The sequence below is a fragment of the Salvelinus fontinalis genome, chromosome 23 (genome assembly GCF_029448725.1).
Source record: "Salvelinus fontinalis isolate EN_2023a chromosome 23, ASM2944872v1, whole genome shotgun sequence".
NCBI classification, from domain to species: domain Eukaryota; kingdom Metazoa; phylum Chordata; class Actinopteri; order Salmoniformes; family Salmonidae; genus Salvelinus; species Salvelinus fontinalis.
Genome location: NC_074687.1, coordinates 35,208,281 through 35,352,459, shown reverse-complemented (window position 1 = coordinate 35,352,459; position 144,179 = coordinate 35,208,281). Strand labels below are relative to the sequence as shown.

The following is a 144,179-nucleotide window of genomic DNA, read 5'->3' as shown; positions in this document are numbered from 1 at the left end:
AAGCGGTACCGGAGCGCCAAGTCTAGGTTCAAGAGGCTTCTAAACAGCTTCTACCCCAAGCAATAAGACTCCTGAACATCTAATCAAATGGCTACCCAGACTATTTGCATTGTCCCCCCCCCCCCTTTACGCTGCTGCTACTCTCTGTTATTGTCTATGCATAGTAACTTTAATAACTCTACCTACATGTACATATTACCTCAATTACCTTGAATAACCGGTGCTTCCGCACATTGACTCTGTACGGGTACCCCCTGTACATAGCCTCGCTATCGTTATTTTACTGCTGCTTTTTAATTATTTGTTACTTTTATTTATTTTTCTTAAAACGGTGTTGTTGTTTAAGGGCTTGGAAGTAAGCATTTCACTGTAAGGCTCCTACAACTGTTGTATTCGGCGCATGTGACTTTTTTATTTTAATTTTATTTGATGACCTCACATGTGAATCCTTAAAGAGTGGGGGAGCTAGCTAAAGGGTGTGTGAACAATGCTGAATGGGTGTAGCAAAGGAGAGCTCTCCAGTAGTAATACCAAAATATTCAAAGGCCATTTTCTCAAAATTGAAGTTGCAAGTTCATCAACTTTCAAAGCAGAATGATTTGAACATTGTTCCTCAAAAATGCATTGTAAGACTTGCTCTGTGAATGCTTTTATCAAATGTGAAAAACACAATTTCAAATTTTGCTGCATATAACTGAATCAAGGTGGTCGGTCACATATACAGTTGAAGTCGGAAGTTTACATACACCTTAGCCAAATACATTTAAACTCAGTTTTTCACAATTCCTGATATTTAATCCTGGTAAAAAATCCCTGTCTTAGGCCAGTTAGGATCACCACTTTGTTTTAAGAATGTGAAATGTCAGAATAATATTAGAGAGGATGATTTATTTCAGCTTTTATTTCTTTCATCATATTCCCAGTGGATCAGAAGTTTACATACACTCAATTAGTATTTGGTAGCATTGCCTTTAAATTGTTTAATTTGGGTCAAACATTTCGGGTAGCCTTCCACAAGCTTCCCACAATAATTTGGGTGAATTTTGGCCTATTCCTCCTGACAGAGCTGGTGTAACTGAGTCAGGTTTGTAGGCCTCCTTGTTCGCACGTGCTATTTCAGTTCTGCCCACAAATTGTCTATAGGATTGAAGTCAGGGCTTTGTGATGGCCACTCCAATACCTTGACTTTGTTGTCCTTAAGCCATTTTTCCACAACTTTGGAAATATGCTTGGGGTCAATGTCCATATGGAGACCCATTTGTGACCAAGCTTTAACTTCATGACTGACGTCTTGAGATGTTGCTTCAATATATCTACATAATTTTCCTACCTCATGATGCCATCTATTTTGAGAAACGCACCAGCCACTCCTGCAGCAAAGCGCCCCCACAACATGATGCTGCCACCCCCATGCTTCACGGTTGGGATGGTGTTCTTCGGCTTACAAGCCTCTCCCTTTTTCCGCTAAACATAACAATGGTCATTACGGCCAAACAGTTATATTTTTGTTTCATCAGACCAGAGGACATTTTTCCAAAAAGTACGATCTTTGTCCCCATGTGCAGTTACAAACCGTAGTCTGGCTTTTTTATGGCGGTTTTGGAGCAGTGGCTTCTTCCTTGCTGAGCGGCCTTTCAGGTTATGTCGATTAAGGACTCGTTTTACTTTGGCTATAGATACTTTTGTACCTGTTTCCTCCAGCATCTTCACAAGGTCCTTTGCTGTTGTTCTGGGATTGATTTGCATTTTTCGGATCAAAGTACGTTCATCTTCAGGAGACAGAACTCGTCTCCTTCCTGAGCGGTATGACGGCTGTGTGGTCCCATGGTGTTTATACTTGCGTACTATTGTTTGTACAGATGAACGTGGCACCTTCAGGCGTTTGGAAATTGCACCAAACTTGGCTGATTTCTTTTGATTTTCCCATGATGTCAAGCAAAGAGGAGCTGAGTTTGAAGGTAGGCCTTGAAATACATCCTCAGGTACACCTTCAATGGACTCAAATGATGCCAATTAGCCTATCAGATGCTTCTAAAACCATTACATAATTTTCAAGAATTGTCCAAGCTGTTTAAAGGCACAGTCAACCTAGTGAATGTAAACCTCTGACCCACTAGAATTGTGATACAGTGATTTATAAGTGAAATAATCTGTCTGTAAACAATTGTGTCATACACAAAGCAGATGTCAGGAACCAACTTGCCAAAAATATAGATTGTTAACAAGAATTTTGTGGAGTGGTTGAAAACGGGTTTTAATGACTCCAACCTAAGTGTATGTAAACTTCCAACTTCAATGTATAGTTACAGCAGGTCAAGGTAGGACAGTCAGACAAACACACATGCAACAACATCACTCACTTACTTCCGGTATTGGAGTTGTTGGTTGTGTGGGTCGGGCAGATGGAGCACTAGCATCCTCCTCCTGAATACTCCTCACGATGGCTGCAGAAGCTGGAGTCCTTGGGACATGTTGCCTCCTCTAGATTTGAGGTCTTACCAATGCCTTGCCCTGCTCCTTGAGAAAGAGCCATCTCCTCTAGAGTTTCCTTCTGTTCGAATCTGGGTTCATCGCCATCCAGATGACAAACGCGCTGTACACCAATATGTCCAAGATGTTGAAGAACATCACAAGCCGCCAGCGTAGGGTTCTTATTTTGCAGCTGTAGCCAGTCACCTGGCTTATCGAATTACCCACCTCTCCTTTTGTAGCATTGTAATCCATTATGATTTCTGTTTTTTGATGATCCTACCCCCAGATTCTCCCATCCCTATGCAGCGTACTCATGAGTACCACATTTTTGCCTTTCTTTTGCACATAGGACACGGGACGTGTCGGCAGTGAACACAAACTTAGAGTAATTGATTGGCCTGTTCCATGTATTCAAAAGCTGAGGTGGGAGCTCTGGCTTGTTTTTTCTTACTGTTTCTAACATCGTCAGCTTCCTCTTGAGGAGCTCCTGTTCGAACTTGTGCGAAGTAAAAAAGTTATTGCATGTGATGTTGTGGCCACGGATTCCTCTGTCACATCCCTTGGTTCTTCTCAGGGGCTCTTCCATCTGGCTTCTCCGTATACTCTTGCAAGTTCCACACATATAATGAAGCAGCATCAAAGCCAGCCCAGATCTTTATTCCATATTTTGTGGGTTTAGACAATATGTACTGTCTGAAGGGGCAGCAGCCCCTAAATGGCATAAGCTGCTCATCAACAGTAACGTTGGGCCCAGGGTTGTAAAACAGGGGAAGGTGGTCCACCCACTTGTCCCACACTGACCTGATTGCAGCTAGCTTGTCTCTCTGCTGCCGAGCTGGTCTGGTGTCTCAGTTATCGAAATGGATAATCAAGGAAATAATGTGGAAGTTTTCCAGAGACATTGTTTCACTGAAAAGTTCTCTGCCAGTTTCTGCATCCCACAAAGATCAATGCACTCAATGAAAATGTGTTATTTTACATGTTCTTCACAGAAAATTAGCCAAAGCCAATGAGTCTCAGGTTGAAAAGATTCTTCGTTGTATACTTTTTATTTTAGGTAACATTGAAAATGAGTAACACAAATCTGAACACCACACAAGGGTTAACACCTAGCTTACAGATACACTGAACAAAAATATAAACACAACATGTAAAGTGTTGCTCCCATGTTTCATGAGCTGAAATAAAAGATTCCAGAAATGTTCCATACACACAAAAATCTTACATCTCTCCAGTTTTGTGCACAACTTTGTTTAGTGAGCATTTCTCATTTGTCAAGATAATCCATCCATGTGACAAGTGTGGTATATCAAGAAGCTGATTAACCCATAACAGTCTAATCTCTATCTAAACCGTGGGAGGAGTTATACTAAGTGGCTCGCTATCAAACACTGTGTCCCCCCCTGTCCTTCTCCGTGGCTGACGTGAGTAAAACATTTCACTTGTTAACCCTTGCAAGGCTGCTGGCACGGACGGAATCCCTAGCTGCGTCCTCAGAGCACGCGTAGACCAGCTGGCTGCTGTGTTTACGGACATATTCAATCGCTCCCTATCCCAGTCTGTTGTCCCCACATGCTTCAAGATGGCTATCATTGTTCCTGTAACCAAGAAGGCAAAGATAAGTGAAATAAATGACCACCGCTCCGTAGCACTCACTTCTGTCATAATGAAGTGCTTTGAGAGGCTAGTCAAGGATCATATCACCGCCACCTTACCTGCCACCCTAGACCCACTTCAGTTTGCACACCGCTCCAACAGGTCCACAGATGACGATATCGCCATCACACTGCACACTGCCCTATCCCATCTGGACAAAAATAATACCTATGTAAGAATGCTGTTCATTGACTACAGCTCAGCATTCAACACTATATTACCTTCCAAGCTCATCATCAAGATGGAGTCCCTGGGTCTCAACCCCGCCCTATGCAACTGGGTCCTGGACTTTCTGATGGGCCGGCCCCAGGTGGTGAAGGTAGGAAACAACATCCCCAATTAACTGACCCTCAACACTTGGGCCCCACAAGGGTGTGTGCTCAGCCCTCTCCTGTACTCCCTGTTCACCCATGACTGCAGACGACACAACAGTAGTGGGCTTGATCACTAAAAATGACAAGACAGCCTACAGGGAGGAGGTGAGGGACCTCAGAGTGTGGTGTCAGAAAAACAACCTCTCACTCAACGTCAACAAAAGAAAGGAGATGATCGTGGACTTCAGGAAACAGCAGAGGGAGCACCCCCATGTCCACATCAAAGGGACAGCAGTGGAGAAGGTGGACAAACTGAAATGGTCCACCCACACAGACAGTGGGGTGAAGAAGGCGCAACAGCACCTCTTCAACCTCAGGAGGCTGAAGAAATTTGGCTTGTCACCCAAAACCCTCACAAATCGAGAGCATCCTGTTGGGCTGTATCACAGCATGGTACGGCAACTGCACCGCCCTCAACAGCAAGGCTCTCCAGAGGGTGGTGCCGTCTGCACAACACGTCACCGGGGGCAAGCTACCTGCCCTCCATGACACCTACACCACCCGATGTCACAGGAAGGCCAAAAAGATCATCAAGGACAATAACCACCCGAGCCACTGCCTGTTCACACTGCTATCCTTCAGAAGGCGAGGACAGTACAGGTGCATCAAACCTGGAACCTGGAACCGAGAGATTGAAAAACAGCTTCTATATCAAGGCCATCAGACTGCTAAAACAGCAATCCCTAACTCAGAGAGGCTGCTGCCTACATTGAGACACAATCACTGAACACTTTAAGAAATCGGAAATATTGGCTGGAATCACAAGATGCCTGTCTTTCATTTGCTGTACACTATGTATTTTTCAGAAATGTTTTATGATGAGTATTTAGGTATTTGACGTTGGTGTCTGTAATTATTCTGTCTGCTTTCGGTGCAATTTCTGATTGTAGCTGCATTGTAAACTATGATTTATACCTGAAATATGCAAATTTTTCGAACAAAACAAGATTTATTGAATAACATGTTATAAGACTGTCATCTGATGAAGTTGTTTGTTGGTTAGTTTGGTTGGTTCTTGGTTAGTTAGGTTGGCTTTGTGCATGCTACCTGTGCTGTGAAAATGTCTGTCCTTTTTTGTATTTGGTGGTGAGCTAACATAAATATACGTGCTGTTTTTGCTGTAAAACATTTTAAAAATCTGACATGTTGGCTGGATTCACAAGATGTGTACCTTTCATTTGCTGTATTGGACTCGTTAATGTGTGAAAGTTAAATATTTCTAAAAAATATATTTTGAATTTCGCGCCCTGCAATTGAAGTGGCTGTTGTCATATTGTGGCCGGCCTCGGGCTTGCAGCCAGAAGAAGTTAATAAATGGATCACTAGTCACTTTAAACAATGCCACTTTAAATAATGCCACTTTAATAATGTTTACATATCTTACATTACTCATATCACATGTGTACACTTTATTTTATACCATCTACTGCACCTTGCCTATGCCGCTCGGCCATTGCTCATCCATATACTTATATGTACATATTCTCATTCACCCCTTTAGATTTATGTGTTTTAGGTAGTTGTTGGGGAATTGTTAGATATTACTGCACTGTCGGAACTAGAAGCGCAAGCACTTTGCTACACTCGCATTAACATCTGCTAACCATGTGTATGTGACCAATAACATTTGATTTGATTTGACTCTTTTAAGAATTTCATATCAAGGACCATTTAGCTATTTGATTTTGAACATTTTAATTTGGCCTTCTACTATTAGCCCATACAAACACAATGAATATCAGACTTACTACATGTAAAAACAGATAGTCCCCCCAAGAAATAAAAAATATTTTTATTCAGAAGTGTCTGTCCTATTTCCGAGGGATATAAAAAATATCAGGAAACATTTGTTTTTGTTTTTTAAATGTATTTAACCCCTCATGTTTGGCACTAATGTGACTCCACATGTGACACACCATCCGGATTCGGTCCTATGTATCAACATTTGAAGTTGTGTTTTTTACATTGGATACAAGTAGAGACTCAGAGCTAGAACAGTGTATATCATACACTACTGTTGAGGAACAATGGGAAAGTAATTGTGCTTTCAAAGTTGATAAACCTGTAACCCCACTTTGGAGAAAATGGCTCGTGAATGTTTTGTTACACCTCTGGAGAGCTCTTCTTTATCTACACCCATTCAGCATCATTCACACCCTCTTAAACCTTAGCCCACCCATTTCCTTAAGGCTTCACATGTTAGGTAGTCTAGTAAACAACCTAAACATGGTGAAAGCAGTAGCAAAAAGTGGTAATAAAAATACACTCTAGTCCTTAGCCTATATCCTAATCTGACTTTGGTGCAGGCCATGTTGTTCTTCACATTACCGTCTCTGGTAAACACACACTATATTAAATGCAGTCTACATTTATTTGTCACATGAATAATACAAATAATATTACTACAGAGATCATACACGTAATGTTAGCGAGCGAACCAGCCAGATAACGTTAGCTAGATAGCTAACAGTACACTTTAAATTGCAATGAAAATTACTTTCTGACAAAATTAGAAACGTATAATATCTGAAAATGTAGCTAGACACTTACCTGTATACATGGATGAAAACTTCTCCATCACTGCCATGGATGCCATGGTTGACCTTAGTTTGAAGATGTAATCCAGAGACAGGGGTTTTATGCAACAACCTTCTGTGTTCTCTTTTCGATTTGACAATCATCTCTCTGCTTCCACCAGGCAGTCCAATGATTTCAAAACTCAGACAACTTCTTCCATGACAACTACGCTGTTGATTGCTGTTTCTTCCCCCATCACTGTCATCAGAACATTCTACAATGTCTGGTTCAATGAAAATGTTTTACCTAAATCAGGGATTTCCTCATCATCTGATTTATTTTCAGATTCAGCATGGCACAATAGTCCTCCAGAAAGTAGTCCATCACAACTTTTCCTACTGATCTTTGTCAATAGTCCTATGATCTTCAGGGCAGCAATGCAAAAAAAAAATCTGTTCTTCATGATATCTTTAAAAAAAAGCCGCGCTAGAAAGGATTATCCACAGATACTGAGCAGCTCATTTTATTTACAGAAGCATGCTACATGGCAGGCCAATCCGAACTCATCTCTCAAAACACATTTTGATTTTTTTTTTAAACTTTCAAATGCCTCTCCTGTGAACTAGTGATGTGCGACATACGCCTAGCTTCTTGAAACAAGTCACATAATACTTCCATAATTGTTTTGGTACCGGAGACCTTCAGATGAGTTTTGTGAGGCCTGTGGGCAACATGTACAACCGACATGTACATGTTCGTAAGGATCTCACCTTTCCACAGAGGGGCCATATTAGTGTGTCGCCCAAACTGTTCGGACGCAACAGACAGAAGTTGGCAGATAGGCTGTACTGACCTCAGACAAGTCCCAAGACACTTGTGGGGGTCATAGAGCAAGACGGAGAACACCATCATGTTCATAAGAGTTTCATCATAAAATTTGAAGAGGTTATAAACCGTTCGGATACTACAACCGATTTTGTGAGAAGATCGAATTTCGTGATGTCTCATTGCCTGACAATCAGCACTCTAGCTCCATCCACTGCAGATGCAGAAGTGTGACATCAGTGGATGCTGTGGAAGGAGATGCATCCAATGAAAAAACGGATATCTCTAGTTTAAACTGACAGATTTTTATGGGCATTTTTTTATTATGCCAATTAGATTTCCGCAGGTGAGCGGAAATCGACTCATGGGGGTATTAACAGCATGATCATTACACAGGTGCAACTTGTGGTGGGGACAATAAAAGACCACTCTAAAATGTGCAGTTTTGTCACACAATGCCACAGTTGTCTCAAGTTTTGAGGGAGCGTGCAATTGGCATATAGACTGCAGGAATATCCACAAGAGCTGTTGCCAGAGAATTGAATGTTAATTTCTCTACCATAAGCTGCCCCCAACATCGTTTTAGAGAATTTGGCAGTATGTCCAACCGGCCTCACAACCACAGACCATGTGTAACTATGCCAGCCCAGGACCTCCACATCCGGCTACTTCAACTGATCGTCTGAGACCAGCCACCCGGAAAAGCTAATGAAACTGTGGGTTTGCATCACCAAAGAATTTCTGCACAAACTGTTAGAAACCGTCTCAGGGAAGCTCATCTGCGTGCTCGTCGTCCTCACCAGGGTCTTGACCTGACTGCAGTTCGGTGTCGTAACTGACTTCAATGGGCAAATGCTCACCTTCGATGGCACACTGGAGAAGTGTGGTCTTCATGGATGAATCCCAGTTTCAAATGTACCGGGCAGATGGCAGACAGTGTGTATGGCGTAGTGTGAGCGAGTGGTTTGCTGATGTCACCGTTGTGAACAGAGTGTCCGGCGGTGGGCGGTGGGATTATGGTATGAGATCCTGAGGCCGATTGTCATGCCATTCATCCGCCGCCTTCACCTCATGTTTTAGCAAGATAATGCACGGCCCTATGTTGCCAGGATCTGCACACATTCCTGGAAGCTGAAAATGTCCCAGTTCTTCCATGGTCTGCATACTCACTAGACATGTCACCCATTGAAAATGTTTGGTACACTCTGGATCGACGCGTACGATAGCATGTTCTAGTTCCCGTCAACTCTATGCAAAGGAGATGTGTCGCGCTGCATGAGGCAAATGGTGCCCACACCAGATAGCTAACTGGTTTACTGATCAACACTCCTACCTTTTTAAAAAGGTACAGTATCTGTGACCGACAGATGCATATCTATATTCCCAGTCATGTGAAATTCATAGTTTAATTTATTTCAATTTATTAATTTCCTTATATGGACTATAACTCTTTGAAACTGTTTCATGTTGCATTTTTATTTTTGTTCAGTGTACATTAAATTAAGCCAAAGTTTTGGAATTGCATAACACCATCTAACCAGTTATCATATAATGTTACCCGTATATGCAGCTATCTTAGCTATCAAGCCAGAGAGTAAAGGTAATTAATTTTGCCTCTTAGCTAGCCTAACTGGCTAACTAGCCTAGCTAGCCAAACTCCATGGTCTACATAGCCAAGTAGTAAGCCAGAGAACAACCACAGACAGGGTTAGTAAAATATATCTTTGGAACTACTAGTCTAGCACAAGCAGGAACCGACAGAAACCAATTTTAAAAAGCCAGCAGATATAAAGTAGAGAGAGTGGAGACTTACTGATTGACTGCTGAGTTAGCTACCAAAGTCAAAGAAAAGCCAAGGAGGGGCCTTCAGAGGGAGCGTCAGATAGCTAATCCAATAGCAATATAGTCAGGTAAATTCAATATGAATTTACCTCCATTACTGCTGACACTCGCAAAGTACCAGTAGTTCAGTAGGAAATATAGGTTGCAGACTCGTCTGAAGGTAACCCGGTACTGGTTTAAAAAATGAATGGAAGTATGGAAGTAGTTTTGTGCTAACAAAAAAAGGGGAAGAAATGATATATTTCCAGAGCTTTCTTATATAGTTATAGGACACACACTTTAAAGCATTACTGTGGCGTTCTCTATTCTGTCTATGACATTAATTTCAACACATTTATAATGGAAATAAACCTACTGCTCTATTTATACAAGTTGTGTTTTTATATCTCAAAGATTTTGAAGAAGGCTTATCACCTTTAATAAGCATTCCACACCATGGAGAAAAGAAACTGCTCACAGTAAACACAAAAATGTATGGCATTCCATGTTTCCCAGTGTGAAACCCCCCACATATTTAGCCTGGGATATTAAGCACAGTCTAGGACAGGTGTTGGTTTTGCCATAGGTTGTTATGCTTAATGCATGGTACCAGACCTGTGAAAATGGGGGTTGTTCCTGTCTCAGGTTATTACATATGTCAGGGTCAGCTAGTCTCAGACCATGGACTCCTGTGTTGTAGCAATCACCTTCACACTTCTGGGCTGGAGACAATGGTCACTTTACCTGTGTGACCTTGCATTTAATGTAAAATAGGAAAGGGGTATGATGTGTATCTCAGTGAATATGGCACATAAAATAGATTGTTTTCTGTAGCAGAGGCAATGCTACACTGTGTGTACAGTACATATGTTAGAGGTATCAAAGTGTTATATGTTTAGGGGGTACACTTATTTAAAGTGAATTAATGTAAATGAATAATGTTGCTTTATTTTCATTTCAATGTTGTTTATCTCTGGTCATGCAGCAACTATTTTGAACAAACCTATGGTGTGGATTATGTGAAAATACTAGCCACCTCCTCTCCCACAGCAGCATTTAGTCTCAGCTGCTCCCATTGTCAAATTTTTATAAAATGTTTATTTAACCTTTATTTAACTAGGCAAGTCAGTTAAGAACAAATTCTTATTTAATATACCAGGTGGCACACTGTATCCTCAGGGTATACTGTATATGTGTATATTGTTCCCTGAATTCATATATGGAAAACAAGACTGGCCTGTTCGCAGTTAGCACTAAATCCAATGCCACTCATAGAGGGCACGGATATCACGTAAAGAATAATACTCACAAACAAATCAGCTGGCATACCGAATAAAAGCAAAATCAACTCAAACGTGGAAGCTCAGTCTCTGAATCATAAGTGGAAATGCAAAAGCAAGTCTCTGTTTTAGTTAGGCAACAATGGTCTCTATTGAAACAAACCTAACGCAATGGTAAATATTAGCGCTGGCGATATAGGTTTGGGGATTTGTCAGAAATACTTTCACAACCGGAATTATGCGCACAGCAGTTGATCAATAAATAAGTTGTGGGTGTGTTGAGTCTTGACCTTTCCACACAGGGTCTTACATGGAAATGAAAAGAGTTCTACTTGGAACCAAAAAGGGTTGTCCAATGGGGACAGCTGAAGAACCCTATTGGAACCCTATTGGAACCCTTTTTTATAAGAGTAGTTTGTAAAATAGCCTGCCCCATACAGTATTTTCTAAATATGTTGAACAAGTTTGCAGTCCATATTGTTCTAATTGCATTCCTTCAATATGGAAATACAGTACATAGGCTTTAGCAATCGCGGGAATTTAGGTGCTAGACCTACCGAAAATTGCAGTGTGGACATGGACATGCCAAACGAAGTCATTAAGCAAGATTGCACCCTCTACAACCACTGTGATTATTATTATTTGACCCTGCTGGTCAAATGAATATTTGAACATCTTGGCCATGTTCTGTTATAATCTCCACCCGGCACAACCAGAAGAGGACTGGCCACCCATCATAGCCTGGTTCCTCTCTAGGTTTCTTCCTAGGTTCTGGCCTTTCTAGGGAGTTTTTCCTAGCCACCGTGCTTGTACACCTGCTGTTTGGGGTTTTAGACTGGGTTTCTATACAGCACTTTGTGACATAAACTGATGTAAGAAGGGCTTTATGAATATATTTGATTGATTGAATACATTCATTAGGCTATTGACAATGTATAATTATAATCAAATTCTAATAAAAAGTAACAACAACTTATTTTAAATAGGTTATGTCTAAATACAGTTACAGGCACCATAATTGCTCCCCGTGGGCATATACAAACAAGGCAACTGAGACTATGGAGGGATTTACACACATCCAAACTTTTGCAGTAGGGCAAAATATTTCCAAACACTCTGAGTAGACCATTTAAGACCTTTATTTATAGGCTACTTTTGGCCAATGGCCAGGACAAGAAGACAAATCTATGTGATGATGATAAACCAGCATTGATTAATAAAGGGAAGCTAGGCAATAGTTGTTTATTGTTTTTAAATACGAGATTTACCGGCACAAAAGGTACATCTCTCCATCCATGGGCACTGAACAGTGCATTCGGAAAGTATTCAGACCCCTTGACTTTTTCCACATTTTGTTACATTACAGCCTTCTTCTAAAATTTATTAAATCCATGTTTTTTTCCTCATCAATCTACACACAATACCCCATAATTACAAAGCGAAAACAGGTTTTTAGACATTTTAGCAAATGTATTAGAAATAAAAACAGAAATACCTTATTTACATAAGTATTCAGACCCTTCGCTATGAGACTCGAAATTGAGCTCCAGTGCATCCTGTTTCCAATGATCATCCTTGAGATGTTTCTCCAACTTGATTGGAGTCCACCTGTGGTAAATTCAATTTATTGGACATGATTTGGAAAGACACACACCTTTCTATATAAGTTCCCACAGTTGACAGTGCATGTCAGAGCAAAAACCAAGTCATGAGGTCGAAGGAATTTTCCGTAGAGCTCCGAGACAGGATTGTGTCGAGTCAGAGATCTGGGGAAGGGTACCAAAAAAGTTCTGCAGCATTGAAGGTCCCAAAGAACACATTCATTCTTAAATGAGGAAACCGTCTGGAGGAACCTGGCACCATCCCTACGGTGAAGGATGGTGGTGGCAACATCATGCTGTGGGGATGTTTTTCAGTGGCAGGGACTGGGAGACTAGTCAGGATTGAGGGAAAGATTAATGGAGAAAAGTACAGAGAGATCCTTGATGAAAACCTGCTCCAGGGCGCTCAGGACCTTAGACTGGGGAGAAAGTTCACCTTCCAACAAAGACACTAAGCACACAACTATTACAACACAGGAGTGGCTTCGGGACAAGTCTCTGAATGTCCTTGAGTGGCCCAGCCAGAGCCGGACTTGAACCTGATCGGACATCTATGGAGAGACCTGAAAACAGCTGTACAGCAATGCTCCCCATCCAACCTGATGGAGCTTGAGGCGATCTGCAGAGAAGAATGGGAGAAACTCCCCAAATACAGGTGTGCCAAGCTTGTAGTGTCATACCTGTCATGACTGTCCTGTGAGGATGCAAATGGGTCAGATCAGCTTGGCAATGGATGACAGTAACCAGACCCTCTCTCACCCACAGAGGGGAGGAGGGAGCTGCTTGGGTGTTGACAGTTCACACCCTATTGTAAATTCAAGGAGAGAGAACATCTCTCTCCAAATGTCATCATACCCAAGAAGACTTGAGGCTGTAATTGCTGCCAAAGATGCTACAACAAAGTAATGAGCAAAGGGTCTGAAAACTTACTGTATGGAAATGTGACAGTTCTGTTTTTTTACTTTTAATACATTTGCAAAAATAATATATATATATATGTTATACAGGTTATTTGCTGCATCTGGCCTTAGGGCTTGGATGCCAGTGCGCCCGTTTTTACATCACCAAATTTCTAACTAACTTGATTTTGACACTTGCACCTACTTTGAACCAGCCCCAAATTGTTTATGTATGATTCAGTTCAGTCCCAAAATCAAGCTAGAAATTAGTGAAAATTCGAATAATCCAGCCAAAAAAAGTAAGTATTTATTTTACCAGTTTAGTTGTTAGTCGGTGTCATAATCCAATAATTATCCAGTTTAAGAATAAGTTCAGGTTTCCCACAACCGGCAATAATGTCAATAAGCACAGGCACATTAATTATGTCTAGTTGGTAATTAATAATTGATTTTAACATCTGTTACTGCTTCTTCTAATTTGTTTCTTGATTTTGAATATTGTTTGTAGGGTCAGGTTTCACTGTTGTGACCTTTCCACTGACCTGTACAAGGTTATCTGTCTATGTCCACCTTTGCTGGGAAACGACTAAATGGGGAAGAATAATGTTGGAAGGAACAAATTCATTAAAACATTTCTCATCAGAAATACTAGGAATGTGTAATTACATCAGCAAAAGACCACACACTTCTTCAACAATTTATGTTTTGTCACACTTAATTACAGTTCGATTGAGTCTAATTATAAGACATTAATCTTGATAATTTGTTCCATTATTGTGGTTCATTAGGCTTTGTTAAATAAATGTAACCAGTCTTGTTAGGCAGTTATTTTGTTCATTTCATAAATTATGCTGCTTGACAGTGTCTTACAGCACCAATTATTAGCCCACACATCTTAACCCAATAAAATATATTTTCAAGGAAATAGAAATTGTGATTATCTTGTCTGTCACCAATTGCATTTGTACAGATACAGGTTATAGTTAATGTTCACATGTCTCAGAAAAGACTGGAATAAGACCATAGCTAGCATTAGGGAACTGACTATCCATGTCCAAAAGGGGCTCGACCATGGTTCACATAACAGCTTGCCAGAAAGGAGAGCCTCAGTCCTCATTAAAACACTTCTCAGCCACCTGGTCTGTTGGACAGGAAGTGAAATTGATAATAATAGCATCACTTAATATGCACAGGTGGGAAGGGTCAATTTATGTTTGACATTTGGCCCCAGTATCATACTGTTGCTTCTGAGTTGATGTATAGGGCCAGTTGGCCTTGATCCTACAACTAGAAGAGTCACGTTCTATCATTTGGTTTTGGTTTTCTTAGTAGTGTAATATTGTTTTCAAAAAATGTTTGAAGAAACACCATAGCTAATCTTTTAACCCAGATTGATTCAAACAGTATAACATTATTGTTTCATTTAGTCTGCTCTTTTTCAGTTTGTACTTTCTCCCTTTCTGTTTGAGAAGAGAATAAAGAGTAGGTTGTGAGTGCACTCTGCCGATGCCTTGGCTATAAAAAGTCCCAATGCAGAGAGAGGGTAACTCACAATGAGGTCCAGTGCCATCAAAATGTTCTGTTGTGGGTATAGTTGAGAGGTGGCTAAGCTCCCCCCTGGGATTTCTAAACGGAAGCCAGCTGACACTGCCAATTTAGATGTTTCCTCTTCATAATTGAAACTCACTTTTTGCTGAGACAAAATGAAAGGAGTTTACAGTATGCTTAAATTATGGCCCCTTATGACAACTGACAGTAATTTGTTGTGTGATGTCTCGGTAAAGTGATATACTGTGGGTGTCCAAGGTGCGCTATGCACATTAGTGGAAACGTTTTCAACAGAAGTTACAACATATTTATAGGTCTGAGAGGAAGGCTTAAAGGACATGGATGGACAATTTTTTTATGGACTGTACAAAGACTACATTAGCTCATTTGCTGGCAGTATTGCATCTCCTGAGTGAAATTAAGAAACATTACTTCCCAGGCTATGACACCAAATCATAGTTCTCTCCTGGTTCATAGTCATCATGATCCTTCTCAGAACCAAGTTATTTCCCAATATGTTATGTGAAAGAACTGCATATATTCTAAGAAATTGTAAGACATACAATTGTTTGAAACAAAATTACTGGTACGGTGGCAAAATTAACAATGATCATAATTACCTGAAATGTATCAGATGCAGTGTACATCACAAGATATACTGCAACCATGGCCACCATCCTCAATCTAAGATGGTGTAGCAGTCGGACGTGTGTTTGTCTTGTCCTGTGTTAATTAGTCTGTAAATAGTCTGAACCTAACATACTTTCCTGCAACCTGCCTCACCCAATATGATACGGATCTGCTATTTTTTATACCTATAACTGGAACCTCCATCAGGAGCTAGCCAGCAAATTAGCTGCTAGTCATTGTTTGCCACTGTTAGCGGTCTTCACATTTAGCTCAGACACTAGCCAGCTTAAGCTCTGATAATTACCTGCCAGTCTGCACAGCACGATATCAACCCACAGCATATCGGACTGCTTTTCTCCACCACATCCCCAGATTTCCTGCACAAGCTCTGGACCATTACACCGGATCATCGCAGCTAGCTAGCTGCAACCGAGTGGCTACGTTTGGCTAACGCCTCTGTACCGAAGCAAGCACCAGTGAGCCTTGAGCTAGCCTCGAGCTAGGCCCATCTCCCGGCCAGCTGACGGAGTATACCAGCTAATTCTTGGGCTACAATACCTCTTTTGCCAATTGGCCTGGACCCTTTATTGTCGACACGGAGCCCCGCCTATCCATGATGACTGGTCTGTCGACGTAATCCGATGTGGTTTCAACAGGCTTTTCCGTTGCGATGTCGCTGAAGACCAATCTGCTAGCCCCTGCCCGCTAACTTTCAGAACGCCATGTCTCCCGCTCGCCTAGCGTAGTAGTGACTACCGAACAGCTCCCTGACTCACCTATTGCTGCTCATTGGACCCTATGATCACTCGGCTACACAGCTGATGCCTTCTGGTCTGTTCATTAACACTGAACCTCATTTTGTTTATCTGTCGGCCCCAGCCTCGAACTAAGGTCCTGTGTGTACCTAACTGATCCTCTCTGCCCATTCATCGCCATTTACCCGTTGTTGTCTTAGCACTCCCGACCAACACACGTGATTGCTTTATGCCAATGTCTAATGTCAATATGCCTTGTCTATTGCTGTTTCGTTTAGTTATTATTGTTTTATTTTACTATAGAGCCCCCAGTCCTGCTCAACATGCCTTAGATAGCTCTATTGTCGCACCCCCCATGCATGCGGAGACCTCACCTAGCTTAACTGGTGCCTCCAGAGAAGCAACCTCTCTCATTGTCACTCAATGCCTAGGTTTATCTCCACTGTACTCACATCCTACCTACCACCATTCTCTGTTCCCAACGCACTAGACAACCATTTCTTATAGCCTTTAGCCGTACCCTTATCCTACTCTTTCTCTGTTCCTCTGGTGATGTAGAGGTTAACCCAGGCCCTGTAGCCCCCAGCTCTACACCTATTCCCCAGACTCTCTCATTTGTTGACTTCTGTAACCGTAAAAGCCTTGGTTTCATGCATGTTAACATCAGAAGCCTCCTCCCTAAGTTTGTTTTATTCACTGCTTTAGCACACTCTGTCAACCCTGATGTCCTAGCCTTGTCTGAATTCTGTCTTAGGAAGGCCACCAAAAATTCTGAAATCTCCATCCCCAACTACAACATTTTCCATCATGATAGAACTGCCAAAGGGGGCGAAGTTGCAATCTCCTGCAGAGATAGCCTGCAGAGTTCTGTCTTACTATCCTGGTCTGTGCCCATACAGTTCAAGCTTCCACTTTTAAATATCCACCTTTCCAGAAATAAGTCTCTCACTGTTGCCGCTTTTTATAGACCCCCATCTATCCTCAGAGTTCGTACTGTTAGGTGACCTAAACTGGGATATGCTTAACACCCTGGCCGTCCGACAATCTAGGCTAGATGCCCTCAATCTCACACGGCGTATCAATTATCAAGGAACCTACCAGATACAACCCTAAATCCGTAAACACGGGCACCCTCATAGATATCATCCTGACCAACTTTCCCTCCAAATACACCTCTGCTATCTTCAACCAGGATATTAACCTCACCCCGTCAGTAGAGGATGCCTGGTTGTTCTTTAAAAGTGCTTTCCTCACCATCTTAAATAAGCATGCCCCATTCAAAAATGTAGAAATAAGAACAGATATAGCCCCTGGTTCACTCCTGACTTGACTGCCCTTGACCAGCACAAAATCATCCTGTGGCATACTGCATTAGCATCGAATAGCCCCCGCGTTATGCAACTTGACAGGGAAGTCAGGAACCAATATACACATCAGTTAGGAAAGCAAAGGAAAGCTTTTCAAACAGAAATTTGCATCATGTAGCACTAATTACCCAAAATGTTGGGACACTGTAAAGTCCATGTAGAACAAGAGCACCTCCTCCCAGCAGCCCACTACATTGAGGCTAAGAAACACTGTCACACCGATAAATCCATAATAATGGAGAATTTGAATAAGCATTTTTCTACGGCCGGCCATGCTTTCCACCTGGCTACCCTTACCCCGGCCAACAGCCCCCCCCCCCCCGCCCGCTTCCCCTTCACACAAATCCAGATAGCTGATGTTCTGAAAGAGCTGCAAAATCTGGACCCTACAAATCAGCTGGGCTAGTCAATCTGGACCCTCTTTCTAAAATTAACCGCAGCAATTGTTGCAACCCCTATTACTAGGCTGTTCAACCACTCTTTCCTATCATCTGAGATCGCTAAAGATTGGAAAGCTGCCGCGGTCATCCCCATCTTCAAAGGGGGAGACACTCTAGACCCAAACTGTTACAGACCTATATCCATCCTGCCCTGCCATTCTAAAGTCTTCGAAAGCCAAGTTAACAAACAGATCACCGACCATTTTCAATCCCACCGTACCTTCTCCGCTATGCAATCTGGTTTCCCGAGCTGGTCATTGGTGCACCTCAGCCACACTCAAGGTCCAAAATGATATCATAACCGCCATAGATAAAAGACAGTACTGTGTAGCCGTTTTCATAAACCTGGCCAAGGCTTTCGACTCTGTCAATCACTGCATTCTTATCGGCAGATTCAATATCCTTGGTTTCTGAAATGACTGCCTCGCCTGATTCACCAACTACTTCTCAGATAGAGTTCAGTGTGTCAAATCGAAGGGCCTGTTGTCCGGACCTCTGGCAGTCTCTATGGGGGTGCCTCAGGGTTTAATTCTCGGGCCGACTCTGTTCTCTGTATTTATCAATGATGTCGCTCTTGCTGCTGGGGATTCTCTGATCCACCTCTACGCAGATGACACCATTCTGTATACATCTGGCCATTCTTTGAACACTATGTTAAACTTCTCTAGGATAGGGGGCAGCATTTTCACTTTTGGATAAATAGCGTGCCCAATTTCAACTTCCTTCTACTCATCCCCATAATTTATTTATTAGTATATTTGGATAGAAAACACTCTGAAGTTTCTAAAACTGTTTGAATCATGTCTGTAAGTATAACAGAACTTATGTAGCAGGCAAAACCCCGAGGACTAACCATTCAGATTTTTTTATTTTTTATGTCACTGTCTGTTCAAAGAGATTTCATTGGGAAGCCAGATTTCTAATCACCCTGTTCTCAGTTCCTACTGCTTCCACTGGATGTCACCAGTCTTAGGAAATAGGTTGAGGTTATTCATTTGTGCAATGAAGAAGAAGGCCATCAGGAAGCATTGTAACGTCATGTGTACTGTTTGAGCATTGCGCAAGACTAAAAAAAGTAGCGTTAGTTTGTTGCTCTCCTGTATTGAAAACAGATAGACCCGTCTTCAATTTGATCGATTATTAACGTTTACAAATACCTTAAGTTGTATTACAAAAGTAGTTTGAAATGTTTTGGCAAAGTTTAGAGGTAATATTTTTGATATTTTGTAGTGAAGTTGTTCAAAAATTAAGCTGTTTTTTTTCTGGATCAAACGCTCCAAATAAATGGACAATTTGGACATATATGGACGGAATTAATCGAGCAAAAGGACCATTTGTGATGTTTATGGGACATATTGGAGTGCCAACAAAAGAATCTCGTCAAAGGTAATGCATGTTTTATATCTTATATCTGCGTTTTGAGTAGCGCCGGCAGGGTTGAAATATGCTACTCTCTCATTGTTGACATTGTGCTATCATCAGATAATAGCATCTTATGCTTTCGCCGAAAAGCCTTTTTAAAATCTGACATGTTGGCTGGATTCACAACAAGTGTAGCTTTAATTTGGTATCTTACATGTGTGACTTAATGAAAGTTTGATTTTATATCATTTTTTTGAATTTGACGCTCTACATTTTCCCTGACTATTGGCCTAGTGGGATGCTACCGTCCCACATATCCCAGAGAGGTTTTAACAAACCTCCAAACGAGCTTCAATGCCATACAACTCTCCTTCCATGGCCTCCAGCTGCTCTTAAATGCTAGTTAAACTAAATGCATGCTCTTCTACCGATCGCTGCCCTCACCCGCCCGCCCGACTAGCATCACTACTCTGTCACTGTTCTGACTTATAATATGTGAACAACTACAAATACCTAGTTGTCTGGTTAGACTGTAAACTCTCCTTCCAGACTCACATTAAGCATCTCCAATCCAAACTTAAATCTAGAATCGGCTACATCAGCTGATTTATCAAAGTGCTGTACAGAAACCCAGCCTAAAATGCCAAACAGCAAGCAATGCAGGTGTAGAAGCACAGTGGCTAGGAAAAACTCCCGAGAAAGGCCAAAACCTTGGAAGAAACCTAGAGAGGAACCAGGCTATGAGGGGTGGCCAGTCCTCGTCTGGCTGTGCCGGGTGGAGATTATAACAGAACATGGCCAAGATGTTCAAGTATTCATAAATGACCAGCATGGTCAAATAATAGTACTCACAGTGAACAGGTCAGGGTTCCATAGCTGCAGGCAGAACAGTTGAAACTGGAGCAGCAGCACGGCCAGGTGGACTGGGGACAACAAGGAGTCATCATGCCAGGTAGTCCTAAGGCATGGTCCTAGGGCTCAGGTTCTCTGAGAGAGAGAAAGAAAGAAAGAAAGAAAGAAAGAAAGAAAGAAAGAAAGAAAGAAAGAAAGAAAGAAAGAAAGAGAGAATTAGAGAGAGCATACTTAAATTCACACAGGACACTGGATAAGACAGGCAAAATACTCCAGATATAACAGACTGACCCTAGCCCCCCGACACATAAACTACTGCAGCATAAATACTGGAGGCTGAGACAGGAGGGGTCAGGAGACACTGTGGCCCCATCCAATGATACCCCCAGACAGGGCCAAACAGGCAGGATATAGCCCCACCCACTTTTCCCCACCAACTATCTTTGTAGTGACTGAGTGTATTGATACACCATGCAAAGCGTAATTAATAACTTCACCAGTGCTTGACTTGGGCAGGAGCTCACCGGAGCTTAGTACATCTCCTCAAATGTTCAACTGCTTGAGCTCCTATTTCTCTTATAGAATGTTACCTCAAAAGTATTGTGTAGCTCCTGCACCTAAATATAAACAGTAGTGGCACCCAAAATGAGTAACGGCACCTATTTCAATCCAAGTCAAGCACTGAACTTCACCATGCTCAAAGGGATATTCAGTGTCTTCTTTTTTTAGGTGCCCTTGTTTGTGAGGCATTGGTCTTTGTGGTTGAATCTGTGTTTGAAATTCACTGCTCGACTGAGGGACCTTACAGATAATTGTATGTGTGGGGTGCAGAGATTAGATAGTCATTCAAAAATCATGTTAATCACTATTTTTGCACACAGAGTGAGTCCATGTAACTTATGTTACTTTTTAAAGACATTTTTACTCCTTTAAACTTCTTTGGGACAGAGGGGCAGTATTGAGTAGCTTGGATAAAAAGGTGCCCAGAGTAAACTGCCTGCTACTCAGTCCTAAAAGCCAGAATATGCATATAATTATTTGATTTGGATAGAAAACACTCTGAAGTTTCTAAAACTGTTTGAATGATGACTGTGAGTATAACAAAACTCATATGGCAGGCAAATACCTGAGAAAAAATCCAACCAGGAAGTGGGAAATCTGAGGTTTGTAGTTTTTCAACTCTTTGCCTATCCAAGATACAGTGGAAATAGGGTCATATTTCACTTCCTAATGGCCTCCACTAGATGTCAACAGTCTTTAGAACCTTGTTTGATACTTCAACTGTGAAAGATGGGGGAATGAGGGCTCTTTGAGGTCAGGGGTCTGGCAGAGTACCATGAGCTGACCATGCGCATTCACGTGAGAGTTAGCTTGCGTTCCATTGCATTTCTGAAGACAAAGGAATTCTCCAGTTGGAACATTATTGAAGATTTATGATAAAAACATCCTAAAGATTGATTCTATACTTAGTTTGACATGTTTCTACGAACTGTAATATGACTTTTCATCTGAACTTTCGCCTGGCCCTGCCCGTGCATTGTCAGTTGGGATTGTGTACTAAACGCGCAAACAAAAAGGAGGTATTTGGACATAAATGATGGACTTTATCGAACAAATCAAACATTTATTGTGGAACTGGGATTCCTGGGAGTGCATTCTGATGAAGATCATCAAAGGTAAGTGAATATTTATAAGGTTATTTCTGGCTTTCACAATATCGCGGATATCTGTTTGGCTTGTTTGGGCTCTGAGCGCCGTACTCAGATTATTGCATGGTAAAGGTTTTTTGAAATCTGACACAGCGGTTGCATTAGGGAGAAGTTAATCTAAAGTTCCATGCATAACTCTTGTATTTATCAACATTTATGATGAGTATTTCTGTAAATTGATGTGGTTCTCTGCAAAATCACCGGATGTTTTGGAAGCAAAACATTACTGAACGTAACGCGCCAATGTAATCTGAGATTTTTGGATATAAATATGAACTTTACCGAACAAAACATACATGTATTGTGTAACATGAAGTCCTATGAGTGTCATCTGATGAAGATCATCAAAGGTTAGTGATTCATTGTTATCTCTATTTCTGTTTTTTGTGACTCCTCTCTTTGGCTGGAAAAATGGCTGTGTTTTTCTGTGACTTGGCTGGATTCACAACAGGTGTAGCTTTAATTTGGTGTATTGCATGTGTGATTTCATGAAAGTTAATTTTTTTGTAGTAATTTATTTGAATTTGGCACTCTGCATTTTCATTGGATGTTGGCCATGTGGCCAAGCTAGCGTCCCACATATCCCAGAGAGGTTAACTTATTTAAGCTTGCCTCCAGTGGTAGGCCTGATCACCAATGGCAATTAGGCAGCATACAGAACATTACTTCATAATTACTGATGTAATTTAGATGGTCATTTAGGCAGGTTACCTTGGAGTTCTTGGGAACATGGACAATGGTGGTCAGTTTGAAACATGTTGGGATTACAGACTGGGACAAGGAGAGATTGAAAATGTCTGTGAAGTCACTTGCCAGCTGGTCTGCGCATGCTTTGAGAACGCGCCCTGGTATTCCGTCTGGCCTTGCGAGTGTTAACCTGTTTAAAAATTTTACTCATATCGGCCACTGAGAGTGAGACCACACAGTCATCCGGAACAACAGGGCTTTTACACAAGACTGTGTTGTATTCTTTGAAGCGGGCATAAAATGTATTTTGTGGTTTGGGAGTTCTGCATCACTGAGCATCTCATGGCTAGGTTCTCCTTTGTAACCTGCTGTCGTCTGCAAGCCCTTCCACATAAGATGAGAATTGGAGTCGGTGTAATGGGATTCCACCTTCCACCTTCCTCCTACAGTATAGTGCACATTTGATGTCTCATCAGAAGTAGGCTTTCTTGTATGGATCCGTGTCCGTGTCCCGTTTCTTGTAAGCGGTAGCTCTAGCCTTCAGCCCAGTGTGAATATTGCCTGTAATCCATGGTTTTTGTGTCATCTATGCACTTGTTGATGAAGCCCTTGACTGATGTGGTAAACTCTTCAAAGCTATCGGATGAATTCCGGAACATATCCCAGGCTGTAGTAGCAAAACAGTCTTGTAGCCTCGAGTCTGCTTCATCGGACCACTTCCTCGTTGTTTGCTTCACTGGTACTTCCTTTTTGAGCTTTTGTTTGTAAGCAGGAAGCAGGAGAATAGAGTCATGGTCAGCTTTGCCAAAAGAAGCAGGAGGACCTTGTACGTGTTTCTGTGGGTAGAATAAAAGTGGTCTAGAGTTTTAGCACCGATAGTAGTGCAGGAGACGTGTTGGTAGAAGTGACGTAGAATGGTTTTAAGTCTCTGTGCATTAAAGTCTCCGCCCACCAGAAACGCTGCATCTTGTTTGTTTATGGCTCCATACAGTTCATTGAGTGCCAAAGTGGTGTTGGCTTGTGGAGGGATGTAGACAGCCGTGGAGGGGAGTGCCAGTGGATTTTCTCTTCGTCTCAGTCTCGCCAAGATAACTGCTTGTCTGCCATGTATACGACTGCAGCGTTTTGGTAGCCCATGAAACACAGGAATGGTGTCCTGTATGAACAAGGGAACAGCTGAACTGTCGATCTGATGTCCAAAAGTGCTTGGCAGTCATATACAATAATAGTATGAACTTTCTATGTAGAAAAAGTAAAGAGAAACATGCAATCTTTCCAAATATTAAGATCTACAATAATGTATTTTATTTTTATTTCACTAGGCAAGTCAGTTAAGAACAAATTATTATTTACAATGTCGGCCTAGGAACAGTGGGTTAACTGCCTTGTTCAGGAGCAGAACGACAGATTTTTACCTTGTCAGCTCGGGGATTCGATCTAGCCACCTTTTGGTTACTGGCCCAATGCTCAAACCAGTAGGCTACCTGCCGCCCCACCATTTATAAATAAGAGTTCACAAAAAAAGAATCAGTTCCAGCAATTCAGCCCCGGAATAATCTCCTGTTTAAAAATGATAAATTGCTCTTGACAGGATAATTCACTAATTTATATTTTTAATCAAATCTTAAGTCCCTCTTGAGTTCATTTCAGGAAGTTTTTTACTCCATTATTCTGCCTCTAACCATTTTCAATAACAAGCCAATCAGCCTCTGGTTATCTGCTCTAGATTCCCTTCATTCCTAACACGCTCCAGCTCAGACTTAGCTGTTCTGGCTGAAATGAACACAGTGAGTGAGTGTGTGTCTGTGTGTGCGTGAGTGAGTGCATGTGTGTATGTGTGTGGTTTTGTCAGATAAAACTGCAAATATATCACATCTGAGACACATTCATAATGTCTAATTATCCTTTTTATCACTCTAAATGCTGCCAGCTATTTAGATTTTTTAATTCACTTTTCAGCAAACACTTGCAAATTGTAAATGAGCTGTCAGGTTGTGTTAATTCCATATCCACAGAGACAGGCCTGTGGTCCAGCCATCTATACAGGGGTAGTCTCAGACAAAAGGACTTTACTTCCTATTGATTTTATACCTTCTCATATAGCCTTATGTTTGGGACTATATACAGTGTATCTATGTAAATAATGGGCATTGGTCAGACTAGTAGTGTGTGGACTACTTACCTCAAGGGATATGCATATAAGAGCATACATATTTTGAATTTCTTATGCCTCTAACTTTGGAAACACTTTGATTTGACTTTGGTTGGATGAACTTATACTTACATTTTGTACATATGAGGTTTAAAATTCTTAATGTAAAATGCTGCAATTTCCCCATCAAATACATTTAGACTGAAAGACTCGGTCATATGCAATATTAAAATGCCACAATCCCCATCTGTTCAAAGGCACTTTGAGGTAGACATTTTCCTTTCAGAAAATCACCATCTCCACGTCATTCATCTTCTCCTTTCATTGGAGGCGCTGAGGTTTTCTCCTGTTTGCTGGATCATTGGGCTGGTTTTCCGGGCGATTTAACTAAGGCGACACATCAGCAGCGTGATGCACATAAAGCAGGCATTCATTCCTTGGTGATCACATTTAATTCAGTTTTTAAATAGCAAAAATTACTGATCTTATCACAGACAGATGAGGGAGTCGCTCTCTGCTACCTCTCAGCTGTGTTACATTATATGGTGGTACAACATCAATATGTAAATTCTCCTTGGTAACCTGTTTGAAAAAGGGGGACTGAATAACTGGGATAGGGAGATCATTTTTATTAGAATGTGCTGGATAGAGGACACATTCAAATGTCAGGAACTAACATTGATACCATACATTTCAATTGGAACATTTTGTGGGGGCTACAATATCCTCAGTCCTGCCAATCATTTGATCATTGATTACATTAGAATTGGCTGTCAATGCAAGCTTAGTAAACTTTTCAAACTTTAAAATCAAACATTGGTTTGTTATCTTGAAGGGATGGTAGTTCTGAAATCATAGTATCATAGTAGACATTATCATCTATTTACATAAAAATAGTGTACCGTTCACCACTCTAAATTGTATTCAACAAGCTTTCATAAGCTGAGAACATTGTGTAGAGATTGCTTTAAAGTCTGAGAAAGCTTCCTGCTATATCTACAACCTAGTCTGAGTAACCAGACCGGGGGAAAAAATCATATTTTTGGAAGAATAATTCAATTCTGCAATTCTATAATTCGTTTCACAACTAGAAATGGTCTTCACCCAGGCTTCCCCAAACGAAGAACATTGTGTAGATATTGTTTTGGAGTCTGTGAAAGCCTGTGTGGTATATACAGTGCCTTTAGAAAGTATTCACACCCCTTTACTTTTTAAAACATTTTGTTTATGTTATAGCCTGAATTTGAAATGGACGAGATTGAGATTTTGTGCCACTGATCTACACACAATACCACACAATCTCAATGTTACATTTGTTTTTTTGACATTTTCACTAATCAATTAAAAAAACGGAAGCTGATATGTATTGAGTCAATAAGTATTCAACCCCTTTTTTAATGCAAGGAGTAAAAATGTTCTTAAAATGTCACATATAAGTTGCATGGACTCACTCTGTGTGCAGTAATAGTGGTTAACATGATTAGCCCATCTCTGTACCCCACATGTACAATTATCTGTAAGGTCCCTCAGTCGAGCAGTGAATTTCAAGCACAGATTCAACCACAAAGACCAATGCCTCACAAACAAGGGCACCTAAAAAAAGAAGACACTGAATATCCCTTTGAGCATGGTGAAGTTCAGTGCTTGACTTGGATTGAAATAGGTGCCGTTACTCATTTTGGGTGCCACTACTGTTTATATTTAGGTGCAGGAGCTACACAATACTTTTGAGCTAACATTCTATAAGAGAAACAGGAGCTCAAGCAGTTGAACATTTGAGGTGATGTACTAAGCTCCGGTGAGCTCCTGCCCAAGTCAAGCACTGGTGAAGTTATTAATTACGCTTTGCATGGTGTATCAATACACTCAGTCACTACAAAGATACAGTTGCCAGAGAGAAAGAAAACCGCTCAGGAATTTCACCATGAGGCCAATGGTGATTTTAAAACAGTTACAGAGTTTAATAGCTTTGATAGGAGAAGACAGAGGTTGGATCCACAACATTGTAGTCACCTCACAATACTAACCCAAATGACAGAGTGAAAAGAAGGAAGTCTGTACATTACAAAAATATTCCCTGTCTGCAAAAAGGCACTAAAGAAATGTGCTATTTGTCCTGAATACAAAGAATTATGTTTAGTGCAAATGCAGTACAACACATCACTGAGTACCACTCTTCATATTTTCAAGCATTGTGGCTGCATCATGTTATGGATATGCTTGTCATTGGCAAGGACTTGAGAGTTTTTTTGGGGGGGTAAAAGGAAACGGAATAGAGCTAAGTTACAGTTTTTATTTCATTTGGCTTGGAAATCTATGGCAAAACCTGAAAATGGCTGTCCAGAAATGACTGGAAGTCTATGGGTATCTACTAGCATGCTAGCAGATACTCATAGAACTTCCATTGGCTAGCGAAACTACCTCTAACTTCATACTGGACCCAGAGACATAAAAATGTTATGCACAAGTTCATCCAACTCTAGGGAAGTAGAAGAGGGCACAACAAAACCTATTCCCCCTCAGGAGACTGAAAATATTTGGCATGGGTCCTCAGATCCTCAAAAGGTTCTACAGCTGCACCATCCAGAGCATCCTGACTGGTTGAATCACTGCCTGGTATGGCAACTGCTCGGCCTCCGACTACAAGGCACTACAGAGGGTAGTGCGTATGGCCCAGTACATCACTGGAACCAAGTTTCCTGCCATCCAGGACCTCTATACCAAGCGGTGTCAGAGGAAGGCCCTAAAAATTGTCAAAGACTCCAGCCATCCAGTGCCAAGTCTAGGTCCAAGAGGCTTCTAAACAGCTTCTACCCCCAAGTCATAAGACTCCAGAACATCTAATCAAATGGCTACCCAGACTTTTTGCATTGTCCCCCCCACCCCTCTTTTACACCGTTGCTACTCTCTGTTATCATCTATGCATAGTCACTTTAATAACTCTACCTACATGTACATATTACCATATTACTAACCGGTGCCGCACACTGACGCTGTACCGGTACCCCCTGTGTATAGTCTTGCTATTGTTGTTTTACTGCTGCTCTTTAATTTCTTATTCTTACTCATATTTTTATTTACATGTTTTAACTGCGTTCTTTGTTAGGGGCTCGTAAGTAAGCATTTCGCTAGTGCATTCGGCGCATGTGAGAAATAAATTTTGATTTTGATTTGATTAGATAAAGAACTTCATTTCAAACATCTCGAAGTATCCCCTTAAGAGAGTTGTCACGTCCGTCGTTAGAATGAGACCAAGGCGCAGCGTGGTATGCGTACATTCTCTTTTAATGAATGAACACTGAACAAAAAAACAACAAAATCAACGAATGAAACATGAAGCTATACAAATAGTGCTGACAGGCAACTAAACATAGACAAGATCCCACATACACAAATGAGGAAATGGCTACCTAAATATGATCCCCAATCAGAGACAACAATAAACAGCTGCCTCTTATTGGGAACCATATCAGACCACCATAGAAATACAAAAACACCCACATGACCCACCCAAGTCACTATCGCGCCCCAACCAACACAGAGAAAAAACAGCTTACTATGGTCAGGGCGTGACAGGAGTATTTAATGTTTTACGATGGTCATCCAATGGATCATATAGCACTATGATTTTTGATTTTTGAAGCCTTTAGGTGTAAAACAAATATATATATACGTTCTTTTTTTGAATAAACATTGAATTTGGCCCTACTATTATTAGCTCATAAAAACCCATTGAATAACCGATTCCTACATTGAAAAACAGATTGTCAAAAAATAAATCGAAAGGAAGTGTTTTAAAGTGTAAAGAAAGATCAGGAAATTATTAACTATAAATTATTTTACCTTTCTTAGTCTCACCTTTCCATAGAGGTTCACATTAGTGTGTACCCCAAACTGTTCACATGCTACAGACATAATTTGGCAGATAGGCGGTACCAACTTCAGAGCAAAATGTAGAGGACCAGGTGTTCATGGGAGTCTCATCTCTCCATGGAGTGGTCATGTTAGTGTGTAGGTCAAACCGTTCAGACGCTACAGAAGTTTTTGTGAGAATACCGATTTTATGGATGTCTCCGAGTCTGACAACACCGCTGTAACTCGGCCACCTTCCACCGCACTCAAGTCCCTTTGGTGCCTTCTAGGGCACCTGAGAGGAGCTGCTTCCTCCCAGGCAGATGTTTAAGGAACTCCGCCCATTCATCCCCATCAGCCAATCAAATTAAAAAAGCAAGTGTGCCATCGTGCGCTTGAGCAAGAATAACTATTTTCCACAGTAGTGACCTTCACAGCTAGCAAACATTAGCACATTGCAAAAAAAAAAAAGAATGACAAGAGCATTTTCATATTATACTGGCTAAGCCTCTACAACACTGAAACGGCAAGACTGTTTACAAATTTTACAGGCTGACATGTAGATTAGCTTAACTGCTTTGCAGGTTAGTTGTCTTTTCAAAGGAGCTAACTAGCTAGCTACATATTGGCTAGCTATATAGCTAGCTAATATTTTTCATCTAGCTAACTGCATAATACTGCAAGTAGAGCTACTACTTTTTCTAACTGCTTAGCTAGCTGTTTTATCTGGAGCAATGACCTAATATAGCAAGCTACATCTTAGATGGCTGATAGATACAGTACCAGTCAAAAGTTTGGACACACCTACTCATTCAAGGGTTTTTCCTTATTTTACTATTTTCTACATTGTAGAATAATAGTGAAGACGTGAAGACATATGGAATCATGTAGTAACCAAAAAAGTGTCAAACAAATCAAAATACATTTTATATTTGAGATTCTTCAAACTACCCCTTTGCCTTGATGACAGCTTTGCACACTCTTGGCATTCTTTCAACCAGTTTCACCTGGAATGCTTTACCAACAGTCTTGAAGGAGTTCCCACATATGCTGAGCACTTGTTTCCACCAGTCTAATGTCCATTGCTCGTGTTTCTTGGCCCAAGCAAGTCTCTTCATATCATTGGTATCCTTTAATAGTGGTATCTTTTCAGCAATTCGACCACGAAGGCCTGATTCATGCAGTCTCCTCTGAACATTTGATGTTGAAATGTGTCTGTTACTTGAACTCTGTGAAGCATTTATTTGGGCTGCAATTTCTGAGGCTGGTAACTCTAATGGACTTATCCTCTGCAGCAGAGATACTGTAACTCTGGGTCTTCTCTGTGGCGGTCCTCATGAGAGCCAATTTCATCATAGCGCTTGATGGTTATTGCGGCTGCACTTGAAGAAATGTTCAAAGTTCTTGACATTTTCCGGATTGACTGACCTTCATGTCTTAATCCTTTGACGCGTATCATCACGTATTAGTGATCATTATTGAGTGGTCCCTGCAGCGTACCGTCTCAAATATGTGATTGGAACAGTAGCAACAGAACGTATGGTGCAACAAACACATCTAAACAGCATTGTTGTCTGAACAGCATCTAAATATTTTTTTTGTACTGATGGAAAATAAAGGTCTTAAACTTTATTCCTCAATTTTACCTTTTATTGTAAAAGATAAATGCGATCTTCATCATCCAAGTATTACACGGAACACATTCAAAGCCAAACTCATTCCATAAACAAGTCTAAATAACAGGTTGCCCTGACAAAAAAACAAAACAATGTTAGCGACCTAACAGCTAGACTAGTTTACAATGTACCACATCTCTGGTGAGTACAAGAGACTAACATAATTTTGTGTATAAAATAAATGTGTGTCAGCTAAGCTAACAGCAACTAAATTCTTCATGATGGCAGCCATGTTTGTTTATGTTTGACTTTGCGAAAACTCCCTAATCCCAGAATGCCATTCACTTTAGGTTGCAAATAAACAAAGTTGGCTGTGCTCATTGCCTGGAAAATATGAACTTAGTTTAGCCACTTTCAGCATATTACAAATCGTCCATGTACTTGTTACATTGTATACAAGAACCGGAGCACATGACTTGACAAGTCGTTTGCCATTTTTTACAAATCACAAAGTAAATAACAAAGCAAATCACACACCCGAAACAAGCCTAATGCCTAGCCTAACCATAGCGTGAAAGCTAAACAGGGATGAAACCATTTTAGGGGGTTTGTGGGGGGTTTTCAAGTCCATGGGGGTATAAATGGGGGAAGGTATGGGGGGATATGATGCAGGAAATATTACTATGATGGGGGATTTATCAATAAATGGGGGGCAAACACAAGAGAAATTTATACGCTAAATAAATAAATAAATCCCTGGAAAGAGGGGTTGCCAAATCTGAGTTACAATCTGATGCCACGTTCAAAACAATTAGGAACAGGGAAATCTCTGACTTCCAACTTTAGTGCGTTCAATTCAACTGGGAACTCGGGAAAAAACAAGCTCCGACTGGGAAAAATTGTTTTGAACAGTCATCCAATTCCGAATTCCAACTCGGGAACTCGGGCCTCTTTACAGAACTCTGACTTTCCGACCTGAAGATCATTGATATCATAATTTTACCTATTATTTTTCAGAGTTCACAGTTGTCTTGAAAGCACCAGTCGAGTGAATTATCCCTTGTTTTAACATCTTTGGTATGACAGACACTTACGTGACAACCAGAATGCATTGTATGATGTCAACAAACATGGTGCCACACAAAGCCGGCAAATAGCTTAGCATTAGCTCATCATAATCAGTACAACATTCCAAAAAGTATTTTACACACATCACATGTGCTATTACAATCTATGCAAGAATCGGAATGCATGATTTGTCACAAATACTTGAAAACATGTGAATAAAACGGTAAATACATTATGATAAATACAAACATATGGTGTGCTACAGCAGAAAATAAGCATCTTACTTTCATAGGATGTCCAAAGTCCAATTTGTAAGGAAAACAACCATGAAGGCAATGCGGGAGCCAGCCAGAAAATGTGCTGGGGGAAAATGTTTGAGCCTGTTCTGACTAGAGATGCACAATGTCTTCATACTTGATCTGGGGAAACACTAGGGAAGTGCTTGGGCTCTAGTTGAAGAGAAAAGTTGTCCGCTCATAAAAGCCTCAAACATAAATTGTCTGCAACAGTGAAATGGGCTACTTCTTATGTGAATTAACGAGGAGGCGGAACGCACCTCAATTCAAACTGTTGTTTATAAAACCTGTTAGAAAATAATTTGAAATTGACAAGTTGAAACATAACCTATAGATAATTAGCAGGCGGCGTGCCTTGTTTTGAGGGCAGTGCAGGTAACTGTCCTGTTGCGTAACAATTGGGCTCCCGAGTGGCGCAGCGGTCAAAGGCACTGCATCTCAGTGCTAGAGGTGTTACTACAGACTCTGGTTCAATCATGGGCTGTATCACAGCTGGCCGTGATGAGGAGTCCCATAGGGCGGCACACAGTTGGCCCAGCGTCGTCTGGGTTAGGGAAGGGATTGGCCGGGTAAAATAAGAACTGACTTGCATAGTTAAATAAAGGTTACATTAAAAAAATAACAATCACATTTTGGAACAGTGAAAGCATTCTGACATCACGCGCATGAAAAAACCCATGCAGGGGTGACGGTAAGAGATATTTGGAACTCACACGTGAAAAGGGTAAAGTAATGATGGACTGTAGTTTCTCTTTGCTTATTTGAGCTGTTCTTACCATAATATCAAAACTTTTGACTGGTACTGTATACAAATATATTTTCTTCTTACTAACACTCACAGACTGGTAAGGATAACTAGCTAGGTGCCTCGCAGGCTGGTGTATAATAAAAGGTTCCTCACATTCTGTTTTATAAAGGCTCCTTGCAAGCTAGTAAGGATAAATAGCTTCTCCACAGGCTGGTGTATATTAAAAGGCTCCTCGAAGACTGGTAGGCCTAAGGATAAATGGCTGCCTCACAGGCTGGTGTATAATTAAAGGGTCCTCGCAGGCTGGTATAATAAAAGGCTCCTCGCAGGCTGGTGTATAATAAAAGGCTCCTTGCAGGCTGGTAAGGAGAAATAGCAGCCTCGCAGGCTGGTGTATAATAAAAGGCTCCTCGCAAGCTGGTAAGGATAAATAGCTGCCTCATAGATGGGGAAGACCGACATTAGCGGATGCTGTGAATTGAGACACAGCCCTTGCAAAAAAGACAGATAGATTTTTTTATTTATTATGCTAATATATTTTTCTGCAGGGGTGCGGACATCGACTCTATGGGGGTTAAAAAACTTTTCTCAATAGGGGGGCGCCATTTCGACTTAGTAAAAAAACGTTCCCAAATTAAACTGCCTCGTACTCAATTCTTGCTCGTACAGTATGCATATTATTATTACTATTGGATAGAAAACACTCTCTAGTTTCTAAAACCGTTTGAATTATATCTGTGAGTAAAACAGAACTCATTTTGCAGCAAACTTCCTGTCAGGAAGTGAGAAATCTGAAATCGGGCACTCTGTTTCAGGGTCAGTTTATTAATTTGCATGTAATCTATGGGTCGACATGCACTGCATACGCCTTCCCGTAGATGTCAGTAAGCAGTGAGAATTGGAATGGGGTGTCTAGGTAGATCTGAGGCCGTACAAAAAGCTCTTGGAACCGGGTGTGCAGTCTTTTCAACATTCGTCATGACGCAAGACAGACCTCAGGATTGCATTCTGAAAAGCTCTCGTTATAGGCGTTAGATATATCCGGCTCTGATTTTATTCAATATAGGTGTTAAAAACATCATAATGTAGTTATTTTAAACCGAGTTATATCAGTTTATATCAGTATATTGCGATTTTCTGTATTTTATTTGTGCTGCGTTATGGTGAGTTGGACACATCTTCGCCACATGGCTAATGTTTGCTGCTAATTCCAAAGTTGAAGACAACAATCTACAACCGAGCAACGATTATTCTATTATTTTATGCTCATCAAATAGTAAGAACTATTTATGATGTTAATTCGTTGTTCTGTTGAAAAATGTTAAACTATTATTCCGCCATTAATTTCGGTGCGGTCTCGCTTTAACGCACGCTGTATGTCGTAGTAACGTTAATTTTAAAAATCTAACACAGCGGTTGCATTAAAAACTAATGTATCTTTCATTTGCTGTCCAACCTGTATTTTTTAGTCAAGTTTATGATTAGTTATTGATTAGATTAGGTGCCTCTCCCAAGATTTCTCCCGACATTTTGTTTGCATTTTGGCTAATTTTCATATTGTATAACCACGATTTGTGCCGCTAAATATGCACATTTTCGAACAAACTCTATATGTATTGTGTAATTTGATGTTATAGGACTGTCATCTGAAGAAGCTTGAGAAGGTTAGTGAAAAAATGTATATCTTTTGCTGGTTTATACGTTATCGCTATTTTTAGCTTGAATCAATGCTGTTGTGTGGTTGGCTATTGTAGTAAGCTAATATAATGCTATATTGTGTGTTCGCTGTAAAACACTTAAAAGATCTGAACTATTGGCTGGACTCACAAGATCTTTGTCTTTCATTTGCTGTACACTGTCGATTTTTCATAAATGTTTTATGATGAGTATTTAGGTAATTCACGTTGGTCTCTGTAGTTATTCTAGCTGCTTTGGTGAGATTTTGTGATGGTGGCTGCAATGTAAAAATATTATTTATACCTGAAATATGCAAATTTTTCGAACAAAACATATGCTATACAATAAATATGTTATCAGACTGTCATCTGATGAAGTTGTTTCTTGGTTAGTGACTATTTATATCTTTATTTGGTCGAATTTGTGATAGCTACCTATGCAGTTAAAAAATGGTGGAGAAAAAAAGTTGAGTCTTTTGCTATCGTGGTTAGCTAATAGAAATACATATTTTGTCTTCCCTGTAAAACATTTTAAAAATCAGAAATGATGGCTGGATTCACAAGATGTGTATCTTTCATTTGGTGTCTTGGACTTGTGATTTCATGATATTTAGATGCTAGTATTTGCTTGTGGCGCTATGCTAGGCTATGCTAGTCAGCTTTTTTACTGAGGAGGGTGCTCCCGGATCCCGGATGAGTACCAAGTAAAAGTTAACAAGGTCCCCAGGACCAGCGGAAACAAAATAGGCATGAAGGTGGGGTCTAATTGTAGATTTGGAGACTTGGTGACCTGAAGATTAGACCAAGTTCTGTAACTTTGGTTTTTCTTTGCCTCTTTGCCTCTCAAACAATCTTCCTCACTGTGTGTATGGACGATACACTTGCGTCCAATACCAGGAAAGTTTACCACTGTTCCAGTGGTTTTAAACTTCTTAATTGTTGCCATGATGTTGGTAAGTGGTATATTAAATTTTGTTGTAATTATTTTTTTGCACCCATTGACTGATTTAAGGTACAGGCCTAACTGAATGAATAACAAAGACGGAATGCAATTTGACATTTTATTAAATAGTTTGGGGAATGGGCTCATAGAGGGAAGATCCTCAGAGCCAGATGATGTCATGGCAGGTAGCTCTATGCGGGACTGCTGGCATCAAAACCACCCGCTGGGTGAAAGGAGTTCCAATGACAGGCCTTAAGGTCATTATAGCTGCTGGTGGTGTGGAGGTGGAAGGTTGTCGGAAACTGTTGCTGAAAAACAGCAAGTGAGAAAACAAAGGTAAATTGACATAAATACTTCCCAAGATTTACATCCATTGGTTGAGAGAGAGGAACGTGATCATTGCAAAAGTGAGCCCAAAGGTTAAACAGCAAGTTTGAGGAACGTGCAATAGTGTTCTGTGCTTATAGGCTATAGGATGAATATGTGAATGACATTTCACACATGGCTAACAGGGAAGAGGAGAAGAAATAAGATGCTATGCTGATGATGATATGTTTCTTGTCATTCCCACTATGCCAGTAGATTATGAAACAAAAGTGAATTATGTTACGCTTACTGAATGAAGTTAAACGAGCGTTCAGACCAGCCTTCCTGATTGAGCTTTTGTAAACTACATTTTTCTCTTTTTTCTCTTTGCCTTTTCCCATGGTGATGGATGACAAAGTGATTTTACATGTGTGTTACGTCATTTTTATACCCCAGTGAAATAGGAAGCCATGGAAGGACACAATACAGTTCCTTAAAATGAGATTAACTTCAAAAAGTTGAATGTTAATGCAGGTTTCATTTTGTTTGATTTTACTTGTAACAATCGTTAGGGGTGGCAAACGTTTTGAACCTTATCTTTTTGAGAGAAAAAAGTATATCTTGATAAACAAAATCTCTTTCTCTGAGCAATTTTATTAGTACAGAATAATATAATTTCCCAATTTTTGGGAGCAAACAATATAGCTCATTATTTGTATTATTTATTTTATGCAGTCTTTTTTGCTCATCTTTCTCAAGGGTGCCAATAATATTGGACTTGACTGTATGTACGGGCCACCCCCAGGTGGTGAAGGTAGGAAACAACATCTCCACTTCACTGACCCTCAACACTGGGGCCCCACAAGGGTGTGTGCTCAGCCCTCTCCTGTACTCCCTGTTCACCCACGACTATGTGGCCATGCACGCCTCTAACTCAATCATCAAGTTTGCAGACAACACAACAGTAGTGGGCTTGATCACCAACAATGACGAGACAGCCTACAGGGAGGAGGTGAGGGCACTTGGAGTGTGGTGGCAGGAAAACAACCTCTCACTCAACGTCAACAAAACAAAGTAGATGATCGTCGACTTCAGGAAACAGCAGAGGAAGCATCCCCCTATCCACATCGTAGGGACAGCAGTGGAGAAGGTGGAAAGTTTTAAGTTCCTCTGCATACACATCACTGACAAACTGAAATGGTCCACCCACACAGACAGTGTGGTGAAGCTGGCGCAACAGCACCTCTTCAACCTCAGGAGGCTGAAGAAATTTGGCATATCCCCTAAAACCCTGACAAACTTTTACAGATGCACAACTGCAAGGCTAACTGCAAGGGTGGTGCTGTCTGCACAACACATCACCGGGGGAAAACTCCCTGCCCTCCAGGACACCTACAGCACCCAATGTCACAGGAAGGCCAAAAAGATCATCAAGGACAACAACCACCCGAGCCACTGCCTGTTCACACCGCTATCATCCACAAGGCGAGGTCAGTACAGGTGCATCAAAGCTGGGACCGAGAGATTGAGAAACAGCTTCTATCTCAAGGCCATCAGACTGCTAAACAGCAATCACTAACTCAGAGGCTGCTGCCTACATTGAGACCCAATCACTGGCCACTTTAATAAATGGATCACTAGTCACTTTAAACAATGCCACTTTAAATAAAGCCACTTTAATAATGTTTACATATCTTACATTACTAATATCACATGTATATACTGTATTTTATACCGTCTACTGCACCTTGACTATGCCGCTCGGCCATCACTCATCCATATACTTATATGTACATATTCTTATTCACCCCTTTAGATTTGTGTGTATTAGGTAGTTATAGTAGAATTGTTAGATTTCTTGTTACAGTAGATTTGTGTGTATTAGTTAGTTGTTGGGAATTGTTAGATTACTTGTTAGATGTTACTGCACTGTTGGAACTAGAAGCACAAGCATTTCACTACACTCGCATTAACATCTGCTAACCATGTGTATGTGACCAATAAAATGTGTCTTTCAGAGGGATTGGAATAAAACACAAGTAAAATTACAGTTAGGCATTTTGTAAAATTGACAAATAAAGTGATCTTAATCGTAATCTTAATACCACCCTCAATATAATTTTAAATTATATGTTGATTTTAAATGATATGTCCATGTTTGGTAAGCCCTCAAAACACAGCCACACAAGGATGTTTGGAGATTATAAACATGTCATGCTGTCTTTTCAATGAAGACTTTTATGCAGTGTCTCAATGGCTCTTGGAATTACACCCCTACAGGAAAAGCCTATCGTCTGTGTAACCTGTAATGAGAATTTTCTCCTCGATCACCAAGAGTAAGCTTGAGATTTTACATAAAACATACTGCAGAAATATATTTCACCTCCTCTCAATTATGCTGTACGGCTAACTCTAATTATAAAGCAAGCAGATATACAATCCTGAAGATAACAATCCAGTCAATGATATCCTTAGTGATCAATATATGCCTGCCTTATTAAAGGCCCAGTGCAGCCAAAAACTTGATTTTCCTTGTGTTTTATATATATTTCCAAACTATGAAGTTGGAATAATACTGTGAAATTGTGAAAATTATGGTAATGCCCTTTTAATGTAAGAGCTGTTTGAAAAGACCACCTGAAATTAAGCCTGTTTTGAAAGGGTGGAGTTTGACCTGCCTGGCGACATCACCAGTTGGTAAATTGTTACCTAAAACTGGTTCAATCAATGTTGTTTCCACGTCATTTTAACCCAAAAATTAAATGTGATCACAATGACTGAACATGGAAAACTGATTGGATTTGAAAAAAGTAATCAATACGAGGGAATTTAGTATTTTTGTTCACCCAACTTTGATCACAACTCAGGATATGACCCAGATGCAGACACAGGAGGTGGATAGTACAGTTCTCAGATAATTTATTATAAACACAGTGCAGGCAAAGGGTAGGTTGAGGACAGGCAGAGGTTCGTGATCAGGTCAGAGTCAGGCAGGTACAGGACGGCAGGCAGGCTCGGGGTCAGGGCAGACAGAATGGTCAGAACCGGGAAAAACAAGGAAACAGAACATGAGAAACAGGAAGACAGGAAAGCACGCTGGTAAGACCTGACAAGACAAGAAGAACTGGAAACAGACAAACAGAGAACACAGGTATAAATAGACAGGGGATAATGGAGCAGGTGGGCGACACCTGGAGGGGGGTGGAGACAAGCACAAAGACAGGTGAAACCGATCAGGGTGTGACAACTTTTCACATAAATCCAATGGCATGGTGAAATGTTTTGTTGATTTCACATTGAATTCATGTTGGTTGACAATTTAACCAAATGTAAATCTAAACTAGATGGTGAACTGACGTCTGTGTCCAGTGGGTAGTTAATATACCAATTACAAAAAGAGTTCACAACCTCTCTGAAAATAAAAGCTAGTTCTTAGATTTTCCTTCCCCAAAATTTTTGCTTGAGAAGTCACACGAACCAGGTTTCCATCCAACCTTTTCATGTGAGTAAAATATAACAGGATTTTTAAAAATATCACTACCGGCCTGATGGAAACAGCTAATTTCTCGGTAAACTTTAACATTTCGACAAAACAAAATATGCTAGACAAGGTGGGATCTTTTTGTGTTGGTAAAATTAATTATGCGAGATATGCTGATGGAAATGCCTTTTCCCTGCAAATATTTATATAATAACCATTATATCAAAGTAAACTTGGAGTCATGCGATGATTTGTTGTGTGGTCCTTCCACTACGACTCGGGAAAGAATGTGGTTTATTAGGCTGTTATGATGAATTTCACAAGTTGGTGAAAGTGCACGCGGTGATTGATTCTCCTTTCCAATAAATATCGAGGGTCTTATTCTAGAGACATGATGATCGATGCTTGGCTGCCATTTGATAAATGAAAATAATCTTGCTCATTTGTCCATAATAATCTCATCATGTAGGTCAGCGGTCCCCAACCACCAGGCCTTGGACCGGTACCGACACATTCGCTACCGGGCCACACAGAAAGGATATATATATATTTTTTAATAATAATAATCTGTAAAATAAAATAATAATTATATACAATTATAGGCTATTTGTGCAGTAATAACATTGAACTTGGTGCAGTCTGTTGGTCCTTTTCTCACCACTCTAATATCTCTGTCACACCCACAACAGTTTACAGATTTTGAACTTGAATAATGCACGTGCCGCGAGTTCATCACGGTCTGCGTGAGCTGTGTTGCCTGGCAACTTTGTACTAGCTAGCTACGTTAGCTGACATTAATAAAAACAAACAAACATCACTGGAGAGCTTCTTCGGAAGGGGTAAGGGAGATAAAAGGCTCAACGACGATGTCGATAATGCAAAGAAAGCAGAGCCCGAGACTGCAAAAAAAAAAACTGCCTCATTCAATGGAAAATATGATGTCCCACCTAAAATATGGCTTTATTGAGACAGGTGACTCTCATGCTTCAAGCCCCCGGTGCGTTGTATGTGGAGATAGGCTATCTAACAAGGCTATCCAGGGGGTGATCGCTTGCCAGAGTGTTTGAGTTACGAGAGCCGCTACAGAGATTTCTTTCAGAAAAAAAGTCACCACTGGCAGCACATTTCAATGATGAGGAATGGGTCGCATAACCTGTGCGACATATTAAACCTACTCAACAAACTCAATCTGTCACTTCAGGGGAGAATGACAACTGTCTTTAAGTTGGCTGATAAAGTGGCTGCATTCAAAGCCAAACAGGAACTGTGGGGACGGCGAGTGGACAGGGGCGTATTTGACATGTTCCAAACATTAGCGGGATTTTGAGAGAGACTGAGACTGGGCCGTCTTTCTACCAGCTGCTGCGCAATCACCTAGCTTCGCTGTCAATGGAGTTTGAGCTTTACTTTCCAACCGCCAAAGACCCACGAAGTGCGAAGGAATGGATCCGCGACCCATTTGTGAACGTCCCAGGTGAATGTCCGTGCAGGAAGAAGATCAACTCCTTGAGGATGCAAATGACGGTGGCCTAAAAAGTATGTTTGAGAACTTCATCTCTGCCGACCTTCTGGATGAAAATCAAGGCTGAATATCCTGAGATAGCCACAAATGCACTGAAATCCTTGCTTCCATTTCCAACATCCTATCTCTGCGAATTGGGGTTTTCCACAACAAAAACAAAATTACGGAGTAGACTGGACATAAGGAAAATGTCACTGTCTCCCATCACCACTAGATGGGACCGTCTTGTTGCTGGGAAACAAGCTCAGTGCTCCTCTGATTCAGCGACATGATGAGTTGCACTGTTTTTATTATATGGTCACTACATACATCAGCGGCCCCCCCCCCCCCCCCCTTCTACCTGCACTGCATCTGCGAGCTGTTGTCTAAAACGCATGTGCCAAGACCAGCTTCTGCACGTTAACATTTTTGTTTTTACAAAACCGTCAGTAGAGTTGAAAATGCTATGTAAACCCATTTAACTTCCTTATTCAGTACATGGGAATTTAACCGCTAAATCTATTTTGGTGCACTACATTATCACGCACAGCCTTTTATACGCAACAGGTCAATTGGATGGAAACACATCTCTGGTGGTAAAATGCGCAAATTGTTTTTATGCAGATGTTTTAATATTCACATGAAAATCCGTCGCCAATTGGATGGAAACCTAGCTAGTAGAGTACTTAATTGTTACCCAGAAATGATTTGACATGGAAATGACTGGATTGGACCTGTAATGAAAATACACTTGTCATTGACTTCTCCCAGTTTTCCCATAACATATTCTACCCAGTGATGATAAGCACTTCCGGATTTCCCATTTGGGCATTTGCCTGGGATTAAATGATTCAGATGAAAGTGAGGATGAAATGAATAGGCTTTTCAATTGGAAGAAAAGCTGTGAGAGAGCAATAAAGCAGGGTGGGACTTATAAAGTCAATAAAACAAGAAACATTATCTTTAGAAATGAGCTCCATAATCCATGCAATTAAAAGGAAATGGCTGACAATGATAGTTAGCTTTCCGTTGTGCTACTGTAGCACTTCTCTTGTAAGAATCCTCCAGCAACTGTTTCCTTTGATATCTGAGTGGCTGCTGTGTTGCATGGTCCAGAAAAACCATGCAAAGTAATCTAGTATGGAAAGTGGGACAGAGTGTAGACAATTACAATCACATTGGAGATAGTGCTCTGCTTGCACTGTGGCACAAAAACCTAGTGCTAGATGAAAAAAGGCATGAAATCATGCCCAACATATGAATCTTGGGATTGTGTGAGGTTTGTGTGAGGTTGTTATGTGTGAAATATTTTCGCTACCTGAGGAGAACAGAAGGCAGGATGGCCTCTGGGTTCAGGTCTCACAGATCACCTAGATCTCAGACACCTCACTGATTGCTGCATTCTCAGGTTCTCCTCTCCATCACATTACTCTTCTGTGAACATCCTCATATGCAGCTACTGTGGAGAATTTAATTTGGGAAACAGAAAGGATGCCTATAGTTTCACTCATATGGATGATGGATGAGGCTGAGATCTCAGATGCAAAAACCCCTCATATTTAAGTTATTCTGATGACGACTCCCTTGAAAGATTGTTCTCTCACACAATCACAAGACCCAAGCAAGCAGAAAACATAATTTTATGTCTCTGGATGATGGTACCATTTTAGAAGTTTACATAGTCGAAATAAGTATTTCTATGATTTTCTGGCATGTCCTATATTTTGGGGGATTATAATTTGTTAGTGTGAAAGGGTAATTATACAAACAGCTCACATTATTGTATTATTTCTTGATTACACAAATTTTTTATGTAATTAACCTCAGCTTAATCCACCAGGCAGATACGCTGCTGTCTGTCTTTTACATCCTGCTAAACTGATTAGACTCTCTTGTTTTTTTTCAGTGAGCTAATAAATGTATTTTGATCATAAAGTTATATTGTTTACTTGGTAGCAATTGAAAATAAAGCCTTGTTTTCTTTTTTGTCTGATGTTTTGCTGTGATCTTGAAGCAATATTGGCATTTCCATATAAAAAGACAAATAAGCGCTAACATGTAAAGTTCATAAGAGCATCTTTGGTGTCAGAAGAGTCTATATGTTTTGAATTAAGGCATTCAGTATATACACTTTTTCAAGCATTTTCACTCCTGAAAATTAGGAATTAGCAAAGGCTTTGATTTCTGGTCAAACAGATGGAAAGGGGTCTTAGAAAACATCTAGCAGACAAAGTCTTAAAAGGAATTAGAAATAAATGAAATTGATATTTAAGTTAAGACCCCTGCTGACTAATATCAACATTTATATTTAGTTTTACAGAAGCAATTTGCCTTCTGTAAGTTGAAGAAATATTGCCTAGTGTCTTGTCATTCTGTTAACAATAACCTGAATATCTTTAAGATATTTTATAATTTCTCTCCCTCATGAGGGGAGATAATGAAAGTTTACAGAAGTAACAAGTAAAGGTAGACTTACTGATAACAATTTCATTTTTGATTCATTAAGTGATTAAAATGTGTCATTCTGTTACCAAATCGGTAACGAATTGTCCAAAAATCTCTAACAGAATGAATGCAACGGAATTGTCTAGTATGGGAATTCATGATTGTCACAAACCACAGTTGGGTCACCTGCTACTCTTTCTCCCTTCCACTGGCATACTGTGATGTTCAGCTATAACTGTTTTCTTTCTCCTTCTGTCACGTGGTAGTCAAAGCAAGATTGTGAAAACAGTCAACCCAGGACAACCCCTCCCTCTCTTTCTCCCCGTCTCTCTTCTCACTCTCTCCAGTTAATGTCACCTATCCCAGCTCTTACTGACCCATGAGGCCCCTCTCTTTCCATTTTCTGTAACCAGCCCTTTCAACCACTGAGCACCGACTGACACTGGACATCCATAGACATTGAAAAGTAGTTGAAATTTGATCAGTCCAAATCTGAACCAGTCATAGACAGCTGTTTTAGAAGTTTTGACAGCACAGTACAGTACAGTACAGTACAGTACAACAAAGAAAAGTAGAGTAGAGTAAGTACAATACAGTACAGTTGCACACAGTAGAGTACCGTATAATTTACTATACTGTACTCCCCTCTACTGTACTGTACTATACTCTACTATGCTGTACTGTACCGTGCTGTACTGTAGTGTACTAAACTCTACTATACTGCACTCTGCTGTGCTGACTGTGCTGTGCTCAGTGCTTAGTTTGTCTATCGGGAGGTGCCAGAACAAAAAGTGAGCACAAGAGGGGGGTGACCTACCGTAGGGAGCTCTGAGGTACCCGGAAAAAATAATCTTTATAATAAAGCATAGCATGCTTATCATCGCATTTACGTATTGGCATAGAGCAGTAGTGTAAAGGGCACTTAAAAAACTGCTTACATAGGGAAACATTCTAGTAGCCTAGGGTTCGGAAAAAATTGGGCCTTTAATAAACGCATTAGATGCATTTCTGCGTAATTTTACATGACTGGAGACTTCGCAGAATCTTTTTAATACAGCACAAATTATTGAAATGAAAGGCTACTTTGACACTGACAAACTGAGAATCTGAGATCAATAAAAAATACTTTGTCTTGAAACCATCAATAGCCTAGGCCTAGGTGTGTGGAGAGATACATACTGCAGGCTACAATATGAGGTGGAAATTATAGTTCTAAAAATGCTTTCCAGTTTCACTGACTCACTTAATGATGCGCAGCTCACTCGCCGGTGACGGCTGTTGCGTTCCTGCCAAAAAGCCTATCTCTCTCTTATTGTACTTTGTAAAACAATATTTGGAAATTGATCAAATATTTTGGTAGCCTTCAGCAGACAGATTAGACTCTTCTCTTTTCAGCAGGAGCCATTTGCTTTCCAACTAGTGTTTTCCCGTGATTGTATTTGTAATATTGTGAAATGCCTGTTTTTTCTGCATGTTGTTCACTGACCTTTCTAATCGACCTGGCCCGGGTATCCTGGAAGGATATTGACCTCATCCCGTCAGTTGAGGATGCCTGGTCATTCTTTAAAAGTAACTTCCTCGCCATCTTAGACAAGCATGCTCCGTTCAAAAAATGCAGAACTAAGAACAGATATAGCCCTTGGTTCACTCCAGACCTGACTGCCCTCGACCAGCACAAAAACATCCTGTGGCGAACTGCAATAGCATCGAATAGTCCCCGCGATATGCAACTGTTCAGGGAAGTCAGGAACCAATACACGCAGTCAGTCAGGAAAGCAAAGGCCAGCTTTTTCAAGCAGAAATTTGCATCCTGTAGATCTAACTCCAAAAAGTTCTGGGACACTGTAAAGTCCATGGAGAACAAGAGCACCTCCTCCCAGCTGCCCACTGCACTGAGGCTAGGTAACACGGTCACCACCGATAAATCCGTGATAATCGAAGACTTCAACAAGCATTTCTCAACGGCTGGCCATGCCTTCCTCCTGGCTACTCCAACCCTGGCCAACAGCTCCGCCCCCCCCCCGCTGCTACTCGCCCAAGCCTCCCCAGCTTCTCCTTTACCCAAATCCAGATAGCAGATGTTCTGAAAGAGCTGCAAAACCTGGACCCATACAAATCAGCTGGGCTTGGCAATCTGGACCCTCTATTTCTGAAACTGTCCGCCGCCATGGTTGCACCCCCTATTTCCAGCCTGTTCAACCTCTCCTTCGTATCATCTGAGATCCCCAAGGATTGGAAAGCTTCCGCGGTCATCCCCCTCTTCAAAGGGGGAGACACCCTGGACCCAAACTGTTACATACCTATATCCATCCTGCCCTGCCTATCTAAGGTCTTCGAAAGCCAAGTCAACAAACAGATCACTGACCATCTCGAATCCCACCGTATCTTCTCCGCTGTGCAATCCGGTTTCCGAGCCGGTCACGGGTGCACCTCAGCCACGCTCAAGGTACTAAACGATATCATAACCGCCATCGATAAAAGACAGTACTGTGCAGCCGTCTTCATCGACCTGGCCAAGGCTTTCGACTCTGTCAATCACCATATTCTTATCGGCAGACTCAGTAGACTCGGTTTTTCTAATGACTGCCTTGCCTGGTTCACCAACTACTTCGCAGACAGAGTTCAGTGTGTCAAATCGGAGGGCATGTTGTCCGGTCCTCTGGCAGTCTCTATGGGGGTACCACAGGGTTCAATTCTCGGGCCGACTCTTTTATCTGTATATATCAATGATGTTGCTCTTGCTGCGGGCGATTCCCTGATCCACCTCTACGCAGACGACACCATTCTGTATACTTCTGGCCCTTCCTTGGACACTGTGCTATCTAACCTCCAAACGAGCTTCAATGCCATACAACACTCCTTCCATGGCCTCCAACTGCTCTTAAATGCTAGTAAAACCAAATGCATGCTTTTCAACCGGTCGCTGCCTGCACCCGCACGCCCGACTAGCATCACCACCCTGGATGGTTCCGACCTAGAATATGTGGACATCTATAAGTACCTAGGTGTCTGGCTAGACTGCAAACTCTCCTTCCAGACTCATATGAAACATCTCCAATCCAAAATCAAATCTAGAGTCGGCTTTCTATTTCGCAACAAAGCCTCCTTCACTCACGCCGCCAAACTTACCCTAGTAAAACTGACTATCCTACCGATCCTCGACTTCGACGATGTCAGCTACAAAATAGCTTCCAATACTCTACTCAGCAAACTGGATGCAGTTTATCACAGTGCCATCCGTTTTGTTACTAAAGCACCTTATACCACCCACCACTGCGACCTGTATGCTCTATTCGGCTGGCCTTCGCTGCATGTTCATCGTCAGACCCACTGGCTCCAGGTCATCTACAAGGCTATGCTAGGTAAAGCGCCGCCTTATCTCAGTTCACTGGTCACGATGGCAACACCCACCCGTAGTACGCGCTCCAGCAGGTGTATCTCACTGATCATCCCCTAAAGCCAAAACCTCATTTGGCCGCTTTTCCTTCCAGTTCTCTGCTGCCTGCTACTGGAACGAATTGCAAAAATCTCTGAAGTTGGAGACTTTTATCTCCCTCAACAACTTTAAACATCTGCTATCTGAGCAGCTAACCGATCGCTGCAGCGGTACATAGTCCATCGTATATAGCCCACCCAATTTACCTACCTCATCCCCATACTGTTTTCATTTATTTACTTTTCTGCTCTTTTGCACACCAGTATCCCTATTTGCACATGATCATCTGATGATTTATCACCCCCAGTGTTAATCTGCTAAATTGTAATTATTCGCTCCTATGGCCTATTTATTGCCTACCTCCTCATGCCTTTTGCACACACTGTATATAGATTCTCTTTTTTTTTAAACTCTTTTTTTTTACCACTATGTTATTGACTTGTTTATTGTTTACTCCATGTGTAACTCTGTTTTGTTGTCTGTTCACACTGCTATGCTTTATCTTGGCCAGGTCGCAGTGAGAATGAGAACTTGTTCTCAACTAGCCTACCTGGTTAAATAAAGGTGAAATTAAAAAATTTAAAAAATAAACTGACAGATTTGCAGAGTGTTCTCAACTATAGGCTTTGCTACATACATCCTGGCTACATACAATCCACAGCTAGGCAATAAAACAAAATAGCTATTCATCCTCTGTGGCCAAATTATAGGCCTTCTCATGGTGTAGTAGGCTATTCTGAATTATTTCATTTCTTTCTTACAGACAGAAGAAATTCTATAGCTTTGGCAAATTGATTTCAATTCATCAGGGGTATTGCAGCTCCTCCAGAACCCTTCGAGTGTCTATGATTCTATAAGGAAATAAAAGATGAAGTGCAACGCTGGAGAGCTCAGAGTTGCAGGATTATGTCTATCAGAGCAGAGAGAGGGAGAGAGAGAGATCATATAAAGTGAATCTCATAGACTACCACAGTATGGGTCACAATGCACATTAAACCTAGAGGCCAAACAGGGAAATAGTTCCAACTGTTTTTCCACCATTGATTTTTCCCATAGGGGACTTTAGAAACCCTTAAAATAAGGTCTGTGTTTCAAGTAGACTTACCCTGGCATGTCGTTTTGGTAACCGTGTACATCAATATATTTGCCTGTATCCCCCCCCCCCCCAAAAAAAAAGTTTTTTACCGATAATTAGCTGCTAATGTGGCTATCATAAAGAACTAGAAATGTCATGATGATCTGGACGAGACTGCCAAACCGAGGCAAAGGTAAGAATCTCTGGATTTACTATCTAATGTTAGCTAAATGTAGTAATGAATAAATTGGCAACATTTATTTAAATGGACAATTTTGTGAACTGTTTTGTGCAAGTTTTAAATTGACAAAATACCTGTTAGCAAAGGTGTCAGCTAGAGATGAAATGCACGAGCTTGCAGGGATTTGTCGTTTTGCATGATTTCTACTTTGATGCTTGGCATTTTTTAACCTGAGAGTAAATGGAGCTGAATATATTGATAAAAGTAACCTTGTCTGAGAGATTTACATGGGTATCAAAACGTTGCGCCAGGGTAAGCCTAAGCGAAACACAGCCGAAAAATAGACGTCTATGATTGGAACAGATTTGGTCCGGTCCAGATCAACAAAATTCAGTCTTGTTTGGAGGGCAGAGCTCATTATACTTTTAGAAAAAAGCGTTCCAAAAGGGTTCTTTGGCTGTCCCCATAGGAGAACCCTTTTTGGTTCCAGGTAAAATTATTTTCGGTTCAAAGGTATAATCCTTTTGGGTTCCATGTAGAACCCTCTTTGGAAAGGGTTGTACGTGGAACACAAAAGAGTTCAACCTGGAACCAAAAAGGGCTATACAGAAGGTTCTCCTATGGGGACAGCCGAAGAACCCTTTTAGGTTGTAGATTGCACCTTTTTGGGAAAAAACCTCCCTATCACCTCCCTAGCACCCCCCTATCCACATCGACGGGACAGCAGTGGAGAAGGTGGAAAGTTTTAAGTTCCTCGGCGTACACATCACTGACAAACTGAAATGGTCCACCCACACAGACAGTGTGGTGAAGAACAGCGCCTCTTCAACCTCATGAGACTGAAGAAATTTGGCTTGTCACCTAAAACCCTCACAAACTTTTACAGATGCACAATTGAGAGCATCCTGTTGGGGTGTATCACCGCCTGGTATGGCAACTGCACTGCCCACAACCCCAAGGCTCTCCAGAGTGTGGTGCAGTCTGCACAATGCATCACCAACAGCACTCAATGTCACAGGAAGGCCAAAAAGATCATTAAGGACAACAACCACCAGAGCCACTGCTGTTCACCCCGTTACCATCCAGAAAGTGAGGTCAGTACAGGTGCATCAAAGCTGGGACCGAGAGACTGAAAATCAACTTCTATCTCAAGGCCATCAGACTGTTTAACAGCCATCACTAACACAGAGAGGCTGCTGCCTACATACAGACTTGAAATCATTGGCCACTTTAATAAATGGATCACTAGTCACTTTAATAATGGCACTTTAATAATGTTTACATATCTTGCATTACTCATCTCACATGGTATTTTACACAATCTATTGCATCTTGCCTATGCTGCTCTGTCATTGCTTATACATATATTTATATATATTCTTATTCCATTGCTTTACTTAGATTTGTGTGTATCAGGTAGTTCTTGTGGAATTGTTAGATTACTTGTTAGATATTGCTGCATTGTTGGAACTACAAGGACAAACATTTTGCTAAACTCACAATAACATCTGCTAACCATGTGTATGTGACCAATACAATTTTATTTTATTTTATTTGAATGAATAACAGCCAGTGTGTAAAATACTACCCATTACCAAACATGCAAAGGAGGATATTACATGTTCTACCTTTATGTACCTATTAATAATTATATATTTCTGTATAGTACATAATGATACAAAAAAATATACAGTATGGCACATGGAAATCAAGAGAGGGTGGTCTACGGAGATACTGTATGTGGGATGGGCTGTAACGGCGGTCCTCCTCCTCTTCTACCGAAAAGGAGGAGTATTGAGGGAACCAAGGCGCAGTGGAGTTTAACGACAAAACACGAAAATGACTAAACTAACAAAACAACAAATGGTGTAGACAGACCTATACGACGAACTCACATAAATACACGTAGAACGCACGAATAGGACAATTAGACTACACAAACCGAACAAACCGTAACAGTCCCGTATGGTGCAAACAATTACACAGACACGGAAGACAATCACCCACAACGAACACTGTGACAACGCCTACCTAAATATGACTCTTAATTAGAGGAACGCCAAACACCTGCCTCTAATTAAGAGCCATACCAGGCAACCCAAAACCAACACAGAAACAGAAAACATAGAATGCCCACCCAACCTCACGTCCTGACCAACTAACACACATAACAAACTAACATAAATAGGTCAGGAACGTGACATGGGCTGAGAGTAGCTAAGGGGTGGGATTAAAAGCTCATGATCTGTAGTGGCTGGGGCCAAGAGAACCATGTATCATGTATGTCGCATGTGTCTGAAGGCCATTTTGTGTGTGGTGTGTATTTAGAATTGTGCTATGTACAGTATGTGAAATGTATGTAGAAAAATATCTGTATGAACAAGAGGTTGTAGGAAAATAAATAATATATGTTTTATTGTTTTATATATATATATGTGTTGAAAATATATATATATACTGTATATATAGTATACAGTATACACAGTATATATATATAATTTACATCTGCACTGTGTTTTTGTAAATTTTCTGTGGAAATTGTAAAAAGTGTTGTACTTTGCAATCAATGGTTTTTGTTTGGCATACTTTTAAGGTGAAAAATCTGAGTCTCAGCGTCATTCTGTTACAGTGGAATTGCTGTGCTCCTCTTTTGTATTACCTAGAGAAGGAGGACAGATTTGTCATCCAATCATGGCTGCATTAGCCTTTTCAAATTAGCTCTATCCTCTTCCTCTGTTGAAGTACAGCATGAATGTTGCAATGGGAGGGAGCTTCAATGACATTTACATTAGCCAAACTTTTGTAAAGCACGTTCAATCTCAAGAACGAATGGAGTACAATATATATTTCACAAGCGATAGGGTATAACCATTTTACACACTAAGATGCAACACAGTGAAACACAATCACAGATGCAATTGTCGGAGCCATGTTTGCCTACTTATATGTGGTTGTTGCATTGAGTAGTGTATAGTTTGTCTGTCTTAGTATATTCATTCCATTTGGGTCATGGGTCACTGGTCACATGTACACTATATAGGCACACTACCATTCAGAAGCATCTTCAAACTTTATTACATTGTAATCTGTTGGAGGAAAACGATTCCATCCGATGTCCATGAACTAATCCAATCTCCTCGAGAGGTAAATTCTCACTTTAGTAGTGGCTAACCTGGTCATTAGTTACTGAGAGCCAGCACAGGGGGATTGCAAAAATTCATAAACGCATGCCAAACATACGTTTCTGCTTTTCAAACGTGGATCTTTGTTTGGGTGTTTTGCCCATTTATTAGAAGAATAAATGGAAAACTGACGATCTCGTACAACGCTGTGTACTACTCCCTTTACAGAACAGCGCAAACTGGCTCTAACCAGAATAGAAAGAAGAGTGGGAGGCCCCGATGCACAAATGAGCAAGAGAACAAGTACATTAGAGTGTCTAGTTTGAGAAATAGATGCCTCACAAGTCCTCAACTGGCAGCTTCATTAAATAGTACACGCAAAACACCAGTCTCAACGTCAACAGTGAAGAGGCGACTCCGGGATGCTGGCCCTCTAGGCAGAGTTCCTCTGTCCAGTGTCTGTGTTCTTTTGCCCATCTTAATCTATTATTTTTATTGACCAGTCTGAGATATGGAATTTTCTTTGCAACTCTGCCTACAAGGCCAGCATCCCAGATTCGCCTCTTGACTGTTGACGTTGAGACTAGTGAAGGTATCACGTTCATCTGTACAAACAATAGTATGCAAGTATAAACACCATGGGACCACGCAGCTGTCATACCGCTCAGGAAGGAGACTTGTTCTGTCTCCTAGAGATGAACGTACATCGGCGTGAAAAGTGCAAATCAATCCCAGAACATCAGCAAAGGACCTTGTCAAGATGCTGGAGGAAACAGGTACAAAAGTATCTATATTATACAGTAAAACGAGTCCTATAATCGGCATAACCTGAAAGGCCGCTCAGCAAGGAAGAATCCACTGCTCCAAAACCGCCATAAAAATGCCAGACTACGGTATGTAACTGCACATGGGGACAAATATCGTACTTTTTGGAGAAATGTCCTCTGGTCTGAAGAAACAAAAATAGAACTGTTTGGCCATAATGACCATCATTATGTTTGGATGAAAAAGGGGGAGGCTTGCAAGCCAAAGAACACCATCCCAACAGTGAAGCATGTGGGTGGCAGCATCATGTTGTGGGGGTGCTTTGCTGCAGGAGGGACTGGTGTCCTTCACAAAATAGATGACGTCATGAGGGAGGGAAATCATGTGGATATATTGAAGCAACATCTTAAGACATCAGTCAGGAAGTTAAAGCTTGGTTGAGAATGAGTCTTCTAAATGGACAATGACCACAGGGTTACTTCCAAAGTGGTGGCAAAATGGCTTAAGGAGAAGTTTATCTTTATTTGTATGTTTAACACTTGTATCTTTTATCAATGTTTATGATGAGTATTTCTGTAATTTGATGTGGCTCTGCACTTTCACCGGATGTTTGTTTGAGACAATGCATTTCTAAACATAACACACCAATTTCAAATGAGGTTTTTGGACATAAAGATGAACTTTATCGAACAGAACACACATTTATTGTGTAACATGAAGTCCTGTGAGTGCCATCTGATGAAGATCATCAAAGGTTAGTGATTAATTTAATCGCTATTTCTGACTTTTGTGAGCCCTCTCCTTGGCTGGAAAATGGCTGTGTGGTTTTCTGTGGCTAGGCGCTGACCTAACATAATCGTTTGGTGTGCCTTCGCCGTAAAGCCTATTTGAAATCGGACACTGTGGTTGGATTTACAAGAAGTTTATCTTTAAAATGGTGTATAATACTTGTATGTTTGAGGAATTTTAATTATGGGATTTCTGTTGTTTTGAATTTTTCGCCCTGCAATTTCACTGGCTGTGATAGCGTCCCACTTGTACCAGAGAGGTTAAGGACGTCAAAGTCAAGGTATTGGAGTGGCCATCACAAAGCCCTGACCTCAATCCTATAGCGAATTTGTGGGCAGAACTGAAAAAGCGTGTGCGAGCAAGGAGGCCTACAAAACTGACTCCGTTACATCAGCTCTGTCAGAAGGAATGGGCCAAAATTCACCCAACTTATTGTGGGAAGCTTGTGGAATGCTACCCGAAACATTTGACCCAAGTTAAACAATTTAAAGGCAATGCTACAAAATACTAATTGAGTGTATGTAAACTTCTGACCCACTGGGAATGTGATGAAATAAATAAAAGCTGAAATAAATCATTCTCGTTACTATTATTCTGACATTTCACATTCTTAAAACAAAGTGGTGATCCTAACTGACCTAAGACAGGGAATTGTTACTAGGATTAAATGTCAGGAATTGCAAAAAACTGAGTTTAGATGTATTTGGCTAAGATGTATGTAAACTTCCAACTTTATACACATATATATATATATATGTAGCTTCCAGAGTAGATTCCGTCTCTCACAGTTAAAGTGTACCTATGATAAAAATGACAGACCTCTACATGCTTTGTAAGTAGGAAAACCTGCAAAATCGGCAGTGTATCAAATACTTCTTCTCCCCACTGTATATATATTTGATTTTATGAATGTTTTTTTCTTCACATTTTCAAACAGTCCATTTATATTTTCCAACAGGTCTATACAAATGTTTTTTCTCGCCGGAGTAGCCTCGTTTTACTGCCAAAAATAAAATTAAACATCTAGTGTTCAGAGAAATAACAACACAATGTCAAATACGTGTAGCCTAGTCAAATAATTAATATCCAATCACATTAACCGTTACTCTCTTGCGGGAATTCCACTAACGGTCCGTAGGTAGCCAAATGTAGCTGCTGCTCATGTTGGTGTCTGTACTGATGGCGCAAAAACCATGACAAGGAGACATAGTGGATTGGTAAAGCGCTTACAAGCACTCCTGATGCTATTTGGGTACACTGCAGCATCCACGAGAGGCTCTTGCTGCCAAGGGAATGCCTGACAGCTTGAAAGACGTTTTGGACACTACTGTGAAAATGGTTCACTTTGTTAATTAATTAAGCAAGGTCCCTGAACTCTCGTGTATTTTCTGCACTATGCAATGATATGGGCAGCGACCATGTAACGCTTTTACAACATACAGAAAGAAGTGTGCTGGTTATCAAGGGGCAAAGTATTGACAAGTTTTTTTGAATTGAGAGACAAGTTTAAAGTTTTCTTTACTGACCATAATTTGCACTTGTCTGACTGCTTGCATGATGACGAGTTTCTCTCATGACTGGACTATCTGGGTGATGTTTTTTCTCACCTGAATGATCTGAATCTAGGATTACAGGGACTCTCCTCAACTATATTCAATGTGGGGGACAGAATTGAGGCTATAATTAAGAAGTTGGAGCTCTTCTCTGTCTGCATTAACAAGGACAACAAACAAGTCTTCAGATATAGCGAAGCACCTGAGTGAGTTGGGTGCGCAATTCAGCAGGTACTTTCCCGAAACGGATGACACAATCAACTGGATTCGTTATCCCTTTCATGCCCCGCCTCCAGTCCACTTACGGATATCTGAACAAGAGAGCCTCATCGAAATTGCAACAAGCGTTTCTGTGAAAATTGAATTTAATCAGAAGCCACTGCCAGATTTCTGGATTGTGGTGCGCTCAGAGTTTCCTGCCTTGGCAAATCGTGATGTTAAGACACTGATGCCCTTTGCAACCACGTACCTCTGTGAGAGTGGATTCTCGGCCCTCACTAGCATGAAAACTAAATACAGGCACAGACTGTGTGTGGGAAAGGATTTAAGACTGAGACTCTCTCCAATACAACCCAACATTGCAGAGTTATGTGCATCCTTTCAAGCACACTCTTCTCATTAACATGTGGTGAGTTATTCGCAATTTTCAATTAACAAATAAGGTTTTATATTTAAGATAGTTAAATAAAGAGCAACATTATTGATTATTATTATATTATTATTTGTGCCCTGGTTCTATAAGAACTCTTTGTCACTTCCCACGAGCCGGGTTGGGACAAAAACTCATTCTTATGTTAAATAAATGTATTGTGTGGCAGGCTTACAATGTTGACAAAAAACAACCTTTGAGAGTGTGCTAACCCTTGTGCTAGAGGGGGTACACAGCTGGAGGTTGAATGCTTGAAGGGGTACGGGACTATAAAAAGTTTGGAAACCACTGGACTAAATAATAACCCATGCCTGAAAACAATGACCATCCACTGGCAGTGATGAAAGACCTGAGTTTATGAATGGGAAAGCTGGAAATAGCAGAAATACATTATGTTACCAAGATCTGTATCGTGGTCTGTAATCAGAGCATCTAGGATGTTTAACATAGAGCCTATCTGCTGCCTGGAGGAGAGAGAATTATCCATAAAACTTAACTTCCTCCTAAATTCCTTAATGTCATTTCCTCATCTTATTTTACCATACACAGATATATTTTAAACGGAATGCATCAAAAACAATATTTTCTCCCCTCATAGCCTCTTACATACATTTTAATGTTGACATACTATTATCCAAATGAACATTCACTAATTTTGACTCCAGAGCCGCCTCCTGTTTGACAGTTTGTCCAGCTACGTTGTTGCTGAAATGGTCTAGAGCGCAGCAAGAGGAGCGGCAAAACTAGTTACACTACTGTACAAAATCACACACACTCACATACTTCAAAAAAATACTAGAACGGCCATGACTTGAAACCAATTCATGAAATACTAGAGAGATATACGTTGAGAGAGGAGAAAAAGAGAAGGAGAGAGCACGAGAGAGAGAGAGAGATTCTACGGGCTGAGCATCTGTGAAGGACTGCTGATGGGGGAGTGGTTTACTTTTCCACTGGGCTTCAAACACACTGCGTGATTCCGTCCGCGCTAGAGACACTTGAAGGCATCGCTTTCATGAGATTTACTCTCTTCCTACAACATCAGGATATATCACAGTAGGGAGAATGGAATTGCGAAAGCTGTCTCGGTTATATATCTTCATTGTCTGTCTTTTGAGTGCCTCCAGCTCTGCGTCCGCCGCCAGTCACTGTGAGTATCAGAAGTTGCTTACCAGTACCACTGGTTTTGGAAATGAAACCGTGCGCGTTTGGTGACATGCTTTTTCCTGTAGTCTTATGACTCATATGGATGAAAACATAGATGTATGCTGACATGCCCGAAGAAGCAAAAGCCTAGATAATAACGTTATAGCTATGTTTATTTTTACAAGTAAATGTATAGGTGTAGGGCCGTGTGTTGCAACTATAACGTGATATATTAGATTCCTTTGTCTATTGTCTTTCTAGTGTTGCTTAAGATGACACTTTTTTTATTTGAAATATCAGTAAATTATTTTCTATAACCTATAATTGCAGCATAATTAGCAGTAACATAATTTGTTGGAAATTATATTCACCCCTATTGTCATTCACAGCATCGTTGGCATTTGTTTCTCTCTCTGATATGTCGTATTAAATGAACATTCAATTGTCTTTGATTTGTTGTGCCAGCATCTGTTTAGTCCAGTTGTTTTGATGTTGTCGTCGCTAGTGGTCGTCCTTCCTCACCTGAGTTTTTAGGTGGATGATAAGTGGTGTATTGTGCAAAATTGGTAACGATTTGTTATAACTCCATATCAAACATGTTAAACAACTATATACATTATTCGTGCATAATTAATTAAGTTATTGAAGGAAATTAACTTAAAATACTAATTGTTATCCAAAACATAGAATTGATGGGTGGCTTTGAGACCTGGTACCTGTGAGATAGGCATAAAAGCAGTTTATTCTCGTGATGTAACCCAGTGAACTGAGCTAAACTGACAGCTAGATTATTCATTTATGACCTTCTTGTGGTCACTCAAATGTATCCAGTGATCAGAATTGACATGCTGCTCAGAGATGAAATGGCTAGATTCACCTAGAGGACAAGCAAATGGCCGTTCTCATATTTACCTTTGAGAAACAAAAGGAGAAGCCCAATATCCATCATGGGTGGTTTGTGTAGCCCCTGTGTCAGGTGACAGAGATAATGGCAGCCACATCCTCCCAGAGGAGCATGTCCTCGTGCTCCTAGGTCTGGTGTCCTATGAAGGCTACCGGATCCGTTGCTTGCAAATATTCATAATTGATACTGAACATCTACTAAATAACCTATTTCATCCAATGATTTCCAGCATATGCTGCTGGGCCCGTGGGCCTGTAATCTTAGTGCTATTCAAATGGTTCACAGTGAAGTCCAGCAGGTGGTTGGACTTGCTTTATCATTTACTTTATCTTATTTTTATAAAGGCCAAAGGATGGCGCTTGAAAGGGAAAGTTTCCTGCTGGGAGTGAAATTATTATTTTGAAAGTTGCCTTTGGATGAAAACAGCGGGGGCTTTCATTACCAGAGCTGTCTCTTGATATCACTCACGTCACCATGCCTCTGTGGGTGGAATATTGCTCCGGGTTTACAGTAATACTATCACAGCTACACTATCACAGCTACTGTATCCCACAATATTATGCACATACTTATATTACTAACAGTATAAACACTCACACGGACAACCATACTAAGTTTTATTTGCTTTGATTTTCCGTTCGGTTTCTTTTTGAGCAGACATTTCAGAGTAAATTAAATCCCATAGCAGAGGCACTTACTGAAGTACATTTGGTAAAGTACTGCACCATCCCACAATGCAGCAAAGATGACAGCATCCTATTGACTATGCATGTATGTGTAAAAGCAGTCCTGAGTCCTCACCATATTCTACTAGCTGATTAATGCAAAGCAGGCACTCACTCAGTCTCTAGAATGGAAGGAACTCCTACTGTTGTAGAGATTCATAAAAGGGTGATGCATTCATCAAGAGATAAATGAGGCAGAACACAGCAGTAGGGAGCTCCCACTTCCAATGTGTAGACTGAAGTCTCCAGTATTTGTACAAAAAAATCAAATAAAATGTAAACCTTTATTTAACTAGGCAAGTCAGTATGGAGAAAGAGCTCAGCTAGCTAGAGCCTGGGAGATCCAAACTGCCATAGGCAATGAGTGTTCAAAAGTACATCACATGAATGGGTCGATGTACAGTGCATACTGTATGTAATAACATGGAAAGGCCATGGGACACAGTAGAAGTACAATTTAGATGTTAGTCACTACACATAATTATCCAATTAAATGTTTTCCCTTCTCGATAATGGTTCTGGATTTCCTTAACATATCTGACTTCACGTAATGGTCCAATTATGGTAATGTATTTGACAGTATAGTGCTGTCACTACTGTTGCTGGTAGTGGATCAGAGATGGACAGCACACGTGCAGTTAAATATGGAAAGATAGACCATTATTATCTCCCCAGTGGTTTGGTGGATGGCATACAACAAAACAGATTGACATTCAACAAAACATCCAAATGAAAGGGCACCCACTGATAAAGACAGCAGCATTTTATGAGCTACTCTGGTGGTAGGGTTATTGAATGTGTGACTTGGGGCTGGTACAGTCCTAAAGGCAAAGGTACTCTCATCCATGTTCTGCTTTGTTCATTGTGTGGACCTACACACACAGCCAAGAATCACATAGACAATATGAAGTCTATGAATCAGGTTGATTACAATAGATTCTCTTTTCAATACGCCTTATTCATAGAGATTCCTACATGTTTCCCAGAAGTTAGAGTTCAATTACTACATGGTTAATTAAGTGAAACATGTTTCTCTGTCTTTTGTTCTATTTAGAGTGTGGATGGCTGGATGTGGATGGATGGGGCTGTTTTGCACTTCCTTTCATGTGTGACTTCGAGGGGCATGTTGTTCATTTGAAATGCCAAGAAAAAAGACTGTGGTTCTTTCAAGGTGTTGGCGATCATCACATTAGAATGCAGTTCTTGGCAACCTCCGGCTTGTGCTATAGACGGGGGTTATGTTTGGTACAGGATTCAAAAAATAACTCACCCTTGAATGTAGCCTAATGTATTCAGAGATAGTATGGTCGAGGAGCATGCCTTGTTAAGCTAATGAATGAAGAAAGGGGTATGGCAGTATTAAACCAATGATATACTGTATGTTGGAATATCTCCCTAGTTGTTGCTATGGTACACCCCATTATGTAAAAGTATCTTTGTAAGTTATTGTTTTTTGCTCCCCTACCATACACTTGTGCTTGTTCATGTTATCGCCCCACGGCCACACATAATATACTGCATGTGCTGAATACTGTAGGGAGAATGAAGCCTATTTTATCACTGTAAATGTATTTAACCTTTATTTTGACAAGGAGTCAATGCTGAGACCAAGGTCTCTTTTCCAGGTGAGCCCTGTATAGCACCACAATACACTTCAAAATGCACATTCATATACACAATAATAATAGTAATAACAATAATAGTAACAATAATAGTATCACCATAATAAAGAACAGGTAGAAGGGTTGACTGCCCAACTTGCTTCCTGTTGACTGGAGAGAGACAAGATCTATTTAAATAAAAAAATTCAATTCTTAACACGCTTAGTTATGTTTTTTTTAAACGATAAATCATTGTCAGTCAAAATACCAAGGTATTTGCATCTTGAATGCATCTCCAAAGTTTTTCTGCAGCCTGTGTGTTCACCTAAAATCATGTGAGCAGGATGTGCCACAATTGTATTATCTTAGGGTTGTTTATGATACATATATTTGATCTGGACAGAGGAGAGCTAACTGGTATTGCGCAATGCTAAAACCACCCACCCCCCCACCCCCCCCAATAACGAACAATATATGATATAAAGCTATTTAGAGCAATAATATATTGGCCCCCCTGGGAGAGGAAAAATCTATTTGATGAATGTGGCGCCAGTGGAGGCCTTTGCATTTCCAAACGTATCGCTCTCACACTGATGGTACACCATTCCCGATCTATAGAGTGCAATGAATATGCTACAAATAGCTGTATAGTCCGTAAGTTCCATCTTCTATTTATTTCTGGTGTTACTGGCAAAGGATTGCTAAGGATTACAAGTGACCACTTACTATTGACCGTGCCGATAAGAGAACACTGGTGCTATGCAGGGCTTTTACTGCGTGATAAGAATAACAAGGTAATGTTTCCCTACTTTCCATCTCCAAAGTAGACCGAGCAGACAGGAAGCACGGTTTAAACTTGGGAATACCGCCAGACATTTTCTGTCAGTGGCTATTACTCTGTAACTCCTCATTTCTGTGAGAAGGAATCTCATACACACAGTTTTCAATTGATGATCTAGGGTTTGATGATACAGGTGGATCCTGCAAACATTTTGAGCAGGACTCATGATTGAGCCAGACAGGTAGCTATTGCAGCATTATATCGTTTAAATTTGAGCATCTTTGTAACAATATGACAAAATTAGTACATCTGGGTTCGGGAATTGATGTTCTCAGAGCGAACAGTCAACCGTTTTATCTAATCTGAAACCTGCTGTCTTTATTTTGACCATCTTTGGACAGCTTTTAATTAAATGTATTTCTCCAGAAAGTATTGTATGAGTTATTTCCCCAGTTCTAATGAAGGTGAGCCTTCAACACTTAATCTGCATGTATTAAAATGTAAACGGGCTTGGTGACATTTCCACAGGCAGGAGAGAGGACGGCCGTATCAGGACCACCATCTGGGGCTGCTTGGATATGGAAGCCAAGCTGTCATTTTTGTCCAATGAGAGTCTCTCTTTTCCAATCTAGTATTCACGAGGGGCTAATCAGCCAGTAACCTCTGGTTTCTTTGCATAGTGACACACACTGTTGGCTAATGGTGAGTTCAGTGTGGGGTAGTGTATCACACAGAGGTGACACAACCAGAAAGACTAATCAGAATGGGATATGTATCAAAAGAGCAGCTCCACCGCCATCTATGCCAACTTGATAATGATATGAAAAATGAACAGAGTGGTTGACCATGTTTCACAGTATGTGTTACTTCTCCTTTGTGCATTGACTGAGAATTCTCACCAGCAGTGTAAAATCTCTTGAATTTATGAAGTGTGTGATAGTCACGTTATCGCTCGGTCTGTAAGTAAACCTAAACATATCAGCCTTCAGATCAGTTATCAACACTTTCTCTCTAAACTATGTTTTGCTGCTCACTCTATCAGACACATTATTGGAAATTAAGTGCTACAGTACAGTGCTGTGTTTCTCAATCACATGTATTGACCGGCACTTCCTCAAATTCAGCCTGCGTCTGTAGCTAATTGTCAACCGATACCTCAGCCATACTCAATGTTTCTGCCTGAACAGAGATGAGATGGGACCAGTCTATAAATACATGTAAGGTATCGTATTCTGCTTTATCGATACTACCCGGAGGCATACATCCATTCTTTACTGGATCATGTCATTGTTCCTCTGGATCCTTTTGGAGTGATGCATCGTGGGTAGACATGGGGGTAGACGGTGTCTGCTGTGCCTAGCACACAGGAAGCTCATTTGGGCATCTTTGTCTTCTTCAAGTCTCTCCATATAGTTCTTTAGAGATAATATTGGATTTAGGATTTAAGGATCGTATTTGGATAGCCATTAGCTGTTGCAAAAGCAGTTTTTTCTTCTGTTTAGTCTCAGAATTTAAACAGCTCCACAACTTCTGCTCTGACCATGCTGCTAGTCATCGGCAGGTGCGCTGGGGCCTGAAACGGAGCTAAAAATATTCCAGACGCATACGCTACAAAAGGCAGTTTGTTGGCGTAATTGAGCTTGATTTCTTTGTGGAGCGCTGTTTGTTTAGCACAAAGACTAGGAGGGGATGCTGGCTAATGAGCCATGTGTGTGATGGAAGTCAACTCAGGGGCCTTTGTGTTGTAAAAAGTTGTTGCACATTTTGAAGAGAGCAAGTTAGATGAAGTAGATTGGGTTTGAAAAGTCACGTTTGAGATCTACCAAAAAGCTTGAATAAATATAGTGTGAAAAGCAGAATCAAATGCGGTATTTTGTGGATTTGAATGAGCTAAATGTGGCCATCAAGTTTGACTGGATAATGTAGTTGTTTTTCCAAAACTGACTCACAAATTACATTTGGTTTTGTACTCTAATTTGCAGTCATATTGATGTTTTCAACCTCAAAATAGCCTAACTTCCTTCCACTCGAATAGTCTTCCCACTAAATTAAGTATGGGTCATTGTGTTACATGACAAAAATATGTTCTTTATGGGCCTTGAGGAAGTGTATAGGCCAAGGAGAAAAAAGAGAGCTCACAGTGTGCATCTAAATGTGTTCACAGCCATCTATCTCACCATGCATCACTGCATGATAGCACACCTTGGGGAACAGAGGGAAGTGGAAGGGAGTGCAGCTTCTTTGATTTTCTTTATCCCAAACACAATCACTGATAACCCCAGCTATGTTCTACGAGCCTGGAGGTGTCAAGATGTTTCTCACTGGTGTGGATACTAAAATCACAGTCCATCATACCCTGTCAGGATCTACTGTACAAGCTATGAGTTTATAGAAAGGGCTGGCTCCTGGTTCAGCTTTCTTTTCCAACTTTGTTTGTGTTTGTTTCTGTTCATCTCTCTCTCTCTGTGTGTGTGTGTGTGTGTGTGTGTGTGTGTGTGTGTGTGTGTGTGTGTGTGCGTGCGTGCGTGCGTGCGTGCGTGCGTGCGTGCGTGCGTGCGTGCGTGCGTGCGTGCGTGTGTGTGTGTGTGTGTGTCTGCTTATGGGAGTGAGTGTTTAAGATTTAAGCCCAAGCACTTTGCATAGCGAGTGTGCCGTGGCACGAACTCATTCATAGCTAGGATAGATTTTCAATTATCCCAAGGCAAGGAGGCACTGAGCAGAGCAGTGCAGCTTTGCAGGCAAATCATCCTCTACCCATAATTCTTCCTGATTGACAGCCCAGCTATTGGCTCGGTGCCAAATAACTAGATGGAGGCTATAAACAAAAACACTGTTCATAAAACACACATTTTATAAGTGAGCTACCGTAATTGTCTTTGTATTCTGGGGCCTCTTAGAGTTATGTCCTTGCCGATTGCTTTACGTTATATGCTGCTGTGACATAAAAATATCATTGGTGTACCCTTTCCACTGTACAAAGGTCTCATAGGTGTGTTAAGATTTGGTGTAACCATCAGATGAAATAGAGCAGGTACTTTTGCAGAAGTGAAAGACTAACCTGACATTGATGAAGATGTTTGTGAGAAGGCCGTCAGGATCAAAGGTGCTTGCTTTGTTTCAAAGGGGTTGCATGATCCCCAGAGCCTGATGGATTGTGTGAGAGATAAAAAGAGATGGATAGATATAAATAGAAAGAGATAGACAGAGTCATGCTTAGAGTGCTTAAGTAGTGGGCAGGGATGATTAAAACCTTTTACTACACTGGGCTAAATCAGAGTTGTAATGTATTACATGTTGAGGTTGCATCCCAATACTACACTTTATATATATCACAAAATAATGAAATATAACAAAACCATCTGACCAAGTTTCTTTGAAATTATGTTTATTCATTATGAAATTAGGACAAATAGGAATTGCATTCCACCCATGAGGCCATTAGAGGCGATTTGGTCATTTGGCTGCAGGAAATGGCTACAATGTAATGTAAGGATTTTCACTAGAAACAGAAAACCTATTTGCCACACAATGTTTAATAACATTAGGATAAAAATGTATAATTCCTTGTGAAATTATGGGATTTTCCTCAAAAGTTGGGCATCTGTGTATGTATATATCTGGTGTATGGTGTCTCTAAGCTGTGTTTTTTTATTATATCTATATCCTTTAAAAAAACAGCTTGATCCACTTGAGTCAATCTGTGAATCAACATTTAGAGACATCTGCTGGCAAGTGATATAAGTGCAGTCAATTCAGGTCAGCTGAAATGTGGTGTGTTGTCCTCAAAGATACTTCCAAAGTGTCGCAAACAGGCTCCTGCTGTCATTTTCAACATGAAGTTGTTATCTACCAGATGAATGTTCATTAGTTACTGCAGATGTTTCCAGGATAAATTCAACATGGAGTGGATGGCATCCAAAACCAAATGATGTAAAGAGAGAAATCGATGAATGAGTCACTGATGGAGAGAGTACAGTGATCATTGTAATCAAGCTGTTGCCAGTTCTTTTTACGTCCTGGGATCCTCTTTAGCAGCCACATGGTGATGCTCCAGAAGCCACACTGCTCAGTGGAAACAACAAAGGAGAGTTGTGGTGCAGTAGCTAGCTAAGTGAATGAGCTCCACCCCACTCACTGCTCTTATTGGGGCCTGGCAGGCAGGGCTGGATCAGTGGAAGAAGAGGCCGACAAGTTCAGATCACTGACCTCTTAATCTCCTTCTGCCTGGTGGAAGTGATCTAATCTGATGGATTAGGAGGAACACTACTGACACTCGCACGTGCACACACACACACACACACACACACAAACACATAGGGCTGCCTAGGGTACTGTGGATTCTACTGTCCTCTTTTTAGGGGTCACTGCTTGAGTTAATGGACTGCTGGGGAGAGATGGGGAGAGATTTGTGGAGTGGTTAAGTGAGGCAGCCCTGCTATTTCAGCAATACTTGCATTTAGACCCCATACCGTGCTGCGCTTGCAGACACAAACATCATTTTCCATAAAATTGCGAACAATAAGTGATCATATATTTCACCTGGTTTCACCTGGTCAGTCTGTCATCCTAATGTTTTGTACACTCAGTGTATACAGTATATTATATATATATACATGTATATATATATAAATGTTTTTATTATTAATATTATTTTATTTTTTATTATGTATGTTTGACACCCCTGCTCTAGTACATAATGATGGTGCTAAAGCTCTATATATTGTACCCCACCATGAACTTCATACAGCATACTCTGTTTTTTACTCTTACAGATATTTGTAATGGCCCATTGGTATCCATGCTACCCCCAGCTTCCTTAGAGAGCTCCTCACAGTCCTCTGTCAGTAACGCTCCACACTTTGCCAAGATCAACAGAAGAGATGGTGAGTTACAATGGAAAGTAATATTTTTTTATTTAAAGTTTCTGAACAATACCTAGAGACAATCAATAATGCTTTATCTAAGATAAAAGGAAGGTGTTTTAGTTTGCCAAACAGCTCTTATGGACCGTAATATTAGGATATCATAAAAAATGTAAAAATCTTATCCAGGATTAGTTTGAAATAGCATTATGCTTATTATTGCATTAAGATCCACCTCATGAGCCTATTAAATATATATCTCTGAAACAGTACTCATTGTACATGTCGGCACCGTTTAGCCAATTTAAATGTTGCTCTTAGCCATAACAACAAGGGTCACAGATCAATAAATTGATATATAAATGAGTCTACTGTCTGAAACTAGATAATGATTCTCAATGACTTGGGATATGAAGGTGAACACCTAGCCTAACCCGACTGACCCCAGGTCATGTTTTACCTCTGTAACCGTATGTGAGTCTGTAACAACCAAAATGATCCTGGGGGGTGGGGTGGGGGGGGGTGGTCTCCGTAAATGATGCTTCCTCTGTGACTGAGACTCTGGTTTAATATTCAGAACTCATCTGTTCCTATGGTGTTGTGTCCCAGCCCACAGCAGCTGAGTAATGAACATGAACTGACCTGTTTCTTCTGCTTGATAACTGGGCGGCTTGTGGGGTCTGAATCTACTAATTGTACACAGCACCGCAATATCACACTTTCACATGAATGTTTGGATGTAGATACTGAGGTTATTATTCACCAGTGTATTTATCATATTAGTCCAAGGGCCATCCACCAAAAATGTTTTGTTCCGTGACCCAGGAAACAAAACCTCAAAATTTCAACAACATTATATAGATACTGTTATTAATATGAACACAGTGTGGTTCAAAACTTGTAAAAGTTGCACATTCATTTGTTATTGTTAACAACAGTTATGATTTTTTGCATCAAAATCATAGAGCATCTTGGGAAATTTGCTGCTATGTTTCACCTTCTTTACTTTTGTTGCACGCTGGTGCACAGAACACAGATCTATTTGTGCGTTCGGTGTTTGACCTTGCATAAGCTCAAGCAACAGGTTATCGGTCTTTGACTTATCCAGATGAACCCCGGAATTAGGAAATAGGTTTTAAACATGTACCTGTACAGTGGTTTTCGTAGTTAATATACGACATTTTAACAGTAGTATTTAGCCTACAAGGGCCATCATTTATTTTGCCTGCTAGCCAAACTAAAGACACCACAATGTTTGTTAGATAACACAGCTCTCAAAACATTCAAGGTACTGACAGCTACATCGGCGACGTTCTGGCATCTGAGACAAATTTATTTTGCACCTTTCAACAGCTTCTTATCTCGTATTATTTCCTCTGGTCCGGTACATACAGTATGTTGCTATCTGCAAGTATGGACAACAGAATGTGCGTAACAATTGTAACCAAGATGTGACACTGCAACCTCATAATGTTGCTAGGGGAAATTACCCAAAATGTGCTATGATTTCAAAATCGTACCTTTTGATTTATAATATTTCATTAATGTGCAACTTTTTAAACTTTTTAACCACACGGTGTTCATACACATCAAATGATCTATGTAATGATGTTGAAACTTTGCAGTGTTGTTTCCCGGGTCACAGAATGCCTTTTCTGAAGCCTTTTTTGGTGGGTGGCCCTTCGACTATATCAAGTACACTGATGCATTTCAAATAAAATCAAATGTTATTTGTCACATGCTTCATAAAAAACAGGTGTACACTAACAGTGAAACCACCACCTAGGACAATGGATCTAATTCCAGTAGGCTACCAGAAACAACGGTGCCACAGAAGGGGCAGACGGAGCGGCCTCCCGGTCAGGCTCCGTAGACGTCACTCACCACTTCCGAGCATACTACTCGCCAATGTCCAGTCTCTTGACAAAAAGGTAGACGAAATTCGAGCAAGGGTTGCCTTCCAGAGAGACATCAGAGATTGTAACATTCTCTGTTTCACGGAAACATGGCTCTCTCGGGATATGTTGTCCGAATCGGTTCAGCATCCGGGCTTCTCCATGAATCGCGCCGACAGAGATAAACACCTCTCTGGAAAGAGGAAGTGCGGGTGTGTGTGCTTTATGATGAATGACTCATGGTGTAATCATAACAACATACAGGAACTCAAGTCCTTCTGCTCACCCGACCTAGAATTCCTTACAATCAAACGCCGGCCATTTTACCTACCAAGAGAATTCTTGTCAGTTATAGTCACAGCTGTGTACATTCCCCCTCAAGAGAACACCAAGACGGCCCTTAAGGAACTTCACTGGACTCTATGTAAACTGGAAACTATAAATCTGGAGGCTACATTTATTGCTGCTGGGGATTTTAACAAAGCAAATTTGAGAACAAGGCTACCTAAATTCTATCAGCATATTGATTGCACGACACGCAGGGCTAATACTCTCGACCACTGCTACTCTCAATTCCGTTATGCATACAAAGTCCTATCCCCGCCCTCCCTTCGGCAAATCCGACCATGACGCCATCTTGCTCGAACCGTCTTATAGGCAGAAACTCAAACAGGATGTACCAGTGACGAGAACCAGTCAACGCTGGTCTGACCAATCGGAAGCCACGCAACAAGATTGTTTTGATCACGTGGACAGGAATATACGCCGACTCGGTGAGTGCGTTTATAAAGAAGTGCATTGGAGCTGTTGGACCCACTGTGACTATTAAAACCTACCCTAACCAGAAACCGTGGATGGATGGCGGCATTCGCGCAAAAGTGAAAGCACGATCCCCTGCATTTAACCATGGAAAAAGGTCTCGAAATATGGCTGAATATAAACAGTGTGGTTATTCCCTCCGCAAGGCAATCAAACAAGCGAAATGCAGGTACAGGGACAAGGTGGAGTCGCAATTCAACGGCTCAGACACGAGACGTATATGGCAGGGTCTTCAGGAAATCACGGACTACAAAAACAAAAACAGCCACGTCACGGACACTGACGTCACGCTTCCAGACAAACTAAACACCTTCTTTGCCCGCTTTGAGGATAATACAGTGCCACCGTCGCAGCTTGCTAACAAAGACTGCACCCCCCCCTCTCCTTCTCCGTGGCTGACGTGAGTAAAACATGTAAACGAGTTAACCCTCGCAAGGCCGCTGGCCCAGACGGCATCCCTAGCCGCGAGCATGCGCAGACCAGCTGACTGGTGTGTTTACAGACATATTCATTCGCTCCCTATCCCAGTCTGTTGTCCCCACATGCTTCAAGATGGCTACATTCTTCCTGTACCCAAGAAGTCAAAGATAACTGAGCTAAATGACTACCGCCCCGTAGCACTCACTTCTGTCATCATGAATTGCTTTGAGAGACTAGTCAAGGATCATATCACCGCCACCTTACCAGCCACCCTAGACCCACTTCAGTTTGCATACCGCCCCAACAGGTCCACAGTTGACGCAATCGCCATCACACTGCACACTGCCCTATCCCATCTGGACAAAAAGAATACCTATGTAAGAATGCTGTTCATTGACTACAGTTCAGCATTCAACACCAAAGTACCCTCCAAACTCATCATAAAGCTGGAGGCCCTGGGTCTCAACCCCGCCCTGTGCAACTGGGTCCTGGACTTTCTGACTGGCCGCCCCCAGGTGGTGAAGGTAGGAAACAACATCTCCACTTCGCTGACCCGCAACACTGGGGCGCCACAAGGGTGTGTGCTCAGCCCTCTCCTGTATTCCCTGTTCACCAACTCAATCATCAAGTTTGCAGATGACAAAACAGTAGTGGGCTTGATTACCAACAACGACGAGACAGCCTACAGGGAGGAGGTGTGGTGTCAGGATAACAACCTCTCACTCAACGTCAACAAAACAAAGGAGATGATCGTGGACTTCAGGAAACAGCAGAAGAAGCACCTCCCTATCCACATCGAAGGGACAGCAGTGGAGAAGGTGGAACATTTTAGGTTCCTGGGTGTACACATCACAGACAAACTGAAATGGTCAACCCATACAGACAGTGTGGTGAAGAAGGCGCAACATCACCTCTTCAACCTCAGGAGGCTGAAGAAATTTGGCATATCCCCTAAAACCCTGACAAACTTTTACAGAGGCACAACTGCAAGGCTAACTGCAAGGGTGGTGCGGTCTGCACAACACATCACCGGGGGCAAACTCCCTGCCCTCCAAGACACCTACAGCACTCGATGTCACAGGAAGGCCAAAAAGATCATCAAGGACAAAAACCACCCGAGCCACTGCATGTTAACACCGCTATCATCCACAAGGCGAGGTCAGTATAGGTGTATCAAAGCTGGGACCGAGAGATTGAAAAACAGCTTCTATCTCAAGGCCATCAGACTGCTAAACAGCAATCACTAACTCAGAGAGGCTGCTGCCCACATTGAGACCCAATCACTGGCCACTTTAATAAATGGATCACTAGTCACTTTAAACAATGCCACTTTAAATAATGCCACTTTAATAATGTTTACATATCTTACTCATATCACATGTATATACTGTATTTTATACCATCTACTGCACCTTGCCTATGCCACTCTGCCATTGCGCATCCATATACTTATATGTACATATTCTCATTCACCCGTTTAGATTTGTGTGTATTAGGTAGTTGTTGGGGAATTGTTAGATTACTTGTTAGATATTACTGCACTGTCGGAACTAGAAGCACAAGCATTTCACTACACTCGGATTAACATCTGCTAACCATGTGTATGTGACCAATACAATTTAATTTGATAATAAACTGTAGCAGCAGCGTGTGTCAAAAGAGCTAAAAACAAAAAGGGTAAATGCTGATAGTCGAGGTAGCTATTGGTTAACTATTTAACTAACTATTTAGCAGTTTATGGCTCAGGGGTAAAAGCTGTTCAGGGTCTTGTTGGTTCCATTCTTGGTGCATCGGTATCGCTTGCCGTGCGGTGTCAGAGAGAACAGTCTATGACTAGGGTGGCTATGACTAGGGTGGCTGGAGTGTCATTTAAACAAAATAGTGTTTTCACACTTAATTTCATACAGCATGATAGAAGGGGGTTATTAGACAGCATGATAGAGGGGGTTTGTTAATATTCCACAGCAATCGAAAAACCTCACATACCGTATACAGAGGAGTCTAGCATTCACAGGATACTCCCCATGCAGACAGAAATGCAAGAATTCAGCATCAATTCCATGCAGGCAAGGCCCACAGGTTAAGGGTTACTGGCCAAAACACCGACCACAATTCGATCCAAACTGTGCAGCGACAGAATGCTAAAAAATGATATTTTCTCTCTCTGGTCTCCCAAGGAGCGGGAGGCTGGTCTCCCCAGGTGACAGACAGCCAGCCGTGGCTGCAACTGGACCTCAGGGACAGGATGGAGGTGACGTCCGTCGCCACACAGGGGCGCTACGGCAGCTCAGACTGGGTCAGCGGCTACCTGCTGCTCTTCAGTGACACTGGCCAAGCCTGGAAGCAGTACCGACAGGAGGACGGGGTGGGGGTGAGTTGCATGATACTGCAGATTTACTGTTGCCATTGTGAAGACTTCACTGATGTGCTATTCACTGAGGTATTGCCTTGGCTTTAGCGCAATGGGCTAATACGGGTTTCAACCCAGTCGGTCACATTGATTTCAAAATAATAATCTACGTTTTGACTTTTCTTTTCACTTGGCACACTAGGATGAGTGAGTAGCTGTGTATTGAGCTGTAACTCAGAGTAGGTCAGAGCTGCAAGGGTACACATAAAATAAGACATTAGGTCCCTCTCTTGTACTTGAGTTAGTGTCCTCCACCTCTGGTGTGTGAGAGAGAGTAGATAGCTAAACATCTCTGTCTTTGTTTTGCTCTCCCCAGAGGTACCATGCTTTGTGGGAAAACGATTAGGAGAATTCAGACTCTGTAACTCAATTTTTATCTCATTGTTTCACATCCTTGTGAAGGAACATTTTGTTAAGTCTGACAATAGTCTGGGATGTACACTACACACTTCTGGCTCATTCCACATATATCCTATTCCTCCTCTACTATGATTTTATAGCTAGTACTTGGCTAGCATGTGTGCATAATTGAGTTAACATCTTAAAAAAAATTGCCTGTTTGTACCTCATGATGTTGGTGTGCACATACATTCTTTATAAGCCATTGTGCTCGCCCCAGTTATGTCAAATTGCGTGACGGAAATCTTAAATTGGAAGCACTGAAAAAGAATGAGGAGAGAAAATGGAGACAACTCAACATTCCTGACATTTTTTTCTGAACAAGTTTCTCTCTCATGGTGGATAATAAATAGTAGTTGGAGTTACAAGTACAAACAGCGTGTCCAGTACGCCACAGCAGCCTGCCTTCTATTATTTATTCTCTTCTTCGACATTAAAAAAAAATCATTGTTTACACTCCAGTATGGGAATGTGGCATGGTGTAGAAATGCTGGTGCAGTGTTTAAACCCTGGGAGACTTGCTTTGAAATTGTTTTCAATGATTGCTAGGGACTGAACAATAATTTGGATCTACAGTGCATTCAAAAAGTATTCAGACCCCTTGACTTTTTCCACATTTTGTTACGTTACAGCCTTGTTCTAAATGGATTAAATAAAACAAATTCCTCATCAGTCTACACACCATACCCCATAATGACAAAGCGATAACAGGTTTTTAGACATTTCTGCAATTGCATTAAAAAATTAAAACAGAAATACCTTATTTACATAAGTATTCCTACCCTTTGCTATTAAACTCGAAATTGAGCTCAGGTGCATCCTGTTTCCATTGACCATCCCTGAGATGTTTCTACTACTTGATTGGGGTTCACCTGTGGTAAATTCAATTGATTGGACTTGATTTGGAAAGGCACACACCTGTATACTGTATATAAGGTCCCATAGTTAACAGTGTATGTCAGAGCAAAAACTAAGCCATGAGGTTGAAGGAATGGTCCAAAGAGCTCCGGAACAGGATTGCGTCGAGGCACAGCTCTGGGGAAGAATACCAAAAAAGGTCTGCAGCATTGAAGTGGCTTTCATCAATCTTAAATGGAAGAAGTTTGGAACCACCAAGACTCTTCCTAGAGCTGGCCGCCCAGCCAAACTGAGCAATCAGGGGAGAAGGGCCTCTGTGGAGATGGGAGAACCTTCCAGAAGGACAACCATCTCTGCAGCACTCCACCAATCAGCCCTTTATGGTAGAGTGCCCAGACGGAAGCCACTCCTCATTAAAAGGCACATGACAGCATGCTTGGAGTTTGCCAAAAGGCACCTAAAGGACTCTCAGACCATGAGAAACAAGATTCTCTGGTCTGCTGAAACCAAGATTGAACTATTTGGCCTGAATGTCAAGCGTCATATCTGGATGAAACCTTTCCCTATCCCTATGGTGAAGTACAGTGGTGGCAGCATCAAGCTGTGGGAATGATTTTCAGCTCAGGAACTGGGAGACTAGTTAGGATCGAGGGAAATATGAACGGAGAAAAGTACAGAGAGATCCTTGATGAAAACCTGCTCTACAGACCTTAGAACCTTAGACTGGGGCAGAGGTTCTCCTTCCAACAGGACAATGGCCCTACACACACAGCCAAAACAATGCAGGAGTGGCTTCGAGACATGTCTCTGAAGGTCTTTGACTGGCCCAGCCAGAGCCCGGACTTGAACCCGATCTAATATCTCTGGATAGACCTGAAAATAGCTGTGCAGCTATGCTCGCCATCCAACCTGACAGAGCTTGAGAGGATCTGCGGAGAAGAGTGGGAGAAACTCGCCAAATACAGGTGTGCCAAGCTTGTAGCGTCCTACCCAAGAAGACTTTAGGTTGTAATCGCTGCCAAATGTACTTGAACAAAGTATAGAGTAAAGGGTCTGAATACTTATGTAAATGTAATGTGTCCGTTTTATTTATTTTGAATTATTATGAATGGGTCTTGGAATAGTCCCATGGCTTTGCTGTAGTCAGACCAAGAGTATTTGTTTTCCAGAATATAATTATATTTATTTGGACGGCATTTTACACCAGGGATTTCTTTGATTTACCAAGTCAGATTGAGGAAACATATTTATGTAAATATTGAAATTGCTGGTATAGTTGAATGTGAGGACATCCTTATGAACTGTGTATATCCAATAATTATTTCATGAGTTTATATGATACACAGGAAAGCGACCCCATTACTTAATATATCCTGTCATAGATACCTGACACGTCTTCACTATTAACTCAAAGAAAATTCAATGTATGCTTTTCGATTGGAAATAAGCTGTACCAGACAGTTGTAAATACATATCACTCCATATTTGATTTCCAGGCAAATAAACCCTCTCTGTGGCTCTGGTTCAACCTCTGGTCTGTCATTACCTTTCACTAACCACAAGCTTCTAACTGTAAATCACATAGTTTTCTCAGCAGTCTCCTGTTACGAAGACACTATGGCAGCCGACAGTTTAGTGGCTGGCTACACTCTAGTCTATGTAATTAATATGGGTTTTATTAAGAATTAAAGCAAGGAATGAGCGTGTGGTGTTAATTTCATCCGTTCTTCAGTGAGTTAAAGTAAGCGGATGTAGAACCCATAGAATTAGAATGAGAGATGAGAATAAGCAGCCTATGGCTTTTAAGCTATAAACCCCCCCCCCCCCCCTCTACGCTTGGTATACATGCCATGCAGTGCTTTGAAATCAGTCAAGTAGTTTAGATGATACAGTTGCGGCCAAATATATTGGCACCCCTACACTTTTCTTAAATAATTCCCTATTTCTTAAAAAAATAAGTTCGAATTTAAGAAAAAAAGTGTTTGGTCCCCACACCTAGTTATTATATTTTTAACATTGCAGAACCAATTGCATAACCAACTTAAGTTGACCATTTTAATTGACAAAATAAAAACAAATTCAATGGACAAAATGATTCTTCTGGAGTGGCCAGAGAAGAGTATAGATCTGAATCACATCCATAACCCATGTGGAGAGCTGAAAGCAGCAGTTGGAGGCACCCCTCAAACACTGAAGAATTACAGCAGTTTGCTACTGAAAAGTGGGCACATTACCAGTAGAAATGTGCAGCAAGCTCATTGGTGGCTCCAAGAAGCATTTGTTGCCAGTTATGTTGGCCAAAGGCTGTGCTAATTCCTGGGTGCCAATAATTGTGTCCATGCTATTTGTTTTTATTTTCCTCAATAAAAATTGTAAACTTAAGTTTACAAAAATAAAATGGGTTCTGTAATGTTGACAATCCAATAACAACATGTGGAGAATAAACTAATATTTGTTTTTGTTTTTATTTAAAGTAAAATTGGGAATGAAATAAGGAAGGTGCAAGAGTGCCAAGCGTGTGACTCTACACATTTGTTGGATGCATTTGCTGAACTTGTTTTGGTTGTGTTTCAGAGTATTTTGTGCCCTATAGAAATGAATGGTAAATAATGTGTTGTGTCATTTTGGAGTTAACATTATTGTAAATAACAATAGAATATGTTTTTAAACACTTCCACATTAATGTGGATGCTACCATGGTTATGGATAATCCTGAATGAGTGAGAAAATTACAGAGGCATAAATATCATACCCACCCATAAAATGCTAAACTCCTCTGTTATTGTAGGTTAGCATGTCTTTGGAGTGTGATATTTGTGCGTGTGTAACTTTCTCACTCATCATTATTTACGATTCATTCAGGACTATCTGTAATCATGGTAGCAGAGACATTAATGTAGAAGTGTTTAGAAACATATTCTTGTTTACAATAAAAGTGACAAAATGACATTACTGACCATTCATTTCCATTGGGCACAAAATAATCTGAAACACAACCAAAACAAACAGCGAATACATCCAACAAGTTTGTGGAGTTACAAGCTTGATGTAATCATTGTGTGCTAGGAATATGGGACCAAATACTAAACATTGGATTACTTTAATACACATACATACAGTGGGGAGAACAAGTATTTGATACACTGCCGATTTTGCAGGTTTTCCTACTTACAAAGCATGTAGAGGTCTGTAATTTTTTTATCATAGGTACACTTCAAATGTGAGAGACGGAATCCAGAAAATCACATTGTATGATTTTTAAGTAATTAATTTGCATTTTATTGCATGACATAAGTATTTGATCACCTACCAACCAGTAAGAATTCCGGCTCTCACAGACCTGTTAGTTTTTCTTTAAGAAACCCTCCTGTTCTCCACTTATTACCTGTATTAACTGCACCTGTTTGAACTCGTTACCTGTATAAAAGACACCTGTCCACACACTCAATCAAACAGACTCCAACCTCTCCACAATGGCCAAGATCAGAGAGCTGTGTAAGGACATCAGGGATAAAATTGTAGACCTGCACAAGGCTGGGATGGGCTACAGGACAATAGGCAAGCAGCTTGGTGAGAAGGCAACAACTGTTGGTGCAATTATTAGAAAATGGAAGAAGTTCAAGATGACGGTCAATCACCCTCGGTCTGGGGCTCCATGCAAGATCTCACCTCGTGGGGCATTAATGATCATGAGGAAGGTGAGGGATCAGCACAGAACTACACGGCAGGACCTGGTCAATGACCTGAAGAGAGCTGGGACCACAGTCTCAAAGAAAACCATTAGTAACACACTACGCCGTCATGGATTAAAATCCTGCAGCACACGCAAGGTCCCCCTGCTCAAACCAGCGCATGTCCAGGCCCATCTGAAGTTTGCCAATGACCATCTGGATGATCCAGAGGAGGAATGGGAGAAGGTCATGTGGTCTGATGAGACAAAAATAGAGCTTTTTGGTCTAAACTCCACTCGCCGTGTTTGGAGGAAGAAGAAGGATGAGTACAACCCCAAGAACACCATCCCAACTGTGAAGCATGGAGGTGGAAACATCATTCTTTGGGGATGCTTTTCTGCAAAGGGGACAGGACGACTGCACCATATTGAGGGGAGGATGGATGGGGCCATGTATTGCGAGATCTTGGCCAACAACCTCCTTCCCTCAGTAAGAGCATTGAAGATGGGTCGTGGCTGGGTCTTCCAGCATGACAACAACCCGAAACACACAGCCAGGGCAACTAAGGAGTGGCTCCATAAGAAGCATCTCAAGGTCCTGGAGTGGCCTAGCCAGTCTCCAGACCTGAACCCAATAGAAAATCTTTGGAGGGAGCTGAAAGTCCGTATTGCCCAGAGACAGTCCCAAAACCTGAAGGATCTGGAGAAGGTCTGTATGGAGGAGTGGGCCAAAATCCCTGCTGCAGTGTGTGCAAACCTGGTCAAGAACTACAGGAAAAATATGATCTCTGTAATTGCAAACAAATGTTTCTGTACCAAATATTAAGTTCTGCTTTTCTGATGTATCAAATACTTATGTCATGTAATAAAATGCAAATGAATTACTTAAAAATCATACAATGTGATTTTCTGCATTTTTGTTTTAGATTCCGTCTCTCACAGTTGAAGTGTACCTATCATAAAACATTACAGACCTCTACATGCTTTGTAAGTAGGAAAACCTGCAAAATCGGCAGTGTGTCAAATACTTGTTCTCCCCACTGTATAACTGAATTTGTCCCAATACTTTTGGTCCCCTAAAATGGGGGGACTATCTACAAAAAGTACTGCAGTTTCTAAACGGTTCACATGATATTGATTAAAACACCCTCAAATTAAAGCTGACAGTGTACTTTAACCTCATAGTCATTGTATCATTTCAAAGTGCTGGAGTACAGAGCCAAAACAACAACAAAATAATCACTGTCCCCAAAAAATCACTGTCACAAAGCTTCCTGCCATCCAGAACCTCTATACCAGGCGGTGTCAGAGGAAGGCCCTAAAAATGGTCAAAGAATCCAGCCACTCTAGTCATAGACTGCTCTCTCTGCTACCGCATGGCAAGTCTAGGTCCAAGGGGCTTTTAAACAGCTTCTACCCTCAAGCCATAAGACTCCTGAACACCTAATCAAATGGCTACCCAGACTATTTGCATTGCCCGCCCCCCCCCCTCTATTACACGGCTGCTACTCTCTGTTGTTATCATCTATGCATAGTCACTTTATTAACTCTACCTTCATGTACATATTACCTCAACTAACCGGTGCCCCCGCACACTGACTCTGTACCGGCACCCCCCTGTATATATTGTTATTTTTTACTGCTGCGCTTTAATTACTTGTTACTTTTATCTCTCATTCTTGTCCGTATTTTTTAAAACTGCATTGTTGGTTGGGGGCTTGTAAGTAAGCACTCACTGTAAGTCTACACCTGTTGTATTCGGCGCATGTGACTAATACAGTTTGATTTGATTAGACTTTTGGAGCTCACTGTATTTTGCCGCAACTCTATTTCAAGTCATATTACCGAAGTTGAGACTCATCAATCCTCAGTTAATTAATAAAAAAACGGAGAACTTTCCAGTTGTTTTTTTGTCAATCAATCAATGACACCCAGAATACTACATCTAACTAACCTGTTAAATAGTCAAAACATTTCTTCTGTCAATGTGAGAAGATAGCAGGTGTCACTTGGTTTTGATCCATGCCTGAAGAAACAGAAACGGTGGGATGAATCGGATGAGTGGCAGCTAATTAGTGAGACTTCCCTAATGAAGGCACTCCAAAGGTGGGCGACCAATTTGAACCTGCACGCCACACGGAGATATGAATTGACGTCAGTCTGGCATTTTAACAAGGGAAGTTCAAAGGTAATGGCCTGCTGACGGCGGTGCAGGCTGAGAAGGCTAATGAGAGAACACCAGCTGCCTGCGTCTGCCAGGTTGCAGCAACTCTGCACCTGTAAGGTTAGCCATTATTATGTGCTGTGTATGAAAAGAGTGGTTTTATAGCACTTAAGATACACACATGGGCAAAGGCACGTTCTCTAACACACCCACTCTCCCTCTCCTGCTTTCTCTCGCTTTCAATGACACTCACACACACACACACACACACACACACACACACACACACACACACACACACACCGACAAGACACAGCCAGAGCTGCAGTCCTTTTATCTCTGCTCTGTGCCAGACCGGGTCACAATGGCAACATGATTATCTATTCTTGGAATTCTCCTCAGTCTTTGTCTCTTAGGAGTCACATAGCAAGGCCAGCACTGCAACGACACAACAGGGAGTATAGGCCGTGTTGGGAACAACAGGGAGTATAGGCCGTGTTGGGAACAACAGGGAGTATAGGCCGTGTTGGGAACAACAGGGAGTATAGGCCGTGTTGGGAACAACAGGGTGTATAGGCCGTGTTGGGAACAACAGGGAGTATAGGCCGTGTTGGGAACAACAGGGAGTATAGGCCGTGTTGGGAACAACAGGGAGTATAGGCCGTGTTGGGAACAACAGGGTGTATAGGCCGTGTTGGGAACAACAGGGAGTATAGGCCGTGTTGGGACAACAGGGAGTATAGGCCGTGTTGGGAACAACAGGGTGCATAGGCCGTGTTGGGAACAACTGGGTGCATAGGCCGTGTTGGGAACAACAGGGAGTATAGGCCGTGTTGGGAACAACAGGGAGTATAGGCCGTGTTGGGAACAACAGGGTGTATAGGCCGTGTTGCAAACAACAGGGTGTATAGGCCGTGTTGGGAACAACAGGGTGTATAGGCCGTGTTGGGAACAGCAGGGTGTATAGACCGTGTTGGGAACAACAGGGAGTATAGGCCGTGTTGGGAACAACAGGGTGTATAGGCCGTGTTGGGAACAGCAGGGTGTATAGGCCGTGTTGGGAACAACAGGGAGTATAGGCCGTGTTGGGAACAACAGGGTGTATAGGCCGTGTTGGGAACAACAGGGTGTATAGGCCATGTTGGGAACAACAGGGAGTATAGGCCGTGTTGGGAACAACAGGGAGTATAGGCCGTGTTGGGAACAACAGGGTGTATAGGCCGTGTCGGGAACAACAGGGTGTATAGGCCGTGTTGGAACAACAGGGAGTATAAGCCATGTTGGGAACAAAAGGGAGTATAGGCCGTGTTGGGAACAACAGGGAGTAAAGGCCGTGTTGGGAACAACAGGGAGTATAGGCCGTGTTGGGAACAACAGGGAGTATAGGCCGTGTTGGGAACAACAGGGAGTATAGGCCGTGTTGGGAACAACAGGGAGTATAGGCCGTGTTGGGAACAACAGGGAGTATAGGCCGTGTTGGGAACAACAGGGAGTATAGGCCATGTTGGGAACAACAGGGAGTATAGGCCATGTTGGGAACAACAGGGAGTATAGGCCGTGTTGGGAACAACAGGGAGTATAGGCCGTGTTGGGAACAACATGGTGTATAGGCCGTGTTGGGAACAACAGGGTGTATAGGCCGTGTTGGGAACAACAGGGTGTATAGGCCGTGTTGGGAACAACATGGTGTATAGGCCGTGTTGGGAACAACATGGTGTATAGGCCGTGTTGGGAACAACAGGGTGTATAGGCCGTGTTGGGAACAACAGGATGACACTCATGAAACAGCTGTTAATCATTCAATTAGACAAAGCCAGAGAGAAAGAAAGGAATGACTCATGTTTGTGGGTGACCAGCTAGCTGTTAAATTATGAAATGTTGTATTATTTTGTGCATATAGTCTAACGATGTTGTTCTTTTTTTGTACCATTGGTTTGTTGGAACTTTGTTTATTTTGGTATTTGTGTTTCCGTCAGTTCGTTTGAGAAGATTGATGCTCTCTGGTCCAAATACACATCATAAAGATATTTTTTTATTTCAAATTTCAGTTCCAATGTTTAGGTATTTTCATGTCAACCCCTCTGTGCTTTTTTTATTTGACCTTTATTTAACCAGGTAGGCTAGTTGAGAACAAGTTCTCATTTGCAACTGTGACCTGGCCAAAATAAAGCAAAGCAGTGTGACACAGACAACAACACAGAGTTACACAAGGAGTAAACAATAAACAAGCCAATAACACAATAAACAAGTCAATGACACAGTAGGAAAAATAAAGTCTATTTACAGTGTATGCAAAATGCATGAGGAGGTAGGCAATAAATAGGCCATAGGAGCGAATAATTACAATTTAGCAGATTAACACTGGAGTGATAAATGAGCAGGTGATGATGTGCAAGTAGAGATACTGGTGTGCAAAGAGCAGAAAAGTAAATCAAATAAAAACAGTATGGGGCTAAGGTATGTAGATTGGGTGGGCTATTTACAGATGGACTATGTACAGCTGCAGTGATCGGTTAGCTGCTCAGATAGTTGATGTTTAAAGTTGGTGACGGAAATAAAAGTCTCCAACTTCAGCGATTTTGGCAATTCGTTCCAGTCACTAGCAGCAGAGAACTGGAAGGAAAGGCGGCCAAATTAGGTGTTGGCTTTGGGGATGAGCAGTGAGATATACCTGCTGGAACGTGTGCTATGGGTGGGTGTTGTTATCGTGACCAGTGAACTGAGATACGGCGGCGCTTTACCTAGCATAGACTTATAGATGACCTGGAGCCAGTGGGTCTGGCGACGAATATGTAGCGAGGGCCAGCCGACTAGAGCATACAGGTTGCAGTGGTGGGTGGAATAAAGTGATTTGGTAACAAAACGGATAGCACTGTGATAGACTGCATCCAGTTTGCTGAGTAGAGTATTGGAAGCAATTTTGTAGATGACATCGCCGAAGTCGAGGATCGGTAGGATAGTCAGTTTTACTAGGGTAAGTTTGGCGGCGTGAGTGAAGGATGCTTTGTTGCAAAATAGAGATGATGTTTAATATGAGTGGAAGGAGAGTTTACAGTTTAGCCAGACACCTAGGTATTTATCGTTGTCCTCATATTCTAGGTCGGAACCGTCCAGGGTGTTGATGCTAGTCGGGCGGGCAGCGAACGGTTGAAAAGCATTCCTTTGGTTTTACTAGCATTTAATAGCAGTTGGAGGCCACCGAAGGAGTGTTGTATGGCATTGAAGCTCGTTTGGAGGTTAGTTAGCACAGTGTCCAAGGAAGGGCCAGATGTATACAGAATGGTGTCGTCTGCGTAGAGGTGGATCAGGGAATCGCCCGCAGCAAGAGCGACATCATTGATATATATATATATATATATATATAATTGAACCCTGTGGTACCCCCATAGAGACTGCCAGAGGTCCGGACAACATGCCCCCTGATTTGACACACTGAACTCTGTCTGCAAAGTAGTTGGTGAACCAGGCGAGGCAGTCATTTGAGAAACCAAGGCTATTGAGTCTGCCGATAAGAATGTGGTGATTGACAGAGTCGAAAGCCTTGGCCAGGTCGATGAAGACGGCTGCACAGTACTGTCTTTTATCGATGGCGGTTATGATATCGTTTAGGACCTTGAGCGTGGCTGAGGTGCACCCGTGACCGGCTCGGAAGCCGGATTGCACAGTGGAGAAGGTACGGTGGGATTCGAAATGGTCAGTGATCTGTTTATTAACTTGGCTTTCGAAGACTTTAGATAGGCAGGGCAGGATGGATATAGAAGTGTAACAGTTTGGGACTAGGGTGTCACCCCCTTTGAAGAGGGGGATGACCGTGGCAGGTTTCCAATCTTTAGGGATCTCGGACGATACAAAAGAGAGGTTGAACAGGCTGGTAATAGGGGTTGCAACAATGGCGGCGGATAATTTTCGGAATTAGATGGTCCAGATTGTCTAGCCCAGCTGATTTGTACGGGTCCAGGTTTTGCAGCTCTTTCAGAACATCTGCTGTCTGGATTTGGGTGAAGGAGAAGCTGGGGAGGCTTGGGCAAGTATCTGCGGGGGGGGGGGGGGGGGGGACTGTTGGGCCGGGTTTGGAGTAGCCAGGAGGAAGGCATGGCCAGCCGTTGAGAAATGCTTATTGAAATTTTTGATTATCATGGATTTATCAGTGGTGACCGTGTTACCTAGCCTCAGTGCAGTGGGCAGCTGGGAAGAGGTCCTCTTGTTCTCCATGGACTTTACAGTGTCCCAAAACTTTTTGGAGTTAGAGCTACAGGATGCGAATTTCTGCTTGAAAAAGCTAGCCTTTGCTTTCCTGACTGACTGCGTGTATTGGTTCCTGACTTCCCTGAACAGTTGCATATCGTGGGAACTATTCGATGCTATTTCAGTCCGCCACAGGATGTTTTTGTGCTGGTCAGGGGCAGTCAGGTCTGGAGTGAACCAAGGGCTATATCTGTTCTTAGTTCTGCATTTTTTGAACGGGGCATGCTTATCTAAGATGGTGAGGAAATTACTTTTAAATAATGACCAGGCATCCTCGACTGACGGGATGAGGTCAATATCCTTCCAGGATACCCGGGCCAGGTTGATTAGAAAGGCCTGCTCGTAGAAGTCTTTTAGGGAGCGTTTGACAGTGACCCATAGCGGATACAGGCAATGAGGCAGTGATTACTGAGATCCTGATTGAAAACAGCGGAGGTGTATTTGGAGTGAAAGTTGGTCATGATAATGTCTATGAGGGTGCCCATGTTTACAGATTTAGGGTTGTACCTGGTGGGTTCCTTGATGATTTGTGTGAGATTGAGGGCATCTAGCTTAGATTGTAGGACTGCCGGGGTGTTAAGCATATCCCAGTTTAGGTCACCTAACAGAACGAACTCTGAAGCTAGATGGGGGGCGATCAATTCACAAATGGTGTCCAGGGCACAGCTGGGAGCGGAGGGGGGTCGATAGCAGGCGGCAACAGTGAGAGACTTATTTCTGGAGAGGTTAATTTTTAAAATTAGAAGTTCAAACTGTTTGGGTATAGACCTGGAGAGTATGACAGAACTTTGCAGGCTATCTCTGCAGTAGATTGCAACTCCACACAGGGCCTGGGTTTACCTCCACATCACCCGAGGAACAGAGGAGGAGTAGGATGAGGGTACGGCTGAAGGCTATCAAAACTGGTCGCCGAGAGCGTTGGGGACAAAGAATAAAAGGAGCAGAATTCTGGGCGTGGTAGAATAGATTCAGGGCATAATGTGCAGACAGGGGTATGGTGGGATGCGGGTACAGCGGAGGTAAGCCCAGGCACTGAGTGATGATAAGAAAGGCTGTATCTCTGGATAAGCTGGTTATAATGGGTGAGGTCACCGCATGTGTGGGAGGTGGGACAAAGGAGATATCAGAGGTATAATGAGTGGAACTAGGGGCTCCATTGTAAACTAAAACAATGATAACTAACCTAAACAATAGTATACAAGGCATATTGACATATGAGAGACACATAAAGTAATCACAGGTGTTGATTTGGAGAGCTAGCTAAGACAGCTAGCTAAGACAACAACAGCTAATCAGCTAAAACAACAACAGGTAAAATGGCGATGAATGGGCAGAGAGGGTCAGGTAACTACTACATGAGTTCTTGGCTGGGGCCGACAGATATACAACAACAAAAATAAACAGAATGGAGTACCGTGATTAATGGACAGTCCAGCAGGCATCAGCTATGTAGCCAAGTGATCATATGGTCCAGGGTGCAGCAATAGATGGAACAGGGAAGCAAACGGAGTAGTGGGGGGCGACACTGCACATGGGCGACACTGTGTTTAAAGTTAGTAGTAAAGTTAGTAGCTCGGGGCTAGTAGAAGCGTCTGCTCCGACGTCCGACGGAGGCCGGTTGAAGGCACAGAGGATGGAGTATTCGTCGGCAGACCAGTCGTGGTGCGGTGGCGGGGCGCCGTGTCGACTAAGGATTCCAGACAGATGGCGAAAGAGGTATTGTAGTTGTAGTAATTTAGTTTTCTAGCTGGGAGATGCGCCTGGCTCACGCCTAACTGGTGCTATCTTCGGGGCAGGGGCGTTAGCCACTATAGCCACTCGGTAGCAGCGGTGATCCGGTGCCAAGGTCCAGAGCTTATGGCAAGGATCCGGTGGAGTAGTGTGTTCTAGCCGTGTTTGGTTGGAGTCCGGTTGAACAACTGAGTAGGCCGGGAGGTGGGCCTCAGGGATAGCTTCGGTACTGGGTAACTCGGTGGGTGCTAGCTAGCTGTGAAGATCAGGAGTAATGGTCCAGGGATTACAGCAGGAATCCGGAGTTGTAGTGGAGAGACAGTCCATTACTGGTAGGCGGGCGAGTGTTATCCAGGCAAAAAATATCAAAAAAATAAAAATAAAAATTGTTTTTTAAAGGGCTGGTACCTGTGCAGAAGGTAAAGGCCGCTAGCAGTGGCTAACGATGACTAAATAGCTTGTAGCTAATTAGCTGGTTAGCTTCTGATGGCTAGGTGGTTCTTGCGATAAGGTCTAAAAATGTAAAATAATAGCGGTTCCGTATCACAATGGGTGAGGCAGGTTAACGGAAGGTATAATTGAACTAAAATGGAGAAGAGATTGAAAATAAAATTGAAATATATACAAAAAAGACGAAAAAATACAAATAGAGGACGAACAAAACACGTCTGCACTGCGACGCCATCTTGGATGATTACAGCTTATTAAGGAAGTTGTATTTTACGCCAATTAGCAAAAGACTCTACCCCTGGAGTGAACCAGTGTGCAAAACACAATTTAAGGGTTGTTAAAAGAACTGTAGACTACAGTAATGACAGAATATAAACATATTCAGATATCACCTCTTCCATCCGTCAGCAAGAGGGTGTTAGGGTGTTTAATCAAGGATTGACATGCCTGTTAGCTATGTATGCAGAATTGTTTGTGGTGTTTAGGTTTGTGTCGAACATTAGGTTGGTGTTGATGAACAAGAGTGAAGTAAACTTTTGGATAACTCTTTTAGATTAAGTTGCGCTTGTGCTATATCTCCTTTATAACTACTTTGGTAAACAGAATGCAAATAATATACATCTGGTTAGACTCGTTTTGCACCGGGTGAAAGTTGATTGCATTAGTTTTAGAAGCGGTGCTGCCTCCCGTGCGTGAGCCAGGTGCCCCGTTCAAAGCCCATGGCGAAGTCAATATTTACATTTGAGTCATTTAGTCGGCACTCTTATATAGAACGACTTACATGAGCAATTAGGGTTAAGTGCCTTGCTCAAGGGCACTGACAGATTTTTCACCTAGTCGGCTCAGGGATTCAAACCAGTGACCTTTCGGTTACTGGCCCAACGCTCTTAGCCTAGATGTTGCCTAGTAGGTTCACGTTAACAAGCAAGATAACTTAGCTGGTTAATTTTTGCTCATGTGAGGAAGTTAGGCTATCAAGCATTTTAGTTAGGTAGCCTAAGACAACAAAAACTAAAAGTGTGTACAGAGTCATAGAACATTTTGCCAACATGATAGAGAGGAGGATGGCATTGGTGTCCAACCAGTCTACAAGTAGGGTGAGTCAACATGTTCTTTCTACTTGAGCACACACACACAGAGAAATCAGTACCATGGACAGCCACTTGTTATTTAGAAACATTGATTGGGCTAAAACGTTTCTGGTGTCTTTACATTTGTTTTCACTGTATTAGACAAAGCGTATATAGCCTAGTTGATTTAATGATGTTTAAATGTTGAAGTTGAAATGGTGCTGGAATAGCAGAGGCATTGCTCCTGTTGTCTTTGTGCTGACTTGCGTTAACTCTCCATTGGTCTAAATCAGTAGTTGTTTAGTAAACTGTCAGAAACATTAACTTGCTTGAACATGCTGTACACCAGGGATGGGCAAATCCAGTCCTCGGGGGGCCTGATTGGTGTCACACTTTTGCCCCAGCCCCAGCTGTCTCCAATAATCAACTAATCATGATTGTTGAATCAGCTGTGTTTGCTAGGGATGGGGAAAAAGTGTGACACCACTGGAGTTGCCCATCCCTGCTCTACACTATGTAACTGTTTGTTACATGCAATATTTGCTTTGTGGATTTCACATGGACAGATGTTGCTCTCCAGCTTTGGGATGTAACAAACGTAGAAGTGGTTGAATTTATTCCACCACTGTGTGACAGTTGTCGTTTTGTTGTGTCTGCCTTAGTGTATATCATGGTGGTGTATGAACAAATATGTAATAGAACAAACAATGCAATTATCACAACATAGGTTGCAATATGGATATTTTCCTGACTTGGCTTGGCTTCCCCAGGGATTTTACCCACACACTGCTACTGGTGGTACATGGATATTGACAAATCGCTTTTTCTCAGTAATGAATATGTATGCCACATTTTGGTGAAGCAAACGTTTATCAAATTGTATTTGCTAAATAAGTTACTTTACATTGTGGAGGATATGCCTTACAATAGCCTGCATGGTCTGAGTGGATGAGTAAACCCCAGTGAGTTTGAAAATGCTTATCTTGCACAGACATAAGTTACATTTGTAATTGCTTAGCTTGCACCTCTTCTAAAATACAGTCACCAGGCTCCACTTAAATGGACTCACAATAAAAAAGCATTGGTATAAATCAAAATAATAGCCTAAATAGTTACCTTGTAAGACTGCCTCTTCTTCATTATCTTCATTATCTACAGAGACCAATCTCTGTAGAGTCTATCCCTCAGAGAGGTAACACCATACTCCATGTGTGTGTAATTTGTGCTTCTTCTACTACCTCCCCCATCTGCTATTGTGTTTTCAGCTGCAGGGAGAAGTGAATTAATGGCATTTCTTGACTCTGTTGAGCCTGGAGCTCCGGTGTCAACAATCCATCTTTCCTTTGCTCTGTGATACACATCATTATCGATTTAGCTCGTCACCTGCCTCAAATCCGTTATGATGGCTGCTTGTGATCAGTCATCTGAGTTTCCTCTCTCTCTCTCTCTCTCTCTCTCTCTCTCTCTCTCTCTCTCTCTCTCTCTCTCTCTCTCTCTCTCTCTCTCTCTCTCTCTCTCTCTCTCTCTCTCTCTCTGTGTCTCTCTGTTCACCCCCCTAAGCCTCCATGGTGCAGATTATTAATGCAGTGGAGTGTAGGGGGAAAGGGGGATGGAAATTACGAAGAATAATGACATCTCACAGTTTCAGTGAGAGATATTCATTGTTATCTGCCTGGGAGCAGACAATATGATGCCAATTGTTTTTTCCATCTACTTGCCACAGAAGTGTGTGTTAGTGCAGTGGTGGACATCCTCCCAGGATCCTCCCAGGATCCCCAACCCAGGCAACACATTTGATATGTTTTATCTAAAAGTAGGGTCAGGTGAAGAGAAACATATGGCACAAGTTTTGTTTTGTTGCAGAATACTAATACTGTTAACAGTTCTTGGAAACTAACCCTCTTTAATGTTATGATCCAAAACATTAAGTCCTAGAAGACACAAAACCCTTTTTAATTCTTTGTTTTCTTCTGAAAGATACAAGGTCAGTTCAGAGAGGCATACTTGGTTAACAGTGACTCCCTTGATAACAGAGCTGTAATTTCTGATTTTGTTAGATGAATACAGTTCCCTCAAGAATACCCCGCCCCCGTATATTAACACTTGACATTGCATCTAACTCTTCTGCCTCTTCTCCCCTCCTCTCTCTCTGCTGTGTGTCTCCAGAGGTTTGTTGGGAACGTGAATGCTGACAGTGTCATCCACCACAAGTTGTCCCACTCTATCAGAAGCCGCTTCCTGCGCTTCGTCCCGTTGGACTGGAACCCCAGTGGCTGGGTGGGACTCAGAGTGGAGGTGTACGGCTGTGTCTACAGTGAGTGACCAGACCACCCCTAACTCTAACATACAGACCATACACATTAGGGTGTGCCTGCAATAAAGGGACCACCAGGCCTTACACACAGACCATACACATTCAGCTAATATCAAAATGCCACAGTGAGTGACCAGAACACCCCTTACATCCAGAACACCCTACGTTTGTGTATACCCTTTAATGAAAGCAGGACGTTTGAGGACAACTGCAGAAATAGAGATAGAGAGTATTTTGATATTGATGCTATTCTCTCATTTATCACAAATGATCCCACCAGCTAACAGAGACAAACAGTGACTGCCAGGCAGGCGTGACAGTTGAGAGCCAGTCTCTGCCTGGGTAATGCTAAATGCACTGAACAAAACTATGAATGGAACATGTAAAGTGTCGGTCCCATGTTTCATGAGCTGAAATAAAAGATCCCAGACCTTTTTCATACGCACAAAAAGCTTATTTCTCTAAAATGTTGTGCACAATTTGTTTATATCCCTGTTAGTGAGCATTTCTCCTTTGCCAATATAATCCATCCACCTGACAGGTATGGCATATCAAGAAGCTGATTGAACAGAATGATCATTACACAGGTGCACCTTGTGCTGGGGACAATAAAAGGTCACTCTAAAATGTGCAGTTTTGTAACACAACACAATGCCACAGATGTCTCAAGTTTTGAGGGAATGTGCAATTGGCATGCTGACTGTAGGAATGTCCACCAGAGCTGTTTCCAGAGAATTTAATGTTCATTTCTCTACCAACATCGTCCAACAGGCCTCACAACTGCAGACCACACGTAACAATGCTAGCCCAGGACCTCCACATCCTGCTTCTTCACCTGTGGGATGGTCTGAGGGTTGTGGGGGTGCTGAGTAGTATTTCTGTCTGTAATAATGCCCTTTTGTGGGGAAAAACTCTGATTGGCTGGGCCTGGCTCCCCAGTGGGTGGGTCTGGCTGCCAAGTGGGTGAGAATATGCACCTCCATGGCCCCACCCATGGCTGCACACCTGCCCAGTCATGTGAAATCCATAGATTAGGGCCTAATTTATTTATTTCAATTGATTGATTTCCTTATATGAACTGTAACTCAGTAAAATCTTTGAAATTGTTGCATGTTGCGTTTATATTTTTGTTCTGTATAAATAAAGGGGAGTCACTGGGACGCCTCTCACACACATTCTGAACCAGCATTAACTGGATCAGCCAGTGAATTACTGCTCTGTGAAAGACAGTTACAATTAACCCTGAGTGAGCACTTTCATAATGCCGAACTGTTCCACAGCCTGATCCCTGTATTAATGTTGGATGAATGTGTGCTCTGCTAATAAATGCTGTGTGACATGCACCTCAATGCATCTCAATGTTAAAAGGAGAGACTATACACATCTCTATTCAAACTATAAAACAGGTTGATCAATTCACGACACAGAGGGCGGAGAGAGAAAGAGAAGAGAGAGAGATGAGAAGAGAGAGACTTGCTATGCAATGTCATCACGATACAGTTACAGATTCATGTATCTATGCATGAGTCCTCTAGGTCTTCCAATGACTAAATTACATTGGAAAATCTGAAAATGCCCCCTATGACAAATTCATAACTTGCATTCTTGAGGACTTACAGGAATCCATTTTGTAGTATGACCGAAAGGGGTGAGTACTAGAGCATGTACTGTAATTATTAAAATAACAGGTGTAAATCAGAGATTGTTCCTATCCAGTTACACATGGAAATGGCTTCCAGCATAATACATTTCAATGCCATCGCTGATATAGCCACATTACCGTAACAGGTATGAAGCCCTGTGAGCAATAGCAGTCATTGAATAAATAGACTCATAGTGACAGGGGACAAGTATCCCAATGACAACCCATTTCACTGTCTGTTGGTTGCCTTCAGAGTCAGACGTGGCAGACTTTGATGGCAGAAGCTCCCTGCTCTACCGGTTTAACCAGAAGTCCATGAGCACGGTGAAGGATGTGATCTCGCTGCGATTCAAGAGCCACCAGGCTGAGGGGGTGCTGCTCCACGGAGAGGGTCAGAGGGGCGACTACATCACTCTGGAGCTGCACCGGGGCAGGCTGGCCCTCTACCTCAACCTGGGTGAGTTTGTCACACCAGGGCAGGCTGGCCCTCTATCTCAACCTGGGTAAGTTTGCCACACCGGGGCAGGCTGGCCCTCTACCTCAACCTGGGTGAGTTTGTCACACCGGGGCAGGCTGGCCCTCTTCCTCAACATGGGTGAGTTTGTCACATTTGAGCAGGCTGCAGGCACGTGCACAGATAAGGCTCTAGTGGTACTGGACCACCTGCCTGTTTGCCCTTTTTGATTGGCGGCATTTAAAAATATATATTTTTACTTATTTTAAGTCTGTTTTCTCTTTTGTATTGTACATCTAAATGTTATGAATTGTGCATCAAACAAGCACATTTCTCATTAACTTTGACTGGAAAATAATGTGCACAGACCTGGCAGGCTGGCCCTCTACCTCAACCTGGGAGAGGTCATCAGAGAGGTCAGGGGGCAGAGGTAATGGTTAACAGGACACAAGAGTAAGGTCATGGTTAACAGGACACAAGGGACTCTGGGTACGGATGAAGTAGTCTTTTGAACCATTTAAAATGAGTCTGGGGAGCAGTCTGGAAGGGTAACTGAATGTTTGTGTTCTGCTGCCCTTCCAATTACCACTGCACCTGAGCTCCATTTACTAGCTGGACTCAGACTGTTAAGGATCCACATTGTGTAGAGCTCAGTCTGGGGAAGACCATTCTCAAGTAGTTTGTTTTCAGAATGTCTATGAGAGCTCCCTCTTCCTCAATAAACCGTCCTGTTTTGTGATCAATATCTATATCAATATTAAAGTAACCATATGATCTGTTCTCTGTTTTTTTGTCTTCAGATGACACCCGGTTGCGGTTCAGCAGTGGTCGTGTTGCGGTCACTCTGGGCAGTCTTCTGGATGACCAGCACTGGCACTCTGTCCTCATCGAGCGCTTCAACAAGCAGGTCAACCTCACCATGGACACCCACACACAGCACTTCAGGACAAAGGGGGAAGGAGACTCTCTGGAGGTGGACTATGAGGTGTGTTTATCCTAACACATACTGTAGAACAGTCAGATACTTATTCAGACCAAGTAAATAGTTCAACCAAGTTATCTTACTCTAAGAGGATGTTGTCATTTCACCCTTTTTCCTCATCAAAGCTCAGCTTCGGAGGCATCCCACTGCCAGGTAAACCTGGTACCTTCCTGAGGAAGAACTTCCATGGTTGCATCGAGAACCTCTATTACAACGGGATCAACATCATCGACCTAGCCAAGCGACGCAAACCTCAGATCTACAGTGTGGTAAAACAAGTATTCTCATCCACCGTACCATAGATTATTAGTACATCCTTAAAATAGTATGGGGACAAAGGAGTTATTCAACCAATGCCTATTAAAGGTCTGATTTAATTGCACTGTTGCTGTGAGATTTCACATTTTGCTACAATGTGATTCTGTTTAATCACATTTGTATTTGAGTTAGTCACTTAGCCTTCTCCATGGTCCCTCAAACTATATGAGATCCAGGGCAGAGACACTGTCCGTAGAGAAAAAAATGTAGTTCTATCTGATCCTCACTACTCTGTCATTAAGTCTAAATTCATGAATAGACTCAGCCGTAGGCACACCCTATAATTTGGACAACCTCCCCCCAATCAAATCAGACAGAAGCCAAAGCGTCACATTGCATCACAGACACCCTATTCCCCTCGGAAATCTGATTGCCATGTTAAAAGGCCTTTACTTACAAGTGAGAGAGTGACTGCGATGATGGAATCCATAATGGAATTTCAATGTGAAATACTATTTGGCGAGGGATCACAATGAGAGTCAAAGTGCTGCCGATTGCTCTCCTCTGCCTCTGAGGCACTGGGATTGATGGGCCGCTGACCTCAATTGACATGGCTGCTCTTTTGGTCCATGTACCTCACAAGGCCGCTGGATCACTTGGAATTAAGGTGTGTTCTTTCTCTGCCCACCTGACGGCTGACCTAGATTGGAGGGGAGAAACTCTGAATTTTATAGTTTGATATTATATGACATTTCTGCCTGTGGTCCTTTTGTACTGCACCTTTTGAATTCCAGATAGTCATTCAGCTTTATATGGCGTTCTCAAGGAAATGTGTGGTTCTTGCAGGCAAGTTAGTTTTCTAAATATCATATTCAGTAAATCTCTTAATCAGCTCACTGTATTTTATTCTGCTCAGATGAATGGTACAGTAAAAGTACAGTAAATCCAACTATGAGTGAATAATTCCATTATCTGTGTTTTCCATGTGTGTCACCAGGGCAACGTAACCTTCTCGTGCTCGGAGCCCCAGCTGGTATCCACCACTTTCCTGAGCTCCAGCAGCAGCTTCCTGTCGCTCCCGGCCACGCCGTCTGCTTCAGGAGGCTTCGCGGTGCGTTTCCAGTTCAGAACATGGAACCCAGACGGGCTACTGCTCTCCACCCAGCTGGCCCTGGAGCCCCAGAGACTGGAGCTGCAGATAAGCAACAGCCGGCTGCGCCTGACCCACCACACGTCAGCCCAGCAGAAAGAAGAGGTCTCCACCGGTGAGGGCCAGGCCAACAGCCTCTAGCCTAGCTGACCCACACTATGGGCTGGAATCAGTGTGTACACCCAGGGAGACAGAACATATAAAACAGTCTTTATTCCAGTGAAGCAGACCGACAGTGAAAAGCTAATCCATCATCCAGGGGGAGACTGTCTGTGTTTGGTTTTGCACATCATTACATCAACATCATTCATATGACCTTTTGCCCCCGAGAAACTCAAAGCACATTTAATCTTCTTGGAATGGCTTGAGGAAAAATGTCAACCTTGTATTTTGGACGTGAGCACTACAGGATTGCAGTCAGAGAGAAATAACATGTATAATTACGTTGGATTGCAGAGCCCAGACTTTCAGCAGATGGCAGGCACAGAGGGAATTATAGACACACAGAAAGACCATTACAGCTTGGAAGCCCTTCACTATAAAGGACAATCAGAATGGATATACCACAATCTGCTGTTACGTCTGTTTGAAGCTTGAACCTACGGTCAAATGAATGTTTCATCCAATAATAACCATTACTTTCTGTCCTCTGGCAACGATTTAGCTTCAAGCTGACCAGCCACACTTGTCGTTCATTTTCATTTCCATGTCATCTTCCATTCTTGTTTAGTAATGTAGGACAGTTATTAAGACAAACCATGTGACCATACTGTAGCTTACACAGCGATTGATAGGCTCTGATTTACAATGTAATATGTAGCCTAGGACCTACAGTATGTTGGAGATCCCAATCCCAGCAATCCCTGAATGAACATGTAGTTCATGTTTGATGAGCCTGTAATAGTGTCTCACACAGAATACACACCCTGCTGTCTCCACAGGTCACAGAGTGAACGATGGACTGTGGCACTCTGTGAGTCTCAGCTCCCAAGGTCTCCAAGTCACCACGACCCTGGACAACGAGCCGTCCTCAACCATCGAGCTGGGAGACCACATGGAGGCAGGAAACAGCCTCTACTTCGGAGGTAAGACCACACACAAATCAAATCAAATTTTTATTTGTCACATACACATGGTTAGCAGATGTTAATGTGAGTGTAGCGAAATGCTTGTGCTTCTAGTTCCGACAATGCAGTAATAACCAACAAGTAATCTAGCCTAACAATTCCACAACTACTACCTTATACACACAAGTGTAAAGGGATAAAGAATATGTACATAAAGATATATGAATGAGTGATGGTACAGAACGGCATAGGCAAGATGCAGTAGATGGTATAGTGTACAGTCTATACATATACATATGAGATGAGTAATGTAGGGTATGTAAACATAAAGTGGCATAGTTTAAAGTGGCTAGTGATACATGTATTACATAAAGATGGCAAGATGCAGTAGATGATATAGAGTACAGTACATACATATACATATGAGATGAGTAATGTAGGATATGTAAACATTATATTAAGTGGCATTGTTTAAAGTGGCCAGTGATACATTTTTACATAATTTCCATCAATTCCCATTATTAAAGTGGCTGGAGTTGAGTCAGTATGTTGGCAGCGGCCACTAAATGTTAGTGGTGGCTGTTTAACAGTCTGATGGCCTTGAGATAGAAGCTGTTTTTCAGTCTCTCGGTCCCTGCTTTGATGCACCTGTACTGACCTCGCCTTCTGGATGATAGCGGGGTGAACAGGCAGTGGCTCGGGTGGTTGTTGTCCTTGATGATCTTTATGGCCTTCCTGTGACATCGGGTGGTGTAGGTGTCCTGGAGGGCAGGTAGTTTGCCCCCGGTGATGCCTTGTGCAGACCTCACTACCCTCTGGAGAGCCTTACGGTTGTGGGCGGAGCAGTTGCCGTACCAGGCGGTGATACAGCCCGACAGGATGCTCTCGATTGTGCATCTGTAGAAGTTTGTGAGTGTTTTTGGTGACAAGCCAAATTTCTTCAGCCTCCTGAGGTTGAAGAGGCGCTGCTGCGCCTTCTTCACAACGCTGTCTGTGTGGGTGGACCAATTCAGTTTGTCCGTGATGTGTACACCGAGGAACTTAAAACTTTCCACCTTCTCCACTACTGTCCCGTCGATGTGGATAGGGGGGTGCTCCCTCTGCTGTTTCCTGAAGTCCACAATCATCTCCTTTGTTTTGTTGACGTTGAGTGTGAGGTTATTTTCCTGACACCACACTCCGAGGGCCCTCACCTCCTCCCTGTAGGCCGTCTCGTCGTTGTTGGTAATCAAGCCTACCACTGTAGTGTCGTCCGCAAACTTGATGATTGAGTTGGAGGCGTGCATGGCCACGCAGTCGTGGGTGAACAGGGAGTACAGGAGAGGGCTCAGAACGCACCCTTGTGGTCCCCAGTGTTGAGGATCAGCGGGGTGGAGATGTTGTTACCTACCCTCACCACCTGGGGGCGGCCCATCAGGAAGTCCAGGACCCAGTTGCACAGGGCGGGGTCGAGACCCAGGGTCTCGAGCTTGATGACGAGTTTGGAGGGTATTATGGTATTAAATGCTGAGCTATAGTCGATGAACAGCATCCTCACATAGGTATTCCTCTTGTCCAGATGGGTTAGGGCAGTGTGCAGTGTGGTTGCGATTGCGTCGTCTGTGGACCTATTGGTTGGTAAGCAAATTGGAGTGGGTCTAGGGTGTCAGGTAGGGTGGAGGTGATATGGTCCTTGACTAGTCTCTCAAAGCACTTCATGATGACGGAAGTGAGTGCTACGGGGCAGTAGTCGTTTAGCTCAGTTACCTTAGCTTTCTTGGGAACAGGAACAATGGTGGCCCTCTTGAAGCATGTGGGAACAGCAGACTGGGATAAGGATTGATTGAATATGTCCTTAAACACACCAGCCAGCTGGTCTGCGCATGCTCTGAGGACGCGGCTGGGAATGCCGTCTGGGCCTGCAGCCTTGCGAGGGTTAACACGTTTAAATGTTTTACTCACCTCGGCTGCAGTGAAGGAGAACCCGCAGGTTTTGGTAGCGGGCCGTGTCAGTGGCACTGTATTGTCCTCAAAGCGAGCAAAAAAAGTTATTTAGTCTGTCTGGGAGCAAGACATCCTGGTCCGCGACGTGGCTGGTTTTCTTTTTGTAATCGGTGATTGACTGTAGACCCTGCCACATACCTCTTGTGTCTGAGCTGTTGAATTGCGACTCTACTTTGTCTCTATACTGGGACTTAGCTTGTTTGATTGCCTTGCGGAGGGAATAGCTACACTCTTTGTATTCGGTCATGTTTCCGGTCACCTTGCCCTGGTTAAAAGCAGTGGTTCGCGCTTTCAGTTTCACGCAATGAGTCTTGTCTGCATCACTATCTCATGAAACCAGGACTTGATGGTCAGGTCTTGTTGCAGCATCTGAAGATGTATACAGTACATGTTGAATGATGAAAATGCAATTATTTAGAAACATTTGTTCAATCTGTGTCACAGGTTGTCCATCTCTGAACATCTTAGGCTGTGAGAACCCCACTTTGGCGTTCCAGGGGTGCATGCGTCTCATCTCCATCAACAGCCAGCCCATGGACCTGAACCGGGTGCAAGAAGGACGGCTGGGAAACTACAAGGAACTGCAGTTTGACACATGTAGCATCCATGACAGGTAAGCCTTTAGGTGGGGCTCCAATCCCAAAATGTGTTTGGATGACGAACTACACAGATTTAAAAGGTTCTGTCTTTATTTGTTGATGAGGTTATTCTGTCCACCACAGCCCATGCTCGAGTGTCGCTGACAAGTCAGCTAATAGAGATAGGCTTACAGACTGGTTCTGCCAATTAGATCATGCAATGGAGTCTGGTACTGTAGCACTATCATCCTGGCTAAGGGCCCCGCTAACAAGTTGCTACCTGTGTGGCGTCCTCTCAGTCCCTCATTACCCCGCTCTGTTGTGGGACCGATGGGTGGGATTAGTACACGCTAAATGGATGTCATGGCAAAGTTGAGGAAACCTGAAACACATACAGGGAGGAGACAAACAAAGGACTTGCTGAGTTGGTGCTTCTTCTTGTATTCACCCTGAGGGGAATCCTACTTCTCTGATGTCAGATCGCAGCGATACCTGATTCTTCTGTTTGGAATGCTAACCGGCAGATTTAAAGGCTGTTGGAGTGTGCGGAACACAACAGATGAATAAGCCCTACAGGGCTGATAGTAAAAGACATGAAATATGGGAAATGTGTAAAAAGACGGAATGAGATGGTTCGCATGAGAACAAAACAGGTGACAGCTGTCTGGGTGCCCTATATTGGCTGCCTCTCGATGAGCCTTCCACAAAGAGATGTACACCGAGAGAATGTTTTGTATATTTCACAACCATGCAATATTACCCCATATCCCTTATTTTAGAGAGACTAGCGCGACCAGATGGTTGGGGCAAGGTTTATGCTCAGTATTGTTCACCATTCTATAAATCTCTTCATTGGACTGTAATTCATTGTCCATCGCAGAGCCATGTCTTTGTGTAACGACCAGAACTATGCTTCATTAAAGGAGTGGAAGATTAACCTTTACGAGTGTTAATCTACTTTTCTTTGTGTCCAATCAAACTCCATGACTACATTTTTTGCAAGTGTGCACTTCTGTGCCACGGCTTCTGTAATTTCATGACCTGTGAGGGCAGCCGTGAACACATCAATAGAAATAGCTCTACGGTAATTAAACCATGGCCTGCAACCTTATCCACGCCGCAGTCACTCTCCTCCATGGCAATTAATGGGAGAGAGATGAAAATGTATGAAATTATAGATGCACGCTTGAAACCCGGGCAATTATGTGAAACTGAAGGAGGCTTGAGGAAGGTACTATTAATCAGGAAAGTGTGGTTAGGAGAGGGATTTCCATGAAGCGCTGGGTGTTCAAAACCTGTAAATACGTGCTCTGGGTTTGACTTGATGCTGCTTCTTTTTTAAACACACAGTACTGGTAAGTGTTTGTTTACCATTTGCCTCAACAATTTGAGTTGGAATGGTACTCAATTCATTTGGGATTTACTGAGCGGCCTTGTAAATCGTAAATAAACAACGGCAAAGGAAATGCACAAACTGTGTTTGCCTCGCCTCTTGAGTACTCGGGTGCCAGACCGTGCCTTGATAATGACAAGGAAATGAAAAAGGGAGTCTGCTTAACAGATAATGAAAGGCTGAGGATAGTAGGCTTTGACACAAAGACAAACCTTGTTTTTCCCTTTTTACCCTACAAAAAGGCTTGGCACAGCTGACACATATGTCTTTATGCTGTTAAATAACTTTCATTCTTTTACCAATAAATCTCATTTTATCCTTCTCTGATATTTCCACAATCATGTTGTGAGATTGTTTCTGTTTATCACTGCACAAAAGTCTTTAATTTAAAAAAACTAAGAACTAGTGTATATAATCAATGTTTTTTCTACCTTATCAATGTTCATCTTTTCAAATGTATTTATGTTTTCTTTTGTCACTATGAATACCCTGACATGTGCTAATGCATAGTAAAGATATGTATATACATAGTAATGTAATGTACATGGCCTAGTATTAATACCCCTTGATTTATTCCACATTTTGTTGTGTTACAGTCTGAATTCAAAATGGATTCAATCATATTTTTATCTCTCTCACCCTTCTACACACAATATCCCTTAGTGACAAAGTGAAAACATGTTTTTAGATTTTTTTGCAAATGTATTGAAAATGAAATCCAGAAATGTATAATTTACATAAGTATTCACACCCCTGAGTCAATACTTTGTCGAAGCAACTTTGACGGCGATTACAGCTTTGAGTCATCTTAGGTATGTCCGTATTAGCTTTTCACATCTGGATTTTGAGATTTTCTCCCATTCTTCCTTGAGGATTTTGTCAAACTCTGTAAACCTTTTACTGCTGTGGGCTAAATCAGGGTCTCACAGAGTGTTTACAGTACACCTCACACACATTTCTATAGGCTTAAAAAAGAAGACACCTGTACCATGTCAAATTGAAATGTATTGAGTTTGCATCCCAATATTACACTTTGTATACACTGAAAGGTGGTGGAAAAAGTGCCCAATTGTCAAACTTAATATAAAAAAAGACTCAGTAAAATACTACTTGACTAAAAGTTTAAGTGCAGTCAGTTTTGGAATGGGTGGCCAGTAATAAACTGGTCCGGAACATCTCTAAAACTAAGAGCATTTTATTTGGTACAATACATTCCCAAAGCTCTAGACCTCAGCTGAATCTGGTAATGAGTGGTGTGGCTGTTGAACAAGTTGAGGAGACTAAATTAAATGACCTTAGATTCTAAACTGTCATGGTCAAAACATATTGATTCAATTGTTGTAAAGATGGGGAGAGGTCTGTCAATAATTAAAAGATTCTCTGCTTTTTTGACACCACACTCCAAAAGAAAGTCCTGCAGGCTCTAGTTTTGTCTTATCTTGATTATTGTCCAGTCATGTGGTCAAGTGCTGCAAAGAAAAACCTAATTAAGCTGCTGCTAGCCCAGAACAGGATGGCACGTATTTATCTTTATTGTAACCATAGGGCTAATAAAGATACTATACATTACAAATTGTTTGCATAGTCAACTTACGCACAGCTCTGACACAGTAACTTACCCCATCAGACATGCCACCAGGTGTCTTTTCACAGTCCCCAAATCCAGAACAAATTCAAGAAAGCGTGCAGAATTATATAGAGCCATTATTGCATGGAACTCCCATCCATATCATATTGCTAAAATGAACAGCAAACCGGTTTAAAAAAACAGATAAAGCAACACCTCACGGCACAACGCATCTCACCTATTTGACCTAGATATGTTGTGTGTATGTAATGATATATAGGCTGTGTGCCATTTTTATTTATTTATGTAGTTCTTTCATTGAGCTGTTCTTGTCTGTTAATGTTCTGTAATACAGTATGTCATGTTTAATGTTTTGTGTGGATCCCAGGAAGAGTAGCTGCTGCTTTTGCAACAACTAATGGGACAAAAATATATATATTTCACATGCCTTTTTGCAATCTCCAGGCATGCTGTCATGTGCCTTTTTCTCATGAGTGGCTTCCGCCTGTCCACTTTCCTATAAAGCCCAGATTGGTGAAATGCTGTAGAGACTCTTGTCCTTCTATCAGGTTCTCCCATCTCAGCCAAGAAACTCTGTAGTTCTGTCAGAGTGGTCATTGGGTTATTGGGCATCTCCCTGACCAATGTCCTACTTACCTGGTTGCTCAGTTTGGTCAGATGGACAGCTTTAGTCAGAGTCTGGGTAGTTCCATATTTTTTTTAATTTCCCAATGATGAAGACAACTGTGCTCTTGAAAATGTTCAACACTCTAGAAATAGTTTTTTACCCTTACCCAGATATATACCACATCACAATTCTATCTTGGAGATCTGCGGGCAGTTCCTTGAACTTTATGGTATAGTTTCTACTCTGACATGCACTGTCAACTGTGGGACACAGGTGTGTTTCTTTCTAAATCATATCCAAACAATTGAATTGGGCCACATCAAGTTGTAGCGACGTTTCAAGGATGATCAAAAGAAATTAGATGCACCTGAGCTCAATTTGGAGTTTAAGTGCAAAGGGGTGTGAATATTTATGTAAATGAGATATTTCTGTATTTCACTTTGAAATGGGATATCATGTGTAAATAGTTGAGCAAAAAATATATTTAATATATTTTGAATTCAGGATGTGACACAACAAATTGTTAAATAGGTCAAGGGGTCTGAATACTTTATGAATGTACTGTACATAACTGATCAAAAGTATTTGGACACCTGCTCGTCGAACATCTCATTCCAAAGTCATGGGCATTAATATGGAGTTATTCCCCCCTTTGCTACTATAACATCCTCCACTTTTATGGGAAGGCTTTCCACTAGATGTTGGACCATTGCTGCAGGGACTTGATTCCATTCAGCCACAAGAGCATTAGTGAGGTCGGTACTGATGGTGGGTGATTAGGCCTGGCTCACAGACAGCGTTCCAATTCATCCCAAAGGTGTTCGATGGAGTTGAGGTCAGGGCTCTATGCAGACCAGTCAAGTTTTTCCACACCGATCTTGACAAACCCTTTCTGTATGCACCTTGCTTTGTGCATGGTGCCATTGTCATGCTGAAGCAGGAAAGGGCCTTCCCCATACTGTTTCCACAAAGTTTGAAGCACAGAATGTCATTGTATGTGGAACTATTAAGATTTCCCTTCACTGGAACTAAGGGGCCTAGCCTTTACCATGAAAAACAGCCCCACATCATTATTCCTCCTCCACCAAACTTTACAGTAGGCGCTATGCATTGGGGCAGGTAGCGCTTTCCTGGCATCCGCCAAACCCAGATTCCTCCATCAGACTGCCAGATGGACACGTTTCCACTGCTCCAGAGTCCAATGGCAGCGAGCTTTACACAACTCCAGCCGACGCTTGGCATTGTGCATGGTGATTTTAGGCTTGTGTACGGTTGCTAGGCCATGGAAACCCATTTCATGAAGCTCCTGACAAACAGTTATTGTGCTGAAGTTGCTTCCATAGGTAGTTTGGAACTCGATAGGGAGTGTTGCAACCGAGGACAGACAATTTTTCCCATTCTGTGAGCTTGTGTGGCCTACCACTTCACAGCTGAGCCGTTGTTTCTCCTAGATGTTTCCCCTTCACAATAACCGGGGCAACTCTAGCAGGGCCAAAATTTGATGAACTGACTTGTTGGGATGGTGGCATCCTATGACGGTGCCACCTTGAAAGTCACTGAGTTCTTCAGTAAGGCCATTCTACTGCCAATGTTTGTCTATGGAGATTGCATGGCTGTGTGCTCAATTTTATACACCTGTCAGCAACGGGTGTGGCTGAAATAGCCAAATCCACTCATTTGAATGGGTGTCCACATACTTTTGTATATATAGTGTATATTGCTGCTGTCTCTCCAGATGTCTGCCCAACTTCTGTGAACATGGAGGGCAGTGTTCCCAGTCTTGGAACACCTTCTACTGTGACTGCTCTGGAACAGGATACACTGGAGCCACATGCCACAACTGTGAGTTATCTACTTCCAACTTATATATACCTACAGTATACTATACACTTCCCACACTTTTCTCAAACTTGTTCTCAATGATACTGCACAATCCAACTCAAGCCAGGATATATAATGTATTTAAATGCAGGACACAATCTCACAATCACATAGAACTGTTATCCCTGTGGTTCCATCCTTATAAAGTGCAATTCAAAAGGGTTGCTAACAACATCAATGGTTCAATACCAGAGTGACCCTATAGTAATCAATCCCCTGGTATTCTGCCTGGCATAGCTACCTGGGAATCTGGTAAACCCTGTTCGCTATATGTCAAGAGCCTCAGTTTAAAATATGGAGGTTTCACCTCTCATCTGTCGTCTCCAGACATGCACAGACTCCCCTTTGATATTCACCACTGAGCGCGCTCAGAATCCTTGTGCGAGAACCCTCTGCTCCTGAATACTGATTTCTTGTTTACTTGCCAGCGGATGCAGTTGTCCTTGCATGTTGGAGTGTACCTTGACATGAATATGCACCACATGAATGAAAATGTGGCCACTTACTTTGAACATCGTCTTTATATGCATAATGGTGTCTAGCTTGCTACCTTTTCTACAGTAAGTTATGCATATGTGTGCAATTTAAAATATGCAATATGGGGAAAAGTAGGGGAGGCTACAACATTAGTATTAAAAGGTCAAATTGTATGAAGTATGTCACTTATGAATATTAATTTACCATATATTATATTCATATTTTGTGAAGGTGCGTGTCTTTGTGTTTTAGAGCTGGATCACTCAGTGTTTTAGAGCTGGATCACTCAGTGTTTTAGAGCTGGATCACTCAGTGTTTTAGAGCTGGATCACTCAGTGTTTTAGAGCTGGATCACTCAGTGTTTTAGAGCTGGATCACTCAGTGTTTTAGAGCTTGACCACTCAGTGTTTTAGAGCTGGATCACTCAGTGTTTTAGAGCTGGATCACTCAGTGTTTTAGAGCTGGATCACTCAGTGTTTTAGAGCTTGACCACTCAGTGTTTTAGAGCTTGACCACTCAGTGTTTTAGAGCTTGACCACTCAGTGTTTTAGAGCTTGACCACTCAGTGTTTTAGAGCTTGATCACTCAGTGTTTTAGAGCTTGACCACTCAGTGTTTTAGAGCTGGATCACTCAGTGTTTTAGAGCTTGACCACTCAGTGTTTTAGAGCTTGACCACTCAGTGTTTTAGAGCTTGATCACTCAGTGTTTTAGAGCTTGACCACTCAGTGTTTTAGAGCTTGACCACTCAGTGTTTTAGAGCTGGATCACTCAGTGTTTTAGAGCTTGACCACTCAGTGTTTTAGAGCTGGATCACTCAGTGTTTTAGAGCTTGACCACTCAGTGTTTTAGAGCTTGACCACTCAGTGCTATTGCTAAATGTTTACCAGCCGCTGTGCAATTATGTACATGCTATCCATTAAATTAGTTTTTAACTTCCTCACTGAGATTTCTGTCAGCCATTTTAGAGCATTATGTACAGTATATCTGTGTTTGTCTGTAGCCATCTATGAGGCATCATGTGAGGCCTACAGGCTGACTGGCAGCTCCTCAGGCTTCTTCTCTGTTGATCCAGACGGCAGTGGACCTCTGGGGCCGACACAGGTCTACTGCAACATGACAGGTAAACTGCCACTGGGGCACATAGCCCAGTCATCACCTCTCTGCACTCCCCTGAAACCCACAAGACCTCTGAGGTCATGGCAGAGGAGAGGCAGAGTAAACAAGATCTTATTCAGTCACTTACAGACACATTGCATTGGCCCACAGCACAACTGATGACTGACAGCCAAGCTATCAAGTGGAAAATCATTAGGGTTACTTGATATGGAACCAGCCCCTGGTTACAATGATAGCTCCAAATACAGATTTGTCAAAATGTCTGCTATAAATAAGACATTATTTGTGCAAAAGTGTGCAAAATGACACAATCTCAAAAGTGAACGCACATAAAAAATACCAGAGCTCTGATTCAAGTCTGTGTCATGTCTTCACCTTCAGGGCTCAGACTTTTTACATACAGAGTAAAGGAATGAGAGCTCAATGCCTGGATGCTGGCACACGAGACAACATCCATCACCTTGCTGTCATGAGCTTACAGCTCTGACCTTTCCGGAGGTTAATGCAACATTTAAGTCATTATGGAGGTGGCTGGCTGCTGCTGACTGTTGATAGTCTGGCTCAGGATCACAATATATTTTCCTTTTTTTATGCCACAAATCCTAATCATTTTACATGGAGCTGCCTCAGGTTGACCTCAATTAAAGAATCCATTAGAGATGTAAATAACTCTCAGCTTGACAAACTGGGATGTGAATAATCACAAAGTGGAATAGGATTTCCTCTCAGGCAAGGTAAACACAGAATTCCCCATAATACATAAAATGGGGGGATGGAAATGAATTGGAGTCCTCACCTCAATTAATCTCACAAGCTATTAACCCTTGGTTAGAGAGCCTACAGGAAATCTGTGGATTACTGCAGTAGCGTGTCCAGAAAATGTGTAATGGGCTGACCAAGGTGGAGCACAGACCCAGTTTAGGAGGGCCATAAACATTTTGAGCCTTAATCAATGCAGGGTGGATTTTTTTCAATATAATTATGATGTTTCAACACATTAAATGCGTCAGCTTATGATTGATACATTTCCCTTTTCAAATAAATCATAAATCAATTACAAAAGTGTTTGCATTGAAGGTCAGGATTTTATATAAGGGTGTTAGCATACAGCAGACAATTCACTTGAAAGTGCCATCCAGAGTGCGAATTACAGTGCAATCGGAGAGTATTCAGGCCCGTACAGCATGTTACACGTCAAAATGTCTTAAGGTTTGACATGTGTTTTGTTCCATGTTGTTTGTAGAGAACAAGGTGTGGACAGTGGTGGCCCACAACAGCACAGATCCAGTCAGGGTCCAGGGTTCTACTCTCCAAAAGCCCTACGTTATGAAGTTCAACTACAGCGCCTCACCTGAACAACTGATGGCCCTCGTGGCCGGGTCAGAGCAGTGTCGACAGGAAGTGATGTACGGCTGCAGGAAGTCCCGCCTCTTCAACACTAGAGGTGAGTTGGGATAGCACCCTGTTTGTTCTATGACGTCAAACTTAGACATGGTCCCAGACAGACCTGTTTCCTAATATAAATAGTTAGTATTCTGAGAATGAACCTGACTCTGACCTGAGCGTGTGAATAAACCGTACATCTTCAGCCATTTCTCCCGTTATCTTGCAATAACTTCAAAGGCTAACGCCGAGCATGTCTCTGAGCATTTATCTTCAATTGCTTTGGGAGCAAACGGTCTCCCAGACATCCCACATTTGCTCCTAAATCATGAAACATTCATGAAGAGCTGAATTCCCTGATTCCCTGGCTGTCATGTGCGTGCAAACAAACAAGTTTATTATAACAATGGATCCAAAAGAGAAAATAAAAGAGTTATTGTATGGGCTATATATGAACAGTGTCAGATGGAACATCAATAGGTTGTTTCTGCTGGCTGTCGTGCTTGAACACAGATATTCTCTATAGAAGATGAATGATGTTCAGCCCCTCTGTCATACACACCATGTCTCTCAGCTGTTCAATGAATAGCAATTCACTAATTGTTTATTATTAGACCAAGTTGGCCCATGGATTATGTAAATTTACATGATTAAAAAGTGGCTTTTTTTGAACTCAGACACCACAGCGTCATGCATGCGTAACCTACACCAATTCATGGAATATGGTTCCCTTTAGTTTAATATGTTTGATTATTGTTATTAATTTGTTTAATTGTCATTTTCATTTGTTTAATTATGTGGCTGTAGTGTTGGGCACAGACAACAGCTGCAGCTTGTAATATGACAAGAAAATACCAATTACCATCCACGATGACAATGTCATTTTACCTCGTCTTCTCTTTTCATATTACTGTTTCATTATCTGTCAACGTGCAGTTTGAATACTAAGGATTCACATTTGCACATTCTTTGTCATGACCACAAAAACAAAACAATAAACAACCACTAATTTGTCTAGTATTGATGTGCTTTCAAATGCTTGCCCAACACTGGGACCTATTCGGACCAAATAAGCAAGCAACACTTGTGCCATAAGAGACACTGTTACTGTCAATATTGTACTGCAGTTTATTTTAAGACCTCTTGCAGATTAAGTTCAATGAGAGGGCGTATATAATGTATGCAGGTTTAGCATGCAACATCACGAATCCGCAATGCACAATGCAGATGTGTTGATAGTAGCCTATCGCTGTGCTGAGAGCCGAGGGGCTGCTCTCTGCAGGCCTGCGGTGTCTCTAATGCAGAGTCATATTGTCTGATGGATGGCTGTAGCAGGGCCACTTACAGATGCTCCAGGAAATGAGCCCTGCCTGTCTGACTGGCATCGCTGAGGGTTCATTGACACAATGCCATGGGATGCCAACAGATGCCAATGGCTCTAATCACAGTCACTGTGCAGATAGCCATACTGCAGAGATAACCCCTGGATTATTAGCTGGTTTCTAATAGGATTTGTCTGAGTCTCACTGACCAGCAGGGTATTGGAATATTTGAATACGGATGACATTGTGTATTCCAAGGATTTCATTGCTAAAATGTTGGCATTTTTTCTAAGCATCTGGCTAGTCTATCTGATCCAGTAGTTATACTTTTGAACTAACTGTATAACTAGCTACTGTAAAGCTTTTTCTCTTAGTTGCCTGTTTTCTATATTTATATATATTTTTCATTTACTGCATTGCTATAATTGCTTCTTTTTGTATGAACTATGTTGTGCTCTGCTGTAGATGGTACCCCATTGTCCTGGTGGGTGGACCAGGGTGGAGAGAGACGGACTTACTGGGGAGGCTTCCTGCCGGGGGTTCAGCAGTGTTCCTGCAGCCTGGAGGAAAACTGCATGGACATGAACTACTTCTGCAACTGTGATGCCGACACAGACTCATGGTAACAATGACAATATGGCTCTTGTGTATCTCTGGGCTGTTCAGTAATGAATATGCTCGACAGGCCTTTGGGTTTGTCTAGTGACCATTATTATCTAAAAATATATATTTATATAGAACTTTGAATACAGGGATATTTCTATCACAATTCAACAGCTGAAATGCAAAAATGACTATATGAAGGTGTAAATTACTATCAAAAACATATTAGGTTTCAACTGCAGATCTAATCATGATGTTCTTTATTACATACTTTATCTTTAACTTGAATTACGTTGCCTACATTTATTCTCACCCAGTGTGTCCCTGTGCAATTTTGCATTTGGGGAACCTCATTTGCATATCTCCTGAGGCACCCGTCCACACCTTGATAGATCACCCCATCTTTATAGTGTTTACTCTAAAGTTCCAGGCAATGCTGACTGAGGAATGGATTAGTTTATCTGTTGTGAATTGAAGAGGCTTCTCTCTCTCTCTGTATTGCAGGGCTAATGACACAGGAGTCCTCTCCTACAAAGAGCACTTACCAGTGAGTGAGATCGTGATTGGAGACACCAACAGAACAGGCTCTGAGGCGCTCTACAGAATCGGCCCACTGCGTTGTTATGGTGACAGTAGGTGAACTCTTCTGTTTTGTAAAATAAAAAAGTTACAGGTGGTCCCTTTGGGCATCCTTTTCCAGGCCAAATGCTGATTAAATATTGAGTATGTTCAAACGCTCCACTTAGTTCCAAGACATAAACACTTTTTCACTCATCTCTGTATCCTTATTATGAGTCAAGACTTTCATCTAAGAAGAATTGTATATTTCCTGTTTTCTAGAGTCTGTGTGGAATGCGGTGTCCTTCTACCAGGAGTCATCCTACCTGCACTTCCCGACCCTCCAGGCAGAGCTCAGTGCTGACATCTCCTTCTACTTCAAGACCAGCGTCCCATCAGGCGTCTTTCTGGAGAACCTGGGCCTCAAGCACTTCATCAGGCTAGAGCTCAGCTGTGTGTCTGTAGGCCCCCCCCCCCCCCCACACACACACACCAAAATCCATTTGGAGGAGGCCAGCAGTGTTAAATCATCAAGATTCTATTTTCTGATGAAAGCACGTCCCAGCTACAGTAGCCTACTTTTGACATGCAGTTGAAACATTTTTGTTTGCAACATGTCACTCCTGACCTGACCTGACCTGCACTGCATAATGTAATCCTAATGACACACACAGTGCTCTAATATCAAGCTGTCAAATTAACCTCTAATAGCACTTGCCGCAGTAACCATACAATCAAAATATCCTCACTGAATATAGAAGTAACTGCTGAAGAAAAGAATGGTCAAACTACATTGTGAATGTACTAAAGAGCATAAAGAGGAGGACAACTTAGTTGTTGGGCTCAAAATGCATCTGAAAAAAGCTTCTCTTTAGCTCTTTTGTAAGAGTCCATTCTCTCACAGGACATTTGCAGCACTGAAAAAACGGCAGCTTCTGAAATGTGAGGCGCATTTAGAAGTATTGACAAGCTGTCAACACTGCCCTACATAAAACCATACAGGTCATCAAAGCCTTCCAAGTCTCAATGCATCACATTGCATGCCATCGACATAAAACAAAATTGTGTATCATATAAAAGAGGAGTCTCAGATTCAATGCTAACCTGACTGACTGTTAGCTTGTGTCCCAATTTGTTTTCTCAGCTCCCTCTGTGGTGACGTTCTCCTTTGATGTGGGAAACGGGCCAGTGGTCTTGGCCGTTAAGTCCCACGTGCCCCTGAATGACAGGCAGTGGCACTATCTGAGAGCGGAGCGCAGCGTGAAGGAGGCTTCTCTGCACGTGGACCAGCTGCCCCTGCGCTTCCTGGAAGCCCCGTCTGACAGACACCTCCGCCTCCGGCTCAACAGCCAGCTGTTTGTGGGTAGGGATAGAGTGAACAGCCCCTCTGTGGATTAATGTGTACATAGAGCAGTTATAAATCAAATCAAATCAAATTGTATTGGTCACATACACATGGTTAGCAGATGTTAATGCGAGTGTAGCGAAATGCTTGTGCGTCTAGTTCCGACCATGCAGTAATATCTAACAAGTAATCTAACAATTTCACAACAACTACCTTATACACACGAGTAAAGGAAGGAATAAGAATATGTACATATAAGTATATGGATGAGCGATGGCCGAACGGCATAGGCAAGATGCAGTAGATGGTATAGAGTACAGTATATACATATGAGATGAGTAATGTAGGGTATGTTAACATGATATGAAGTGGCATTGTTTAAAGTGACTAGTGATACATTTATTACATCCAATTTTTAATTATTAAAGTGGCTAGAGATTTGAGTCAGTATGTTGGCAGCAGCCACTCAATGTTAGTGATGGCTGTTTAACAGTCTGATGGCCTTGAGATAGAAGCTGTTTTTCAGTCTCTCGGTCCCAGCTTTGATGCACCTGTACTGACCTCGCCTTCTGGATGATAGCGGGGTGAACAGGCAGTGGCTCGGGTGGTTGTTGTCCTTGATTATCTTTTTGGCCTTCCTGTGACATCGGGTGGTGTAGGTGTCTTGGAGGGCAGGTAGTTTGCCCCCGGTGATGCATTGTGCAGACCTCACTACCCTCTGGAGAGCCTTACGGTTGTGGGCGGAGCAGTTGCTATACCAGGCGGTGATACAGCCCAACAGGATGCTCTCGATTGTGCATCTGTAAAAGTTTGTGAGTGTTTTTGGTGACAAGCCAAATTTCTTCAGCCTCCTGAGGTTGAAGAGGCGCTGTTGTGCCTTCTTCACCACGCTGTCTGTGTGGGTGGACCATTTCAGTTTGTCCGTGATGTGTATGCCGAGGAACTTAAAACTTTCCACCTTCTCCACTACTGTCCCATCGATGTGGATGGGGGGTGCTCCCTCTGCTCTCTGCTCCCTCTGCTGTTTCCTGAAGTCCACGATCATCTCCTTTCTTTTGTTGACGTTGAGTGTGGGGTTGTTTTACTGACACCACACTCCGAGGGCCCTCACCTCCTCCCTGTAGGCCATCCCGTTGTTGTTGGTAATCAAGCCTACCACTGTAGTGTCATCTGCAAACTGCAAACTGAGTTGGAGGCGTGCATGGCCACGCAGTCATGGGTGAACAGGGAGTACAGGAGAGGGCTCAGAACACACCCTTGTGGGGCCCCAGTGTTGAGGATCAGCGGGGTGGAGATGTTGTTTCCTACCCTCACCACCTGGGGGCAGCCCGTCAGGAAGTCCAGGACCCAGTTAAACAGGGCGAGGTTGAGACCCAGGGTCTCGAGCTTTATGACGAGTTTGGAGGTTACTTTGGTGTTAAATGCTGAGCGGTAGTCGATGAACAGCATTCTTACATAGGTATTCCTCTTGTCCAGATGGGTTAGGGCAGTGTGCAGTGTGATTGCGATTGCGTCGTCTGTGGACCTATTGGGGCGGTAAGCAAATTGGAGTGGGTCTAGGGTGTCAGGTAGGGTGGAGGTGATATGATCCTTGACTAGTCTCTCAAACCACTTAATGATGACAGAAGTGAATGCTACGGGGCGAAAGTCGTTTAGCTCAGTTACCTTAGCTTTCTTGGGAACAGAAACAATGGTGGCCCTCTTGAAGCATGTGGGAACAGCAGACTGGGATAGGGATGGATTTAATATGTCCGTAAACACACCAGCCAGCTGGGTATACATATTAGAACACTGAAAAGCCATATTAATTAGTTATAACCTGTGGTCCCTCCTCCAGGGGGAACAGCGGCCAGACAGAGGGGCTTCCTGGGATGCATCAGAACTCTGACTATAAACAGCGTGACCTTTAACCTGGAGGAGCGGGCTAAGATGACCCCGGGGGTAAGCGTCGGCTGCCCCGGCCACTGCAGCGGCTCCAGCAGTCTCTGCCACAACAGAGGGAGGTGCATTGAGAAGAACAGCGGCTACGTCTGTGACTGCTCACAGTCTGCTTACGGGGGACCCTCCTGCAAGGAAGGTGTGAATCTTATAGTAACTTCATCATTGAGATTAACCTCGGGGGTTAATTTAGCTGTCATGTACTTTCATCTAATCATTCTGATGCTGTTTTGACACCGAATCTATGATTCTAACATGTAACTTCAAGTATACACACAAAACATGCACTGTTTGTAAAGTATCATTTTTAACATGTGGGTGTCAAAGTTCCATAGTGAAGTGATCAGGGGATGTTGGGGATCAGGGGATGTTGCAATCAGGGGATGTTGATTAGCATAGAGCTGTAAGATATCATAACAGCCCTCTGTTGCAAAATATTGTGTTACATTAACAGAAATCTAACATCGCTCAGAGTAGGGTGTCCACCTTATGTTATAAAATACATTTTACCAAGACAAATATGATTTTTCATGTTATGAATAATATATAAGCTAATACTTCCAATAATAAGCACCGAGCTATGTTGACAGAGTAGTGCCACTTCTCCCAGCGACTTTTGAAGATTTTACATGTTGTGGTGGTCTTCTGCAAAGTTGTTTCCGCGGGTCACAAAAAGCAACATTAACATGACAGGAGCTCAAAATAAAAATCTTGCGGTTCACTCAGTGCTTTGTTGACATTTCACAGAGATATGCTTGTTTTTCTGAGAAATATTTAAAAAAAATACAGGAATTTCGCATTAATATGAAAAGTGTACACTAAAATAGGAAATGTCATGTCTCAAATTCGATATCTGTCTTACCTCTATATTGTTTTATGTCCTTCGGATTCGAGAAGAAAGATGACGAGTTCAATGGTGAGCCTGTAAGTTTGCCTTAATTCTCTCACAGCATCCAGTCTAGCTGACGCAATGGTATTTTCCAGATCTTTTACCACATTGTTTTCTCTGGGCTCCATTGATTTAGTCATTCTAATCTTGGCCGTCCTACAACGGTAAAAATTCCCAAAAAGTTTTAACGGTTTATGATAGAAACATGAGGTTTGGACCATTGGTTTCTGTAGGAGTATCTATACAATTAAACATACTGTATTATTTTACCCATTGGTCAAAAGATGCGTTTTTGATTGGACAGAGGTGAAAACATTGAATATTTTGTGTTTTCTAGTGAAATATTCAACTGCAGCAAAGATCTTAGGCTGCTTCAGTCCTGATGACGTTCATTTTTACTCTTGAAGTTTTGGAGTAGAGGTGCTGAGATCAGTGGCATTCAGAGTGCAGATTGGAAAAGAGATCAAAGAGGGAGAGGATGAGATGACTGCTCTGCTGTCTCTGGTCTGTCTGAGAGGATTCGGCTCTCACATTCACACTAATCTAGGCCTCCATTATCAGGGAGCAGACCCGCCTGAAATATTCCACTGGTCTGAATTACAGTAGTTTCATTTTGATTCATTCCCACTTCCATGGAGTGTGGGGGGGGACTTATTTCATATTAACCGAACGGCAGATATTATAAATGCTGCTGGCCCTGGGGCTGAGGCTGTCCTCAAGTAAAAGGTGACCACATTGTGCTGGACTATCACCATGATATAATGCAGTATCTAACCCATCTTCTCTCTCTGTGTCCGTGCAGAGGTGTCGGTTTCATTTGACAGAGAATCGTCAGTGACCTACACCTTCCAGGAGCCTTTCTCTGTGATGCAGAACAGGAGCTCGCAGGCGTCCAGAGTTTACAGAGAGAGTGGCAGGGCCAGAGAGAACATGGCTTTCAGCTTCATGACCACACAAAGCCCTGCCATGCTGCTCACTGTCAGCACCTTCAGCCAGCAGTACATAGCAGTCATCCTGGCACGTAACGGTATGGACCCCTCTACTAATTCTTCACTACAATAAATAAGGTAGGATTATCAAGGTAGGATTCATACCACTGAATTGACAGTTTAACCCAGTTTGTGTTGTGATCAACAGGAAGTCTCCAGATCTGGTACCGTCTCCATGTGGACAGAAAGCCAGATGTGTTCAGCCCCAGCCCTAGCAGCCTGGCAGATAGACGCCTCCATCGTATCAGAATCCACCGTCAGGGGAAAGATGTCTACCTACAGGTGAAAGAAGGGGGATGTATAAACATATGGGATGTTAACATTTGCATGAGTCAAAGGGAAATGTAGATGCAGGAGAGTGAAGAGAGTGAGGAGCAGGGTAGTGAAGAGAGTAAGGAGCAGGGTAGTGAAGGGAGTGAGGAGCAGGGGAGTGAAGTAAGTGAGGAGCAGGGGAGTGAACAGAGTGAGGAGCAGGGGAGTGAAGAGAGTGAGGAGCAGGAGAGTGAGGAGCAGGGGAGTGAGGAAGAGGGGAGTGAAGAGAGTGAGGGGCAGGGGAATGAAGAGAGTGAGGAGCAGGGGAGTGAAGAGAGTGATGAGCAAGAGAGTGAAGAGAGTGAGGAGCAGGAGAGTGAAGAGAATGAGAAGCAGGTGAGTGAAGTAACTGAGGAGCAGGGGAGTGAAGAGAGTGAGGAGCAGGTGAGTGAAGTAAGTGAGGAGCAGGGGAGTGAAGAGAGTGAGGAGCAGGGGAGTGAAGAGAGTGAGGAGCAGGGGAGTGAAGAGAGTGAGGAGCAGGAGATGAAGAGAGTGAGGAGCAGGTGAGTGAAGAGAGTGAGGAGCAGGAGAGTGAAGAGAGTGAGGAGCAGGTGAGTGAAGTAAGTGAGGAGCAGGAGAATGAAGAGAGTGAGGAGCAGGAGAATAAAGAGAGTGAGGAGCAGGAGAATAAAGAGAGTGAGGAGCAGGAGAGTGAAGAGAGTGAGGAGCAGGGCAGGAGAGTGAAGAGAGTGAGGAGCAGGTGAGTGAAGAGAGTGAGGAGCAGGGGAGTGAAGAGAGTGAGGAGTAGGGGAGTTAAGAGAGTGAGGAGCAGGGGAGTGAGGAGAGTGAGGAGCAGGGGAGTGAAGAGAGTGAGGAGCAGGGGAGTGAGGAGCAGGGGAGTGAGGAGAGTGAGGAGCAGGGGAGTGAAGAGAGTGAGGAGCAGGGGAGTGAAGAGAGTGAGGAGTAGGGGAGTTAAGAGAGTGAGGAGCAGGGGAGTGAGGAGCAGGGGAGTGAGGAGAGTGAGGAGCAGGGGAGTGAACAGAGTGAGGAGCAGGAGAGTGAACAGAGTGAGGAGCAGGGGAGTGAACAGAGTGAGGAGCAGGGGAGTGAACAGAGTGAGGAGCAGGGGAGTGAACAGAGTGAGGAGCAGGGGAGTGAACAGAGTGAGGAGCAGGGGAGTGAACAGAGTGAGGAGCAGGGGAGTGAAGAGAGTGAGGAGCAGGGGAGTGAACAGAGTGAGGAGCAGGGGAGTGAACAGAGTGAGGAGCAGGGGAGTATAGAGGATATGTACAAGTTGTATTCAAACAGTTGGGGCTATATAAAAAGATGACATTTGAGCAGAGAGAGGAACTGCACTGTACTTAGGTCACCATGAGCAAATACCTTGTTTTTACAGTACCTTACACTAACCAATGTGTTGGATTAACCAAGTATACTGTATATGGTTGAACGTGTTCTTCACACCTCCTTGTCCCTTTTCCCTCTCCCACTCTACTAGATGGACAAGGACATGAACCTAAAGTACAGCCTGTCATCAGACGCAGAGTTAATCTCCATCAAATCGCTGACTTTGGGGAAAGTCACAGGTGAGCCCACCATAGAAACAAGGACCTGTTGGTTAATGTAGTTTGAAATGACGAAATGACTGGGGGCTACTGTCAATGTTTTTTTTTGTTCTACATGGAAGAAATTAACAGCCTAGGACATGATTGCAGGGATTAGAAGAATCAGTCTGCAATAACAGCAAAGCTTGTAAGCTGGAAGAGATAGAAGAGACGTGTCAGTGATATCACATGTGATATAGGCATTCTACAAATGAGATTTGGTCAAATATCCTAATCACTTCTTGCATCTGCTGTAGAGCTGACAAACAGATGGGGAGGGGTGTGAGCCACTCCCATCACCACTCTACCAAGACATTGTATCTGTCTAATAATCAGTCTCACATGTTGCACGCACTGCAAATCTTGGGAGTATTGTACTCAAGCTTATCACTTTGAGCATTAGTCAGAAGCTAAATGGAGCTCTTATGTAAATCAAGCCTAATTTGTCTAACAAAGATTCTCAATAGCTTGGGGAACTAGCAAATCTATGCTAATTGACAACACAATTTGCATTTCAAAACAAATGTATTCATCTTATCATTAAGGTACCACAGATCCCCACGGATGAATACATTTTATATAGAGATTTTGAAAGCAACATTCTTTTTTGGACATTGGTCATTGGCAATGTATAAGATATTTAGAGCCATTGAACAAAAAACGTTTAAATATAGGCCTGTAAGCCTTAATCATTCTAATGGTAATTGCTGTATTTCCAACTTTTTCATCAAACTCAAGAAAAATCATGAGAGTAGAGTTAAACAGACAAAATCAAATCTCCTTTATGTATGCCAAATCAGGGCGTGTACTATATAGGACATAACATTCGCTCTAAGGTATGCTGTTTCTCACTCTCAGCCACATTGTATTCATATGACTTCAACACAGCACAACAGCATCCACTTGTTCTCTAAAGGACCAAAGGAAAGGCATTTACCTTCTTGGCTGGGTTATGTCTCCCAGGGATCTATTAAGTCAAAATGAATGCTGCAGTGCCACAAACAAAGATCAATGATAGACCATGGTGGCGATGATCATTGTACAACTCTTTCGGGCCAACTACTCCCTCTACAATAAATTTGTCCCCTATGGGAAGTAAGCTGGTAAATATACATTAGAATATTATTTTCAAGGGAAGATGCTGTTGAATATTCACCCAGTCTGATTAGCTCCATTATTTAACTATAGAAAGTACTGTATAGGAAGAAGACAATGGTACATCTTTAAAGGAATGACGGGCACAGTCCCATCTCTGTTGTATCTTAAATTCCCATCTACTCTTGTCCTCAACACAAATCAAAAACGTAAATTGCATCTCAGCTCTCCTATCGCTGATGAGTGGTATTCAAGTGCTTTAAGCAGCCATGATGCTAGCTGCATATGTGGCAGTCGTTATTGATTACTTTCCTGCAAATGACGAGGAATCTTTAAATAAACGTATGGTGGAGCTCTAATTGCATTTGCATACATTTCCTATTCAATTACAGACTCTCCCTTTGAACACGACAAGCAGGGACAATTTTCATAGTCTCAAGAGAGCCTGCTCAATGGGTCATATCTCACATTGACAAAGAGAGATTGCTATAAGGGATACTATATAATATGCCCATTAGTCAAATGTATGCATGCATGACTGTAAGTCCCTTTTGATAGAAGTGTCTGTTAAAGGACATAAATTATATTACTATTATTCAAAGTTGGATGCTGTTGTAATTGTGGTAGTCGTTGATGTTTGAATGTTTTATGAACATCCAGATGAATCGACGAATGAGTACCTTACTTATTGTTTACAGGAGTGGATGCTGTGGATGAGGAAGTGATGCGGGCAGGATCTAAGGGCTTCATTGGCTGTCTGTCATCAGTCCAGTTTAATCACATGGCTCCACTGAAGGCAGTGCTACTAAATCGTGGCAGCTCATTGGTCACTGTCCGAGGTCACTTGGTGGAGTCTAACTGTGGGACTTTGGCTGACTTGACAATATTGCACTCTCAATCAGGTATTGTGTGATGTATTCAAAATGTTATGTTTTTCTGCCATTTTGGAAGACGTGGGGTACAACGATTAGCTGTATTTATCTTGTAGAGTTTTAACTATGGAAAATATAATTTAAAGTAGCTGTATTTTTTTCTTCACAAAAATTGTAATTAAGTACAGTATGTTAAAAAGCTGCTTTTCTGTGTTTGAATGGTGTGGGCGTACCCCAATAACAGAATGGTGTAGGTGTTAGTGATGCGCGGGTCTGATTTCAAAAAGGATTTATGGGGAAAGCACACCAAACAATTATGTTAGCTCAGTACATAGCCACAGAAAAACACAGCCATTTTCCCAGCAAAATATAGTAGTAACAAAAAGCAGAAATAGAGATAAAATTCATCACTAACCTTTGAACATCTTCATCAGATGACACTCATATGACATCATGTTACACAATACATTTATGTTTTGTTCGATAATGTGCATATTTATATCCACAAATCTCGGTTTACATTGGCGCCATGTTCAGAAATGCCTCCAAAATGTCCGGAGTAATTACAGAGAGCCACGTCAAATAACAGAAATACTCATCATAAACTTTGATGAAAGATACATGTTTTACATATAATTAAAGATACACTTGTTCTTAATGCAACCGCTGTGTCAGATTTAAAAAAAACTTTACGTAAAAAGCACACCATGCAATAATCTGAGACGGCGCTCAGATTTAACAAAATTTCTCCGCCATGTTGGAGTCAACAGAAATACGAAATTACATCATAAATATTCCCTTACCTTTGATTATCTTCATCGGAATGCAGTGCCAAGAATCCTAATTCCACAATAAATCGTTGTTTTGTTCGATAATGTCCATTACTTATGTCCAATTAGCTAATTTTGCTAGCATGTGTAGTACACATGTCCAAACGCTCGCGCAGGTGCAGCCAAACGTTGGACAAAAACTTCAAAAAGTTATATTACAAGTCGAAAAAAACTGGTCAAACTTAGTAGAAAATCAATCTTCAGGATGTTGTTATCATATATATCCAATAACGTTCCAACCGGAGCATTCTTTTCCGTCTCTATAAGTAATGGAACGCATGACGATATCATGAGGAAAGTGAGTGACCAAGAACTGGCACTCTGCCAGACCACTGACTCAAACACCTCCCATCCGGTCCCACAACACAGCATAAGCTTCATTCCACGTTCTACTGACTGTTGACATCTAGTGGAAGGCGTAAGAAGTACAAACAGATCCATATATTACAGGGAATTGAATAGGCGATGACTTTAACATCGACCACTCTCAGAATTCTCACTTCCTGTTTGGATTTTTTCTCAGGTTTTTGCCTGCCATATGAGTTCTGTTATACTCACAGACATCATTCAAACAGTTTTAGAAACTTCAGAGTGTTTTCTATCAAATAGTAATAATACTATGCATATATTAGCATCTGGGACAGAGTAGGAGGCAGTTCACTATGGGCACGCAATTCATCCAAAAGTGAAAATGCTGCCCCCTATATCAAAGAAGTTAATTATTGTGTGGATGAAAAGCTGGTGGGGTGCGGTCGGGCTGAATGAGGAGAAAGCAATACCTTCAAAAATCCATAAATGTATAATTATTGTGCAATTTATATCCATAGGCTACATTGAGGTTTTTCTTTCATTATTTTAGGCTATCTGGCATTAGTGCGTAAGCCTAAGCTTCAGAGCCTAACTGTATGTGCGCCAAATAGCCTATACGCCAATTGCCAAATACTTTTGGGAACAGGCAGAAAAAGTTAGCTTTGATCCACGGAAGCAAAAAGCTGTGAAATGGAGAGTTGGAAATAAAGAGAAGGGAGGGCCTGAAAACTCATGTTTGGGAAAGAGTTGGTGAAGTGGTAAAGAAGGATGATGTGTTATTGTGTGATGATTGTGAGGCCCTATACAAATTTGACAGTCACAAGACAGGGACCTCAAATAGGCCTACTGTAGCCTACTGTTCAGATGGGTGAAATGGAAACGGAAATCTGGACACTGACTGTAGGTCTGTAACCTCTCACATAGCCTTAATATTTTGACAATAAAATATGATTTCTTTCTTTCAGCATTTTCAGAGAATGTGAATGTGCAATTAGGTACAATCTGTAGAGGTATTGTCTTTATCAGTATCATAAAAGCTGATAGTATTACTTTCTAGTTCTTTACAACCGGTTAAACCGATGTCATTCGTACATTTTGCACAGAAAATTGTTCCCGTTGAATCTCCCGGTGCCTAAACATCTCCACCAAAGAAGCTGAGATGACAGAGAAAACAGTACTGATGTCAACTAGATAGAAGTGTTCATTCTATTGATTTATTACATTATTCTCGTGAGCAAGGGTTAATTTTTCTTCAAGGGCAACATATAATGACAGAATAGAAGCTGCATGTATATTATTATAGATTTTTTATTTAACTAGGCAAGTCAGTTTAGAACATATTCTTATTTACAATGAAGGCCTACCCCGGCCAAACCCGGACGACGCTGGTCCAATTGTGCGCCGCCCAATCACGGCCGGATGTGATACAGCCTGGATTCGAACCAGGGACTGTAGTGATGCCTCTTGCACTGAGATGCAGTGCCTTAGACTGATGTGCCGCTCGGGAGCTTATAAACAAGTTGACTAACAAATATCTTACCAAAATTTTGGAAATTAAAAGGAGAAACATATCTAAATCAGGCCCCCAAAAAACGTGCACACCCTGTCAAAAAATCTGTACGCAGTCTCTGACTGTAGCTTACAGCGCATTTTCTACATTAACAGGTTAGTTTCGGGTGCAGGCGTATACCGGTCATTTATAATATTAAAAAGCTGATTGGGCAGCTCAGCTACTGAGCCAGCGTTTTGTCATGATAAATGTGGAAATAGCAAGCATTTTTTAAACAGTCTGTTAAGATAAGTTTGAGGTGGGATTTTTTTCAAAAATGTTTGGTCTTATTTATGCTTTGGCCACAAGTGTGAGTATAGGAAGAGTCAACATTATTTGTGTATCAGCCTTCAAAAGTGTGATTTTCACCGGACACATTTACTTTAACATTTCAATCTTGTCAACCCCAAAGCCGGGATAGAGTTTTCAGTCTGTCAGATTCTTACATTGTCACAATGATGGTACCCAAGTGAATGTTGCTTATTCTTTTATGTTTGTTTTCATCTATATCCTTTGGTCACCCAGTTCTCAAATAAATGACAGATCAATGATCTAATCCATTCCTCACTGCTCTCTCTTCCCTCCTCCGGTAGATCATTCAGAGACCGTCAGCAGAGGCAAGGGGCCATTAAGGAAGGCTTCAAAAAACAACTTGGTGGTAATTGGAGGTGAGTTTTCCAATTCAGAGTTGTTAAAGTGCTCAATTGCCAAAGTCAGTGTGATGTGAAATGAGCCCCAGCGATCTCTGCCTCTCTCATCAGACGTTTTCTTTGAATAATGTGTGTCTGTCAAGATAGGATAACATGCCACAGTTTAAGGCATTTCCAGCACTGGAGAGACTTCCAAAGTAATTATCCAGAAGCGATGTTATTTGAACTGTAAAGTAAAAGGTCTTGTAAATTGACTTTCAGTCAGATATGATTGTATGCCAAGGAGTTAATGGATTGACTGATCTAAATATATATATATATATATTCCTGAGTAAATTCCTAGTGAGAGACATTTTTGTTCAAACAATTATCTGTGCCACTGAAGTTAAAAGATATGGAAGGTCATTTTGCTGAGCCTAAACAGCCAAATTGTAATCAAATCAAATGTTATTTGTCACATGCTTCGTAATCAAAAGGTGTAGAACAACAGGGAAATGCTTACGGGCCCTTCCCAAAAATGCAGAGAGAGAGAAATTACTTAATAGATATAATATAGACATAGAAAAACATATATCCTAATAGAGGAAAGAACTTCCTCTGTGATCCACTAAAGATGACTGTTATTTCTCCCCCACAGGAGTGGTCTCAGCGGTGGTCTTCATCACTCTGTGTGTGGTGGCGGTGATGACCCGTTTCCTGTACCAACACCGGCAAGCCCAGAGAGATGCCAGCATCAAGGAGAAGGAGCACCGACACAACCTGGAAACAGCCTACCGGAGAGAAACTGCCTACCAGGCAGAATCAGCCTACCGAACAGAGCTCCACCTCCACCACAGCTCCACCCTCAGGGACAACAGGGAGTACTACATCTGAACACCAGTGTCCCAGTCCCTTGGTCATCAGGGAAGGCCTCTTCTCTGTTAGTGGATTTGGAAGTGGAGATGTTGCTGCAGAATCATGGACAACATTCCGGACAAACAAAAGAACCCCGAGCCCAGTACCCTTGCACAGGGATTCTGCCAGGGCCAATGTCCGATTGTTACAAAACATGTAGGTAGTGGACAGCGAGTTTAGCCGATTTTTAGGGCTGTAAGTGTATTATGTGGTCGGTGGAACTGTTAAACAATATGGAGTGAATATGCAGGTGTGATTGTGAACCATTTCTCAACCAGCAGAAGTAAGGACTGAGATAAAAAAAAAAAGGGAAACATAAGTGAATGTCACCTGCCACACCTACTGAATGTGTACAAATTTCCGAAGACATCATTATTCTTGTAACCCCCAATATTCTTCAAGATTTCCCACAGAGTTCTGTGGAACGTCCTAAATTACATGTGAAAGATACGAACGTACTGTAGGTCTGTAAGTGACGCCAACTGTGAACTTTCCAGTGTGGCAAGGGGCCTATACTGCCTTCTGTAAGAGTGCCTCTTCATATTGTTTTAACCTATTTTTTAACAACCCTTTACAACTTGGTTTCAACTCATTAGTGTTAACTTGTGTTTTGAATTTTGTATAAGGGAATCAATCACACATCTGAACATGACCCACATGTACTGTAAAATCATCCTCTGTTCGAACCTATAACAAATGGAAGTTGTATTTTGTTGTAATTATACAATGCTGTAATTTATGTTTAAATGATGCATTATGCTCAAAGGGGAGTATTTTGCTATCAGATGGATTGATACGTACAGTTTATGTTCCACTTCAAAAGTTGTACTGGCCCAGATCATTTAGAGACATGCCTGTGACTGGAATTTACCAAAAAATTTGCAATTCAAATCAATGCATGGTTGTGCAAAGATTCAAGTCACGAAGTTGTGTCTCAAGACAAGAAATGATCAGATGTCTCTATAGAAAAACTTTACTAACCACTAACAATGAGATTTTACTCATTGTTTTATGACAACATTTGTCATTTATTTACCTTTCCTTCTTTATGATTTGTATAGTTGCAGTTGTACAGGTATATTGTATAGATGTATATTTATTAATAAACGGAAGACATTCTTAATGATATATTGTAATATAGCTTATTCCCTTCTTACATCCCTTTGGATTTGCAAGTCAATCCAATCTTCAGAAATGTAGTAACCTACATTAAAATATGTTGATTGAAATATCAATATGAAATGCATGATTATAGGATTGTGTAATATTCCCCATATCCTCATCTAACCTCTTGTGATCTTCCAGGCAAATAGATACAAACACTCCCCACTTTACATGCTCAATGGAGGGTTGATATCAGTCCGTTTGAAATAAAACAACTAGGGCATGAGCCGCTTAAAAAATATATCTCTGACAGTGTATATGTAAAATAAGTTCAATCAAATCAAAATGTATCCAGACAAAGGTTGGTGTAAGGCGTGCGTACTGGTGGTAGAGAAGTCAGGCGCAGGAGAGCAAAGACTGTTACAACGGCGCAGTTTAATGATAAAAATCACCGTGAACAAAAACAATATATACAATGGGACAAAAACCCCAGACATAACATGCAAAAGCACTTACAATAAACAATAACGGACAAGGACATGTGTGGAACAAAGGGTTAAATACACAACATGTAATTTATGGAATTGATACCAGGTGTGTGGGAAGACAAGACAAAACAAATGGAAAATGAAAGGTGGATCGGCGATGGCTAGAAGACCGGTGACGTCGACCGCCGAACGTCGCCCGAACAAGGAGAGGGACCGACTTCGGAGGAAGCCGAGAAGTTGGGCTGTTGATGATCATTTTACTGAGCGAGTCCTATATTGACATAACCTGAAAGGCCACTCAGCAAGGAAGAAGCCACTGCTCCAAAACAGCCATAAAAAAGCCAGACGACAGTTTGCAACTGCAGAAGGGACAGAGATCGTACTTTTAGGAGAGATGTCCTCTGGTCTGATGAAAACAAAAATAGAACTGTTTGGCCATAATGACCATCGTTATGTTTGGAGGAAAAAGGGGGATGCTTGCAAGCCAAAGAACACCATCCCAACCGTGAAGCACAAGGGGTGGCAGCGTTATGTTCTGGGGGTGCTTTGCTGCAGGAGGGACTGGTGCACTTCACAAAACAGATGGCATCATGAAGCAGGAAAATTATGTGGATATATTGAAGCAACAGCTCAAGACATCAGTCCGGAAGTTAAAGCTTGGTCGCAAATGCGTCTTCCAAATGGACAATGACCCCAAGCATACTTCCAAAGTGGTGGCAAAATGGCTTCAGGACAACACAGTCAAGGTATTGGAGTGGCCATCACAAAGCCCTGACCTCAATCCTATATAAAATTTGTGGGCAGAACTGAAAATGCGTGTGCGAGCAAGGAGGCCTACAAATCTGACTCTGTTACACCAACTCTGTCAGGAGGAATGGGCCAAAATTCACCCAGCTTATTGTGGGAAGCTTGTGGAAGGCTACACGAAGCGTTTGACCCAAGTTAAACCATTTAAAGGCAATGCTACCAAATACTAATTGAGTGTATGTAAACTTCTGACCCACTGGGAATGTGATGAAATAAATAAAAGCTGAAATAAATAATTCTCTCTACTATTATTCTGACATTTCACATTCTTAAAATAAAGTGGTGATCCTAACTGATCTTAAACAGGGAATTTTTAAATGTCAGGAATTGTGAAAAACTGAGTTTAAATGTATTTTGCTAAGATGTATGTAAACCTCCGACTTCAAATGTATATACTGAGATCATGTGTTAGATCATGTGACAGTTAGATTGCACACAGGTGGACTTTATTTAACTAATTATGTGACTTCTGAAGGTCGTTGTTTGCACCAGATCTTATTTAGGGACTTCATAGCAAAGCCGGGGAATACATATGCACGCACCACTTTTCCTTTTTTTTAACAAGTAATTTATTTTGTGTCTGTCCACTACATGAAATCCAGATAAAAATCTATTTAAATTACAGGTTGTAATGCAACAAAATAGGAAAAATGCCAAGGGGGGAATACTTTTGCAAGGCACTGTATGTGGACCATATTAATTCCTTAGTGATGTGGACAACGAGGAACTGGAAGTGCTCGACCACTCCACTACAGCCCCATCGCTGTCTCTATTTGAGGGAGCTTTCAAGCAATGTAATTAGGGAATTTTCAAGCGTAATGGGTAACTGTTTTGTGTTCTGGTTTAAGAATGTAATTTCCATTACTCTAAGGGACTCCCGTACACAGTTTGCCTACTACTACACTAAAAAGCATGTTCAATGGAGATTATCTAGGACTACACTATCAGTGTCTGGGAAACTGGCACAAAATGTTACATTAATTAACTTTGTAATTATTTGTGGTGATGGGAGAAAGTCACAGACAATTGTTTGTATTAGCATTAGAACTGCCTAGACACAAATAAGGTATGTTTATTTTACATAAAGCACTTCTGATGTTTGTTTATTGTAGTAAACATTAAGTTAAGTTGAAGCTTAACAGCATGTCTCATTGATTTAATTTGATGTCAGGATTTACATAAACTATTAGAGTTTGTCGTGGTAAATTAGTATGTACATGTAAGTACTGTAAGTTAGTCTAAAGACTCCATTCCATCAGTTTCAGTCATAAAGTTGGAATCTTTGTAGAGAGTAAGAGAAACACAAAAAGACAGAGCAAAAGCAACAGAAACATTTTTTTAGATGGAGCCCCACATCAATATCATGTTGAATGGGTCACTGTCCATCACCGGTCTTCTGGTGAATATCTTCTATCTCTTCTGCATATTTGCACCTGGGAAGTATTCAGAGAGAGTTTTCCACCAGCCTGTAAAACTGCTCTTCTTCTCAGAAGTGGGATACAGTATGGCGCTTCAAATTCTGAACTCCTAAAACTCTTTGCGGAGTGGTACAACAACAATCTGAACAACCTGGTGAGATTGACCACACTGGCTTGCATGTCCACGTGTGTGGCTCAGTGTCTTCAACTACATCATATAGTGAGGTGGTACCCCCGCATATTGACTCGGTACCGGCACCCCCTGTGTATGGTCTTATTACTGTTATTTTATTGTGTTACTTTTCATTTTATTTTATACTTTAGTTTATTTAGTAAACATTTTCTTAACTATATTTCTTGAACTGCATTGTTGGTTAAGGGCTTGTAAGTAAGCATTTCACTGTAAGGTTGTATTCGGCGCATGTGACAAATACAATTTTAATTTGATTTGACATTTCTGTATGAAGACAACCTTTGTTTGTCTGTCTTATTAACAATATGATTTTGATTGCAATGGTAAGATTTGTTATCTTGTGTAGGCCATAAAACACATAACATGACTGTCTTGATAACAATATGTTATGGATTGCATTGAAAATATTTGTTATATGGTGTAGGCCATAAATCACACTAAGACAATCATTTTAGAAGTACACTAGACGCTTTCAGTTGACACACCCTGAAAATAAGGACCGACATGCCTATTTCTATATCTGTTTTTTTTCGGTCACCAATTCTTTCTGTACGCAGTATACTGTATACGACATAGTATACTGTATACGACATACTGTATACGATGCCTTCAGAAAATATTTATACCCCTTGAATTCCTCCATATTTTGTTGTGTTATAGATTGATTTCAAGAATGCATTACATTTAGGTTTTAAATCACCCATCTACACACAATAAATTGCAGAAAATGTATTGAAAATGAAATACATAAGTATTTACACCCCTGATGTAACGGTTGTCGTCGGGAGAAAGAGATATTATTTAATCTTATTTAATAATAATCAAAAACTGAACACTGAATAACAAAACAACAAAGTGAAAACCGAAACAGTTCTATCTGGTGCAGACACACAAAGACTGAAAATAACCACCCACAAAAAAAACAATAGAAAACAGGCTGCCTAAATATGGTTCCCAATCAGGGACAACGATTGACAGCTGCCTCTGATTGAGAACCATATCAGGCCAAACACAGAAATAGAAAAACTAACATAGACAACCAACCCAACTCACGCCCTGACCATACTAAAACAAAAGACAAAACAAAGGAACTAAGAACGTGACAGAACGTGACACCTGAGTCAATACTTTCTAGAAGCACCATTGGCAGAGAGTACAGTTGTGAGTATTTCTGGGTAAGTCTCTCAGAACTTTCCACAACTGGATTGTGCAACATTTCCCCATTATTCTTTTCAAAATTCTTCAAGCAATGTCAAATTGGTTGTTGATCATTGCTAGACTAGCATTTGCAGGTCTTGCCATAGATTTTCAAATAGATTTCAGTCAAAACTGTAACACAGCCACAATGTCTTCTTGGTAAACATCTCTGGTGTAGATTTGGCCTTGTGTTTATTGTCCCGCTGAAAGGTGAATTCATCTCTCAGTGTCTGGTGGAAAGCAGACTGAACCAGGTTTTCCTCTAGGATTTTGCCTGTGCTTAGCTCAATTCCATGTATTTTTTATCCTGAAAAACTCCCCAGTCCTTAACAATTACAAGCATACTCATAACATGATGCAGCCACCACTATGCTTGAAAATTATAGAGAGTGGTATTCAGTAATGTTATGTATTGGATTTGCCCCAAACATAACACTTTGTATTCAGGAGAAATAATGAATTGCTGTGCCACATTTTTTTGCAGCATTAATTCAGTGCCTTGTTGCAAAATGTATATATTTTTTCTTTATAGGTTTCCTTTTTTCACTCTGTCAATTAGGTTAGTATTGTGGAGTAACTAAAATGTTGTTGATCCAATTTCAGTGTTCTCCTATCACATCCATTACACTCTGTAACTGTTTTAAAGTCACCATTGGCCTCTCATGGTGAAAATCCCTGAGTGGTTTGTATTTGTATTTATTATGGATCCCCATTAGCTGCTGCCATAGCAGCAGCTACTATTCCTGGGGTCCAGCAAAATTAAGGCAATTTATACCATTTTAAAACATTACAGTACATTCACAGATTTCACAACACACTGTGTGCCTTCAGGCCCCTACTCCACCACTACCACATATCTATATTACTAAATCCATGTGTATGAATAGCGCGTATGTTATCGCGTGTGTGTGGGGGGGGGGGTGTATGCATGTGTCTGTGCCAATGTTTGTGTTGCTTCACAGTCCATAAGGTGTCTTTTATCTGTTTTTTAAATCTAATTTTACTGCTTGCGTCAGTTACTTGATGTGGAACAGAGTTCCGTGTAGTCATGGCTCCATGTAGTACTGTGTGCCTCCCATAGTCTGGACTTGGGGACTGTGAAGATACCTCTTGTGGCATGTCTTGTGGGGTATGCGTGGGTGTCCTAGCTGTGTGCCAGTAGTATAGACAGACAGCATTCAACATGTCAATGCCTCTCATAAATAAAAGTAGTGATGAAGTCAATCTCTCCTCCACTTTCAGCCAGGAGAGATTGACATGCATATTATTAATATTAGATCTCTGTGTACATCCAAGGGCCAGCCGTGCTGCCCTGTTCTGAGCCAATTGCAACAAAAAAGTAATTTGTTTGTGGCACCTGACCACACGACTGAACAAGGTGCGACAAAACTAGGGCCTGTAGGACCTGCCTTGTTGATAGTGTTGTTAAGAAGGCAGAGCATCGCTCTATTATAGACAGACTTCTCCCCATCTTAGCTACTACTGCATCAAATGTTTTGACCATGACAGTTTACAGTCTAGTGTTACTCCAAGCAGTTTAGTCATCTCAACTTGCTCAATTTCCACATTATTTATTAAGATTTATGGTTTAGTGAGTGTTTTGTTCCAAATACAGTGCTTTTAGTTTTAGAAATATTTAGGGCTAACTTATTCCTTGCCACCCACTCTGAAACGAACTGCTGCTCTTTGTTGAGTGTTGTAGCTGACGTGTATAGTGTTGAGTCATCCGCATACATAGAAACTCTGGCTTTACTCAAAGTCAGTGGCATGTCGTTAGTAAAAAATGAAAAAAGCAACGGGCCTAAACAGCTACCCTGGGGAATTCCTGATTCTAACTGTATTATATTTGATAGGCTTCCATTAAAGAACACCCTCTGTGTTCTGTTAGAAAAGTAACTCTTTATCCACATTATAGCAGGGGGTGTAAAGCCATAACACATACGTTTTTCCAGCAGCAGACTATGATCAATAATGTCAAAAGCTGCACTGAAGTCTAACACGACAGCCCCCACAATCATTTTATCATCAATTTCTCTCAGCCAAACATCAGTAATATCATTGTATAAGTGCTGTGCTTGTGGAGTGTCCTTCCCTATAAGCATGCTGAAATTCTCTTGTCAATTTCTTTACTGTAAAATAGCATTGTATCTGGTCAAACACAATTTTTCCCCAGAAGTTTACAAAGGGTTGGTAACAGGCTGATTGGTCGACTATTTGAGCCAGTAAAGGGGGCTTTACTATTCTTGGGTAGCGGAATGACTTTATCTTCCCTCCAGGCCTGAGGGCATACGCTCTCTAGTAGGCTTAAATTGAAGATGTGGAAAATAGGAGTGGCAATATCGTCTGCTATTATCCTCAGTAATTTTCCATCTAGATTGTCAAACCCTGGTGGCTTGTCATTGTTGATAGACAACAATATTTTTTCACCTCTTCCACACTGACTTGATGGAATTCAAAAGTACTATTCTTGTCTTTCGTAATTTGGTCCGATATACTTGGATGTGAGTGTCAGCATTTGTTGCTGGCACGTCATCCCTACGTTTGCTTATCTTACCAATGAAAAAATCATTAAAGTAGTTTGCAATATCAGTGGGCTTTGTGATGTAGGAGCGGAGTTGGCTTTTTTCCCCACAATTTCATTTAAGGTGCCCCAAAGCTTTTTACTATCATTCTATAAATAATTTATCTTTGTTTCCTAGTGGAGTTTATTTTTATTTTTATTTAGTTTAGTCACATGATTTCTTAATTTGCAGTATGTTTGCCAATCAGTTGGGCTGCCAGACTTAATTGCCATACCTTTTGCCTCATCCCTCTCAACCATACAATTTTTTAATTCTTCATCAATCCAAGGGGATTTAACAGTTTTTGCAGTAATTTTCTTAATTGGTGCGTGCTTATTAGTAACTGGAATAAGTAGTTTCATAAATGCGTCATGTGCAGCATCTGGTTGCTCCTCATTACACACTACATACCAGCAAATATTCTTTACGTCATCAACATATGACTCACTACAAAACTTCTTGTGTGACCTCTTATAGACTATATTAGGCCCAGCCTTTGGAACTTTGGTTTTCTGTTACGTCCGTCGTGAGATGAATGAGACCAAGGTGCAGCGTTGTAAGCGTACATCTTTCTTTATTGATGAACACCAAAAACCAACAAATTATAAACAAACGTAACATTCTGCAGGCTACATAGTAACTATGCAAAAACAAGATCCTACAAACTCAGGTGGAAAACAGGCTGCCTAAGTATGATCCCTAATCAGAGACAACGATAGACAGCTGCCTCTGATTGGGAACCATACCCGGCCAACAAAGAAATAGAACACATAGATTTGCCCACCCAAGTCACACCCTGACCTAATCAAATAGAGAATAAAAAAGGCTCTCTAAGGTCATGGTGTGACATTTTCATAGATATGGCTATTATATTGTGATCACTACATCCTATGGATTTGGATAATGCTTTAAAGCAAATATCTGCAGCATTAGTAAAAATGTGGCTTTCTTAGGCTACATACGTTAATATGGGCTATTTTTAGCACTTTTCTGGGTTGCTTGATTGTTTTTAATGCTTTACTGGGAAGCTTATCAGAGGTAGACTTACTCCTGTTATTTACATTGGAGCTGATAGTGCAGGGTGAGCTGCATAAAGTGGTCTTCCTACTATTGCACACTGCCTCAGTGATAACAGTGTAACTCTGGTTTAAAGGCTCATGATTACTGCTTACAATAGCTGTAGTATAAATAGATGTATTCGGTGAAATTAGGGCTACATAAATTAAATTACTTATATTGTGTTTGCCAATGCCCCTAAGATAATGTACATTTGATACAGCATTATGACGACTCATTGTCACAATGGTAGGGATTAACTGAGCCGGTCTTGGATCATTTACCAGTCATTGTTTCAACAGTCCAGGAGCAAAGATGATTTGGATGGATCATTCCTGTAGAGTATCTTCTGTTTCCAGAAGATGTCAAAATTATCAATAAAAGTGACTCCAGCAGAGCTACAGTAGGTCTTTTAAAAATCATGTTAAATCACTATTACTGCACATAGAGTGAGTCCATGCAATTTATCATGTGACTTGTTAAGCATATTTTTACTCCTGAACTTATTTAGGCTTGCCATAACAATGGGGTTGAATACTTATTGACTGAAGACATATCAACTTTGTATTTTTTATTATTTTGTAAAAATGAAATGAAAAACAAAATTCCACTTTGGCATGATGGGTTATTGTGTGTAGGCTAGTGACAAAACACTCATGTTGATACATTTGATATTCAGGCTGTAACACAACAAAATGTGGACAAAGCCCGAGAGTGTGAATATTCTCAGAAGACACTGTATGTATATTGAACTTTGTTTCGCATGCACGCACACACACACGCACGCACGCACACACACACACACACACACACACACACACACACACACACACACACACACACACACACACACACACACACACACACACACACACACACACACACACACACACACACACACACACACACACACACAGTAAACTTGTATCCAAGAAACCAGAGGGATGAAATGGAGTGATTAAAATCACTTTCTTTGCTTATTTATTAGATTCAGCAATTACTTAATGACTTCAGGGCCATCCATTGTAACTTTGGGGGACACTGCTCATCTCGTTATTTTACTGCATTATGAACAGTTAGAGGCAAAGTTTTTCCAAAACATCCCGACTAATGAGCTATGGTTCAAATAGCTCCTTGTGAGGGCAGTTTAAAGTTTCTTAGTGTAAGTCTATTTCACATAAGGTTGATGTAATCGAATTTCAGGGACTGAAAATGTAGTTAATTCTTTAGGGGGGTGCTAAACTGAAATACGGAATTGTTTTAAAATGGTCATACTACAGCTCATTTAGCTATTTAATTTTGAATGTTGGGACCCCTTTAGGTATAAAAAAAGCCTTTACTACTAAAATCCATAGAAATGCATTGAATAAAACATTTATCAATGGCAAAAAAGAACAGCCCAAAAATAAATAACAAAAAACAAGATTTTGAAGTGTTGCCTTCCATTAGTTATTTTTAAACGGTACCGGTTACCTTGAGACGAGTCCCGTGATACAGAGAACACCATCGTGTTTGTGAGAGTCTCCCCGTTCCATAGAGTGGTTAAAATAGTTTGTAGGTCAAACCGTTCGGACGCTACAGGCGTTTCGTGAGAAGACTGATTTTTGGGATGTCTCATGGTCTGACAAACACCGCTCTAGCTCTGTCACCTTTCACCGCAGATGATTGCGACGCATCCATGGATTTTGATGGATATAGATGGGGATTTTTTGTTTAATATCATTTTTTGTTTTATTGACTCTAGGGGTTAAATAAATTACAAAGAATGGAAAAGTTTTGAGCTCTGACAGAAATGCTGTATGGTTCCCTGTACTACTTTTCTTAAAAATAAAAAAAAACAATTAATGTGACATAATATCTATGAAAAACATGCACCTGTGAAACTTTTGTGGAAGCAGGTCCCCTTATTGAATCTAAAAACAGTTGCAGTGTATCTAGGGCCTGGATTCTAGGCATTTAGATGGACTGTGTCTTCAAATTGTAGTCTACTTTTCTACACCACGTATCGTATGACTGTGTACAAAACAGAAATGAGCTTTGTTTTGTGCACAATTACTTCAGCTATTTGGTAACTGAAAACATATAATAACTCTAAGCTACGACCATAAGACGACCATAAGACGACCTGCAGATAATTTACAATTAGCGTCAATAATATACAGTTGAAGTCAGAAGATTACATACACCTTAGCCAAATACATTTAAACTCAGTTTTTCACAATTCCTGACATTTAATCCTTGTAAAAATTCCCTGTCTTAGGTCCGTTAGGATCACCACTTTATTTTAACAATGTGAAATGTCAGAATAATATTAGAGAGAATGATTTATTTCAGCTTTAAATTCTTTCATCACATTCCCAGTGGGTCAGAAGTTTACATACACTCAATTAGGATTTGGTAATATTAACTCTAAATTGCTTAACTTGGGTCAAATGTTTCAGGTAGCCTTCCACAAGCTTCCCACAATAATTTGGGTGAATTTTGGCCCATTCCTCCTGACAGAGCTGGTGTAACTAAGTCAGGTTTGTAGGCCTCCTTGCTCGCACACGCTTTTTCAGTTCTGCCCACAAATTTTCTGTAGGCTTGAGGTCAGGGCTTTGTGATGGCCACTCCAATACCTTGACTTTGTTGTCCTTAAGCCATTTTGCCACCAGTTTTGAAGTATGCTTGGGGTCATTGTCCATTTGGAAGACCCATTTGCGACCAAGCTTTAACTTCCTGACTGATGTCTTGAGATGTTGCTTCAATATATCCACATCATTTCACTCCCTCATGATGCCATCTATTTTGTGAAGTGCACCAGTCCCTCCTACAGCAAAGCACCCCCACAATATGATGCTGCCACCCCTGTGCTTCACGGTTGGGATGGTGTTCTTCGGCTTGCAAGCCTCCCCCTTTTTCCTCCAAACATAACAATGGTTGTTATGGCCAAACAGACCAGAGGACATTTCTCCAAAAAGTACAATCTTTGTCCCCCTGTGTAGTTGCAATCCGTAGTCTGGCTTTTTTATGGCTTTTTTGTGGCAGTGGCTTCTTCCTTGCTGAGCGGCCTTTCAGTTTAGGTCGATACAGGACTCGTTTTCCTGTGGATATAGTTACTTTTGTACCTGTTTCCTCCAGCATCTTCACAAGGTCCTTTGATGTTGTTCTGGGATTGATTTGCACTTTTCGCACCAAAGTACGTTCATCTCCAGGAGACAGAACGCATCTCCTTCCTGAGCGGTATGACGGCTGCGTGGTCCCATGATGTTTATACTTGCCTACTATTGTTTGTACAGATGAACGTGCTACCTTCAGGCGTTTGGAATTTGCTCCTAAGGATGAACCAGACTTGTGGAAGTCAATTTGGAGGTCTTGGCTGATTTTTAAAATTTTTCCCATGATGTCAAACAAACAGGCACTGATTTTGAAGGTAAGCCATGAAATACCTCCTCAGGTATACCTCCAATTGTCTCAAATTATGTCAATTAGCCTATCAGAAGCTTCTAAAGCCAAGACATCATTTTCTGGATTTTTCATGCTGTTTAAAGGCACTCTAAACTTAGTGTTTATAAACTTCTGACCCACTGGAATTGTGATACAGTGACTTATAAGTGAAATTATCTGTCTGTAAAGAATTGTTGAAAAAATGACTTGTTTCCTGCACAAAGTAGATTTCCTAACCGACTTGCCAAACTATAGTTTGTTAACAAGACATTTGTGGAGTGGTTGAAAAACGAGTTTTAATGACTCTAACCTAAGTGTATGTAAACTTCTGACTTCAACTGTATTTAGCGGTGTACATGGGTTACAAACATATCATTAAATATCTTTGCAGGTGTTAAGTAATTTCTACACGCATGCCCCCCCCCCCCCCCCCTTCCTCCTCCCCCAAAAGCACACACGGTGTATCAACACATTTACTACATCAACTCCATTGCCATAATGGTAGTAATTACAGCTATAGTTGGATCAGGTTTGCACAATTTACCTCTGATTGATTCCAGTGTGTGTGTGTGTGTGTGTGTGTGTGTGTGTGTGTGTGTGTGTGTGTGTGTGTGTGTGTGTGTGTGTGTGTGTGTGTGTGTGTGTGTGCGTGTGCGTGTGCGTGTGCGTGCGTGTGCGTGCGTGTGTGTGCGTGTGTGTGTGTGTGTGTGTGTGTGTGTGTCCTCTGAGAAAGCCAATCAGAGGTCTGTGGGCCTGCTGGCCTTGGGAATATAGCACTCTTTTTATATTAAACAAGCGTCAGTCTAATTTATAGGGAGACTGCATTAACGCTACAGCTGGATAAAAATTCTACAGCCAAAAACATGGATGTTTGTTAAATGCATGGAAGTCAAGTTAATCCAATGCATTAGTGTTCATCTGTTGGTTGTATTGGTATAATGACACCAACAGCATCTTACTGTAAGACCTACAGTGCATTTAGTAAAGTATTCAGAGCCCTTGACTTTTTTCAGATTTTGTTACGTTACAGCTTAATTCGAAAATGGATGAAATTATACAATTATTCAAAAATGTATTAAATTGTTTTTTGCCTCAATCAATCTACACGCAATACTCCATAATTACAAAGCAAAAACAGATTTTTAGAAAAATGTGCACCAAAAAAAATAACAAAAACTGAAATATCACATTTACATACTGTAAGGATTGAGACACTTTGGCAACGATTACAGCCTCGAGTCTTCTTGAGTATGATGTTAAACGCTTGGCACACCTGTATTTGTGGAGTTTCTCCAATTCTTCTCCACAGATCTCCTCTGTCAGGTTGGACTGGGAACATCACTGCACAGCTTTTTTCAGGTCTCTCCAGAGATGTTTGATCAGGTTTAAGTTTGGGCTCTGGCTAGGCCACTTAAGGACAATCGGAGACTTGTCCCGAAGCCACTTCTGCGTTGTCTTGGCTGTGTGCTAAGGGTTGTTGTCCTGTTGAAAGGTGAACTTTCACCCCAGTCTGAGGTCCTGAGCGCTCTTGAGCAGGTTTTCATCAAGGATTTCTCTGTACTTTGCTCCGTTCATCTTTCTCCCAGTCCCAGACAACGAAATCCATCACCACAGCATGATGCTGCCACCGCTATGCTTCACCATAGGGATGGTGTCAGGTTTCCTCCAAACGTGACGCTTGGCATTCAGGCCAAAGAGTAAAGTATTGGTTTCATCAGACCAGAGAATCTTGTATCTCATGTTGTGAGAGTCCTTTCGGTGCCTTTTGGCAAATTCCAAGCGGGCTGTCATGTGAATATTACTGAGAAATGGCTTCCGTCTGGCCACTCTACCACAAAGGCCTGATTGGTGGAGTGCTGCAGAGATGGTTGTCCTTATGGAAGGTTCTCCGATCTCCACAGAGGAACTCTGGAGCTCTGTCAGAGTGACCATCGGGTTCTTGGTTACCTCCCTGACTTTTCTGTTTGTTCGGGCAGCCAGCTCTAGGAAGAGTCTTGGTGGTTCCAAACAACTTCCATTTAAGAATGATGGAAGCCACTGTCTTCTTGGGGACCTTCAATGCTACATAAATATTTTGGTACCCTTCCGTAGATCTGTGCCTCGACACAATCCTGTCTCTGAGCTCTACGAACAATTCCTTCAAAAACTTGTGTGCCTTTTCAAATCATCTCCATTTAATTGAATTTACCACAGGTGGACTCGAATCAAGTTGTAGAAACATCTCAAGGATGATCAATGGAAACAGGATTCACCTGAGCTCATTTTCAAGTCTCATAGAAAAGGGTCTGAATACTTTTTTACATAAGGTATTTGGTTTTTTTTGTAATACATTTTCAAAAAATTATAAAAACCTGTTTTTGCTCTGTAATTATGGGGTATTGGGTGTAGATTGATGAGGGAAAAAATAATGTAATCAATTTTAAAAATGTGGATAAAGGGAAGGTGTCTGAATACTTTCCGAATGCACTGTACTTTGGTTTTGTAACGATCGTCGTATCGAGGAGAAGGAGAAGACCAAGATGGAGCGTGGTAAGTACTCATAATTACTTTTAATGAATACTAACAAAACAACAAAAATGATAAACGAACAGTTCTGCTAGGTGAACATACACTAAACAGAAAACAACCACCCACAACACACAATGGAAAATAGGCTACCTAAGTATAGCTTCGTAATCAGAGACAACGATAGACAGCTGCCTCTGATTGGGAACCACACCAGGCCAAACACAGAAATAGACAACCTAGACATACAACATAGAATGCCCACCCACATCACACCCTGACCAAACAAAACATAGAAACATACAAAGCAATCTATGGTCAGGGCATGACAGGTTTCTGCTATACAAAACATGCTACAACAGGCTATGACAACTAACAAACCGTCAGACAGAAAGAGCCTGTTTGTCACGCCCTGTCACGCCCTTGGTCAGGGTGTGATTTGGGGTGGGCATTCTATGCTTTGTTTTCTATGTTTCTTTATTTCTATGTTTTGGCCGGGTATAGTTCTCAATCAGGGACAGCTGTCTATCGTTGTCTCTGATTGGGAATTATACTTAGGTAGCCCTTTTTCCCTCCTTTCAGTGTGGGTAGTTGACTTTGTTAGTGGCACTATAGCCCTCGGAAGCTTCACGGTCGTTTATTTTGTTTCTTGTTTTGTTGGTGACATTCTAAAATAAAAGGAAATGTAAGCTCACAACGCTGCACTTTGGTCCACTTCTTTCGACAGCCGTGACACTGTTGTCTATTGAAAAGTTATGTGAAAGTTCATGTAGGTTAAGTATATCCATAGTCAGAACTGCATCGTTATGATATTGAATATTACAAATTTGTGCCTGCAGCTGACTATCAAGTGGCAATGAAAAAGGGAACCATGCGAATAGATGTACTCATTCTAGTGCACTCAGTAAATAGACCTATCTGATGTTATATGCATATACTACATTTCACTAAATCTGTAATGCACAGGGTAATCTACAATCTGTAAATCACAGAGTAGGCTAAAATCTGTAATGCACAGGGTAGGCTAAAGGGCTTCTAGAAGGCATGGGGTACCAGTTGTTTTTCTCTTTTCATTGGGGTCTGGTCCTAATTGTTTTTACACTTCGGTGTTTTAAAATCGTATCTGATTAAAGCTGGGAGCCATTAGAGCAGGGAAGATTGCAGGGATATTCATCAAGTTGAAGTTCAGCCTCATTGCATTGTTTATCATTTTCAACAGGTTCAATTGATTTGAAATAAAAAGGCTTTTACTACGGATGGAAAGAGGCTGAGCGATATTGAAGATGTAAAGTAATTATACCTTGGGTCATAATTTCATATCCTGTCATTGTCAGAAATATATATAAATGTACTTATAGAGGCCAAGAAGGAGACGCGGATGGTTCATGTTTATGTATGTGTGATTGTGTGCCAGGGTGTGTGTGTGATAGCCAGGGTGTGTGTGTGAGAGAGATAGCTGGCAGCTAAATGTGTTACCCTTTGCCACAACCAGAGAGATGGGATAGACTTTGAGGTTGTTAGTGTTTTTGTTTTGTTTCGTTGTGTTTTGGTTTTGTGTCCTTATTTAATTATTTTACTAATTTCTTTTCAACATACTCACACACAACACCTCATGTATACACTCTAAAAACGCATTAAATAATACATCAAAGAACATGTAATACACACACATACACATACACGCAGACACTACTGACATCTGCATGCACACCTACATTCCATAGATTATCTCATTGTATGTCATAGTACGTATTCAATGTTGTTACACTTATACCTGCAGCCGTATACAGTACACGGCATGATCTCATTGTACCGACATATCTCGTTAAATATTTTAGAAAAAGGCTGTTATCCTTGAAAGGGTAGGGTGCTGGAGTACTGAAAACAGGGCTGCCAATCATTTTGAACCCTATCTTTTTTGTATATTTATTAATTTCGTGTCAAACTAAATATCTTACTCTGAGCAATTTTATTAGTAGAAAATCACAACAATACAGCTCAGTATATGTATTAATTATTTTATACAGTTTTATTTGTTGTTGCTTATGATGATCAAGGGCTAATAAACCACAGTGTATCTTCTTTTTCCTTTATATTTTGTTTCCTTTTACGTTTGTTTTAGATTATCAAATTTTTATTACTGTATTTCTTTATATAAAAAAAATATGTACAGTGGTGTCCGAAATGATTGACACCCTTGATAAAGATGAGCAATAAACACTACATAAAATAAATAATTACATAAAATAAATAATTACATAAAATAAATAATTACATAAAATAAATAATTACATAAAATAAATAATTACAATCTACACTCCATGGGCAAAAGTATGTGGACACCTGCTCGTCGAACATCTCTTTCCAAAATCATGGGCATTAATATGGAGTTGATCCCCTTTGCTTCTATTACAGCCTCCACTCTTCTGGGAAGACTTTCCACTAGATGTTGGAACATTGCTGCGGGGACTTGCTTCCATTCACCCGCAAAAGCATTAGTGAGGATGGGCACATATGTTGGGGGATTAGGCCTGGCTCGCAGTTGACATTCCAATTCATCCCAAAAGTGTTTGATGGGGCTGAGGTTAGGCCAGTCAAGTTTTTCCACACCAATCTCAACAAACGTTTTCTGTATGGACCTCACTTGGGGGCATTGTCATGCTAAAACAGGAAAGGGCCTGTTTTAGCATGACAAAGTTGGAAGGACAGAATCATCTAGAATGTCATTGTATGCTGTAGCATTAAGATTTCTCTTCACTGCAACCAAAGGGCCTAGTCCAAACCATAAAAAACAGTCCTAGACCATTATTCCTCTTCTACCAAACTTTACAGTTGGCACTATGCATTGGGGCAGGTAGCCAAACCCAGATTCGGCCAACGGACTGCCAGATGGTGAAGCGTGATTACTCCAGAGAACGCGTTTCCAGTGGGTCCAATGGCGTCAAGCGTCACACCACTCCATTCGCCGCTTGGCATTGTGCAATGTGATCTTAGGCTTGTGTGCGGCTGCTCGGCCATGGAAAGCTGTGTTTCTCTATGGAGATTGCATGGCTGTGTACTCAATTTTATACACCTGTCAGTAACTGGTGTCGCTGATATAGCAGAATCCACTCATTTGGACGGGTGTCCACATACTTCTGGCTATGTACTGTATGTTGTACAGTCCAAAAAAATGGGAAATTATATTATTTTATATTAATACAATTGCTCAGAGAAAGAGATTTTGCCTAAGTAATAAAAAAAGAATCTCAAAAAGGTAGGGGTCAAAATTATTGACACCCCTGTTTTCAATACCTCACCTTGCGCGGATAACAGCACTGAGGCTTTTTCTAAAATAATTTATGAGTTGGACAACACATTGGGAGGTATCTGAGACCATTCCTCCATACAGAATCCTTACAGATACTTGATATCCTTCATCTGCACTTGTGGACGGCCTCTTCAATTTAAATCACAGGGTTTCAAGTCCGGAGACTGAGCTTTTTTTGTTATGTGCCATTAAACAATTTCTTTGAGGATTTTGATGTGTGCTTCGGATTATTGTCTTGCTGGAAGATCCAGTTGCGGCCAAGTTTCAGCCTTCTGGCAGAAGCATCCAGGCTTTTGGCTAAAATATCATTGTACACTGTAAATTTCATGATGCCGTTGACCTTTACAAGGGCCCCATAAGTCCAGCAGATAAAAACAAAATATACTCAAGATCGTGCATTTTATGATACAATTATCAAACTTGGTACACTAATATTACATACCTTAAGGAACATTTTAAAGATTGGAGGCAGTCTGGGAAGGCTGTCAGTCAACCATTTTAGTACAATTTCCTGTTAGAAGAAAAGCGGGTAAAATCAAACAATATCAAAATGATTTTGTAATGTTATCTACCCAATAAATAAAGCCCACAGATAATATAGACAATTATCCTAATCATAAAGTACTAATAAGATGTTCATGGGGTCATATTGAGATCATTTTGACCATAGTCCAGAGGCTACGCAAAAGTTTTTGGGACTTTGTGATAGAGCCAAGAAATTTCACACACAACTAGGGCATGTATGTTTTCTTTGGCTATAGTGCCATTGCAGATTTTGTCCGTTACCCCACCGAAGTCCATTTCCAATATGGCCGTCAACCAGCTGCATGAGGCCATATTGAACATGATTTACATGGCTATATCTCCATAAATAATTGGTACATACAGCCCAATGATGGCTTAAAATCTTCGAGGGGGTCTGGAAAACACAATAAAATGTATATATAAAAAAAATATATATCTCATATAAATGTAAATTATTGTTTTTTGTCAATGTTTTCAATGCTAGTTCCAATAGTGTACATGTAAATACTCTAAAAAGTTACATAACATGATGTTCTGTTTTGTGTCAATTTTAAGAAATGTGACAGGAAACCTTCCCTGTACACGTCACTTTAAGTGAAATCCCATAGGAATGCATTATGTCCAGCAGAGAGACAGGTAACCCATTTTAACCAAATGCTTTAATGATGAGACCTTTCAGCCTTCAAACAAAGTAAGTAAAAGTCTAAATAAATAAATGCCATTGCAGATTTAACCTATTATATTCTGATAGACCATTTTTCCAAATTGACCGCCAAACCAGCTGCATTGGTTCTAATTGGACAGGATTCACATCTCAATAAATAATTGCTACAGCCCAATGATGGCTTAAAATGTCCAAGGTGGTGTGGAGAACACAATAAAATGACCCAGGTATGCCATATACAGTGCCTTCATAAAGTATTCAGAAGCCTTGACTCTTTCCACATTTTGTTATGTTACAGAATAATTCTAAAATGTATTAAATGAAACATTTTCCTCAGCAATCTACACACAATACCCCACAATGACAAAGCAAAAACAGATTTCTTAGGAATGTTTTCAAATTGATAAAATAAAATAAAACAGAAACACCATATTTACATTAGAAATCAGACCCTTTGCTATGAGACTCGAAATTGAGCTCAGGTGAATCCTGTTTCCATTCTTGAGATGTTTCTTCAACTTGATTGGAGTCCGCCTGTGGTAAATTAAACTGATTGGACATGATTTGTAAAGGTACAAACCTGTTTATGTAAGGTCCAAAGGTTGACAGTGCATGTCAGAGCAAAAACCAAGCAATGAGATCGAAGGAATTGTCTGTAGAGCTCCGAGACAGGATTGTGTCGAGCCACAGATCTGGGGAAGGGTACCAAAATATTTCTGCAGCATTGAAGGTCCCCAAGAACACAGTGACCTCCATCATTCTTAAATAGAAGAAGTTTGGAACCATCAAGACTCTCCCTAGACCTAGGCACCCGGCCAAATTGAGAAATCGGGGGAGAAGCGCCTTGGTCAGTGAGGTGACCAAGAACCCGATGATCAGTCTGACAGCACTCCAGAGCTCCTCTGTGGAGATAGGAGAACCTTCTATCTGGACAATCATCTCTGAGAACCTTCTAGATGGACAATCATCTCTGCAGCACTCAACCAATCAGGCCTTTATGGTAGAGTGGCCAGACGGAAGCCACTCCTCGGTAAAAGGTACATGACAGCCCACTTGGAATTTACCAAAAGGCACCTAAAGACTCTCAGACCAAGAGGAACAAGATTCTCTGGTCTGATGAAACCTAGATTGAACTCTTTGGCCTGAATGCCATGCGTCACATCTGGAGGAAACCTAGCACCATCCCTATGGTGAAGCAATGAGTGTGGCTGAAATAGCTAATTTGAAGGGATGTCCACATACGCTATATATACAAAAGTATGTTCAAGTCATGTTCACCAATCAACTGTATTACAGTCTAAAACAACTTTGACTACAACCACCGATTTCTGTATGCAAGCCTCACTTGAAAAAATAGCTTCTAAATGTTATGCAGCAGAAACAGCCAAATATATCAGAATCAGACTTAGAGTAAACACATTGTTGGCCTGTTACATTATATAAATCATGAAAGATTTGACAAACAGTTAGATCAGATTTGTTGAATGTGTGCCAATCCTGCATGCCACTGACCCCTTTACCGCATCTATGGACAGAAGCCAATGCAATAGAACTCTACCTTTTTAAGTGGGATGTGTGGGACATGATACTAAGGCAAATATTGCTTAATATGCAAGGACTGTTTTGGTACATGTTGTATATCATTCTAATCCACAGATATCAATGTTTTGAAATCATTAGGGGCATGCTGAAATGTGATCCTCTCAATCGAGGGATCAAAATATCAACAAAAATCTGTGATTTGGTTGCCATTTCAGTCAATTTTTTTGTAATATTTTCAAAATTGTGGAAAAGGGGAAGGGGTCTGACTACTTTCCGAATGCACAGTATATGTATACAAAAGTAGGACCCTGTCTTTCAGGACCCTGTCTTTCAAAGATAATTTGTAAAAGTTCAAAACTTCATAGATCTTCATTGTAAAGGGTTTAAACACTGTTTCCCATGCTTGTTCAATGAACCATAAACAATTAATGAACATGCACTTGTGGAACGGTCGTTAAGACACTAACAGCTTACAGACAGTAGGCAGTTAAAGTCACAGTTATGAAAGCTTGGGACACTAAAGAGGCCTTTCTACGGACTCTGAAAAACACCAAAAGAAAGATTCCCAAGGTCCCTGCTCATCTGTGTGAACGTGCCTTAGGCATGCTGAAAGGAGGCATGAGGACTGCAGATGTGGCCAGGGCAATAAATTGCCATGTCCATACTGTGAGACGCCTAAGACAGCGCTACAGGGAGACAGGATGGATAGCTGATCGTCCTCGCAGTGGCAGACCACGTGTAACAACACCTGCACAGGATCGGTACATCCGAACATCACACCTGCAGGACAGGTACATGATGGCAACAACAACTGCCTGAGTAACACCAGGAACGCACAATCCCTCCATCAGTGCTCAGACTGTCCGCAATATCAAATTTATTCAAATGTATTTATAAAGCCCTTCTTACATCAGCTGATATCTCAAAGTGCTGTACAGAAACCTAGCCTAAAACCACAAACAGCAAGCAATGCAGGTGTAGAAGCACGGGACTAGGAAAAACTCCCTAGAAAGGCCAGAACCTAGGAAGAAACCTAGAGAGGAACCAAGATATGAGGGGTGGTCAGTCCTCTTCTGGATGTGCCAGGTGGAGATTAGGCTGAGAGAGGCTGGACTGAGGGCTTGTAGGCCTGTTTTAAGGCAGGTCCTCACTAGACATCACTGGCAACAACGTCGCCTATGGGCACAAACCCACCATCGCTGGACCAGACAGGACTATCAAAAAGTGCTCTTCACTGGCGAGTCGTGGTTTTGTCTCACCATGGGTGATGGTTGGATTCGCGTTTATCGTTGAAGGAATGAGCATTACACTGGGGCCTGTACTCTGGAGTTGGATCGATTTGGAGGTGGAGGATCCGTCATGGTCTGGGGCGATGTGTCACAGCATCATCGGACTGAGCTTGTTGTCATTGCAGGCAATCTCAACGCTGTGCGTTACAGGGAAGACATCCTCCTCCCTTATGTGGTACCCTTCCTGCAGGCTCATCCTGACATGACCCTCCAGCATGACAATACCACTAGCCATACTGCTTGTTCTGTGCGTGATTTCCTGCAAGACAGGAATGTCAGTGTTCTGCCATGGCCAGCGAAGAGCCCGGATCTCAATCCCATTGAGCACGTCTGGGACTTGTTGGATCAAAAAGTGAGGGCCAGGGCCATTCCCCCCAGAAATGTCCGGGAACTTGCAGGTGCCTTGGTGGAAGAGTGGCGTAACATCTCACAGCAAGAACTGGCAAATCTGGTGCAGTCCATGAGGAGGAGATGCACTGCAGTAGTCAATGCAGCTGGTGGCCACAGCAGATGCTGACTGTTACTTTTGATTTTGACCACCCCTTTGTTCAGGGACACATTATTAAATTTTTGTTAGTCACATGTCTGTGGAACTTGTTCAGTATATGTCTTAGTTGTTGAATCTTGTTATGTTCATACAAATATTTACACATGTTAAGTTTGCTGAAAATAAAACAAAATAAACGCAGTTGACAGCGAGAGGAGTTTGCTGAGTTTATCAACTAAATGTACTGTATGATGCATTTCTTTGGTCTCTTCTCAAAATGACAGAAAAGGTCAGTTTGAGCACTGAATTTATGTTTTATTGATTAAATAAAAGTTTGCTGAGACAATGTGAGACAGACAAATTGAGAATTAAATATATTTTTCTTCTTTGACAAACTAAACTATCAGCTATGACTACATGCGCACAGCGTATCACAATCTCTTGTTCCTTATTGCTATATTGATCTCTCCTACACATCATTTTTACATCTTTGTAATGTCAAATCCATCAATGTTTGACATTGTTTACTTTCTCTCATTTGTCAAAATAAGCAGGACAAAGACAAACAATGTGTATGTTTAGAATTGTTTTAGTTAGGTACACTGATAGATATCACACCTGCTTATATATTTCTCATCAACCCTTGCCATTTTTATTGACACACAAACCTCCTCAGGAAATCAATGAGAAGGTCAAATAATGTAAGATATGTAAGTTAGCACAATAAATGCTACTGCATTCTTTTCGTTGAGTTATTTGATATCATAGAATGGCAATGGGCCAAATTGATCCATTATAGGTATCACAGTGCCACTCAGCAGATTGACATTTCTCATACTACTTTCTGGCATTGTATTTATTATTATAAATTTGAATTTTCAACATTTGAAATAAAGTTATCGTAACGTACTATGGAAATCCCACCTCACACTTTTACTTAATAAGTGAAATACATCATTTAATTAATAAGAGAATAGGTTAAATAGATATCCTAACTCACTAAGGGACTCAGACTTCAAAAGTTGACATCACACGTTGCAATAATACACTTTACTGCATAATAAGTGAAATACATACAGTATATGCAAAATATGCACACTACCATATTCTACCTCAATCACATCAGCACAAGGTCCCAAGTCTCACACGCCATTCTTCCCATGTCTAATGATAGCTGCAGCATTATAATTTCACGCCTAACATGGGAAGGGTGAAAACGAGCTGGGAGAGGATGCATGGGAGCTGAGAGAAGTGCTGTTCGTTGTCAGTCATGGAGCTTAGTACTCATGTTCCATAGGAAGCAGCCTACGCTTTGTTCTCTATCTATGCGAGAGGGCTCTGTATTTCAGAGGGCCGTTCAATAGGCAAGCACTTTTTTAAACATCCCTCTAAAGTCCTTGAGAACAAATGAGGAGTCAGCGTTAGATCGTTCCTCGTTTAAGAGCTCAGATGAGCGGAAATGAAAAATCCACCCACAGCCCCAATTATCAGAAGAAAGAGATGCTTTATCGTCATTCATCTCATGCTGCTATTGCTCCTGCAGCATAAGGAGAACTAATATAAGAGGGTGAGACACAAGGTAAAAAAGATAAGGAAATAACTGGGAAATTACATTTGCCCAATGCGATCATTCATATCAGTCACAAGATAATAAGGAAAACGTCCATTCATTTTCATCCTTGTCATATCTAGATTGATCAAGAATTTAGGAATGCAAATGAACCCTGTTTAAAGATTGAAATGTGCATAATTAACATCAAATTATCAAGGAGGGAATGTTTAAGACTTGCAAGTCTGACTAAAGAGTCTTTCTTGTAACCTAAACCTAGATCACATGCACACATACAGTGCCTTCGGAAAGTATTCAACCCCTTCACTTTTTCCACATTTTGTTAGGTTACAGCCTTATTTTAAAATGTATTAAATTGTTTTTCCTCATCAATCTACACACAAAAAATACAATGACGAAGCAAAAAACATTTTTGCTAAATTAATCAAAATAAAAAACTGAAATATGACATATACATAAGTATTCAGACCCTTTACTCAGTACTTTGTTGAAGCACCTTTGGCAGCGATTACAGCCTTGAGTCTCCTTGGGTATGAGGCTACAAGCTTGGCACATCTGTATTTGGGGTGTTTCTCCCATTATTTTCTGCAGGTCCTCTCAAGCTCTCTCAGGTTGGATGGGGAGCATTGCTGCACAGCTATTTTCAGGTCTCTCCAAAATGTTAGATCGGGTCAAGTCCAGGCTCTGGCTGGGCCACTCAAGGACATTCATAGATTTGTCCCGAAGCAACTCCTGCGTTGTCTTGGCTGTGTGCTTAGGGTCGGTGTCCTGTTGGAAAGTGAACCTTCGCCCTAGTCTGAGGTCCCAAGCGCTCTGGAGCAGGTTTTCATCAAGGATCTCTCTGTACTTTGCTCCATTCATCTTT

General features: G+C 41.5%; 1 protein-coding gene across 4 annotated transcripts; it reads left to right on the top strand.

Moving 5' to 3' along the window:
- The first annotated feature begins 55,225 nt into the window (after positions 1–55,225).
- LOC129821200 (contactin-associated protein-like 5) lies at positions 55,226–120,298 on the top strand. 4 transcript variants are annotated; one of them, XM_055878573.1, is made up of 24 exons: positions 55,226–55,599; positions 64,379–64,489; positions 69,780–69,973; positions 86,766–86,913; positions 88,809–89,012; positions 89,810–89,994; positions 90,117–90,260; positions 91,247–91,514; positions 92,341–92,484; positions 94,894–95,062; positions 100,351–100,457; positions 102,047–102,094; positions 103,334–103,534; positions 105,261–105,417; positions 105,903–106,030; positions 106,239–106,409; positions 107,101–107,319; positions 109,139–109,378; positions 110,931–111,155; positions 111,266–111,399; positions 112,868–112,955; positions 114,767–114,970; positions 118,222–118,296; positions 118,916–120,298. In XM_055878573.1, the coding sequence occupies exons 1-24, from the start codon at positions 55,515–55,517 to the stop codon at positions 119,149–119,151; spliced, it is 3,885 nt and encodes a 1,294-aa protein (XP_055734548.1). In that variant the 5' UTR covers positions 55,226–55,514; the 3' UTR covers positions 119,152–120,298. The 4 variants fall into 4 exon arrangements, with proteins under 4 accessions (XP_055734548.1, XP_055734547.1, XP_055734549.1 ...); XM_055878572.1 differs by having other exon boundaries at positions 101,975–102,094; XM_055878574.1 differs by lacking the exons at positions 55,226–55,599; positions 64,379–64,489; positions 69,780–69,973; positions 86,766–86,913 and having other exon boundaries at positions 88,928–89,012; positions 90,122–90,260; positions 101,975–102,094.
- Positions 120,299–144,179: the final 23,881 nt, after the last annotated feature.

Coding starts and splice junctions, on each gene's coding strand:
- LOC129821200 (XM_055878572.1), top strand. CDS start 55,515: ATGGAATTGCGAAAGCTGTCTCGGTTATATATCTTCATTGTCTGTCTT. Junction 69,974..86,765: donor GACAGGAGGACGGGGTGGGG/GTGAGTTGCATG, acceptor GTGTGTCTCCAG/AGGTTTGTTGGGAACGTGAA. Junction 109,379..110,930: donor GGGACCCTCCTGCAAGGAAG/GTGTGAATCTTA, acceptor GTGTCCGTGCAG/AGGTGTCGGTTTCATTTGAC.